The sequence below is a fragment of the Ranitomeya imitator genome, chromosome 9, assembly GCF_032444005.1.
Source record: "Ranitomeya imitator isolate aRanImi1 chromosome 9, aRanImi1.pri, whole genome shotgun sequence".
NCBI lineage: Eukaryota > Metazoa > Chordata > Amphibia > Anura > Dendrobatidae > Ranitomeya > Ranitomeya imitator.
Genome location: NC_091290.1, coordinates 105,320,517 through 105,464,695, shown reverse-complemented (window position 1 = coordinate 105,464,695; position 144,179 = coordinate 105,320,517). Strand labels below are relative to the sequence as shown.

Here is a 144,179-nt window from a genome sequence, read left to right as displayed (position 1 = left end):
GCTGCTCACTGATGCTGAGCTTACAGCAGTTTATTCACTTTTGGCTTTCAGCATGGAAACCATTCAGGTTAAAAAACACTTATTGGAGAAATGAATTACGACATGGGACAGTTTGTTGAACAGGTGAGGAATATGGCTGTTTTATATTTATTTTATTTTTTACAGGAGATCAGGGCTTCAATGGAATGGGCATTAGGTGAGTATTATTGTTGATTATTATTTTCTGTTTTTTACAAGTGACGAGGGCTTCAATGGACTGGGCAAATGGTGAGCATAGCTTTGTTTTTAATTTTTAAATAAAAAGGTAAAATGGTGTGCATTTTTATATTAAATGACGGACTTTATTCTGGCTGTGTGGTTATTTACAATATGATTATGGGGTTAGTTAGTTCTTATAGACAACTCTCCATTATTAACTTGTGGGCTTGATGTCAGCAGCCATAAAACAGCTGACATCAACCCCACAAATATTAACCCTACCTGCCACCGCCACAGGGTTGTGGTTATAACTCAGGAGCACTTCAAGAGATCCCACTGATTCTGAGATTGTTTTTTTGTGACATATTTTACTTCATGATAGCGGTAAAATGTGTTCAGTATCACCTGCATTTATTTGTGTAATATAGGAAATTTGGCGAACATTCTGAAAATGTAGCAATTTACAAAATTTAAATTTTTAAGCCTTTAAATCAGAGAGTTATGTTGCACAAAATAGTTAATAATTAACATTTCCGAGATGTCTTTTTTATATCAGAACAATTTTTGAAACATAATTTTTCTTATTAGGAATAGTGATGAGCGAGTAGCATTGTTGCTCAGGTCTCCCTGAGAATGCTCGGGTGATCTCTGAGTATTTTGATGTGCTCGGAGATTTAGTTTTCATCTCCTAAGCTGCATGATTTACGGCTTCTGGATAGCCTGAAAACATGTGAGAATTCCCTAACAAACAGGCATTCCTCACATATATTCAGCCTGTCATGTAGCTGAGGCTACGAAAACTAATTCTCCGAGCACATTCAAATACTCGGAGATCACCCGAGCATGGTCGGGGAGACCCGAGCAATGAGTATACTCGCTCATCACTAGTTAGGAAGTTATTAGGGTTAAAAGTTGACCAGCAATTTCTCATTTTTTCAACAAAATTACAAAACCATTATTTTAAGGAACACATCACATTTGAAGCAACTTTGTGGGGCATATATGACAGAAAATACCCAAAAGTGACACCATTCTAAAAACTGCACCCCTCAAGGTGCTCAAAATCACATTCAAGAAGTTTGTTAACCCTTTAAGTGCTTCACAGGAACTGAAGCAATATGTAAGGAAAAAAATTTACTTTTAACTTTTTATTCACAGCAATTACTTTAGACCCATTTTTTTTTAATTTTTCAAAAGGGTAATAGGAAAAAATGGACCCCAAAATTTATTGGGCAAATTCTATTGAGTACACCGATACTCCATATGTGGGGGGAAACCACTGTGTGACAGAGCCCAGAAGGGAATGAACACCATTTGACTTTTTGAATGTAAAATTTGCCTAAATAATTAGTGGACAGCATGTCGCATTTGGACAGACCCTGATGTGCCTCAACAGTGAAAAAAAAACACAAGTGACCCCATTTTAGAAACCAGATCCCTCAGAGAAGTTATTTACAGTGAAGGAAAAAATTATTTGCTCCCTTGCTAATTTGGTAAGTTTGCCCACCGACAAAGACATGAACAGTCTATAATTTTAAGGGTAGGTTAATTTTAACATTGAAAGATAGAATATCAATAATAAAATTCAGAAAATCACATTGTATAATTTATATAAATGTACTGAATTTGCATTTTGCAGTGAGAAATAAGTATTTGATCTCTCTGACAAACAATACTTAATATTTGGTGGCAAAACCCTTGTTGGCATGCAAAGCAGTCAGATGTTTTTTGTAGTTGTCATTGATGATGAGGTTTGCGCACATGTTAAGAGGAATTTTGGTCCATTCCCCTTTGCAGATCATCTCTAAATCACTAAGATTTTGAGGCTGTCGCTTCACAACTTGGAGCTTCAGTTCTCTCCATAAGATTTCTATTGGATTAAGCTCTGGAGACTAGCAAGGCCACTCCATGACTTTAATGTGCTTCTTTTTTAGCCACTTCTTTGTTGCCTTGGTTGTATGTTTTGGGTCATTGTGTTGCTGGAAGACCCAACCACAACCCATTTTTAATGTCCTGGTCGGAGGAAAGGAGGTTGTCACTCAGGATTTTATGGTACATGGCTCCATCCATTCTCCCATTGATGTATTGAAGTAGTCCTGTGCCCTTAGTAGAGAAGCACCCCCCAAACAAAATGTTTCCACCTCTATGCTTGACAGTGGGGATGATGTTTTTTTGGGTCAAATGCAGCATTTCTCTTTCTCCAAACACGGCAAGTTGAATTAATGCCAAAGAGCTCAATTGTTGTCTCATCTGACCACATGAATCATCCAGGTGTTCATTGGCAAACTTCAGATGGGCCTGCACATGTGCCTTCTTGAGCAGGGGGACCTTGCGGGCACTGCAGGATTTTACATTTTTACGGCGTAATGTGTTACTAATGGTTTTCTTGGTGACTGTGGTCCCAGCTGCCTTGAGATCATTAACATGTTCCCTCCATGTAGTTTTAGGCTGATCTCTCACCTTCCTCATGATCAAGGATACCCCACGAGGTGAGATTTTGCATGGTGCCCCAGATCGATGTCGATTGACAGTCATTTTGTATTTCTTCCATTTTCTTACTATTGCACTAACAGTTGTCTCCTTCTCATCCAGCATCTTATTTATGGTTTTATAGCCCATTGCAGCTTTGTGCAGGTCTATGATCTTGTCCCTGACAGCCTTATAAAGCTTTTTGGTCTTGCCCATGTTGTAGAGGATAGAGTCTGACTGATAAATTGAGTGTGTGGACAGGAGTCTTTTATAAAGGTGACTATGTAAGACAACTGTCTTTAATGCAGATGAGGAGCGTCTAACTGGTCTGTAGGAGCCAGAACGCTTAATGGTTGGTAGGGGATCAAATACTTATTTCTAACTGCAAAATGCAAATAAATTTACTTTTTAACCCCTGAAAATCATCTCAAAAGTCGGGGGTCGCCTTATACGCCGGGTACGGCGTGTGCAGGGAGCGGTCCTGTATGGTTCCCAGGGTCTGAAGGAGAGGAGACTCTCCTTCAGGTCCTGGGATCCATATTCATGTAAAAAAAAGAGAATAAAAATAAAAAATATGGGATATACTTACCCTCCGATGGCCCCCTTCTCTCAGCGGTGCAAGCAGCAGCCTCCGTTCCTAAGGATGCATTGAGCGAAGGACCTTCGATGACGTCGCGGTCGCAAGACCGGTGACAAGAGTGTGCAAAGACGTCATTAAAGCAAAAGGTGGCTGCTTTGAAGAACCTAGAATATAAGACATATTTTCAGTTGTTTCACACTTTTTTGTTAAGTATATATTTCCACATGTGTTAATTCATAGTTTTGATGCTTTCAGTGCGAATTTACAATTTTCATAGTCATGAAAATACAGAAAAATCTTTAAATGAGAAGGTGTGTCCAAACTTTTGGTCTGTAGTGTACATGGGTATAACAGAGGCTCAAGAAATGATCAACTAACAGCAGGGTTATTTAGAAAAACAGCTATAGTAAGGTGCGTAGTGCCATAGTACAGTATAAAGTGCAATATAGTATGGCCGCAATTGGCTGAAAAATTAGAAAGTCTTTTAGTGTAGGGATATTATAAAGAAAACATAGAGATACAAGTAACCTGGTAATAAGGAAAGTCCTGCATCCCTATAGGAAATCCCGCAATAATGAAAGGAGATAAAGTGAGATATCAAATTAGACCAACCTGCAATGGACGTTGAAGGAGGGAGACCCCAACGCGCGTTTCGCACACTGCTTCTTCGGGGGGCATGTTGGTTGCTGGTGCTACTGTGTGCAGCTTGCAAGGTAATAATGTACTACCATGTCCTGCAGTGTCACTGGACTTGACTCCCATCGAGTACATCTATGACATCATTGGTTATCCAGCACAATAAGAGCTGCCAGAAGCAGATCTTGATGATTTGCCCAAATTCAGCATGGCAGAACATTCCTCATACAACTAATAATAACTATATTGATAGCAGCAAAATCTGTAAGTGCCTGCACTTCTGCTAACATAGATTATGCATATATGAGTTATCTCCTTTGAGATGATAATGCCTGGAAAGACTATTATTCCAGACAATTTTGAGTGTTCTAAGAGCTTTTACTGTATCTATACATGTATCCCAAATGAATCGCCTTCAAGCTTTACTGGGTGAAACAGGCCTAAGAATGCAATGAAATGAAATGCATAGAGGTGAAAGAAACATGTAGTGCTGACACAGATTAAGCATGTCTGCACGATATTGATGGTATAGGATGAACTTGTCACTTGGCAATACACGTGACCTGACTAAACTCCCGAGATTATGGTTTAAAGGTCAAAAGCTTCCGAGAGTTAACGGGAAAAAAGTAAGAGGATTTGTCATCAGCCCATACCGAAGCAATGAGAATTATCAAAATGAAAGATCAGCAGAACTCAACATATAGACCCCTTTGAACAGTAAGCAGATTTCAAGTATAGTAAAACCATTCACATGTTAACCCTATGGGTTTAAATTCCTGCAAGTTCTGCATCTAACCAGAGTAGCTCCAGAGCTAGACTAGATACAGGTCTAAAGCTGAGCAGTAGTGATGGGTGAATTCGTGGACATTTGGGTCCGGCAGGTTCGGCTGAACATTTAAAAAAAGTTTGGTTCGGGCACTAGAACGGTACCCAAACACAGACACAATTCATATGAATGAGGAGCCCGAACACCCGTTGGTTCCCATGCTGTCATCAGTGTGACAGGGAGGGAAACAAGGGCTCTGATCAGCGGTAAGATCGTTACCGTTGATCAGAGTAATGCGGTTCCCACGCTGTTAGATGACATGTGAGTCAGGAGCTGTTAACGGCTATATGTAACCAGCTGTCAGCTTTATATTGTCTGGTTATCAAAAATAGAGGGGTTCCCCGTGCTGGGTGAGAATTTTCCCATGATGCGAACGGTGCCGTGAGGTGACCGAGGTTCATCAGCTATGAACTCCGATGACCTTTCTCACGCCAGCGCTACACACTGTAGGAGCGTTCTCACGCTCCTGTCTCAGTGTGTTCTGACTGGCATGGAGAGCAGTAGCATTACTGATGTGACCGCTCTCCAAATCATCCAGATCGTCATGTGACATGGCCATTAAGGGATCATCTGACAGGTGGGACATGGGCATTTATGGATTATTGTTGGACAGGTGAGGAATATGGTATTTTATCATTTTTTGTCTTTTTCAGTGGGACATGGGCATCAAAGGATTATTGGTGGAAAGATGAGTATAACTGATTTTTTATTTTTATTTTTTATGAATAAATTGGTAAAAGAGGGTGGGAAGTTTTAATTTAAAATAAAGGAGTCTCTGTTTCTTTCAATTAAAGGACATTATTCTTGCTGTGTATTTTTTACAATATGACTATGGGGTTTGTAATTGGGGTGTCTTATAGACACCACTAGAGTCTTCACTACAATCCACAGAGCTCGATGTTAGCTGACAATACAAGGCGGACATCAACCCCACCACCATTACCCTATTTGCTATTGCACAAGGGCAAGTGGGACGAGCCAGGCAAAGTGCCAGAATTTATCATTTAATGAATGAGCCTTGTCTTGGGTGGCTTTGGACTGCTATTTTTAGGATGGAGGGGGCAATATCCATGGCCCCCTTACCAGCCTGAGAATACCAGCCCCCAACTGTCAGCTTTAGCTTAGCTGGTTGTCAAAAATGGGAGAGACCCCACACCATTTTTTAATTATTTTTTGTAAATAATTAAAAAATATGGTGTTGGACACTACTATTTTTGATAACCAGACACTATAAAGCTAACAGCTGAGGGCTGCAGCCCACAGCTGTCAGCTTTACATCCACTGTTTATCAAAAATAGAGAGGAACATCGTTTTTGTATGATGTATTTATTGCACTGGCAACAGCTGATGAATACTCCCATAAGCCTTTCCTGCTCTCGTTGCTATTAGCGAGAGCAGGTGTTGGATGATAAGAGTAGCATGCTCATCAGCTGATGACTGTGACCAGCGGTAACCTTTTTACTGCTGGTCACAGCTGCTGGCTCACATGCTGTCATCTGTGATCTGTCATCTGTCACCGGTGTTTCTCGAGATGTCACACAAATGACAGTGTGGGAAATACCCGATGTTCAGGCTGCCGAACCCAATCAGTAACACGGATATCCTGAAGAAGTCTATATCCCGGGTCCGTGCACGGACACTAGGTGTTAGGTAAGGACCCCGAGCTTTGCTGTCCTGGTTCGCCAATCAATACTGAGCAGTCTGAAACTGACATAGAAGAATCAGACCATGGGAGGGAATTTTGAAATAGTGAGAATTAATTTGAACATCTAAAGTATTGAAAAACAAATATCTTGTCAACTCTTAGTTCAAATTATGGACCTTCACGCTATATCAAATACTAAATTGCTAAAGCAGAGAATTGAGTAGGAAGCGGAGGATCTTACAGCCAGTTGACTTTGTAATGTGTCCTGTGTTCTAGCTTAATAATTAAATTGAGTTACACAATTTCTAATATAATTATGCAGAGAACCTTTAAACTTGAGCTATCTGTCAAGCATTCAAAAATGTGTCTAGAAAAACTGTCTGTCTGTTGAAGAAGCTAAAATTTAATTAACTTAAATTAAAGAGTTTTTCTAACAATGTTAATTTTATAGTTGCTTTTAATCAATAGCTCTTTGAATAATAATTTCCACAATTGGATGTGTTTTAAAAAATTGTTTCTGTGCTGATATAATATATTATTATTATAAATTATAAATGTGCCCCTGCTGTGCACTGTGTAATGGCTGTATCTGACAGTGCAGGAACATGATCTGATCATACCACATCTCCTGGGTAGAGGAGGATGTAAAAGAGTATACAGACAGGACAGCATGGTATCACAGCTGATTCTTTTTGTGAGCATTTCCCTGCATGTTTCAACTCAAAGAAAAAATTATGTGTGATCGCATGCTGCGATATCTGTATACTCTTTACTTCCTCACTTGCCCAGGAGCTGTGGCATGATCAGACCATGAACCTGTACGCTCTGACACAGCCATTTATAAGAAAAGCTTCAATAAATACTTAAAGGGGTTGTCTCATGAACAAAGTACATTTTAATCAATAGATCTAGGAATAATAGTAAGTTCCCCCATTGGATGTTTTTTTTTTAAAGTTCCTTTAAAAAACATGCAGTGAAGAGGGCAAAGTGATCCTCTGAATGTGGTGCCAGTTGCTCATTGAGTGTTGCAACTGGCACCACATTCAGAGGATCACTTTGCCATCTTCACTGCATGTTTTTTCCTAAGCAGGATTTGGTGAGTGCCAGTTGATTTCCATAGATACTGCTGCAACCTATGTGGTATTCAATAATCCAATGATTTAAGGTACCATTAGTATTATTTGCTCTATTTTTGCTTTATCTATTTATCAGCATTTGGTTTACTACACCGTGGAAACAGTAACGCTCAACCCCACACAGTTACACTCCAGGTGCAGCCTATATGGTCCTATAAAAGGAGTAAGTGTATTCCACCAATATCGCTGATAATTCATTTATACGGTCAAATCAGTATATCGATTTTTTGTATATTTTATTTTACCTTCCAGCATTGGTTTATCACACCGTGGAAAGAGAAACACTTAACCCCACATAGGAACACCTTATACGGTCTTATAAGAGCAGTGAGTTTACTTAACCAATATCTTTGGTAATTTATTTGTACGGCCCCAATCAATATACCGACCTCCTGTATATTTTTCCTTTCAGTGAATTGCTGTAATTAGGTGTAACCCTTTACCCATAAGGGTCCCCATATAGTACAAAAACAGCCATAACAGAAGTAAGTACATTGATTTTTTTTTTTTTTCTCAGCCTGAGTTTAGCGCGGTGGTTGCAGTATTATTATTTAAATGGGAAAAGTGTCCAAAATTCAACTTCCCATCTGTGTCCTCTATTCTGTTGTGAATAAAATATGACTATAAGATATTTCCATTCATTGCATTCTTGTTTTGTTTTTTTTTTACATTTTACAGATTCACAACCTTTTTTGGGAATGGAGGTTGCCGTTTACATCCAAAAAATACCACAATTTTCCATTTTTTCAGCATTTTTAATTATTTCTATTTGTAACTGCCAAACAAGAAACAATCTTGCATTTCAATGTTATTTTCAGCACCACCACATTATTTAAAATTACTTAATCATATCTCAGTTACAAAAACCTCCTAATTTTGGTAGAACAGTTACCATTTCCTTAAGCACTCTAAGTGGCACCGAGACTAGAACACAGCAATAGGCAGAGGTAGAATATTATAAAGCCTTTTTCTAGTTTGGTCACCTGGACAGTAAATTTTGTGGTCTTGGGCAACTTAACTTAGGATATAGACATAGATATTGTTTGTCTGATAGTCAATGGAGAGTTCCGTGTGTGAAGGGTGAAAACTCCTTACAAGTGGCCTCTTAACATATTGTATGTTTGCAGGTGCAAAATTATTATTATCATTATTATTATCATACATCTAAACTGTGTAGAAAAATGTTTTATAATGATTTCACAGATTGTGATTTATACCCATTTATTTAAAGTTAGGATCAAACTTGACCAAACAGGTAGAAGCAGCACCAAACTTATGCTAGTAGGGGAAGTTGTATGATAAGTTTGGAGCCTCATGCTAGACATATAGATACATATAGACACTATTCCGGATATCACTCAAGTATCTGGGTGCTCGGATGTGCTCGCTACTTGGCGAGCATTTGGCGGTGATCGATTCAAAACTCATGTTTGGCGCCTGTTACATTGCCAATTACCATGTGGTAATTGGTTGTGGCATTACTGTGATTGGCTGGCATTGACATCTTCAATGGTTATAAAAGAACAGGTGCCACCTGGCTCAGCACAATGACACCATTGCACAGCTCTGTGAAACTTTATATTAAAGCAGGGGTGGAGAACCTCAGGCCCCAGGGCCATTTACGGCCCTCTGTGACCTTCTATCAGGCCCCTGAGCAGATTATCAGGGACCGCATTCTTGGGCAGGGAGGTGTATTTTGATTGCCACCAGCTCATTAATTTCTTCTTGTTCTGTTAGCACACACATGCAGTGTTCACTACTGAACACTGAAGGGCATGCAATGAAAGATTACGTTCTGAAATCAGTGCCAGAGTCAAGATGTACTTTGTGGGTGGAGTTTGTATGGCCCCCAATGGATGGTATAAATATCCACATGGCCCTTGGTAGAAAAAGATTCCCCACCCCTGTATTAGAGGGAGAAGCCTTTATGAGTGTAGGTTTACCACAACACCACTTTGTTCATAATATTTCAATGAGGCACTACAGTTGGTGCCTTTAAAGGCTTATGGATGACCCTGCTTGTAATTTTAGGCAGGATTTGCACTTAGTACATAACCTCTGTGAGTCCAGGAGTACCAATACATGAGAATTTGAACAGAATGTGTATGAGGCCTTCCTTTATGTCTAATACAGTGTGCATATGAGTCTCTCTGAGTCCCTATGTAAGGATTCCGGACCTTCCTGGTACCTGTTCGTCCTGATCCAAGATGGAGTTCTGGATCTCGCCCTGTCATGGAACTTCCTGTCTGTCCTGATTATTTAAGTCCGGGTCATGTGTTCTCCTGTGTCTGAGTATTTTGCGCTGCTGGCTCCTGAGCTTCTGCCTCTTTGCTGGTGAGCTCCATGCTTCTGCTGCTCACTACTCGGTGGTCTGCCTCGCCCCTTTCCGCTGCCTCTCGCCTCTGGAACTGCTGTGACGGGCTGCACACCAGTGGAAGGATTTCCCTTGTTTGCAAAACTTTTCCCAGTGTTGTGCCTCTTTGCACAACCACACCAGGTGAGCAAGATTCAAGTTGTGATTTTCTCTCCAAGAAAGATTTACTCATCTACTACGCTTAGATAGCGCTCTCCCTCTTTTTCCCCTCGTCCTCTCTTTCCCAGGACTTCATTCACACAACGCACCACCTGTGAATTATTGGACTCCCACTAGAAAGTACTGTGTGCACGTGTGATCAAGTTTTGCTGAACTTCCTCATTTAAGTACTGTGTGCATTCCCACTAATAACCTTATTAGACTTCCTCGTTTAAGTGTCTTGTTCGCTTCCACATCATTTCCTTGCTGGACTAGTTCGTATTAACGGTCGCGCCCCGCTATTCAGTTTGCTGTGATTTACTATATTGTGCTGAGCACTTCGTTACTATTGCAGGAATATATGTATTATGTCCTGTTTGCTATTACACCCTAATTTTGGGAAGCTCTTGCTTCCTTCATAAATTACACTGAAATTTAATATTTTTTAATTTTAAAAAAATCAATTTTGGTTTACTTAAATTATAATTATTATTTTTAAATCCGAGCATTTTTCCAGCAGACCCTACAAGGAGGTCTGGGGGGGGGATGAGGAAGTGAAAATGTCCAAATGAATGGGAAAAGTGCTGAATGGAAGGGGAATAGCATGGGAAAGACACCTTGGAGGCCCATCTGATTTCCAGATCGCTGCCAAGGTCGATGGTGTCACATTTTTACTCCACTTTAAGGACTGACAATCAAAAATTCCAAATCAACGAGAAATTGCATTTTACAGGAAAAAAAATGTTAAGAAACATTCTTTCCTGTATAATGACTAGTATATAAGGCAAATTTTAGAGGGAATCTGTCACCTCATTTTTTGTATATAAGCTGTTGCCACCACCATCACACAGATGTAGATAAGCCCCCGATGTAACCTGAAAAATAAGAAAAACAAGTTATATTATACTTACCTGGGGGTGCGGTCCGGTCCGATGGACGTCGCGGTCCGGGTCCGGCACCTCCCATGTGATGACCTATTCATGCGATGTCCTCTTCCTTGTTTCTTGTCACGGCTCCTGCAAAGGCGTATTTCTCTGCCCTTCTGGGAAAGGTCCGAGAAGCCTGGTGCCTGCACACTGCAGTTCTTTGCTCTGCCCTCAACAGGGCAAATAAAGTATGCCTGTGCAGGAGCCGCGACAGGAAGCAAGGAAGAGGACGTCATCGCATGTACAGTAGATGGGAGGCGCCGGACCCGGACCGCGACGCTCATCGGACCAGACCTCACCAGACCGCCCCTGGGTGAGTATAATATAACTTGTTGTTCTTATCTGTCAGGTTACATCTGGGGCTTATCTACAGCATTACAGAATGCTGTAGATAAGACCCTGATGGTGGTGGCCACAGCTTATATATGAAAAATGAGGTGACAGATTCCCTCTAAAATTTGCCTTATATACTAGTCATTATACAGGAAAGAATGTTTCTTAACATTTTTTTTCTTGTAAAATGCAATTTCTCGTTGATTTAGAATTTTTGATTGTCAGTCCTTAAAGTGGAGTAAAAATGTGACACCGTGGTCCTCGCCAGCGATCTGGACGTCAGATGGGCCTCTAAAGGGTCTTTCCCATGCTGTTCTCCATCCATTCTGTACTTTTCCCAATCATTTGGACATTTTCACTGCCCCCCAGACCTCCTTGTAGGGTCTGCTGGAAAAATGCTCGGATCTTTCATTGACGTCCATTATACTTGTTACTCGAAACGTGCACCCAAGCATTAGGAAATGTTCAGTACGAGTAACGAGCATCTGAGCATTTTAGTGCTCGCTCATCTCTAGTTACCTTATCCCAGGCATACTTTACATCAATGTTTTATGCCTAAATCATGCCAAACCATTAATATATTTTACTACACATTTCTGGATGCTTTTCAAATGTGTCTAGTGAAGCATAAATTGTGCCTCACACACATACTAAAGTTTCTGCAAGTCATCAGCAGCACTATGTGCAATTTGTGCCACAATTCTGGCAGTAGAGCAATACACATCAGGACTTTGCATCGGAGCATTTGCAACAATAATGTACAGCTGGATCCAAAAGAATTTGGATAGAGAAAGAACTTTAATAATTTGGGCTCTGTAGACCAGTATAATGGATTTCAAACAAGCTATAAAGTTATTTTATCACCTTTAAATCAAGATGTATTACAAAAAAATGTAATCATTCAGAAATACAGTTATTTTTTCATACTGTACTCCGTTTTCACAGATACAAAAGTCATTAGATAAATTATTATTTTGTTCCCTCTAAAGGGTATTCCTTCAAGGAATCTGTCAATAGGATTAATCCTTCTAAGCAATCTATTAGGGCATGTAGGTCATAGGATGCTGAATAAAATGATACCTTGATATCTGCGATTCGGTGTGTTGTTACAGAAAAATCCATGTTTTTCTTATATGTAAATTAGGACTATGGGCCGGACATAGATTTTCCCAAAAATCTGCATGCAGCACTTATTGTAAATGATAGGGGGTGCTACCAGTGTGAGACATGTCACTAACACTTAACGGAAGAGCTAAACTTTGTTTGCTTAGAAACAGCAGCTGCAGCTCTCAGAGCTCTGCTGTATTGTAACACTGGCTGCCTGTGAGATGGAAGCTGGAGCACTGAAAGGATCCTGTAGATGTGTCAGTCAGGTATAATCACACACAACTCTGCAGTAAGATTGGGAGAGCAGACAGTAGCCATTACACATCACACTGGTAACCATTACATGTCTCACACTGGTAACGCCCCATCATTTATAATAAGCTCTGGAGGCAGATTCTCAGGGAGATCAATGTCCAGCCCATAGCCTAAAACAACTCATTTACATGTAATAAATATGTAGATTTCTCTGGAATAAGGCAATGGATAACAGATACAGTGCCTTGTGAAAGTAGTTGGCTCCCTGGAACTTTTCAACCTTTTCCCACATATCATGTTTCAAACATAAAGATACCAAATGTAAATTTTTGATGAAGAATCAACAACAGGTGGAACACAATTGTGAAGTTGAATGAAATTTATTGCTTATTTTAAATTTTTGTGGAAATTCAAAAACTGTGAGGTATGGCATGCAATGCAATATTATTCGGCCCCTTTACTTTCAGTGCAGCAAACTCACTCAAGAAGTTCATTGTGGATCTCTGAATGATCCAATGTTGTCCTAAATGCCTAATGATGATAAATATAATCAAATAAATATGTAAATAGAGTGTACTGTAGGTTGATCATTGACACTGCAGCTTCATTCATTCTTATGAGAGTGCTGAAAACCAGCCAACCACAGCACTTGGCTATCTCCAGCGGTCCCTCAAAGTGAGCAAAATTAACGCACAGCTCGGTAACTGATAGCGTTTCCACTAATGCTATTGTTAGGACTTTAGGTAATATATTGGTGCTGTATGATGAGCGGGGTAGACATGTTTTATTAAGGCAGGGGTGAGTAGAGGTCAGAGGAGCGGCGGAGTGTAATTTTTAAAAAATATACCTTAATGTGTGCACATTCCAGCAGTCAATCAGGGCTCATAAACCATCCACAACATCCAAACACAAAGGCTTCTGTCATTAGCCGCCGAAGTCACAAGTCCCTTTCCATATAAAAAGCAGGCATGTTATTTTGTTGGGGCCCTCTTGTCAGTGTAACAGCCCTGAGAAGCCGCTCTTGCTGCTGAAAGTTGTCATATAGTTAGATAGAATTCTGTCCTTTGTGAAATTAACATTCCAGCATCTAACTAATTTGTGCTAATAGTGCTGTGCAGGCTGGAGTCCACATTTCCAAATCCAAATCTTTTGGGTTAATACTATGTTGCAGTCAGGACGTCACATTTTCTAAAACCAATCATTTGGCTAATATTGGGGCGCAGGCAGGTGGCCCCATTTCCTAATCAAAATAGTTTGGGCTAATATTGGGGTGCAAACAGAGGCCCCATTTCATAATCAAAATTGTTTGGGCTAATATTGGGGTGCAGGCAGGAGGCCCCACTTCCTAATCAAAATTGTTTGGGCTAATATTGGGGTGCAGTCAGAAGGCCCCATTTTCTGATCAAAATAATTTGGGCTAATAATGGGGTGCAGCTACTAGGCCCTATTTCCTAATCAAAAAGGTTTGGGCTCATGATGGGGTGCAAACAGAGGCCCCATTTCCTAATCAAAATTGTCATGGCTAATATTGGAGTGCAGGCAGGAGGCGCCATTTTGTAATCAAAATTGTTTGGGCTAATATCGTTGTGCAAGCACCAGGCCATATTTCCTAGGCAAAATAGTTTGGGCTAATATTGTTGTGAAGGCACACTCTCAGAAAATAAATATTGATTGTTAATTTAGGGTTGTGAAACAGCTGGTTAAAAGAGGGGAAGGGTACATCCAAATGAGTGGGAAAAAGCAAAGTCATGGTGTACGTGGTGTTTGACATGTACGTGGGTTAAGTGGTAATGTTAATGAAACCTCTACTGAACAAAGGTTCATCCTATCCAAAAACAACTGACAACATCTGTAATTAGACGGGCTACTCCACTCCACAATAGGACTATGGGCCAGACATAGATTTTCCCAAAAGTCTGCATGCAGCACTTATTGTAAATGATAGGTGGCGTTACCAGTGTGAGACATTTCACTAACAATTAACAGAAGAGCTGAACTTTGTCTGCTTAGAAACAGCAGCTGCAGCTCTCACAGCTCTGCTGTATTGTAACACTGATAGGGATCTTTAGCAGCTGCACAGAGGTATGCTGGGTAGATGAGGGCCAGAAAGAGCATGTGCTCCAGTGGATGGCAAGCGCTGTATCAAGTGGCCTTTCCTCCTCTTCCTCCACCTTAACATCACACCTAGTACAATCCTCATAGGAGGCACCCCAATTACCCTGGTTTCCCCCACATCACAACTTTCAAATCACCCAACAGACTGTTGAGAACCACAGATGGGAGAGTCTATTCACACATTCTATTCCATGGGCATCTGAGGTCTACTCCAAAGATTCACAGAATCCAGAGGAGGAAAGCATCTGCACCGATGCCCTAAATTGTTCCCTGTTGGATCCAGAGCCAAACAAGGTGGGATCCAAACAGAATCCAGACCCTCATCACCAGACATTAACCACTGGAGGTGATCCTGATAAGACTCGGATACCAAAGATGCACGAGAACTGTACTGTGCTGTCAGAGCGGAAAGAGAACAGAGAGGATGACGATGAGGTTGCAAATCCCACTTGTGAACCCTGAGGTATGCAACCAAGTAATTCAGCAGAGGAGGTGGTTGGAGGAAGATCGGGTTGCGTAGCGGCTTGCCGCACAGACAAGGAGTGAAGCAACCACGACAAACACTGCATCCTCAAACTGTATATTGAGAGCTTCTATAAACAGCTACCAAATGTAAGTTCAACACTTATATTTAAATCCAGACTTAATTGGTCATGAAAAAATAAAGTAACAGGCCATACTGAACCAAAAAATGGCTTATAGGTCAAATGTCCAAATATTTTTGAGCCAGTGAAAATGGAGGACTTATATGAAAAAAAAAATACAGTTGAAGGGTTATTCCCATCTCATCCTGTCATGGCTGCCATGGAATAACTCTCAGGCCACTTATCTGCTCCAACCACTAAAGGCTACTCAAAGTGGCGAGAACAGCTGAGCTGTGCAGTTTCTAAAACTCCCATAAAAATGAATAGAAATGTACAAAAACAGCCAGATTAGCAGAGTTAGCTACATTGTTTCCATATTAATTTCCATGGAATTTCCATGAATGTTACAGATACAGCACAGCTCAGGAGCTCTTGGCGGTTACTGTAGCGCCACCTCCAGTAATTCCCACCTCAGCTATAAAATCTAAAATAGGAATAACCCTTCAATGCAATAATGATATATAAATCAACCTTGGATTAATAGTTTTTCTAAACTTCAATGCATTCTTAATTGTTTTAAATAAATCCAGTTTACTGGTATAAGGAAGGTAATTTATAACAAAAAAATAATTCCACCACGTGTAAATTCTTCGAAACTTGAATGAACAAAAAAGAGAAAAGGGACAATAGACTAATCCAAAAAGAGTAAACAAATTATATATTTTATTATTAAAAGTTTAACAACTGGTGCGAGGGAGGGTGATATACACTACCGTTCAAACGTTTAGGGTCACTTAGAAATTTTCTTATTTTTGAGAGAAAAGCACAGTTTTTTTCCAATGAAGCTAACATTAAATGATTCAGAAATACACTCTATGCATTGTTAATGTGGTAAATGACTATTCTAGCTGCAAACGTCTGGTTTGTAATGCAATATCTTCATAGTTGTATAGAGGACCATTTCCACCAACCATTACTCCAGTGTTCTTATGGTACTTTGTGTTTGCTAACTGTGTAAGAAGGCTAATGGATGGTTAGAATACCCTTCAAAATCCTTGTGCAAGTATGTTAGCACAGCTGAAGACAGTTTGGCTGATTAGAGAACCTATAAACCTGACCTTCCTTTGAGCTTGTTGAGAATCTGGAGCATTATATTTGTTGGTTCAATTAAACTCTCAAAATGCCCAGAAAAAAAGATCTTTCATGTAAAACTCGACAGTCTTTTCTTGTTCTTAGAAATGAAGGCTATTCCATGGGAGAAATTTCCAAGAAACTGAAGGTTTCCTACAACAGTGTGTACTACTCCCTTCAGAGGAGAGCAAAAACTGGTCCTAACCAGAATAGAAAGAGAAGTGGGAGGCCCCACTGCACAACTGAGCAACAAGACAAGTACATTAGAGTCTGCAGTTTGAGAAATCGATGCATCACAGGTCCTCAACTGGCAGCTTCATTAAATAGTACACGCAAAACAACAGTGTCAACGTCTACAGTGAAGAGGCAATATAAAGTGACTAGCACACTCCAGGGTGTTGTGATGCAAAAAAGTGGGGATTTATTACATACAGTAAATCACAAACGTTTCGGTCGATACTGGACCTTCATCAGTGTGCTAGGTATAATTGTATACTTGTATGGCCCCAAAAACAATAGAATACTCGGATTTGCATCAATCAGACATGCTGGAAAAAAAAGGCAACAAGCCGGGAAGAAACAGAACCAGGCTGGTCAACTGACGGTGAGTCAGAATAATAGGTGGCGCTGAGGCTTAAAAGAGCTGTCAGTACGCCGGGACACTAGGGATAAATGCGGTATCCACCGCTAATAGAGTGTGTCACACTCTATTAGCGGTCAGTTGACCAGCCTGGTTCTGTTTCTTCCCGGCTTGTTGCCTTTTTTTCCAGCATGTCTGATTTATGCAAATCCGAGTATTCTATTGTTTTTGGGGCCATACAAGTATACAACACTTTCCACAATAAGGAGGGTTCGAAATCCTATTATATCAAAGATTTTATTAATTGCCATACTAGCAATGTGGTATACAAAATTGATTGTATTTCTTGCAATGTTTCCTACATAGGATGCACCACCAGAAAATTGAAAGTGAGAATATCGGAGCATATAAGGGATGTGGGCAGCACTAGTGCTGGGAATAGAAACATGTCAGCAGTTGCAAGACACTGTGTTACACACCATGAAGGTAACATGTCCAATATGAGGATTCAAGGCATTGAACAGGTTAAAATGTCTCAGCGGGGAGGGGATGTCAAAAGACGGCTTCTCACCAGAGAAGCCTTTTGGATATATAACCTGCAAACAAGATATCTGTTTGGTCTCAACCGAAAAAATGAAATTATGTATCACTACTGTTGAAATATCTATCAATTGTACTATGAAATTGTATTTTAATTGTTATTTTTATGTTTACTTACCTATTTGCAATGTTGTGCTATATGTCAAAGGAGAAATTCTTTGGTCCAGGACCTGTGGCTCCGGTCAGATGACCTGAGCCGCCACTAGGATTGGTCCTGAAGCATTACAAAAGAAGGGTTGTGTCCCTCACTTAACTATGCATTGATTAAGACCGTCTCGGTCAAAACGCGTTGCATATTTCTCTGCACCTGGGCATTCGCATGTACGCAAGGATCCCGCGGTCAATGAACCGCAAAGATTTTATATATCAATAAAGTATCTTGTTTTATGGAGCTGGAACGCCTTTCTTCATTTGCTGAATTATACCTAGCACACTGATGAAGGTCCAGTATCGACAGAAACGTTTGTGATTTACTGTATGTAATAAATCCCCACTTTTTTGCATCACAACACCCTGGAGTGTGCTAGTCACTTTATATTGTATACGTTCAGGTTTGGGCACCTATGACTGTGCACCTCCCCTATTTAGGCTGTGCTTAGCATCTTCTATATTACAGTGAAGAGGCGACTCCCGGATGCTGGCCTTCAGGGCAGAGTGGCAAAGAAAAAGCCATATCTTAGACTGGCTAATAAAAGGAAAAGATTAATATGGGCAAAAAAACACAGACATTGGACAGAGGAAGATTGGAAAAAAGTTTTAGGACAGACGAATCCAAGTTTGAGGTGTTTGGATCACAAAGAAGAACCTTTCTGAGATGCAGAACAACTGAAAAGATGCTGGAAAAGTGTCTGATGCCACCTGTCAAGCATGGTGGAGGTAATGTAATGGTCTGGGGTTGCTTTGGTGCTGGTAAAGTGGGAGATTTGGACAAGGTGATTTTTTGAATAAGGAAGGCTATCACTCCATTTTGCAATGCCATGCTATACCCTGTGGACAGTGCTTGATTGGAGCCAATATCATCCTACAACAGGACAATGACCCTAAGCAAATTATGCAAGAACTATTTAAGGAAGAAGCAGGCGGCTGGTATTCTATCTGTAATGGAGTGGCCAGTGCATTTACCAGATCTGTAGATTGTAAGCTCTCGCGAGCAGCGTTGTCTTGTGTTGCTTTAATTATTGTATTGTTAACATTGTTACTTATGACTGTTGTGATTGAAGCTGTTAAACTGTAAAGCGCTGCGGAATATGTTGGCGCTATATAAATAAAAATTATTATTATCTCAACCCCATTGAGCTGTTGTGGGAGCAGCTTGACCGTATTGTACGCAAAAAGTGCCCATCAAGCCAAACCAACTTGTGGGAGGGGCTTCTGGAAGCATGGGGTGAAATGTCTCCAGATTACCTCAGCAAATTAACTGCTAGAATGCCAAAGGTCTGCAATGCTGGAATTGCTGCAAAGGCAGCATTCTTTTGACGAAAGCAAAGTTTGAAGGAGAAAATTATTATTTCAAATAAAAATCTTTTTTTCGAACCTTGTCAATGTCTGGACTAAATTTTCAATTCATTTGGCAACTCATTTGATCTAGTATGAGTTTTCATGGAAAACACAACACCGCCCAGAGAGGCGCATCTGCCCCGACGCACGTTTCGGTCCTGCTGTCAGGGGGCGGACGCGCATCTCTCTGGGGTGTGGTCTGTGTAGTGACTAGGTAATGACTGCTTTAATATCAATTTGCACTTGGCCAATACATGCTAATTATATTGTATGGACGCTACAGCTATACAATAGTGGCCAGTGCTATTTAGGCCCAGGGAGTTTTACTTTTAGTCACTCACCCTGTGTTGGTATATTTTTTGTCAGTTGTGACATATAGATATATTCCCTAGCAACCAGGCAACCCCCACATGTACTCAGGCTGGCTAGCAGCTGTAAATCATGCAGCTGCGTCAACAAAAACGAAATCTCCGAGCAGTCACAAATACTCGGAGACCACCCGAGCATGCTCGGGAAAACTAGAGGAACGAGTATACTGCCTCATGACTACCGGTCACACAACAGCCATGCTGCCGACAATGTAACCCTCTCTATAGTAATGTATTCATTAATCCTAATAGTTTTACAGTTATATAAAGTTTTATCTGCTCACAAAGTAACAATTAATGATGTGAATCGCTTTGCTAACAGAATACCTAATGGCTTGCAATAAATTGGGATTAAAGTAGTAAGTCTTATTAAATGCTTTCAGACGCTTGTAGACTGCTTCACAGACGAGCCATTCTTAGAAGACAGATTTTCGAAGAGATTATGCTGACTTCTTTGGGGAAAAGTATTTCCTGGGAAGTTAATCTCTTTCTGAGAAGGTGCTCGGTGACCATGCGGCCCCTGAAGTCTGTATTAGTTGGTTCGGTAAAACCACAACTCATAAATCTTTTATTGGGGGAAACAAACCAGCCAGACCCAAGATCTCAAGCTGGTACATTACACTTGTTCCTAAAGAAAACCCCTAATGAGTATACATTGTATCACAGCTGTAAAAACACAGATCTCCTTCACTCCCTATAAATCGTGCTCACACATCCTTATGGTGGGGAACATTACAGAAGTAGATTAAATCTTTTCTATGTACAGTATCAGACTTCAGGAAATGTAACAGTTTACTCTAGGAGAATATGGATCCTATAGAAAAATATATTATTTCCCGTTGTTTTTATAGGGCAAAAAAATGCAATGGCTTCATGAACACGTTGTTATACTTTCTATCAGTACCTGTTTCAAGAAGGGCAATCAGAGGGGTTTTCTATCCCTTTAAAAAAAAGGCTAAATTGGTTCTCAAGCCAAATTCAGACGGCTGTGAAACACAGTGTATTATTTACTGTGATAAACAAACTGGCTGTGGGTCTAAAGTCCCAAAATCAACAACCTCATAAAAGCCTATCAGGCCATCAAGTTTGGGTCACGAGACCCATGGAGGGTCAGTCTGTGCATCATGATCCATACTCTGAATTAGTCCAGTTAGATAAAGGCCAGCGCTCCATCCTTGAGAAATTCTGTGTTTATTGTACCTTTATTCCATAGGTGCTAAAACTACTGAACATTGGTCAGACAACTGACGCGTTTCGGAAATAAACTTTCTTATTTGCAGCTGCTTCATACTGACAAGTTCTGCTCAAGCTGCAGAGTACCTGAATGCACCCATTACAGGTGCGGAGAACTGTTGGCTTTCTTATGTTGGGTATACTCTGAATTAGGCCGTAAGATATAAAGCTTGAATTGTAGACTCTCAACCACCAGCATGGTTTTGTAGAAAGTCCAAACGTTGTCTGCCGCTAACATGCAGCACACGAGCATATGTCATTGCTGTGTAGATCATTGTGATCAGTTAGTTTTTGCAATTCTTATGTAATCTTTTTTGCTAAGAGGGGAATAATTGTGCTTTAAAAATACTAAAGAAAATTAACGATAAACTGTGACTTTTTTTTTTTTGCACACCTGTTTTACATATCAAATTTTAAACAGTATACACCCCACTGATACAGAAGTCTAAAACAGCTGCTTGCTTTTTGGATATGTGTACCCACATACCTCACATTTCTTGTTACATCCTTTTGAGGAGGTGGGACAAATTGTTTTTTTTTTTAAATAGCAAAACAAATTATTAAATATCCTCAAAGAGCTTATCTAGATGTGTGTTGAGCACCTGGAACCCCCAAGTGCTTCACAAAAATGTTAATTTAGCCCCAAATTTAGCATTTTCACAATAGTAGCAGAAGAAAATGAACAGCAAAGAAATTTCTCTTGAGTATGCGGATACCCCATATGGGGGGAAAAGTACTGTTTGTGCGCATGGCAGGGCTCGGTAGGGAAGGAGCAACGTTTGACGTTTGGAACACAAAAATGGCTGGAATCAAGAGCGGACGCCATGACGTGTTTGGATAGTCCCTGATGTGCCTAAACAGTGAAAAAAAAACACAAGTGATCCCATTTTGGAAACTAGATCCCTCAAGGAATGTATCTAGATGTGTGGGAAGCACCTTGCACCCCCAGGTGTATCATAGAAGTTTATAATGTAGAGCTGCAAAAAAAAAAAAACAACATTTTCCCACAAAAATGTTTTTAGGCTCAAATTATTTACTTTCCCAAGGGTAACAGGAGAAAATGAACAGTACAATTGTTTTTTGCAATTTCTTCTGAGTATGCCAATACCCCACATGTGGTGGAAAACTACTTTTGAGGCAAAGTGCAAAGCTCAGAAGGGATGAAATGCTACATTGGAGTTCAGATTTTGCTGAAATGGTTTGATGGTGCCATGTCACATTGGCAGAGTCCCTGAGGTGCCAGAACAGCAGAAACTCTTGATAAGTGATGTCATTTTATGAACTACAATTATTTTAGGGGTGCAGTGAGCATGTTGGCACCACCTTTACCTCACAGCATTTTATACATTTGGACGGTGAAGAAAGAAACATTACATTTTTACCTCTAAATTGTTGTTTTAGCCCCAAATTTTACATTTTTAGAAGGGCTAATAGGAAAAAATGGACCTCACAGTTTTATTTCTTATGCAGTTTCTCCTGATTGTGCCAATATCCTGCATGTAATCGGGAAATAATTTTCACACACAGTACAAAACTCAGAAGGGAAGGAGTGTCATACTATAGTGCAGATTTTACTTTTTGGTTTGCAGATGCCATGACCCACTAGCAGAGCCCTTGAGGTGCCAGAACTAGTGATTGGCAAACTCGAACAGCAAAGTTCAGGGTCCATACGGAACACCTAATGCCAATGCATGGACCCCGAACACTGACTTCTTCTGGTAATGCGTGTTATTGTTCGGGTTCGGCAGCCCGAACATCAGCTTTTTCCCACGCTGTTATCTGTGTGACAGCGTGAGAAACACCGGCGGATATGATCGACGTTAAGTTCGATACCACCTATCAGAGCGCTGTGGTTTGCACGCTCTCACATGACAGCATGTGAGCCAGCAGCTCTTACTGCATCATGCCAACGCTCAACAAATCATCCAGATGTAGCAGAGCTGGACTACTTCAATTAACAGATATGGATTATCTTCTCGTCGGACAGGTGAGGAGTATGGCTTTTTTTATTTAAAAAAAATAGGTAAAAGAGTGAGGAGTTTTATTTCAAATAAAGGACTTTATTACATTCTGACTATGGGGTTAGTAATGGGAGTGTCTTATAGACACCTCTCCATTACTAACTTGTGGGCTTGATGTCAGCGGCAATAAAACTGCTGTCATCAGCCCCACAACTATTAGCTTACTGGTCACCACACCAAAGCAAGAGGGAAGAGCTGGGCAATGCACAATAATTGGCACATCTAATACATGCACTTTTCTGGGGCAGCTGTGGGCTGCTATTTTTAGGCTGGGGAAGGCCAATATCCATGGTCACTGACCAGTCTGAAAATTCCAGCCTCCAGCTGTCCGCTTTAGCTTGGCTGGTTGTCAAAAATGGGGGGACTTGTTTTTAATTATTTTAATAATGAAAAAATTTGGTGTGGAGACCCCTCTATTTTTGATAACTAGTTAATATAAAGCTGACAGCTGGGGTTTGCATGGGAATGCATGATATTTTTTATTTATTGCACAGGTGCCGGCTGATGAATACTCTCATCAGCCTCACCTGCTCTTCCTGGTATCAGTGAGAGCAGGTGTAGGATGATGAGAGTAGTACTCTCATCAGTCGACGCCTGTAACTGGCGGTAACTTTTTTTTTACCGCCAGTCAGAGCTGCTGGCTCACCCACGGTCATCTGACAGCATGGGAAGAACAGTGCTCTGACTTTCTTGCACTGTCACGCAGATAACAGTGCGAGAAACATCAGATCTTTGGGCCCCCCATTTATTTGAATGGGGTTCGGGTTAGAGTTCGGGTGCTAGTCTGATACCTGAATCAAACTTTTCTTTTAAATGTTTGGCTGAGCCCAAACACCCACGGGTTGTCCCATCTCTAGCCAGAAACCCCCATAAGTGACTCGATTTTACAAACTACATCTCTCAATAAATTAATTTAGGGGTGCAGTGATCATATTGACTACATAAGTGTTACAGAATGTTATACCATTGGGCAATGAAGAAAAAATAATTACTTTTTACCACAAAAAAAATTGTTTTAGGGCCAAATTTTATATTTTCACATGGGGAAATGAGTACAAATGGCACCAAAATTTGTCACACAATGTCTGCTAAACGTGGAAATACCCCATATGTAGCTGCCTCCTTGACTGTAGATTTTCCTAGTGCTAGAAGAACAGATTACCCCCTCTAGTGACCCCATTTTGGAAATTACACCCCTGCCAAACATGTGGACACTAAATGTGGATTAGACACGATGTGAGGTGTTGTGAATTCTGTGGCTGAATTCACTCCTGTGGTCACAAGTGGTACTGCAGCTTCTGAGCTTCCTCCCTCAGGTGTTCTGGTGAGCTCGTTAACTGCTTCATTACTTAACTCCGCCTGATGCTGCTATCCTTGCTCCTTGTCAATGTTTCAGTGTTGGATCTGAGCTTCTCCTGATTGTTCCTGTGACCTGCTGCTCTGTATAGCCAAGTGCTTTTTGCTTTTTTGTTGCTTTTTTTTCTGTCCAGCTTGTCTTTTGTTTTGCTGGAAGCTCTGAGACGCAAAGGGTGTACCGCCGTGCCGTTAGTTCGGCACGGTGGGTTTTTTTTGCCCCCTTTGCGTGGTTTTGCTTTAGGGTTTTTTGTAGACTGCAAAGTTCGCTTTACTGTCCTCGCTCTGTCCTAGAATATCGGGCCCCACTTTGCTGAATCTATTTCATCCCTACGTTTTGTCTTTTCATCTTACTCACAGTCATTATATGTGGGGGGCTGCCTTTTCCTTTGGGGAATTTCTCTGGGGCAAGTCAGGCCTATTTTTCTATCTTCAGGCTAGCTAGTTTCTTAGGCTGTGCCGAGTTGCCTAGGTAGTTGTTAGGCGCAATCCACAGCCGCTTTTAGTTGTGTTTAGGATAGGATCAGGTGTGCAGTCTACAGAGTTTCCACGTCTCAGAGCTCGTTCTTGTATTTTTGGGTATTTGTCATATCACTGTGTGCGCTCTGATCGCTAAGCACACTGTGTTTCTGGATTGCCTTCATAACACCTGTCATTAGCAAACATAACAGTACAAGGAGCCCAACTAATGATTCTCAATAGAGGGAAAGAAAAAGTTCTGACATCATTTTTTTTTTTTTTTTTCTGCTCTGTGTTCACTTTTTTTTTTTCCCCTAGACATTTGGGTGATTCTGGACACAGGTGTGGACATGGATATTCAGGGTCTGTGCTCTTCAATGGATAATCTCGTTATAAATGTACAAAAAATTCAAGATACTATTGATCAGAAATCTATGTTAGAACCAAGAATTCCTATTCCTGATTTGTTTTTTGGAGATAGAACTAAGTTTCTAAGTTTCAAAAATAATTGTAAGCTATTTCTGGCCTTGAAACCTCATTCTTCTGGTAATCCTATTCAACAGGTTTTGATTATTATTTCTTTTTTGCGCGGCGACCCTCAAGACTGGGCATTTTCTCTTGCGCCAGGAGACCCTGCATTGAGTAGTATCGATGCGTTTTTCCTGGCGCTCGGATTGCTGTACGATGAGCCTAATTCAGTGGATCAGGCTGAGAAAAATTTGCTGGCTTTGTGCCAGGGTCAGGATGATATAGAAGTATATTGTCAGAAATTTAGGAAATGGTCAGTACTCACTCAGTGGAATGAATCTGCGCTGGCAGCTTTGTTCAGAAAGGGTCTCTCTGAGGCTCTTAAGGATGTCATGGTGGGATTTCCTATGCCTGCTGGTTTGAATGAGTCTTTGTCTTTGGCCATTCAGATCGGTCGACGCTTGCGCGAGCGTAAATCTGTGCACCATTTGGCGGTACTGCCTGAGGTTAAACCTGAGCCTATGCAGTGCGATAGGACTATGACTAGAGTTGAACGGCAGGAATACAGACGTCTGAATGGTCTGTGTTTCTACTGTGGTGATTCCACTCATGCTATTTCTGATTGTCCTAAGCGCACTAAGCGGTCCGCTAGGTCTGCCGTCATTGGTACTGTACAGTCCAAATTCCTTCTGTCCATTACCTTGATATGCTCTTTGTCGTCGTTTTCTGTCATGGCGTTTGTGGATTCGGGCGCTGCCCTGAATCTGATGGATTTGGATTATGCTAAACGTTGTGGGTTTTTCTTGGAGCCTTTGCGGTGTCCTATTCCATTGAGAGGAATTGATGCTACACCTTTGGCCAAGAATAAACCTCAATACTGGGCCCAGCTGACCATGTGCATGGCTCCTGCACATCAGGAAGTTATTCGCTTTCTGGTGTTGCATAATCTGCATGATGTGGTCGTGTTGGGGTTGCCATGGCTACAAACCCATAATCCAGTATTGGATTGGAATTCCATGTCGGTATCCAGCTGGGGTTGTCAGGGGGTACATGGTGATGTTCCATTTTTGTCGATTTCGTCATCCACCCCTTCTGAGGTCCCAGAGTTCTTGTCTGATTATCAGGATGTATTTGAAGAGCCCAAGTCCGATGCTCTACCTCCGCATAGGGATTGTGATTGTGCTATCAATTTGATTCCTGGTAGTAAATTCCCTAAAGGTCGATTATTTAATTTATCCGTGCCCGAACACGCCGCTATGCGCAGTTATGTGAAGGAATCCCTGGAGAAGGGACATATTCGCCCATCGTCATCACCACTGGGAGCAGGGTTCTTCTTTGTAGCCAAGAAGGATGGTTCGCTGAGACCGTGTATTGATTACCGCCTTCTTAATAAGATCACTGTTAAATTTCAGTATCCCTTGCCATTGTTATCTGACTTGTTTGCTCGGATTAAGGGGGCTAGTTGGTTCACTAAGATAGATCTTCGTGGTGCGTATAATCTGGTGAGAATCAGGCAAGGAGATGAATGGAAAACTGCATTCAATACGCCCGAGGGTCATTTTGAGTATCTAGTGATGCCGTTCGGACTTGCCAATGCTCCATCTGTGTTTCAGTCTTTTATGCATGACATCTTCCGTGAGTATCTGGATAAATTCCTGATTGTTTACTTGGATGACATTTTGATCTTCTCAGATGATTGGGAGTCTCATGTGAAGCAGGTCAGAATGGTTTTTCAGGTCCTGCGTGCTAACTCTTTGTTTGTGAAGGGATCAAAGTGTCTCTTCGGTGTGCAGAAAGTTTCATTTTTGGGGTTCATCTTTACCCCTTCTACTATCGAGATGGATCCAGTTAAGGTCCAAGCCATCCAGGATTGGATTCAGCCGACATCTCTGAAAAGTCTGCAAAAGTTCCTGGGCTTTGCTAATTTTTATCGTCGCTTCATCTGTAATTTTTCTAGCATTGCCAAACCATTGACCGATTTGACCAAGAAGGGTGCTGATTTGGTTAATTGGTCTTCTGCTGCTGTGGAAGCTTTTCAGGAGTTGAAGCGTCGTTTTTGTTCTGCCCCTGTGTTGTGTCAGCCAGATGTTTCTCTTCCGTTCCAGGTCGAGGTTGATGCTTCTGAGATTGGAGCAGGGGCGGTTTTGTCACAGAGAGGTTCTGATTGCTCAGTGATGAAACCATGTGCTTTCTTTTCCAGGAAGTTTTCGCCCGCTGAGCGTAATTATAATGTGGGCAATCGAGAGTTGCTGGCCATGAAGTGGGCATTCGAGGAGTGGCGTCATTGGCTTGAAGGAGCTAAGCATCGCGTGGTGGTATTGACTGATCATAAGAACTTAACTTATCTCGAGTCTGCCAAGCGCTTGAATCCTAGACAGGCCCGTTGGTCGTTATTTTTTGCCCGCTTCGACTTTGTGATTTCGTACCTTCCGGGCTCTAAAAATGTGAAGGCGGATGCTCTGTCTAGGAGTTTTGTGCCCGACTCTCCGGGTTTATCTGAGCCAGCGGGTATCCTCAAGGAAGGAGTCATTGTGTCTGCCATCTCCCCTGATTTGCGGCGGGTGCTGCAAAAATTTCAGGCGAATAAACCTGATCGTTGTCCAGCAGAGAAACTGTTCGTCCCTGATAGGTGGACTAATAAACTTATCTCTGAACTTCATTGTTCGGTGTTGGCTGGTCATCCTGGAATCTTTGGTACCAGAGAGTTAGTGGCTAGATCCTTCTGGTGGCCATCTCTGTCACGGGATGTAAGTACTTTTGTGCAGTCCTGTGGGATTTGTGCTAGGGCTAAGCCCTGCTGTTCTCGTGCCAGTGGGTTGCTTTTGCCCTTGCCGGTCCCAAAGAGGCCTTGGACACATATTTCGATGGATTTCATTTCTGACCTTCCCGTTTCTCAAAAGATGTCAGTCATTTGGGTGGTCTGTGATCGCTTTTCTAAAATGGTCCATCTGGTGCCCTTGGCTAAATTGCCTTCCTCCTCTGATTTGGTACCTTTGTTCTTTCAGCATGTGGTTCGGTTGCATGGCATTCCTGAGAATATTGTTTCTGACAGAGGTTCCCAGTTTGTTTCAAGGTTCTGGCGAGCCTTTTGTGGTAGGATGGGCATTGACCTATCCTTTTCCTCGGCTTTCCATCCTCAGACTAATGGCCAGACCGAACGAACCAATCAGACCTTGGAAACATATCTGAGATGTTTTGTTTCTGCAGACCAGGATGATTGGGTGTCCTTTTTGCCGTTGGCTGAGTTCGCCCTTAATAATCGGGCCAGCTCGGCTACCTTGGTTTCTCCATTTTTTTGCAATTCTGGGTTCCATCCTCGTTTCTCTTCAGGACAGGTTGAGTCTTCGGACTGTCCTGGTGTGGATTCTGTGGTGGATAGGTTGCAGCAGATCTGGACTCAGGTAGTGGACAATTTGATCTTGTCCCAGGAGAAAGCTCAACTTTTCGCTAATCGCAGACGCCGTGTGGGTCCCCGACTTCGTGTTGGGGATCTGGTTTGGTTATCTTCTCGTCATATTCCTATGAAGGTTTCCTCTCCTAAATTTAAACCTCGTTTTATTGGTCCGTATAGGATTTCTGAGGTTCTCAATCCTGTGTCTTTTCGTTTGACCCTCCCAGACTCCTTTTCCATACATAATGTATTCCATAGGTCGTTGTTGCGGAGATACGTGGCACCTATGGTTCCATCTGTTGAGCCTCCTGCCCAGGTTTTGGTGGAGGGGGAATTGGAGTATATTGTGGAGAAGATTTTGGATTCTCGTGTTTCTAGACGGAAACTCCAGTATCTGGTTAAATGGAAGGGTTATGCTCAGGAAGATAATTCCTGGGTTTTTGCCTCTGATGTTCATGCTTCCGATCTTGTTCGTGCCTTTCATGCGGCTCATCCTGGTCGGCCTGGGGGCTCTGGTGAGGGTTCGGTGACCCCTCCTCAAGGGGGGGGTACTGTTGTGAATTCTGTGGCTGAATTCACTCCTGTGGTCACAAGTGGTACTGCAGCTTCTGAGCTTCCTCCCTCAGGTGTTCTGGTGAGCTCGTTAACTGCTTCATTACTTAACTCCGCCTGATGCTGCTATCCTTGCTCCTTGTCAATGTTTCAGTGTTGGATCTGAGCTTCTCCTGATTGTTCCTGTGACCTGCTGCTCTGTATAGCTAAGTGCTTTTTGCTTTTTTGTTGCTTTTTTTTCTGTCCAGCTTGTCTTTTGTTTTGCTGGAAGCTCTGAGACGCAAAGGGTGTACCGCCGTGCCGTTAGTTCGGCACGGTGGTTTTTTTTTGCCCCCTTTGCGTGGTTTTGCTTTAGGGTTTTTTGTAGACTGCAAAGTTCGCTTTACTGTCCTCGCTCTGTCCTAGAATATCGGGCCCCACTTTGCTGAATCTATTTCATCCCTACGTTTTGTCTTTTCATCTTACTCACAGTCATTATATGTGGGGGGCTGCCTTTTCCTTTGGGGAATTTCTCTGGGGCAAGTCAGGCCTATTTTTCTATCTTCAGGCTAGCTAGTTTCTTAGGCTGTGCCGAGTTGCCTAGGTAGTTGTTAGGCGCAATCCACAGCCGCTTTTAGTTGTGTTTAGGATAGGATCAGGTGTGCAGTCTACAGAGTTTCCACGTCTCAGAGCTCGTTCTTGTATTTTTGGGTATTTGTCATATCACTGTGTGCGCTCTGATCGCTAAGCACACTGTGTTTCTGGATTGCCTTCATAACACCTGTCATTAGCAAACATAACAGTGAGGCTCAGAAGGGAGGGGGGCGTTTGTATTTGGGAGCACGACGTTTGTATATGGGGGCGTAGAATTCAATAGATTTCTTTTGGGGGTGTGGGAGGCTTAGCCCTTTCCAGAGCCTTTGCACTACCAGTAAAGTGGAAGCCCCTTATATTTCCATTGACAGATGATGGACCTGAGTGGGTACTCGCTTTTTTCTGGATTGATTTGAAGCTTTTATTGGAAACATTTTACATAACCTATGGGTCAGTTATCCTGCACGCTATGCTGAGCACTTACTCTGTGGTTTCCATCTAAATCTCAGAGTGACGAGATTCAGATGAAACGCCATAGGGATCCATTTACTATAATGAGGCAGCAGAGTTACTCTGGACTCAGTCTGGCCTCTGTTCAGCGATGTCTTTCTTTTTTGAAGTGCACAATACTGTGGCAGACCATGCTTTCATCCACGCCTAAAAGGATAGACACTGTTGGATCACAGACCAGATGGTGTTCACAGTGTCCCTCATCTGCCTCACTACAGGGAATCCACCGGGTGTTCCATCTGAATCACGTATTTCCAAGATTTACACGGAATCCCCAGTGTAAGCGATCAGCATAGAGTGCAAGATAAATGTGAACTGATCCTCACTGCGATCTTTGGAAGGAAGAATGAAAAAAATCAACAGCAGGTGAAGAATTGGTTTCATTTATTTTTTACGCCGTTCCTAGTGCGGTATAAGTGATTGCACAAGTTTATTCTTCAGGTTGGTGCGATTACAGCGATACCAGATTTTTTATGGATTTTACTGTTTGGCAGCAGTCACACACTAAAAGACTCTTTTTTTTGGCTGAAAACTAGTTTTTGTAAGCTATAATGTTTCAATATTTCTGCCAGCAAAGTCACGCGAGGGCTTGTTTTTTGTGGGACAAATTGACATTTTTATTGGTATCATTTTTGGGCACGTGAAAGTTTTTGATAGCTTTCTATTCCGATTGTTGGGAGGCAGAATTAACGAAACAACAGCAATTCAGGAATTTTCTTTTTTTTTTTTTTATGACGTTCTGCATCTGGTAAAATTGTTGAGGCAGCATTATTTTTCAGGTCACTAGGATTACAGCGATACCTAATTTATGTAAACTTTGTCACTTTCATTTTTGGGCACGTGAAAGTTTTTGATAGCTTTCTATTCCGATTGTTGGGAGGCAGAATTAACGAAACAACAGCAATTCAGGAATTTTCTTTTTTTTTTTTTTTATGACGTTCTGCATCTGGTAAAATTGTTGAGGCAGCATTATTTTTCAGATCACTAGGATTACAGCGATACCTAATTTATGTAAACTTTGTCACTTTTCCACAATAAAAATTATTTTGTAGAAAAAAAATTTTTTTTGCATCATTTTATTCTGAGAGCAATAACTTTTTTATTTTTCTTCTGATGGAGCTGTATAGCGCTTGTTTTTCGCAGGAAAAGATGATGTTTTCAGCTATATAATTTTGTATTTACATTTGTCTTTTTTATTGTGTTTTATTCTACTTTTTTCCAGCAGTATGATGAAAAAGCATAGTTTGCCACGTTTTCATATTTGGCGATGTCTCAATTAATTTTACTTTTATTGGTATCTATTTTTACTTTTGACATTTACCGGTAGCTGCTGCATTTCCCACCCTAGGCTTATACTCGAGTCATTAAGTTTTCCCAGTTTCTTGGGGCAAAATTAGGGGGGTCGGCTTATACTCTAGTATATACGGTATATACTTAACAAAAAAGTGTGAAACAACTGAAATTATGTCTTATATTCTAGGTTCTTCAAAGTAGCCACCTTTTGCTTTGATAACGGCTTTGCACACTCTTGGCATTCTTGATAAGCTTCAAGAGGTAGTCACCGGGAATGGTTTTCACTTCACAGGTGTGCCCTGTCAGGTTTAATAAGTGGGATTTCTTTCCTTATAAATGGGGTTGGGACCATCAGTTGTGTTTTGCAGAAGTCTGGTGGATACACAGCTGATAGTCCTACTGAATAGACTGTTAGAATTTGTATTATGGCAAGAAAAAGCAGCTAAGTAAAGAAAAACGAGTGTCCATTATTACTTTAAGAAATGAAGGTCAGTCAGTCCGAAAAATTGGACAAACTTTGAAAACGTCCCCAAGTGCAGTGGCAAAAACCATCCAGCACTACAAAGAAACTCGCTCACATGAGGACTGCCCCAGGAAAGGAAGACCAAGAGTCACCTCTGCTTCTGAGGATAAGTTTATCCGAGTCACCAGCCTCAGAAATCGCAGGTTAACAGCAGCTCAGAATAGAGACCAGGTCAATGCCACACAGAGTTCTAGCAGCAGACACATCTCTACAGCAACTGTTAAGAGGAGACTTTGTGCAGTAGGCCTTCATGGTTAAATAGCTGCTAGGAAACCGCTGCTAAGGACAGGCAACAAGCAGAAGAGACTTGCTTGGGCTAAAGAACACAAGGAATGGACATTAGACCTGTAGAAATCTGTGCTTTGGTCTGATGAGTCCAAATTTGAGATCTTTGGTTCCAACCACCGTGTCTTTGTGCGATGCAGAAAAGGTGAACAGATGAACTCTACATGCCTGGTTCCCACTGTGAAGCATGGAGGAGGAGGTGTGATGCTGAGGGGGTGCTTTGCTGGTGACACTGTTGGGGATTTATTCAAAATTGAAGGCATACTGAACCAGCATGGCTACCACAGCCTCTTGCAGCAGCATGCTATTCCATCCGATTTGCGTTTAGTTGGACCATCATTTATTTTTCAACAGGACAATGACCCCAAACACACCTCCAGGCTGTGTAAGGGCTATTTGACCAAGAGGGATGGGGTGCTACACCAGATGACTTGGCCTCCACAGTCACCAGACCTGAACCCAATCGAGATGGTTTGGGGTGAGCTGGACCGCAGAGTGAAGGCAAAAGGGCCAACAAGTTCTAAGCATCTCTGGGAACTCCTTCAAGATTGTTGGAAGACCATTCCCGGTGACTACCTCTTGAAGCTCATCAAGAGAATGCCAAGAGTGTGCAAAGCAGTCATCAAAGCAAAAGGTGGCTACTTTGAAGAACCTAGAAAATAAGACATAATTTCAGTTGTTTCACACTTTTTTGTTAAGTATATAATTCCACATGTGTTAATTCATAGTTTTGATGCCTTCAGTGTGAATGTACAATTTTCATAGTCATGAAAATACAGAAAAATCTTTAAATGAGAAGGTGTGTCCAAACTTTTGGTCTGTACTGTATATATACAGTGGGGCAAAAAAGTATTTAGTCAGTCAGCAATAGTGCAAGTTCCACCACTTAAAAAGATGAGAGGCGTCTGTAATTTACATCATAGGTAGACCTCAACTATGGGAGACAAGCTGAGAAAAAAAAATCCAGAAAATCACATTGTCTGTTTTTTTAACATTTTATTTGCATATTATGGTGGAAAATAAGTATTTGGTCAGAAACAAAATTTCATCTCAATACTTTGTAATATATCCTTTGTTGGCAATGACAGAGGTCAAACGTTTTCTGTAAGTCTTCACAAGGTTGCCACACACTGTTGTTGGTATGTTGGCCCATTCCTCCATGCAGATCTCCTCTAGAGCAGTGATGTTTTTGGCTTTTCGCTTGGCAACACGGACTTTCAACTCCCTCCAAAGGTTTTCTATAGGGTTGAGATCTGGAGACTGGCTAGGCCACTCCAGGACCTTGAAATGCTTCTTACGAAGCCACTCCTTCGTTGCCCTGGCGGTGTGCTTTGGATCATTGTCATGTTGAAAGACCCAGCCACGTTTCATCTTCAATGCCCTTGCTGATGGAAGGAGGTTTGCACTCAAAATCTCACGATACATGGCCCCATTCATTCTTTCATGTACCCGGATCAGTCGTCCTGGCCCCTTTGCAGAGAAACAGCCCCAAAGCATGATGTTTCCACCACCATGCTTTACAGTAGGTATGGTGTTTGATGGATGCAACTCAGTATTCTTTTTCCTCCAAACACGACAAGTTGTGTTTCTACCAAACAGTTCCAGTTTGGTTTCATCAGACCATAGGACATTCTCCCAAAACTCCTCTGGATCATCCAAATGCTCTCTAGCAAACTTCACACGGGCCCGGACATGTACTGGCTTAAGCAGTGGGACATGTCTGGCACTGCAGGATCTGAGTCCATGGTGGCGTAGTGTGTTACTTATGGTAGGCCTTGTTACATTGGTCCCAGCTCTCTGCAGTTCATTCACTAGGTCCCCCCACGTGGTTCTGGGATTTTTGCTTACCGTTCTTGTGATCATTCTGACCCCACGGGGTGGGATTTTGCGTGGAGCTCCAGATCGAGGGAGATTATCAGTGGTCTTGTATGTCTTCCATATTCTAATTATTGCTCCCACTGTTGATTTCTTCACTCCAAGCTGGTTGGCTATTGCAGATTCAGTCTTCCCAGCCTGGTGCAGGGCTACAATTTTGTTTCTGGTGTCCTTTGAAAGCTCTTTGGTCTTCACCATAGTGGAGTTTGGAGTCAGACTGTTTGAGGGTGTGCACAGGTGTCTTTTTATACTGATAACAAGTTTAAACAGGTGCCATTACTACAGGTAATGAGTGGAGGAAAGAAGAGACTCTTAAAGAAGAAGTTACAGGTCTGTGAGAGCCAGAAATCTTGATTGTTTGTTTCTGACCAAATACTTATTTTCCACCATAATATGCAAATAAAATGTTAAAAAAACAGACAATGTGATTTTCTGGATTTTTTTTTCTCAGTTTGTCTCCCATAGTTGAGGTCTACCTATGATGTAAATTACAGACGCCTCTCATCTTTTTAAGTGGTGGAACTTGCACTATTGCTGACTGACTAAATACTTTTTTGCCCCACTGTATATACTGTGACAGAGTCACTGGTAACTTGCTGGAGGGGAGATATGTTTCTCTATGCCTAATGAGGTCAGTGATATAAAACCCATAGTTTTTCCTCCAGCACACTAAGTATTGTGAGGGTTAAGCTAAGTTGCATAATGGACTGGCTGATATGTAGAAATCCATAGAGTGGGTGGATGTCCACCTTATCTCCACCTGCAGAGCCGGCATCACCGTGTGCTGACAGAAGCTGTGTGGTGTCACATGATCAGTCACATGGGAGGTGACACAGTCTGGGACTTAAGTAGCTAGCCTCCAAAGGCAGAAGGGGGTTCAGTGTCTGGAGATGAAGCACTCCAGGGAATTGTTTGTGCCCATATTAAAAGGACCTGAACAGAGGACATCACTAACCTTAGAGGATGAGCCCAGCTAGAAGGACTGCGTCTTGTTTTGCCCAGAGGGCCGTGATTATTTTCCCAGCTTGGTTTATGCTTTGACTAAGAAACCCTAAAGTTTTAATTTTGTTTCTTTAAGCCATTCGGAGGTGGACTTGCTGGTGTGTTTTGGATCATTCTCCTGCTGCGTAACCCAAGTGTACTTCAGCTGGACGTCACAAACAGATGGCCGGACATTCTCCTTCAGAATTTTTTGGTAGACAGAAGAATTCATGGTTCCATTTACTAAAGCAAGTCTTACAGTTCCTGAAGCAGCAAAACAGCAACAGACTGTCACAATACAACCCTATTTTACTGGTGGTATGATGTTCCTTTTCTGAAATGCTGTTACTTCTATGCCAGATGTAATGGGACATACACCTTCCAAAAAGTTCAACTTTTGTCTCATGAGTCCAAAATTATTCTCCCAAAAGTCTTGGTCATCATCAAGATGTCTTCTGGCAAAACTGAGCCATGACTTTTTGTTATTTCTCAGCCATGGAAGAAAAAAGGCAATCGACGTCCAGGCTCGAATAGAGTAAGAACTATGGCTCTCCATCAGCAGATGATATGACAGCACCTGATCATTTGGACATAGCAATCTAGTCAGCTCTATGAGCAAGACTCACGCGGTTACTCTCACACTCATCTTTCTGATAGCGAGGCCACATCAAGTATTACCTGGACGGTAAGATCAAGTAGTGCTTGTTGTACTCAAGACTACTAATCCTTCTCCTTCTTGGCACTGTCAGATATCAATCCCTGATTGTCAAGGAAACAGGCATGTTTCAAATAATTTGTTTGTGTCAACTCAACTCCCACCTAGTCAAACTACCTTGATTTTTGAGAAATTATGATGCGTGCTGAGCCTTACTGAAAGATACCTAGTTACCATTATTTCTTCCAGCTGGGAAGATTCTTCTCCGCTTTGTGCTCACACATGTAGGAGAGATTGAGTTGCTCTCCTTGGCATTGAGCTTACATAGACACATGGAGCAACAACTATGGTCAGGGGCAGTATATGTCCATCATGGCCCAGTGGGCGAATATTTTTAATGGCAGTTACGTCAATAAAATACTACATTTCTTTAAAAGATTGCAAAAAAAAAAAACAATGGCTATATGCCTTTACAAAATAGTATGGGACAAAAAAAGCTAGGACGATTCAGGACCCAAAAGCAAAAACCTGCAACAGGCTGCTGCATTCAGATGGAGTTTACAGGTCTAATATTGAAATGTTAGGCTATGTGCCCATGTTCAAGATTTCATGTTTTTTAGCATTTTTGCGGCGGTTTTCCGCCTAAAAAACGCTTACATTAAGCATCCCATTATTAGAATGCATTCCGAAATTTTTGTGCCCATGAAAAAAAAGCATCGCGGAAAAACACGCAGCATGTTGATTAATTTTGTGGAAAATCTGCTGGGGGATTTGCCGCTATATTATTGCATTGGGAAGCTCCGGAAAAAAAATGCAAAAAAACCATGTGCGGATTTCCTACGAAAGGAGTTCTGTTTTGATCAGGAAAATTCTGCCAACAATCCTGAACGTGGGCACATAGCCTTAGAAGAAAATGTGCAAGGAAAAAAATATAATGAGATTACATTTTCTGGATTAAGGAGATCATTCTTTAGAATGTTAAAATAAAACTGACAAAGAAACAATGGCTTTCCCGTCTTACAATGAAGGAAACATACTTTCTGCGACACACAAGTCTTGGATACAGGATTCATCAAAATTAGCACTGAGGGGTTTAATACTACCCTCATTGTTTGTAGTGTGTGAAAAATAAAACAGGTTGTTATATAGGTGCTGTCACTGCAGTATTTACTGAATCCAGCGTGTCTGATAAGTGGTGTGCACCGCGCCACAATTCTTACTCCAGACGGGTAATTCCAAGGTTTGTTTTTTTTTTTTTAAAAAACAAACAAACATGGATCATCCAGCTGAATCTTACGATGCTGTAGAATGTATATAGCTGTTATTAAGAAATGTCTGTACTCAATAAAAGATTTAGATAGTTCATACATGACAAGTGTGATGAGTGAACGTGCTCGAAGAAAGGCTGGGATGAGGGGGTGTCCGCCGCCGCTGCGGCCCGCCACCGCTGTCACCTCGCCCGCCACCGCTGCTACCCCGGGTGATGCTGGAGGCTCTGGTGCTGCGGGGGGCTCTGGCGACATTTTGTGAAAGACCAGAGCCCCCCGGCACTTCTTCCATGCGTTCCTGTATGACTGACTCCGGGAAAATGGCCGCCAGAATCTCGGGAGATGAGATTTCAGCGCTGAGATCTCATCTGTTGAGATTCCGGCGGCCATTTTCCCGGAGTCAGTCATACAGGAACGCATGGAAGAGCTCATCTCCTGAGATTCCGGCAGCCATTTTCCCGGAGTCAGTCATACAGGAACGCATGGAAGAAGTGCCGGGGGGCTCTGGTCTTTCACAAAATGTCGCCAGAGCCCCCCGCAGCACCGGAGACAGCCCTGCAGCACCGGAGCCCCCCTGCAGACCCCCTCATCCCAGCCTGCAGCACAGGAGCCACCTGCAGACCCCCTTATCCCAGCCTGCAGCACAGGAGCCTCCTGCAGCACTGGAGCCCCCCTGCAGACCCAGTCATCCCAGCCTGCAGCACAGGAGCCCCCTGCAGCACAGAAGCCCCCTGTAGACCCCCTCATCCCAGCCTGCAGCAATGCTCCACTCTTGCCTCCAGCAACGACCCTGGGACCCTGATCCACCGCAGCCACAACCCCTGGTAAGTAATAAGACGCATGGATTATAAGACGCCCCACCAATTTATTAAAAACAAAAATCCTATTTTTCTCCTCAAAATTTGGGGTGCGTCTTATAATCCGGAGCGTCTTACAAAGCGAAAAATACGGTATATATATATATATATATATATATATATATATATAATAAAACTGGATTATCCTTTTGCTCCCTTTGGGTCTAGCAACTGAAGTGTCAGGCGATCATCTCTTAATGCCAGGGGAAGAAGTAGATTTGGGGACACCAAGGGGAAATGTGTTGTTTTTCGGAGGTGTTTAAGTGAATGTTCTCCATTTAATTAATGGTCACTCAATCCTCCAGTGATGGGTTGTTGTCGCACTGGCTCGCAGAAGAGAGGTCCTGAGTTCCCATTATACAGTTAGGGCCAGAAATATTTGGACAGTGACACAATTTTCACGAGTTGGGCTCTGCATGCCACCACATTGGATTTGAAATGAAACCTCTACAACAGAATTCAAGTGCAGATTGTAACGTTTAGTTTGAAGGGTTGAACAAAAATATCTGATAGAAAATGTAGGAATTGTACACATTTCTTTACAAACACTCCACATTTTAGGAGGTCAAAAGTAATTGGACAAATAAACATAACCCAAACAAAATATTTTTATTTTCAATATTTTGTTGCAAATCCTTTGGAGGCAATCACTGCCTTAAGTCTGGAACCCATGGACATCACCAAACGCTGGGTTTCCTCCTTCTTAATGCTTTGCCAGGCCTTTACAGCCGCAGCCTTCAGGTCTTGCTTGTTTGTGGGTCTTTCCGTCTTAAGTCTGGATTTGAGCAAGTGAAATGCATGCTCAATTGGGTTTAGATCTGGAGATTGACTTGGCCATTGCAGAATGTTCCACTTTTTGGCACTCATGAACTCCTGGGTAGCTTTGGCTGTATGCTTGGGGTCATTGTCCATCTGTACTATGAAGCGCCGTCCAATCAACTTTGCAGCATTTGGCTGAATCTGGGCTGAAAGTATATCCCGGTACACTTCAGAATTCATCCGGCTACTCTTGTCTGCTCTTATGTCATCAATAAACACAAGTGACCCAGTGCCATTGAAAGCCATGCATGCCCATGCCATCACGTTGCCTCCACCATGTTTTACAGAGGATGTGGTGTGCCTTGGATCATGTGCCGTTCCCTTTCTTCTCCAAACTTTTTTCTTCCCATCATTCTGGTACAGGTTGATCTTTGTCTCATCTGTCCATAGAATACTTTTCCAGAACTGAGCTGGCTTCTTGAGGTGTTTTTCTGCAAATTTAACTCTGGCCTGTCTATTTTTGGTATTGATGAATGGTTTGCATCTAGATGTGAACCCTTTGTATTTACTGTCATGGAGTCTTCTCTTTACTGTTGACTTAGAGACAGATACACCTACTTCACTGAGAGTGTTCTGGACTTCAGTTGATGTTGTGAACGGGTTCTTCTTCACCAAATTAAGTATGCGGCGATCATCCACCACTGTTGTCGTCCGTGGACGCCCAGGCCTTTTTGAGTTCCCAAGCTCACCAGTCAATTCCTTTTTCCTCAGAATGTACCCAACTGTTGATTTTGCTACTCCAAATCATGTCTGCTATCTCTCTGATGGATTTTTTCTTTTTTTTCAGCCTCAGGATGTTCTGCTTCACCTCAATTGAGAGTTCCTTTGACCGCATGTTGTCTGCTCACAGCAACAGCTTCCAAATGCAAAACCACACACCTGGAATCCACCCCTGACCTTTTAACTACTTCATTGATTACAGGTTAACGAGGGAGACGCCTTCAGAGTTAATTGCAGCCCTTAGAGTCCATTGTCCAATTACTTTTGGTCCCTTGAAAAAGAGGACGCTATGCATTACAGAGCTATGATTCCTAAACCCTTTCTCCGATTTGGATGTGGAAACTATCATATTGCAGCTGGGAGTGTGCACTTTCAGCCCATATTACATATATAATTTTATTTCTGAACATGTTTTTGTAAACAGCTAAAATAACAAAACTTGTGTCACTGTCCAAATATTTCTGGCCCTAACTGTATGTGTTCATATACCAGATTATTATATACTAGCTATTGAACCCGTTCTACGCCCGGGTGGCGAGCATTTATATTGGTATATAGTCTCCATCATGTGCTGCTGCCATCCTGCGCCCGTTCTGTCATGTGCTGCTGCCATCCTGCGCCCGTTCTGTCATGTGCTGCTGCCATCCTGCGCCCGTTCTGTCATGCGCTGCTGCCATCCTGCGCCCGTTCTGTCATGCGCTGCTGCCATCCTGCGCCCGTTCTGTCATGCGCTGCTGCCATCCTGCGCCCGTTCTGTCATGTGCTGCTGCCATCCTGCGCCCGTCCTGTCATGTGCTGCTCCCATCCTGCGCCCGTTGTCATGTGCTGCTCCCATCCTGCGCCCGTTGTCATGTGCTGCTCCCATCCTGCGCCCCCGTTCTTTCATGCGCTGCTGCCATCCTGCGCCCGTTCTGTCATGCGCTGCTGCCATCCTGCGCCCGTTCTGTCATGCGCTGCTGCCATCCTGCGCCCGTTCTGTCATGCGCTGCTGCCATCCTGCGCCCGTTCTGTCATGTGCTGCTCCCATCCTGCGCCACTATTGTATTATATGCCCCCATAAGACGCTCCAGTGTGTATACCCCCGTATGCTGCTGCCATATAAAAAATAAAAAAAATACCATACTCACCTATCGTCCGGCTCCACTGCAGGTGTGTCTTCAAGAAAATGGCGCCGGAAAGCGCGGACTGCGCAGGCGCCGATTCCGGCAGCAGGAATCGGCGCCTGCGCAGTCAGCGCTTTCCGCCGCCATTTTCTTGAACACACACTCCGGCTCCACTGCCTGTGACTGGACTCTGTCACAGCAGATGAGCCGGGAGACGGAGCCGCACGCAGCGCTGGAACGGAGGACAGGTGAATATACTTACCCTCCCTCCTGGCGCGTCCACGGTCCCTGACTCTCCGGTGGAGATCGCGGTATGCGTTCAGTGCTTACGCATACCGCGATCTCCTGGGAGCGTCACTCTGTGGGGGCCAGACTGCGCCGGCGCTTGCGCCTGCGCAGTCTATAAAGGCTTCGGACAGAGTGACGCTCCCAGCGTTATATTATAGATGGGCATTTTTTGTCCTGAAATATTACAAATTTTGGAATTACAATATGGTAAATGTGACCATATACCGGAGATAAAAATTTAAATGACAGCACTTCTGACAACTTGATCTTGTTTGATGAATGTGATAAAAGTAAAATCAGCAAATCATGTTGTTGTACCCTTGAAAATCCACTCCAAACAGCTCCCACTAAGTGTTTCTCATCTGTCTTATGTGCTCTCTTCTGCTGAAGACAGATTGTGCTTGACAACAGGCAGTAAAGGATGTCAAGATGGTTTACATTCTCTTTTGACTGAAAAACTGCTTATGGGTAAAAGGGCTTGTGGGAAAAATGCAGTGTTTTATAGTACTCAACGTGTGCGCCCTAACAGAGAAGTGGTCTTTTAGCTTGGGACAGGCAGGGCACTGAATAATGGATGTTGGGAAGTGATAGAAAGAAGGGGTCAGCACTAGTGATGAGAGAGTGTACTCGTTGCTCGGGATTTCCCTAGCACGCTCGAGTGACTTCGGAGTATTTATGACTGTTCGGAAATTAAGTTTTCATCGTCTCAGCTGAACGATTTACAGCTACTAGCCAGGCTGAGTACATGTGGAGGTTGCCTTGTTGCTAAGGAATCTCCACATGTATTCAAGCTGGCTAATAGCTGTAAGTCATTCAGCTGCCGCGATGAAAACAAAATCTCCAAGCAGTCATAAATACTCGGCGGTCACCCGAGGGTGCTCGGGAAAACCCGAGCAACGAGTACACTTGCTCATCACTAGTCAGCACCTATAGTGCTAGGAACCACTAAAAATAGTGCATGAAACGGTACAAAGCATAATAGCAAAAAGCAAAAAAAAATAGCCTAACGCAACATTTTACAGATTAGTCATTAAAATTGGAATTGTGACAATTGACCAATGTAAGAAACATAGAACCAAATTATGTAATTGAGAGCAGAAAGTTCAGACACTGAACAGTAGACGTGAGCATGGAGGTAAACACTTTATTACCATATACATATATATTTATTCATATATTGATCAGAGCATCCATTCACTGAAACAAAGGGAACTGTAAAACATATTCATCGTTCACGTAAGAGGAAATCAGACAACAGATTCTTGGAAAGTTCAGCTCCTTAACACTGAAACATTGGAGTCTAAAAATGTCATTCTTGAGGAGTCCAGCATAGGAATAAGAGTGGGTGGAATGCCAAATAAGTTATGAGATGGAGGCAGAACTGAAAGGTTCAAGAAAAAGACTTTACGTCATAAAAAACTACCAGATGGGCAATGAAAGTAAGAAACTGGATGGAGCCGGCGCTCAGTAAAGCATGCACCATTGGCTAGGGTGATCGAATATTGTGTCGGAGTCACGTGTACTAAAGTGCTTCATATTTTATTACTCTACCTGCGCATAAAACAGGAATGTTCTGCTTGGATTCTTTGCCAACGTCATGCATTAAGATTTTAAAGAGCAAATATCACCGAGGCCCAAGGTTTAGAACAGTAGAAGATGCCTGAACCGTCATTCTCCTATGGATGGATCAATGGTGGGAGGTAGGGGTGGATTCACCGGTCTTGGTCCAGTAGCCACATCCGTTATCTGAGCCCATGGGATGGAAACCCTCTTACCGGTAGCATCTGTCTTCTCTTATGGTTTGTCAGCCTGGTGTATGGTGCACATATACCATGCCATGCCAGCTAATCAAAAGTAAAGCCTCAGATGTCAGCAGTTCTCTCAGAGCTCCCGGCCGACGGCCATGGATCACTGACCTGGTCGCTCGACTGGGTCCCGCTAAATTATTCGCACCTTCTCACATAATGCAAAGGAGTGTTAAAGCTTGGTATGATGCCTACTACTCTACTATAAAGGCCTTCCACTGAAGGACCATAGGGACTCTGACGCCAAGAGGTGAACAGGGTTCTTTTCCCATAAAATGAGAAGATACTGGGATGGGGATTATGGAGGGAACAGCTTCACTGGTGGAAACGACTGCATCCATCAGTGCAACTCTATGTTCTGAGAAGAGGTTCTTCAGTAGGCCATATTCCCGTATGACTTCAGGAAAGACTATTACAGGGTTTCATAGTATTGCACCTTCTAGCTGACATAAACCAGCCCCTTTCGGACACATCCATACCTTCATATGGATCAAATATGCATCACGGCTCCATCACTTGTGTTACCTGCCAAGCATCAGGCTGCCAGAGACAGTAATGAGCAAAAATACAAGTTTGCACAGAGGAGCGTCAAATATTAGAAACGGCCAAAAATGATGCTGGTACACACAACAAAAGTGCAACATGTACACCGCCCATTCCCCATTTTAGTGGGCCGGACAGGTTTTGTGGGGGTTTATCTACCTTTTAGTTTCAGGTTAGGAGAAAACGAATTTTAGCTGTGACTTTTCGTATAGCTGGTGGAGAGCGACATTTTTATTAGTGTAAACATCTATAATTATACAGTGAGAAGTACAACATATTACAATACTACACAGGGTCCCATCCTACGGGACTGCCATTAACATGCCGCGTCACACCAAGATCAGCTCTGCGACCACTTCACATCGTCTTTATATGCCATTGTGCCACATCCCGACAGTCTGGAAGGTCCGGACCCCTAGCCCGGCCCCCATCTGTAAGTATGGGCTTGTGTTCACAGACAGAAATTACTGACAGGTAAGTGATCATCGAAAAATTACATTGCTTTTGGGTTAAATGTATTTTTTTTAAATTTGTAGGCAATTTAATTTTTCACATAACTATCTTTTTTGGAAAACAAAATTAGTCACCTTGCAATTCTCCCAACAATTTTTTTTAGACTCTTATTTTACCTACTTTCAGAAACTTTTCAGCAGGCTCATTATCATCAGAGGCAGGTTTACAACGAAAGGTTACGCCTCTATACACAACTGATAGGCTAAGTCACAGCTGATCCTGCTCCCCTGCTTTCATAATGAACTTGTGGCTTGCATTGTGGTTAATGTATATGTGTTGTTTCCTAAAACAAGAAGTTAAGAGTCTAAAAAAGCCTCAGTGGTCAGTGGGCAAATTTCAAGATTACTATTTTTTATTTTAATGCAAATTGTGGTTTATGAGCAAAAAAATAAAAAATAAACAGCAAAAAATTAAAAGAAAAATACGCGATTTAATCAATAAGTCAATTTCTGATGACAGATTCTCTTTAAAGGGGTTTTTCAACTTAAAAATAAATAAAAGGCCTTTAAACAGTAATTTATATAACTTATCAATGTAGTTCAATTATCTCGGACTCCAGGTCCTCTGGTAGCTCCTCTGGTTCCAGCATCTCCATCTCATGTCTCGTGCTTAAAACATGACCGTGTTTCATATGTCCACAGATGACTACAGCACTGCATGAAGGGACAAGCTGACTGTTAATTTCAATACCTAAGCCAGCACCCTCCTCTGGTACCGCTTACGCATAGACAGAGGAGGTGGGCGGCTCAGCTGCTGAAATGATTCAGCCAGCCCCCTCCTCTGAAACAGCTTATGAATAGACAGAGGAGATGGACAGCTCAGTTGTTGAAATGAGACAGTCAGCCAGCCCTCTCCTTTGATAAAAGTTTATGCATAGACAGAGGTGGTGTGCAGCTCAGCAGCTGAAATGAGAGTCAGCCAGCCCCCTCCTCTAATACAGCTCATGCATAGACAGAGGAGGGCGGCACAGCTGCTGAAATGAGAGTCAGTCAGCCCCCTCCTCTGATACAACTTATGCGTGGACAGTTCAGCTGCCGAAATAAGACAGCCAGCCCCCTCCTCCGATAAAGCTTATGCATAGACAGAGGGCAAATCAGCAGCTGAAATGAGAGTTAGCCAGCCCCCTCCTCTGATAAACCTTATGCATGAACAGAGGAAGTGGACGGCTCAGCTGCTAAAATGAGACAGCCAGCCTACTCCTGTGATAAAGCTTATGCATGAACAGAGGAAGTGGACGGCTCAGCAGCTAAAATGAGACAGTCAGCCATCCCCCTTTATATACAGCGTTGAGAACAGAAAGTGAAGTAGCCAGTACCCAGAGAGCAGAGCATTGGGCCACCTGTTGTATTTGAACTATCTTAAGAATAAAGTATATAATTTACTAAGCTTATTCTCATGTATTTTTAGTTGCCTGAACAACCCCTTTAAGAATTAGAACATATGAGACGATAACAAGAACACTGTGGCAAAACTGTCATAACCTGGTATAACCACTAAAGGAAAATAAACCATAAAGAAGGTCCAATGAAAGAAAGCATGAGAACATATATAGAAAAATGCACATAAAGAACCAAAGAAGTAGTAAAATAATGTTTATTACAAAATATTAAAACAGTGTTAAAAATGTATTAGAATCCAGAGCAGACGAAAGGGGTGAACAGACAATAAAGCACCAAAAGAGTGGAACCACAGGTGTGAGGCAATATCATAAATCCAAGACCCCTCAAAAACCATAGAACGTTCACATAATATTAAAATAATTCATGAGGATAAACCTGATGAGACCTAAATCAGAATTGTATAGAAGAAGGAGCCAGAAAAACCAAGAGTAGAAGTAATTTACCTCAGACCTGCGATTCCACAGCCCTTACGCACGTTTCGGCTTTGTGCCTTCTTTCCCGGAAGAAACGCGCGTAGGGGCTGTGGCACCGCAGGTCTAAGGTAAATTACTACTACTTTTGTTTTTTCTGACTCCCTCTTCTATACAATACTGATTTTGGTCTCATCAGGTTTATCCTCATGAATTATTCAATATTATGTGAATGTTCTATGATTTATTGAGGGGTCTTGGATTTAGGATATTGCCTCGGACTTGTCTTTTGGTGCTTTATTGTCTGCTCACCCCTTTCGTCTGCTCTGGATTCTAATACATTTTTAACACTGTTTTAATATTTTGTAATGAACATTATTTTACTACTTCTTTGGTTCTTTATGTGCATTTTTCTATAAATGTTCTCACCCGTTAGGAATTACAACGCACTAAATTTTAGTAATAAGCAACAATGGAAATTTAGATAAAGAGAGTCAATTTGGACATAGATACAGCACCCGTAGTATCTTTGAACATTCACTCACATCTAGAGCTATTCATAGAGGATTTAGAAGGGCTACACTGATCCCTAGTGGTCACAGCCGGAGGGAAGGCCTTGCTGGCCGCTCAGCAGTTGTCTGCCATACACCTAGCAAAACCAGCTGCTGATCGGCTAAATAAACTCTGCGGAATCTTATGTGGCACCTCCCCGTGGACTGACCAGACCATAAGGCAGAGGACGTATCTGCAGGGGGTTCAGGGGGAGACGAGTAAGCTGGAAATGTCTCTTATTTTTTTTTAGAAGATCGGAATGTAGTTGTCAATCTTGGCCCGATGCCGCTGGGCGATGCACTCCGCGATCCACACAATATTCCGGCATTCCTGCTCCTTTAGCTTCACAAAGGCATAAAACACACCAAAGTGGAACTGGTTTAGAAAGGCCAATTTATTCAATTTCACCTGTAAATGGGAAAAAAATATGAACAATCAGAAGGAGACATAAGATGGAACACGATTTTTTTTAACAGGTTTCATAAAAAAGTTGTATGTGACTAATACAAAATACGGTACATCCATTTAAAGGCAGAGTTCTTCTCCCAGGACATGGACTGCAACCTATATATACAGTGAATATAATATAAAAAAGTCTACACACCCCTGTTAAAATATTAGGATTTGGTGATGTAAAAAAAAAAAAATGACCAAGAAGATTCATTTCAGAACATTTTCTACCTTGAATGTCACCTATAATCAGGACAAACACATTGAGAAAAACAACAAAAATCATGTTGGGGGGAGGGATAAAAGTTAAAAAAAAAAGGGTTTGCTTAAGTGTGAACATCCTATTATTGCTGGGGATGTGGCCGTATTCCAAGTTAGCCAATCATGTAACATAGAGTTACATGAAAAAAGGCCAAGAAAGCAAAAATTCTGCCGGGGTATGTAAACTTTTGAGCACAACTGTAGTAGTCATTACATAGCTGTTAATATGTACATTGATTCTGATTAGCCCCTATAAAGATTAATTGCTTTAGTAGGATTTCCTCTACATTTTCTTTGTTGCATTTTACAGGAAAAGCCATGGTCTGTAAACAGCGTACAACACAGCAAAAGGATCTAATTGTTGAAAGTCAGGAAAGGGGTACAAAAACATTTTCAAGGCATCAGATATACAATGGAACACTGAACACGTCATCAAGAAGTGACTTAAAATCGTCGCAATAGTAACATTACCTAGAACTGGAAGTCCCTCAAAGTTTAATAAAAAGACAAGAAGAAAATTATCCTAGTAGGCTGCCATGAGGCCTATAACAAAAATAAAGGAACTGCAGGATTTTTGGTAAGTACTGGTTGTGTAATGAACGTGACAACAATCTCCTCTATTCTTCATATCTCTGACCTGTGGGGTAGTGTGGCAAGATGGAAGCCTTTTCCGACAAAAAACACAACCAAGCACAGCTATGTTTTTGGAAAACCTATATCAAGTCTGCCAAAACGTGTTACGGTCTGATAAGACCAAGGTTGAACTTATTGGCCATAGTTCCAAAAGGTATGTTTGGTGCAAAGCCAACACTACGCATCACTAGAAAAACACCATGCCCACAGTGAAGCATGGTGGAGGCAACATAATGCTTTGTGTTTTTTTGGCAATTAACTGTGACTTAACCTGGAGTGCGTTCTGAACAGTTACAAATATCAATCAATTTTACATCAAAACCTTCAGGCCTCTGATAAAAATCTGGAGATGAAAAATAATTTCAACTTACAGCATGACTACAATCCTCACAGTGGGGAAAGATCATCACAGGGCAACACAGGCAGGCAAATAACAGCTACCTGCCGATAAGTGTTTAATCCCACAGGGATAATTTAAAAAAACAAAACAACTCCTGGATAACCCTTTTTATATATTTTAGTCTAGATAGTCATCTGCAGCACTGTGTCATTACTGTTCCTTTAAATGCCGTTCCCTGAAACATCTCTGTAAAGTTGATAGAAAACATGCATGACCGTCTTGTCCGCGATCCCAAAGCTATATAGTTTAATTACACTGAAATCTGGCACAAACTCCGAGACCTTATCAACCTGTAAATGTTTTATGCACAAAGACTGAACCCTTTCTTTTAATTGAATGGAAAGACACAATATCAGCACACTGGCAAAAACCAGTTACTAAACTCTTGGCAAGGCAGCCTGCCCTTTAGCTTAAAAGATTGTTATTCTATTGAGCACACGGGTATTGGCACAGGATCACTTACATGGGGCGGCTGTGTAGTCTGTATGTGAAATGCTGAATGTAAAGCCTCTCCACGATGATGGATCCTGCGTATGTGTGGGTTGCGTGACCCCAAACCTATACCCGATAGCCCACACTATTAGGCTTTAAAGGGAACCTGTCAATGGGTTTTTGCCACCTAATCAGAGCAGCATGACGTAGGGCCAGACATCCTGATTCCAGTGATGTGTCACTTATTGGGCTGCTTGCTGCAGTTTTGATTAAAAAAAAAAAAATCACTGTTTTCTCTCCAGTTCTCGAATTCAGGTACCCTCCCCTGTCCGCTTCAACTGAAAAAGAGCTAAGCTACAGTTCACACTTACATCTATCCACCGTCGGATCTGAAATAGGTGGGGGTGCCATCAATATCGTAACCCCCTTTAAGTCAATTAAAAACCTATTTTGATGTGGAATGGGTTGTTTTTAATGCGCAGAGCCCCATTAGTATATAATAAATAGATAATTCAGACTCCAGTCTTAGTGATAAAACAGACCCCCTTAATTAAACGTGATTTCCGCAATCACCGATACGCTCATGACTCTTCTTCTATATCAGAATGGAGGCAGTGTTGAGTCCCGGATCGCTCACATTTGGATGCAGAACTGGCACCTGGACTGCGCGCCTCGCTCCCTCTGGGATCAGAAAAGAGCACTCCGATCCTCGCTGCAGCCAAGAGCTTGTGTGCGAAGAGGGAAGACTGAAGTAGCAGCCACCAACCAAACATCTGCTCGTAATGGCCGTTATCAGACTTCGTGGGGTCGGGTGTTCCAGCGAGTTTCTATAACCCTCAGACAGCAGGGTCGGTTCAGTCAGGGAAGAATATAAAGTCATATAGATAGACCTGGTGTAAAATAAATGTGTAAAAGGGGCACATATAGTATCACTGCTGGTCACCGCTGCAGACAGTGACTGGCTGCAGCTGTCTTGTGCCATGATCACCAGAAAAGATATGGAATCGGTAGAGTACTTCCTAGGGGATGGATGGAGGGGATTAGTAGGAGAGAATTCATTATTTTTTTTACCAAGCAACTAGACTATAATTAGGATATTTAGCTCATATTCCGAGATGTAATGCTGGGTCAGTATAGTCTTCTGATTAAAGGGCCATATAGTGTGTATTAACCGCTTAAAGGATATGGACAGTAGGGTGTGGTAGATCGGCTCACTCGGCAGCCCACCGAGGTAGACACAGGAACGGTTCTTCTGCTGGTTTATTTAAAACAAAGCATAAATTAGTGCAGGAACAACAAAATAAACACGGCCTTTCTGGCATAACGGGAAAACAAGAGATGGCTTAAAGCACAGTCCGTATACCAGCGGGGATCCAACCACTCAGGATACAACCAGGTTCAGTATGGCTTAAGATAAACACTTCTCTGGAGCGGTCTTCTCCAGACACACCGAACACCAAACGACTCAGATGGCTGACTATTTACTTTCTAAACCCCACCCTGGGGAGGAGAAATGGTGAACAGCCTTCTTCAGCTGTTCACTTAAAAGCCTAGCCCTTAAAATGTCCGATTAACCCCTCTCAGCACTTAGTGTGCTGGGGCAAACGTCCAAGTTTTAAATCACTGAAGCCATTAGCCTCAGTGAAACTATATCTCTTCTCCAGTACTTTGCCAGTCTCTTTGTCACATATCCCACCCTTCTGCCCAAAGCCATGGTTTTGGCACCTTCAGTCATCAAATAGGGAAGTCTGGACAGGGCATCTACATTACCCTGTAGCTTCCCAGGCCACATGAAAACTAAAGTCCTGGACCTCTGGAAGCTACGTAGTCACTAGTGCACTCTTCCCGTTACTTTCCCTCATCCATCTCAGGAACGCATGATCTGAAATTAGCCTGGACTTCTGGCCTAACAAGTAGTACCTCAGCATGTCAATTGCCCATTTGATACCCAAGCACTCTTTCTCCAAGATGGCATAGTTCTTTTCACAGGAATAGAGTTTGGATGTTTGTCCCCATCTATTTTCTGGGATAACACCGCTCACAAATGACATTGGAGACATGCGCATGTACCACAATCTCCTTAGGGTGCTTTCACATTGCATTTGTGTCCCCGTTGGGGCATACGTCCGAAATACTTCACAAAACGAGGCCCGGATGCAGGCGCCGACTGTTATGTAGGCAATCCAGTAACACAGTGTGCCAGTAATCAGAGCACATACAGTGATCTGACAATAACCCAAAAACAATAGAACGAGCTCTGAGACGTGGAATCTCTGTAGACCGCAATACCTGAACCTATCCTAAACACAACTAAAGGCAGCTGTGGATTGCGCCTGACACTACCTATGCAACTCGGCACAGTCTGAGGAACTGACTAGCCTGAAGATAGAAATACAAGCCTGACTTGCCTCAGAGAAATACCCCAAAGGAAAAGGCAGCCCCCCACATATAATGACTGTTAGCAAGATGAAAAGACAAAACGTAGGGATGAAATAGATTCAGCAAAGTGAGGCCCGATATTCTAGATAGAGCGAGGATAGCAAAGAGAACTTTGCAGTCTACAAAAAACCCTAAAACAAAAAACCACGCAAAGGGGGCAAAAAGACCCACCGTGCCGAACTAACGGCACGGCGGTACACCCTTTGCGTCTCAGAGCTTCCAGCAAAAACGAATAGATAAGCTGGACAGAAAAAACAGCAACAAAAGCAAAGAAGCACTTATCTAAGCAGAGCAGCAGGCCACAGGAAAGATCCAGAAGCTCAGATCCAACACTGGAACATTGACAAGGAGCAAGGAAGACAGAATCAGGTGGAGTTAAATAACAAGGCAGCCAACGAGCTCACCAGAACACCTGAGGGAGGAAGCCCAGAAGCTGCAGTACCACTTGTGACCACAGGAGTGAATTCAGCCACAGAATTCACAACAGTACCCCCCCCTTGAGGAGGGGTCACCGAACCCTCACCAGAGCCCCCAGGCCGACCAGGATGAGCCACATGAAAGGCACGAACAAGATCTGGAGCATGGACATCAGAGGCAATAACCCAGGAATTATCTTCCTGAGCATAACCCTTCCATTTAACCAGATACTGGAGTTTCCGTCTAGAGACACGAGAATCCAAAATTTTCTCCACAATATACTCCAATTCCCCCTCCACCAAAACAGGGGCAGGAGGCTCAACAGATGGAACCATAGGTGCCACGTATCTCCGCAACAACGACCTATGGAATACATTATGTATGGAAAAGGAGTCCGGGAGGGTCAGACGAAAGGACACAGGATTGAGAATCTCAGAAATCCTATACGGACCAATAAAACAAGGTTTAAATTTAGGAGAGGAAACCTTCATAGGAATATGACGAGAAGATAACCAAACCAGATCCCCAACACGAAGTCGGGGACCCACACGGTGTCTGCGATTAGCGAAAAGTTGAGCCTTCTCCTGGGACAAGGTCAAATTGTCCACTACCTGAGTCCAGATCTGCTGCAACCTGTCCACCACAGAATCCACACCAGGACAGTCCGAAGACTCAACCTGTCCTGAAGAGAAACGAGGATGGAACCCAGAATTGCAGAAAAATGGAGAGACCAAGGTAGCCGAGCTGGCCCGATTATTAAGGGCGAACTCAGCCAACGGCAAAAAGGACACCCAATCATCCTGGTCTGCAGAAACAAAACATCTCAGATATGTTTCCAAGGTCTGATTGGTTCGTTCGGTCTGGCCATTAGTCTGAGGAAGGAAAGCCGAGGAAAAAGATAGGTCAATGCCCATCCTACCACAAAAGGCTCGCCAGAACCTTGAAACAAACTGTGAACCTCTGTCAGAAACAATATTCTCAGGAATGCCATGCAAACGAACCACATGCTGGAAGAACAAAGGCACCAAATCAGAGGAGGAAGGCAATTTAACCAAGGGCACCAGATGGACCATTTTAGAAAAGCGATCACAGACCACCCAAATGACTGACATCTTTTGAGAAACGGGAAGGTCAGAAATGAAATCCATCGAAATATGTGTCCAAGGCCTCTTCGGGACCGGCAAGGGCAAAAGCAACCCACTGGCACGTGAACAGCAGGGCTTAGCCCTAGCACAAATCCCACAGGACTGCACAAAAGTACGTACATCCCGTGACAGAGATGGCCACCAGAAGGATCTAGCCACTAACTCTCTGGTACCAAAGATTCCTGGATGACCAGCCAACACCGAACAATGAAGTTCAGAGATAAGTTTATTAGTCCACCTATCAGGGACGAACAGTTTCTCTGCTGGACAACGATCAGGTTTATTAGCCTGAAATTTTTGCAACACTCGCCGCAAATCAGGGGAGATGGCAGACACAATGACTCCTTCCTTGAGGATACTCGCCGGCTCAGATAAACCCGGAGAGTCGGGCACAAAACTCCTAGACAGAGCATCCGCCTTCACATTTTTAGAGCCCGGAAGGTACGAAATCACAAAATCGAAGCGAGCAAAAAATAACGACCAACGGGCCTGTCTAGGATTCAAGCGTTTGGCAGACTCGAGATAAGTAAGGTTCTTATGATCAGTCAATACCACCACGCGATGCTTAGCTCCTTCAAGCCAATGACGCCACTCCTCGAATGCCCACTTCATGGCCAGCAACTCTCGGTTGCCCACATCATAATTACGCTCAGCAGCAGAAAACTTCCTAGAAAAGAAAGCACATGGTTTCAACACTGAGCAACCAGAACCTCTCTGTGACAAAACCGCCCCTGCTCCAATCTCAGAAGCATCAACCTCGACCTGGAACGGAAGAGAAACATCTGGTTGACAACACAGGGGCAGAACAAAAACGATGCTTCAACTCCTGAAAAGCTTCCACGGCAGCAGAAGACCAATTAACCAAATCAGCACCCTTCTTGGTCAAATCGGTCAATGGTTTGGCAATGCTAGAAAAATTACAGATGAAGCGACGATAAAAATTAGCAAAGCCCAGGAACTTTTGCAGACTTTTCAGAGATGTCGGCTGAGTCCAATCCTGGATGGCTTGGACCTTAACCGGATCCATCTCGATAGTAGAAGGGGAAAAGATGAACCCCAAAAATGAAACTTTCTGCACACCGAAGGGACACTTTGATCCCTTCACAAACAAAGAGTTAGCACGCAGGACCTGGAAAACCATTCTGACCTGCTTCACATGAGACTCCCAATCATCTGAGAAGATCAAAATGTCATCCAAGTAAACAATCAGGAATTTATCCAGATACTCACGGAAGATGTCATGCATAAAAGACTGAAAAACAGATGGAGCATTGGCAAGTCCGAACGGCATCACTAGATACTCAAAATGACCCTCGGGCGTATTAAATGCCGTTTTCCATTCATCTCCTTGCCTGATTCTCACCAGATTATACGCACCACGAAGATCTATCTTAGTGAACCAACTAGCCCCCTTAATCCGAGCAAACAAGTCAGAAATCAATGGCAAGGGATACTGAAACTTAACAGTGATCTTATTAAGAAGGCGGTAATCAATACACGGTCTCAGCGAACCATCCTTCTTGGCTACAAAAAAGAACCCTGCTCCCAGAGGTGATGACGATGGGCGAATATGTCCCTTCTCCAGGGATTCCTTCACATAACTGCGCATAGCGGTGTGTTCAGGCACGGATAAATTAAATAAACGACCTTTAGGGAATTTACTACCAGGAATCAAATTGATAGCACAATCACAATCCCTATGCGGAGGTAGGGCATCGGACTTGGGCTCTTCAAATACATCCTGATAATCAGACAAGAACTCTGGGACCTCAGAAGGAGTGGATGACGAAATAGACAAAAATGGAACATCACCATGTACCCCCTGACAACCCCAGCTGGATACCGACATAGAGTTCCAATCCAATACTGGATTATGGGTTTGTAGCCATGGCAACCCCAACACGACCACATCATGCAGATTATGTAGCACCAGAAAGCGAATAACTTCCTGATGTGCAGGAGCCATGCACATGGTCAGCTGGGCCCAGTATTGAGGTTTATTCTTGGCCAAAGGTGTAGCATCAATTCCTCTCAACGGAATAGGACACCGCAAAGGCTCCAAGAAAAACCCACAACGTTTAGCATAATCCAAATCCATCAGATTCAGGGCAGCGCCTGAATCCACAAACGCCATGACAGAATACGATGACAAAGAGCATATCAAGGTAATGGACAGAAGGAATTTGGACTGTACAGTACCAATGACGGCAGACCTATCGAACCGCTTAGTGCGCTTAGGACAATCAGAAATAGCATGAGTGGAATCACCACAGTAGAAACACAGCCCATTCAGACGTCTGTGTTCTTGCCGTTCAACTCTGGTCATAGTCCTATCGCACTGCATAGGCTCAGGTTTAATCTCACACAATACCGCCAGATGGTGCACAGATTTACGCTCGCGCAAGCGACGACCGATCTGAATGGCCAAAGACATAGACTCATTCAAACCAGCAGTCATAGGAAAACCCACCATGACATCCTTAAGAGCCTCAGAGAGACCCTTTCTGAACAAAGCTGCCAGCGCAGATTCATTCCACAGAGTGAGTACTGACCACTTCCTAAATTTCTGACAATATACTTCTATATCATCCTGACCCTGGCACAAAGCCAGCAAATTTTTCTCAGCCTGATCCACTGAATTAGGATCATCGTACAGCAATCCGAGCGCCAGGAAAAACGCATCGACACCACTCAATGCAGGGTCTCCTGGCGCAAGAGAAAATGCCCAGTCCTGAGGGTCGCCGCGCAAAAAAGAAATAATCAAAACCTGTTGAACTGAATTACCAGAAGAATGAGGTTTCAAGGCCAGAAATAGCTTACAATTATTTTTGAAGCTCAGAAACTTAGTTCTATCACCAAAAAACAAATCAGGAATAGGAATTCTTGGTTCTAGCATAGATTTCTGATCAATTGTATCTTGAATCTTTTGTACATTTATAACGAGATTATCCATTGAAGAGCACAGAGCCTGAATATCCATGTCCACAGCTGTGTCCTGAAGCCCCCTTATGTCTAGGGGGAAAAAAAGACTGAACACAGAGCTGAGAAAAAAAAATGATGTCAGAACTTCTTTTTTCCCTCTATTGAGAATCATTAGTTTGGCTCCTTGTACTGTTATGTAGGCAATTTAGTAACACAGTGTGCCAGTAATCAGAGCACATACAGTGATCTGACAATAACCCAAAAACAATAGAACGAGCTCTGAGACGTGGAATCTCTGTAGACCGCAATACCTGAACCTATCCTAAACACAACTAAAGGCAGCTGTGGATTGCGCCTGACACTACCTATGCAACTCGGCACAGCCTGAGGAACTGACTAGCCTGAAGATAGAAATACAAGCCTGACTTGCCTCAGAGAAATACCCCAAAGGAAAAGGCAGCCCCCCACATATAATGACTGTTAGCAAGATGAAAAGACAAAACGTAGGGATGAAATAGATTCAGCAAAGTGAGGCCCGATATTCTAGATAGAGCGAGGATAGCAAAGAGAACTTTGCAGTCTACAAAAAACCCTAAAACAAAAAACCATGCAAAGGGGGCAAAAAGACCCACCGTGCCGAACTAACGGCACGGCGGTACACCCATTGCGTCTCAGAGCTTCCAGCAAAAACGAATAGATAAGCTGGACAGAAAAAACAGCAACAAAAGCAAAGAAGCACTTATCTAAGCAGAGCAGCAGGCCACAGGAAAGATCCAGAAGCTCAGATCCAACACTGGAACATTGACAAGGAACAAGGAAGACAGAATCAGGTGGAGTTAAATAACAAGGCAGCCAACGAGCTCACCAGAACACCTGAGGGAGGAAGCCCAGAAGCTGCAGTACCACTTGTGACCACAGGAGTGAATTCAGCCACAGAATTCACAACAGCCGACAGGGTCAGTAGACTGTAATAGTGACGGCAGAGCTCACGTTCGCTTTGACGTGCACTTTATTGAGAGTGTATGCCTGAAAGAGGCAAACATTCAAATGTAGTAGACTGCGTCCGAGTGTCCGCCTCCTGTAGGCGTACACTCCTGAAAAAAACATGAGCGCCCTTACTGAAGTCAGGAGCGACCAAAACCGGCTGTTTACATAGGGCGAGCTTCAACTCCTGGAACACCATCTCCGCTTCAGAGGACCATTAGTCCATTGACGTATTCGTGCTCTTAAGAATATCAGTCAGGGGGCGGTCTGCAAGACGAAATCCTGGATAAATCACTGATAGTATCCCACATGTTCCCAGAAACTCCCTAATCTGCTTCTTAGAGACCGGTTGTGGCCAATTCTAGGAAGCCTTAGGAAGCATTTGTATGTGTTTTTTGTTAATTATTGTAATTTACTGAGATAATGACTTTTGGATTTTCATTGGCTATTAGCAATAATCATCAATATTAACAGAAATAAACACTTCAAATAGATCACTCTGTAATTACTCTATATAGGAGTTTCACTTTTTGTGTTTAAGAATTTAAATAAATTAAATTTTTTGATGATATTCTAATTTTGTGAGAAGCACCTGTAGGTGGGGCTCCTGTCAGCCTGAAGGGTATCTTGGTATAATGGAAGCAACAGTCAGGTGTCGAGAAGTCAATCTTCTCCTTGGCACTCTGGGACAGGAGAATTTGCCAGGACCCTTTCGTTAGGTCCAGAGTCTTGATGTATCTGGTTGACCCTAGCTTCTCAATGGAGTTCATCAAACCAGGGCATCTGATACACATCAAATTTGCATTTCCTCGTTCAGCTTCCTGAAATCGTTACACAAGTGCCATTCTCCATTAGGCTGGGGTACCAGAACAACAGGGCTGGACAAACCGCTCTTTGATTCCTTGATGACGCCCAGACTCAACATTCTCCTCACCTCCTTCGAGATCACCTCATGGTGGGCTTTGGAAATCTGACACAGCTTTTGTTTCACCTGCATATACGGTTCTGTCAGGATTTCATGCTACACAACCTACATACATCCTGGCAACTCCGAAGGCAGGTCCCATTTCCGCTGAAGTAGTTCTTGGCACTGTTGCTTCTGGGGCGGTGATAGTGACACTACCACTGTGACATCCTCGACTCTGTCTTTGTCTCGTCACGGTTTGAACAGGTTAATGTGGTACACTTGGTACGGCTTTCTTCTCCCCGGCTGGTGGACCTTGTAGTTTAGGTCACTCAATTTTTCACTCATTTCATATGGCTCCTACCACTTGGACAGAATATTGTTTTCGAAAGTGGGTACCAACACCAATGCCCGGTCTCCAGGGCTAAACGGTTTCAACCTCGCTGCCTGATTGTAGATCCTTGCCTGGGCCTATTGTACTTGAAGGAGGCTCTCCTACACAATCAGCATTACCCTCACGATTCCGTCCTGCATCTGGGCCACATGCTTGAAGATGCTCCGGTGTGATGTAACTTCCGCTTCCCAGGTTCCTTAGTAATATTCAGAAGTCACCAAAGTATCCAGAAGCAGCTCGAATGGCGAGAACACTTTAGAGGTTTGTGGGACTTCCCTAATAGAGAACAGCAGGTACGGCAGTGGGTAATCACAGTCTCGGCCATCCTTCTCCCCAACCTTCTTAAGCATGGATTTCAAGGTCTTGTTGAACCTCTCCACGAGTCCGTCCATCTGTGCATGGTACACCAATGTCCAGAGTGGTGTAATCTAGAGAGCCTTACACAACTCCCTCATCACTTTGGACATAAAAGGAGTTCATTGGTCCGTTAGAATCTCCTTAGCCAGGCCCGTATGCAAAATATATTTAGATCTCACAGTTCTCTGTGTAACCCCAACCACACCATTTATTGGTAGCTTACTTACTTACTTATAGGCAGTGTAAGCGGTTTATACCTTGTGGGAATAAAAGGACTAGAAATAGGAAAAACCCAATGTGGCTAAACAAAGAAGTAAGACAGGCAATTAACAGTAAAAAGAAAGCATTTGCACTACTAAAGCAGGATGGCACCATTGAAGCTCTAAAAAAACTATAGGGAGAAAAATACTTTATCTAAAAAACTAATTAAAGCTGCCAAAAAGGAAACAGAGAAGCACATTGCTAAGGAGAGTAAAACTAATCCCAAACTGTTCTTCAACTATATCAATAGTAAAAGAATAAAAACTGAAAATGTAGGCCCCTTAAAAAATAGTGAGGAAAGAATGGTTGTAGATGACGAGGAAAAAGCTAACATATTAAACACCTTCTTCTCCACGGTATTCACGGTGGAAAATGAAATGCTAGGTGAAATCCCAAGAAACAATGAAAACCCTATATTAAGGGTCACCAATCTAACCCAAGAAGAGGTGCGAAACCGGCTAAATAAGATTAAAATAGATAAATCTCCGGGTCCGGATGGCATACACCCACGAGTACTAAGAGAACTAAGTAATGTAATAGATAAACCATTATTTCTTATTTTTAGGGACTCTATAGCGACAGGGTCTGTTCCGCAGGATTGTCGCATAGCAAATGTGGTGCCAATATTCAAAAAGGGCTCTAAAAGTGAACCTGGAAATTATAGGCCAGTAAGTCTAACCTCTATTGTTGGTAAAATATTTGAAGGGTTTCTGAGGGATGTTATTCTGGATTATCTCAATGAGAATAACTGTTTAACTCCATATCAGCATGGGTTTATGAGAAATCGCTCCTGTCAAACCAATCTAATCAGTTTTTATGAAGAGGTAAGCTATAGGTTGGACCACGGTGAGTCATTGGACGTGGTATATCTCGATTTTTCCAAAGCGTTTGATACCGTGCCGCACAAGAGGTTGGTACACAAAATGAGAATGCTTGGTCTGGGGGAAAATGTGTGTAAATGGGTTAGTAACTGGCTTAGTGATAGAAAGCAGAGGGTGGTTATAAATGGTATAGTCTCTAACTGGGTCGCTGTGACCAGTGGGGTACCGCAGGGGTCAGTATTGGGACCTGTTCTCTTCAACATATTCATTAATGATCTGGTAGAAGGTTTACACAGTAAAATATCGATATTTGCAGATGATACAAAACTATGTAAAGCAGTTAATACAAGAGAAGATAGTATTCTGCTACAGATGAATCTGGATAAGTTGGAAACTTGGTCTGAAAGGTGGCAGATGAGGTTTAACAATGATAAATGTAAGGTTATACACATGGGAAGAAGGAATCAATATCACCATTACACACTGAACGGGAAACCACTGGGTAAATCTGACAGGGAGAAGGACTTGGGGATCCTAGTTAATGATAAACTTACCTGGAGCAGCCAGTGCCAGGCAGCAGCTGCCAAGGCAAACAGGATCATGGGGTGCATTAAAAGAGGTCTGGATACACATGATGAGAGCATTATACTGCCTCTATACAAATCCCTAGTTAGACCGCACATGGAGTACTGTGTCCAGTTTTGGGCACCGGTGCTCAGGAAGGATATAATGGAACTGGAGAGACTACAAAGGAGGGCAACAAAATTAATAAAGGGGATGGGAGAACTACAATACCCAGATAGATTAGCGAAATTAGGATTATTTAGTCTAGAAAAAAGACGACTGAGGGGCGATCTAATAACCATGTATAAGTATATAAGGGGACAATACAAATATCTCGCTGAGGATCTGTTTATACCAAGGAAGGTGACGGGCACAAGGGGGCATTCTTTGCGTCTGGAGGAGAGAAGGTTTTTCCACCAACATAGAAGAGGATTCTTTACTGTTAGGGCAGTGAGAATCTGGAATTGCTTGCCTGAGGAGGTGGTGATGGCGAACTCAGTCGAGGGGTTCAAGAGAGGCCTGGATGTCTTCCTGGAGCAGAACAATATTGTATCATACAATTATTAGGTTCTGTAGAAGGACGTAGATCTGGGGATTTATTATGATGGAATATAGGCTGAACTGGATGGACAAATGTCTTTTTTCGGCCTTACTAACTATGTTACTATGTTACTTTGTCCATGGCCAGTGTCAGCAGAAATCTGACAGTGGTGGGGGGTGGGTTGCACTACCTGACAGCAGGTTTTCTAGTCCTCTAATGATAATCTCCTGCTGATAAAACAGTGATTTTACCCAACTACAACAAGCAGTCCAGTAAGTGACAACACTGGGATCAGGGTCTCTACTGCTATATTATGCTACTCTCAGATTAGATGGTGAAAAACTGGTGACAAGATTCCCTTTAAACTAATGTACTACAATAAAATTAAAATGTGTATGGTCCTGAAAAACAAAAGTTCCCCAGACACGAATGTAAAAAGACTGAAATCTCGGAGTCATTAGTCTATGTGGCACCATTGGACAGTCTTGTTATCTGTCACGTGAGTGACCCATCAATCCGATGTGATTTTCTGTATAGAAGGGAACCGTGATGTAAGTAAGAACATGGAAAAACACCAAAATAATGACATTCTACTTCTATGGCCGTTATATAGTACTGTTCCTTGGTAGAGAAATCCCTGGAGTGAGCCCTAATCCATACTGATGATTAAACCCTGCTGTACGGAGGTGTCCCCGCCATTCCCAGGCCTTGCAGCAATGTACAGATCACATATAGAATGGTAATGAGCCCGAATACCCCCAGAGTACAGAAACATTGGCCAACAGTCGCACATTCCTGACCTCGATGTAATGCAGGTGCAAAAGGCACAACGTTTCCAAATGATCAGAACAGACATTCAATACTGGAGAAGGAAAAAAAGCCCACACTCAGCAAAGAAGCAGATGGATCTTTATATACCATGACAACCAGGGGTAACGACGAAAATGAGATTTCATAGTACAAAACCAGCTGCAAAAAAAAAATAAAGCTGGATTGTAGGCCAAGAGCAGAAATAGCGAGAAGGATAAAACCCTTCATCTGGATCTCATCATTTCCTAATGAAGAACCAGAGAAGTTCGGCCGCAGCTATGCCAAATCTTAATGGGTCTGTCGTACTAGACATTGAGCGGATTTTTTTTCCCTCCAGCTGCCGGCGCTGATGCTACATGGAACATTGCTTCCCTCATCCTATGGTTACCTCGTGTTCGAAGAACTTGTCTTCCAGCGTTTTATCTCCAGGGTTGTTTCCTGCGCCTTCAAACAGCAGCTTGTACTCCTGAGAAAAGAAAAGTGCGCGTGAAGCGGAAGCCACACGGTACAATATGCACACAAATACCTGTATCCTGATCTACAGTAATTATCACTTATATTGTTAGATCAGAGCGGGACCCCCATCAACGTCTAGAACAGGAGAGTAGTCTAGTGTGTGTCCTGCTCCTTCCTAAAGGCCCCCAAACACATTAGGCTGGTTTCACATTTGCGTTTTTTGGCGCTGCGTTTTAACGCAAAAAAACGCATGCTTTTCCCCCCCTATATTTAACATTAAAAACGCATGCTTTTTTTTGTATGCGTTTTGCCGCGTTTGACGACGCATGCGTCGTTTCTATGCTTACGTTTTGTGGCGGAAATGCAAAAAAACGTATTGCTGTCTATGTAAACGCATGCGTTTTTAAACGCATGCGTTTCCATAGAAAAAAACAAATCTACACACTGATAAGCCACCCCCCACCATCAAGGTGATAAAGGGATGCAAACCCTAACGCAAACCCTAACCCCCCACCATCAAGGTGATAAAGGGATCCTAACCCTAACCCTAACCCTAGAGATCCAAACCCTAACCCTAGGGATCCAAACCCTAACCCTAGGGATCCAAACCCAAACCCTAACCCTAGCTATTTCTATTTATAGTAGGTTTTCTAGTTGATTTTGATGATTGGCAGCTGTCACACACTTCTCATCATGCGTTTCAAAAATGCAAACGCTGGAAAAAAACGCATGTAAACGCGTGCAAACGCTGCGTTTTTGTAGACGCATGCATTTTCGCATGCGGTAAAAAAAAGCGGCGTTTTGACGCGTTTACATGCTTGTTTTCCTGCGTTTGCGTTTTTGAAACGCATGATGAGAAGTGGTTTTTTTTCACCACCTGCGTTTGCGTTTTAAATGCTGCGTTTTTAAATGCAAATGTGAAACTAGCCTAAGGGTACCGTCACACAGTGCAATTTTCATCGCTACGACGGTACGATCCGTGACGCTCCAGCGTCGTAACAATATCGCTCCAGCGTCGTAGACTGCTGTCACACTTTGCAATGTACGACGCTGGAGCGATAATTTCATGACGTATGTGCGATGTAGAAGCCGTTGGTTACTATGCGCACATCGTATACGATATATGTTACACCATGCGATCATGCCGCCACAGCGGGACACTAGACGACGAAAGAAAGTTTCAAACGATCTGCTACGACGTACGATTCTCAGCGGGGTCCCTGATCGCAGGAGCGTGTCAGACATTGCGATATCGCTCGAACGTCACAGATATATCGCTCGAACGTCACGAATCGTGCCGTCGTAGCGATCAAAATTTCACTGTGTGACGGTACCCTTAGACTAACATTTGCCAATCCAGCTGGCAGTCTATTGTATACGGAGATCCCCGACAGATAAGGATCAGGCATGTCCAATTTTGTATTGTCGATCCTTTTGTTTTCTATGATATAAACCACAACCATGGGAGCCTTTATTCACGGGTTTGTCTGACAGACTATTGTCCCGAATCTCCAACAACAGATGATGTCGGGGGAGATAAAGATCCAGCATGTCTGATTTTGGACCGCTGATCCTTTTGCTCCCCACGATATAAGCCGCCACCAGCAGAGATTTATGGGAAAGTCGGGAGAGATAGCTGCCAGCCCAATGACTGACCAAACAACGCTATGTAAAGTGCACGAGGGGGATTTACACCCTGTCTTGTGAGTCCATGCCAGTGTCCTGCAGGCCTTAGCAGCAGCTGACTGACATTGAGCGGTTTAGCCTATGTACATAACATATGTCCATGGTAAAGATCTATACGTATGCTGCCAAGACAGTAGAGAGATGTTAGAAATATCTGGAATGTAGCATGTACTTACAGGGTAGTAGTCAGCTACTGTTTTGACCTGTTCGTAGTCATCTGCTCTCGCCAACTGGGCCAACCCTTCAGGGTACAATTTACCGCAGTGTGGGAACAACTTGGCACGGTCTTCTTTCGAGAGCTCGGTGCCAAATGAATTAATTGTGATTATAAACGCCCGGCGGTCCGCTTCAAACTGTAGAACAAACATCATCATATCATGAGGCTCGATGCTTGCAGGCACCACTACTAAAATTTACTATGACAACACTTCCAGACATCTTACATGGCTTGTATTGTCACATGCGTCTCCTGGATTTCTTCCCACAATAGTTATACAGAACATGTGACAGACGGGCAGGATTAGTCTAGAATTTGTGCAATACGGATCAGGCCTACAATCAGCATATCCACCAGTATAAGGCCAGATTCCGAACGTGTCATGGTCAGTATATGGACTGCATTGCCTGGACTTTCTGTTGGTCTCTTGACCCAAACTTATAAGAATGTATAACATGGCACAACCTATCTGTTGGTACTCAAGTAAGGTCCCTGACCTTTACACTTGACTGGATAAAACTTGGCAAAGAAGTGGATGAAAATTGAACAATTTAATGTGGTCCAAAAAGTTACAACTCCACATAATCCAGTAGAAATGATGTAAACGTTTCGGTCATACAACAGCGACCTTCATCAGTGTACCGACTGCTTCAATATTCGTATGTGTAGGTTGTAAGAAAATAATGGCCCAGTAGCGTCCTGGGGCTCAAAGGGAATCAGTCACCAGGTTTTTGCAACCTCATCAGAGAGCGGCATAATTTAGGAAACAATGCCCTGATTCCAAAGATGTATCACTTAGCTGACTAGGTTCAGCAGTTGTGGCCCAATCAAGAGTTTTTAGAGGTCTCAGAGCTTAGAAAGCTAACCAAGCCCACACCAGCTATCCATGTACAATGTCTATTGATAGGAAGTTCTATCAAAGTAGGGGGCGTGGTCAGACTAGGGCTCACATGAGCTGTAGTCAAGGCTGTGATTATCACCTGGTGATAAAACATTCATTGTAAGGAAAGAACAGCACAGAGACTAATAAGGGACACATCCATGATACAGTTAGGGCCAGAAATATTTGGACAGTGACACAATTTTCGCGAGTTGGGCTCTGCATGCCACCACATTGGATTTGAAATGAAACCTCTACAACAGAATTCAAGTGCAGATTGTAACGTTTAATTTGAAGGGTTGAACAAAAATATCTGATAGAAAATGTAGGAATTGTACACATTTCTTTACAAACACTCCACATTTTAGGAGGTCAAAAGTAATTGGACAAAGAAACATAACCCAAACAAAATATTTTTATTTTCAATATTTTGTTGCAAATCCTTTGGAGGCAATCACTGCCTTAAGTCTGGAACCCATGGACATCACCAAACGCTGGGTTTCCTCCTTCTTAATGCTTTGCCAGGCCTTTACAGCCGCAGCCTTCAGGTCTTGCTTGTTTGTGGGTCTTTCCGTCTTAAGTCTGGATTTGAGCAAGTGAAATGCATGCTCAATTGGGTTAAGATCTGGAGATTGACTTGGCCATTGCAGAATGTTCCACTTTTTGGCACTCATGAACTCCTGGGTAGCTTTGGCTGTATGCTTGGGGTCATTGTCCATCTGTACTATGAAGCGCCGTCCAATCAACTTTGCAGCATTTGGCTGAATCTGGGCTGAAAGTATATCCCGGTACACTTCAGAATTCATCCGGCTACTCTTGTCTGCTCTTATGTCATCAATAAACACAAGTGACCCAGTGCCATTGAAAGCCATGCATGCCCATGCCATCACGTTGCCTCCACCATGTTTTACAGAGGATGTGGTGTGCCTTGGATCATGTGCCGTTCCCTTTCTTCTCCAAACTTTGTTCTTCCCATCATTCTGGTACAGGTTGATCTTTGTCTCATCTGTCCATAGAATACTTTTCCAGAACTGAGCTGGCTTCTTGAGGTGTTTTTCTGCAAATTTAACTCTGGCCTGTCTATTTTTGGTATTGATGAATGGTTAGCATCTAGATGTGAACCCTTTGTATTTACTGTCATGGAGTTTTCTCTTTACTGTTGACTTAGAGACAGATACACCTACTTCACTGAGAGTGTTCTGGACTTCAGTTGATGTTGTGAACGGGTTCTTCTTCACCAAATTAAGTATGCGGCGATCATCCACCACTGTTGTCATCCGTGGACGCCCAGGCCTTTTTGAGTTCCCAAGCTCACCAGTCAATTCCTTTTTTCTCAGAATGTACCCAACTGTTGATTTTGCTACTCCAAGCATGTCTGCTATCTCTCTGATGGATTTTTTCTTTTTTTTCAGCCTCAGGATGTTCTGCTTCACCTCAATTGAGAGTTCCTTTGACCGCATGTTGTCTGCTCACAGCAACAGCTTCCAAATGCAAAACCACACACCTGGAATCCACCCCTGACCTTTTAACTACTTCATTGATTACAGGTTAACGAGGGAGACGCCTTCAGAGTTAATTGCAGCCCTTACAGTCCATTGTCCAATTACTTTTGGTCCCTTGAGGACGCTATGCATTACAGAGCTATGATTCCTAAACCCTTTCTCCAATTTGGATGTGGAAACTATCATATTGCAGCTGGGAGTGTGCACTTTCAGCCCATATTATATATATAATTGTATTTCTGAACATGTTTTTGTAAACAGCTAAAATAACAAAACTTGTGTCACTGTCCAAATATTTCTGGCCCTAACTGTATGTGTCTCAGCTTCTACCTCATGCTGCCCTCAGATTTCATAGCAAAAGCTGCTGACACATTCCCTTTAAGATGCCATTTTAGAGGGCAGTCAACCAAAAGCATCTCCCCTGACCTACACCTGTAAATGTTCGACTTGGCACAGCGTTCCAAGTGTTTACCATGGTGAGAGGCACTCAGACACTTCTCTCCCACTGACAAAAGAATCTGAGGCTTGAATTCAAACATGCTGATCCTCATCTCCACTGACCTCACCTGTGGGAGGAGAGGTGGGAAATTCCACTACTTATATTAAATGATCGGGCAATCCTGGCATGTTCACTAAAATTTATTCTATAGTACACAGCGGGTAAAATAAGCATTGAACATGTCACCAATTGTCTAAGTAAATTTTTTTCTAAAAGTGCAATTGATATGAAATTCTCAGCAGATGTCAGTATCAACCTATCCAATCCACACAGGCAAAGAAATCAACCCATAGATGTCCATAAATTAAGTTATGTAAAATAATGAGAAATGACACAGGGAAAAAGTATTGAACACGTAAAGCAAGAGAGGTGCAAAAAGCCATGGAAAGTCATGACACCAGCTGAAATTAGTACCGTATTTTTTGGACTATAAGATGCTCCGGACCATAAGACGCACCCCAAATATTTTTTCTTGTGTCATTTCTCATTATTACATACACATAACTATTATGGACATCTGTGGTTTGATTTCTTTGCCTGTGTGGATTGGATGGGTTGTTATCAACATCTGGTGAGAATTTCATGTCAACAACACCTTTAGAAATATATTTACTTAGAAAAATGGTGACGTGTGATTTCACCTGCTGTATCTTTATACTTAAGGCCCGAGGAAAGGGAAATCAATAAATTGGAGAAATTATAGTGGCGAAGTTTACTGATAGGCGACTTCAGGATCTGTATCACCAAGGCTTGCTTGTAGTCTGCAACAATGGACACACATCAACATGCACTAGAGCGGTGTTCACCAAAAGTGAAAAAGGTACTTGGAAAGGTTATTTTTTTCATTGTACAGTACAGACCAAAAAGTTTGGACACACCTTCTCATTTTAAAATTTTTCTGTATTTTCATGACTATGAAAATTGTACATTCACACTGAAGGCATCAAAACTATGAAAGAACACATATGGAATTATATACTTAACAAAAAAGTGTGACAACTGAAAATATGTCCTATATTCTAGGTTCTTCAAAGTAGCAACCTTTTGCTTTGATGACTGCTTTGCACACTCTTGGCATTCTCTTGATGAACTTCAAGAAGTAGTCACCGGGAATGGTTTTCACTTCACAGGTGTGCCCTGTCAGGTGTGACAGCTCTCCAGCGACCACACAGCGACGCTGCAGCGATCGGAATCGTTGTCTAGATCGCTGCAGCGTCGCTTAATGTGACGGTACCTTAAGTTTACCGAGTCACCAGCCTCAGAAATCGCAGGTTAACAGCAGCTCAGATTAGAGACCAGGTCAATGCCACACAGAGTTCTAGCAGCAGACAGATCTCTACAACATCTGTTAAGAGGAGACTTTGTGTAGCAGGCCTTCATGATAAAACAGCTGCTAGGAAACCACTGCTAAGGACAGGCAACAAGCAGAAGAGACTTGTTTGGGCTAAAGAACACAAAGAATGGACATTAGACCAGTGGAAATCTGTGCTTTGGTCTGATGAGTCCAAATTTGAGATCTTTGGTTCCAACCACCGTGTCTCTGTGCGATGCAGAAAAGGTGAACGGATGGACTCTACATGCTTGGTTCCCACCGTGAAGCATGGAGGAGGAGGTGTGATGGTGTGGGGGTGCTTTGCTGGTGACACTTTTGGGGATTTATTCAAAATTGAAGGCATACTGAACCAGCATGGCTACCACAGCATCTTGCAGCGGCATGCTATTCAATCCAGTTTGCGTTTAGTTGGACCATCATTTATTTTTCAACAGGACAATGACCCCAAACACACCTCCAGGCTGTGTAAGGGCTATTTGGCCAAGAAGGAGAGTGATGGGGTGCTACGCCCGATGACCTGGCCTGGCCTCCACAGTCACCAGACCTGAACCCAATCGAGATGGTTTGGGGTGAGCTGGACCGCAGAGTGAAGGCAAAAGGGCCAACAAGTGCTAAGCATCTCTGGGAACTCCTTCAAGATTGTTGGAAGACCATTCCCGGTGACTACCTCTTGAAGCTCATCTAGAGAATGCCAAGAGTGTGCAAAGAAGTCATCAAAGCAAAAGGTGGCTACTTTGAAGAACCTAGAATATAAGACATAACAAAAAAGTGTGAAACAACTGAAATTAAGTGTATAATTCCACATGTGTTAATTCATAGTTTTGATGCCTTCAGTGTGAATGTACAATTTTCATAGTCATGAAAATACAGAAAAATATTTAAATGAGAAGGTGTGTCCAAACTTTTGTTCTGTACTGTACATGGAAATTAACAAAAAATAAAATGCTTTCAATGTTCTCAAGCGCACTGTAAATTGTAATAACACTTTCCAACATTTATCATCTCAGTCACTCGAAATTAATAGTATCATAGCCTGTACCTCAAGAATAGGACACATGACGTCTGCGGTTGTGCCTCCGAGGTTATCACAGAATTTGTAGAAGGACTCCAAGTAAGCCTGGAAACCAAAAAAACAATCTATAATACGGAGTCAACTGGTAATCATCGACAAGGGCAGCCGTATACTGCCCCCCGGAACATCTTCTACCTCTCTCATGGTCAACATTTCCTTTGGTTTCCCTGCTCCATTATAAATTATATTTATTATCTAACTGAAGGTTCGCCACACACTTTAAGGAAACAGACATGAATGGAGATGACTGAAAATAGAACTAACGAGGATTGTCATTGCTAACAGGTCCGACCCAGCCCCGTCCACCTCTACTTTCATTTAAATTAAGCCCTGGAGGTAGATTCTTAGGGAGAGCTATGTCCCACCCATAGATCTTAACATATCATTTACATATTGAAGAAAACGCGGATTTCCCTAGAATAAGACATCTCAGACATCGAAACATCATTTTATTCCGCTTCCTATGACCTGCATGCTCATATACATGTTTTAGGAGGGTTGGTCCTAATGACAGATTCCTTTAATTAGCAAATTATGTTCACTTTATCTAGAGAAGTAATCATAGAAGTAAAATGGCAGCAGACACTAAAATAATCTGTCCTAAAGTGATAATTGGACCGGTACCTATGAACACGTGAAGTATGAAGCTCCGCTGCTGTGACCTGGAGTTAACCTATACCATGCACGGTTGGGCTATCCTACAGGTCACAGCAGCGGAGCTTCTACTGCACATGCTCCTAGTAACATTCTAGGACAGTAGTGCCAGAGGGGGCATACTGAGCCCTCCCTGTGGGCACACACGCCATGCCGGGGTGACGCCGCTAACTTCTTCCCATGTTAAAATGTATTTGTGTTTTTTTAAACATGAATACATTTGAGCAGTGCTGCGCCAGGACCGGGCAGAGGAGCGCCTGTCAGCCCCGGGACCAAGAGCAGCAGAGTGATTAGGTCAGCACGCTACTGACCTCATCACACTGCTGCCTGCACCGGGGCCGCAGAGGAGCACGGACAGCACGGGCACTGGTAGGAGCCCAACATTAAATGTATCATGGGTGCGGGAGGGACAATTGTGAAAGGGGGCACAGTTTTGCTACAGACAGTGTGTGGGAATGGGGGGTTGCCTTATTCAGAGGGTCAGTGTGTGTGTGTACATTTTGCAGAGGGTCAGTGTGTGTGTGTACGTGTGTGTGTGTACATTTTGCAGAGGGGCAGTGTGTGTGTGTGTACATTTTGCAGAGGGTCAGTGTGTGTGTGTGTGTGTGTGTGTGTGTGTGTGTGTGTGTGTGTGTGTACATTTTGCAGAGGGGCAGTGTGTGTGTGTGTACATTTTGCAGAGGGGCAGTGTGTGTGTGTGTGTGTGTGTGTGTACATTTTGCAGAGGGGCAGTGTGTGTGTGTGTACATTTTGCAGAGGGGCAGTGTGTGTGTGCGTGTGTACATTTTGCAGAGGGGCAGTGTGTGTGCGTGTGTACATTTTGCAGAGGGGCAGTGTGTGTGCGTGTGTACATTTTGCAGAGGGGCAGCGTTCGTGTGTACATTTTGCTGACGGGCAGTGTGTGTGTGTGTACATTTTGCAGAGGGGAAGTGTGTGCGTGTGTACATTTTGCAGAGGGGAAGTGTGTGTGTGTGTGTGTGTGTGTGTGTGTGTGTGTGTGTGTGTGTGTGTGTGTGTGTGTGTTCATTTTGCAGAGGGGCAGCGTTCGTGTGTACATTTTGCTGACGGGCAGTGTGTGTGTGTGTGTACATTTTGCAGAGGGGAAGTGTGTGCGTGTGTACATTTTGCAGAGGGGAAGTGTGTGCGTGTGTACATTTTGCAGAGGGGAAGTGTGTGTGTGTGTGTGTTCATTTTGCAGAGGGGCAGCGTTCGTGTGTACATTTTGCTGACGGGCAGTGTGTGTGTGTGTACATTTTGCAGAGGGGCTGTGTGTGTGTGTATTGTGCATGCTTCCTGCAATGTCCGCACCAGCCACAGGTTACATTGCCGTGTGGGCACTCAGTGTGGGTGTTGGGTTGCCGTTTGGGCACTCAGTCTCTTGAAGCTTCACCATCACTGCTCTAGGACAATGTGAATGTGAGTTACGGATTAAAGCTCTTTAGGGATTCATAATATCATCTTCTTTCTTTTTTCCCCAGAGTAAACCCAGGAGAGAACACTATCTGCACTCACCTTGTACAGTGTGTTCCTGATTATTTCAATGTTCATTTCATCCAGATCTTGCTCCGAAATGCAATCCTGAAAAAATGCAGCTAAAGACAAAACATGCAATGTCCTTAATGGAGATCAGTGATAAGATATGTAAAGCAATCAGTCCTCAGGAGGCATCTAATCATGCAGTCCCCGAAAATGTCACTTCTATATTCCAGCACGGATGCTGTCGAGGAGGTATGAAACTGAAATAGTGATAGAGAAAATGCTCTCTTTGCCATCGTTATTAACAAAAAAATATATATATTTAAATCTTCAGACCCTTCATGATCACCCGCATTATAAAAAAAACAAACAAAAAAAAAAAACACACAACAACAACAACAACACACCTGTAAAGGGTGGTCCAAGTAGCCAGAAGAAAAGATGGTAAAAATACTGCTCCACTGCCAGATTCAATTTTTTTACATTTTAAAAGGGTTATTTGGGATTTCCAAAAGCTTGCAGTTATTGTTATAAAACGATAAAAGAGCCATTAGTTACCAGATAAGTCCCCTGTTATGTATATGAACACTGCAGTCAATCATTGACCTCAGCCATCACGGGCTGTACCAAACAAGCGTCCGTGCTGAGGCCAGGGGAAGACGGCAGCGGTCACATCATTGCTACATCAAAACTGGGGATTAAGAATAACAACATTATTTAACAATTATTAATACTGTTGTGCAACTTTTTTTTAATGATTTTTTAAGCCCCTTTCAGTGGGCTCTCTCATCAGAGACAATTCCTTTAATCCTAGCTACCAAGATCTTGGCATAAAAAAACCTATGCCCATAACCCCCATTAGGATTTATGGGAGTCAGTAAAAGAGAGGTTAAAGGGGTTGACCATTACTTGGACAACCCCTCCTGAATCCCCATGTTTCCTCCTAGAAAAATAACACCTATATTCACATCCGGTGTCGGCCCTGTTCCAGCTGTCTCAGCCCTGTTCCAGCAGTGTCGGCCCGGTTCCAGCTGTCTCGGCCCTGTTCCAGCTGTCTCGGCCCTGTTCCAGCAGTAATGGCGCTGGTTCTCCCAGGGCTCACATGACATTATGTCACGTGGTGTCTGTGGCCAATCAGCGCTAGTGTCACTCTCACGTCCTTCAGACAAATCTAGACATCTGTAGGGAGAAAGCAGACGTAGCTGTCACTTCCTCCGGATATCAATGATGTCAGTAGGAGAGATCAACTGATTGGATGCAGGGATCTCGTGACACTGCCAGAATGGCGCCAGCACCAGAGGCAAGGATAAGTGTTATTGTTTTACGGGGAGAAACCATAGGTGTTGAGATGGGGTTGTAGAAGTGGTGGACAACCCCCTTAAAGAAGAGTGGCTCTAAGTTGGACAAACTTCAAGCAATCTTACAGCAGATAGTATATTTTCTGATAAAATCCGCTGCTCATGGGGGTGGTCGCCTTTCTGACACATTAACACACTACATAAAACTTACCTAAAGGAGTGTCCACAAGTATGGCGTTGTAGAGTTCTGCTGGGGTCTGGGCGATGTTCACGGCCTCCATCTGTTCAAACCTGCCCAAGGGGTGGCATTTGGGCACAAGCTCAGAAATTGACCGCTGGTGCAAGGTCCCCGTAATCAGAAGAATAACATTATCTATCATGTAGCTGTACCTGGAAGGAAGAGGAGAAAGGTTCAGAGGACTTCACTGATCACCGGCATAGCTCGTTATGGAGAGCTGTTAGAGACAGGAGAACCGATTCAGACTCATGACATCGGCCAGGTCAGTAATCTGTGACTGCTGATCTGGAGGCCCGGTGACTGCTTACCTCCGGGCATTCCCAGGATGGCGCAGTCATCACTGCGGAGTGACGCACACAACGGGTATCCTCCGAATCCATTCTACCATCTCTATTACCTATAGATGACGTGCTGCCAACAGGATGACGCCAATTTTACCGAAATCATTAACGCCCCTTCTTGGAGAGTTGGCCTTTTATTTATTTATTTTTTTTTTTTATATTTCTCCCTCATCGGGCAAGAGCCATAAGTTTATTTTTTCCATCCATGGGTCCCTTACTTCTGCCACTCTGAGCTGTAGAATAGTGATAAGCGGTATATGACTGCAGGGCGAAATGATAAGCCTATAACCGTGGAGACACAAAAGGTCTGCATAGGAGCTGCATACACAACACGATGTGATATGATGCTGGCCTGAAGCTGGCCAACATGTGAGGAACATCTAAAGTAGGACATCGCTGGGGTCATTCATATTAAGAGGGTGCTCTATGCTGAACACTTGTGTCAAGGACTTGTGTTATGCCGTGAAAAATTGGATTCAGACAGAACCCCCCATCTGTAGATCAGTAAGGGCGGTGAACACCTAAAAACAAAAAATCTAAAGACATGAAAAAAAAAAAAAAGGTCAAACCAAGTCCAATAACTGAATGACTCAATTGGGTGTTCCGTCAACTGTGCCTTATTTGCATTTACTGTGGATTATAGCCTGCAAAATAGTCAAGAGCTGCAATCACAATTCTGTTTCTTACAGAAGCAAGTCAACAAACTCAACTATCGACATCTGATCAATTAAAAGTAAAGGAGGGATTAACTTTTTCTTACTTGCAATAAAAGCACTGGAGATGTGACCCTTAGAAGCACTAGCCTCACCAAAATGAATATCGCCTGAAAAAGCTATGTGCATATACTGAAAAAGCGCAAGGGATGCAAGAAAGTGCTGCACTAAACATGAACTTACAGAGTCACTCTTTCACACAGATTCATTTCACACAAAAGCTGTAAATCATCATTTAAAGGCCTTCTGATGAAAAGTAAAGGTTTGGACATGCTCTCCTTCCGACACTCCGACGGACACGCTCGCAGTCCGACGCTCCGGCGGACACGCTCGCAGTCCGACGCTCCGGCGGACACGCTCGCAGTCCTACACTCCGGCGGACACGCTCGCAGTCCTACACTCCGGTGGACACGCTCGCACTCCGACGGACACGCTCACAGTCCTACACTCCAGTGGACACGCTCGCAGTCCCAACACTCTGGTGGACACGCTCGCAGTCCCGACACTCCGGTGGACACGCTCGCAGTCCCGACACTCCGGTGGACACGCTCGCAGTCCCGACACTCCGGTGGACACGCTCGCAGTCCCGACACTCCGGTGGACACGCTCGCAGTCCCGACACTCCGGTGGACACGCTCGCAGTCCCGACACTCCGGTGGACACGCTCGCAGTCCCGACACTCCGGTGGACACGCTCGCAGTCCCGACACTCCGGTAGACACGCTCGCAGTCCGACACTCCGGTAGACACGCTCGCAGTCCGATGCTCCGGTGGACATGCTCGCAGTCCCGACACTCCGGTAGACACACTCGCAGTCCGACACTCCGGTAGACACGCTCGCAGTCCGACGCGCCAATGGACACACTCGCAGTCCTACACTCCGGTGGACACGCTCACAGTCCCGACGCTCCGGTGGACACACTAGCAGTCCAACGCTCTGGTGGCCACACTCGCAGTCCTACACTCCGGTGAACACAATGCCGGTCTATCGGAGATGAATGCGATATGGAGTTCCGGATGATCTATGCAAAGTGAGCTGCTTAGAAAGTCTGCAGCCATCGCGGCCATTCTGCGGACAGTCAAACTGTGCTGCACCACGAAGGAACGGCGGTGGCCGCTTGTGAAAGCAAAATGCCAGGTATGCGTTTTATACTTTGGAAACAAGTGATTACATTTTTACTTTAAGCCCGAGTCTCACCTTAAAGGAGTTGTCCAAGCATAGTTATTTGATGAACCACCTAAATGATAGGTCATCGATATCAGATTGGTGGTGGTCGGACACCAGGAGCCCCCATTGATGAGCTGTTTTTAATTAGTTACGATGGCTATTTACATCCTGCTGATTCCTGATGGAACCTACTGATCTGATAGTGATGCCCAATCTAAAACCTATGCCCACACAACTCCTTTAAGAGGAGGCTTTGGTTTTATTTAAGGGTTATCCCACCACAAACGATTATCATCTACCCGAAACATAGATAATAAATGTACGATTGTGGAAGACGCCATTGCTGTGTCCCCAACTATTCAAAGTGCCATGACACCGATGTGTATGGAGTGGTGGTGTGCATGCGCGACTTGTCACACACGTGCACTGCAGCTCCCATAGATGTGAATGGAGCCGCGTTCAATTGACTCCTTCCCAAACCTTTTTTTGCATTTTCATGAGAGATGGGGTCATAGAAAATCAGATCTACGAACAGGGCAGCAGGGCATCCTACAGCACATGTATGTATCGTGCGCTGACATGTCCTCGCAGGGAAACAATCCAGAAGACAGATCACAGGCCGGGGACTGAGAAGACACAGCGCCGAGGATTTTAGCACTTGGAATACGACCATGTGTATCTGACGGTGGATTTTTCCATAAACATCTGAAAGGAACATTTGTGCTTGTTGACACTAATCTGCGGACATGGATATTATCCGTTCCTCGAGAGATCAGCTGAGCAGGCACAAAAGCAGACAGCGAGCAGGACGCTCGATCTGTACGAGGACGGCGAGAGACCTGTCAACTAGCGCAAGCGAGCACGGTGACACAAGCCGAAGAGCGAGACGGACAGTCATCGGGGGCTGGGGCTCAGCGTGAACTCTACTGAGAGTTATGCAACCCTGGGCACAATGCCCGTCATCCCTCCGCCGTGCCAGGGCGATCGTAGGACTGCTGCCAAACATTGCGCCAACCAGTAAATAAAGACCAGACACGTTGTAGCCAGCAGAAAATTACCTATGGTTTAAATCAGATTTAAAATTGATTTAAAAAAAATCTTTTTCAATTTTTTTTTTTTCAAATCACAATCTGTATTAAAAAATAAAATTAGCAATCTTGCAATTTCCCACTGGGGCTATTTCAGACTCTCACTTCCTATTCTTTCCCAAAGAGTTTTCAGCAGGCTCCTTATCATCAGAGGCAGGAAGACAATGACACCTCTATACACAGCTGATAACACAGAATCCCCCAATCATAATAGGTGATGTCACAGCGGACCTGCTCCCCCTACCTTCACAATCATCTTTGCACATGCGATTTAAAGTGGTTGTCCGGCCTCAGGCTACAAGTCTGCAGTCACTCTATGTGACTGCAGACTTGTGGATCCTCACATGGGGCATACTGCACACTGTGAAGATTCCCACTGCCATAGCTGTGAGCGGTGGATGCGTGACTGCAAGTATGTGATTTGCATACAAGGGGTTACATGCAGACTAGACGTGTGTGATTAATGCAAGTGTACTGAACGAGGCTGGCTACAGTCTAGTCGGGATGTGGCCGGAGTACACATACTTCTGGCCAAAATCCGACCGGACATGTCCAGCCTTGTTCGTGCACGTTTAGTTGGCATGTGACCCCATATATGCACACTGTGTACCAGCGTCACTCACCTGCCGCTGGCGGCACCGGAGAATCCTCACATAATGCAGTGCGCGCTGTAAGGATTCCCAAGTCTGCAGTCACAGAGAGTGACTGCAGACCTGTAGCCCTTCAAATGATTCAATACAAACAGAAGATTTGGAGTCCGTGTATTGCTGCTAATGTACATGTATTATTTCCAGGAAAAAGGAAGTCAAGAGTCTAAAATCGCCATAAACAACATATTTTCTGATGATAAAAATACGTCTTTAAAGGGATTGTATCTAATTTACACCACACAAAAAAAAGATAAATCTCTATATGTCGGGTATCTTCTTATTTGTACTAACCTAGAATCATGGTTTCAGGTCATTTTACCTGTGCAATAAACATGGTAAAATGCACCATCCAAAAAAACTATAACTATATATATATATATATATATATATAATAATAATTATTTTATTTTTATTTTTTTCACCACTTCATCTCACTTACCCGGCTTTCCCTCCTCCTCTTTTCATAGAATTTTATGAGCACCAAGTGCAATGTTTCATCTCAGTAATGGAAACATTGGTCTTCACTAAATACAGATTCTAACCCTGAATTGAGAAATTATGAAACAGATTGCTCTGTGAAGATATATTATAAACCGTATTACTTTCACGTGATCTATGGATTTAATAAATAAAAATTAAGACAATTGTTGCACAAGTGACTCCCTTTAAAGGGAACCTGTCACCCTGTTTTTGCGATATGAGATAAAAATATCGTTCAATATGGCCTGAGCTCTGCTTTACAATAGTGCCTTTATTATCTCCCGATTCCCTACCTTTGCAGAGAAAATACCGTACTAATCTCGCCGTTTTCTGCTGTCAATCACCCCGGTCTGTCCGATGGGTGGGGCTTAATCGCAGATTCTCCCCACCTCCGGCTTTCACTATGAATTTTCGTCCCGGCGTTGTATTTAGTGCCTGCGCATTAAAGTGTCATCTCGCGCCTGCGCAGTATGTATTGCTCAACTGTGGGCAAAGCATACAACACATCATTGCGCATGCGCCGGTTTTTCACTGTAACCTCTGTTACCCGGAAGTCTTGATATGCAAATTTGCATACTGAGACTTCCGGGGCATAGAGGTTACAGTAAAGAAAAACTGCGCATGCGCAATGATGTGTTGTATGCTTTGCCCACAGTTGGGCAATACATACTGCGCATGCGCTAGTGGCAAATGCACTGCGCAAACGCAAAAAATGAGCGTGATCTGTGCTATTCACAGATCGAGTTACATCTGACACGCCGAGGAGCGGGGGGAGAGACAGCGATTAGGTCACGCCCATCGGACCAGACCGGGGTGATTGACAGCAGAAAACAACGAGATTACTACGGTACTTTTTCTGCAAAGATGGGGAATCAGAGGATAATAAAGGCACTCTTAAAGCAGAGCTCAGGCCCTATTGAATGATATTTTTATCTCATATCGCAAAAACGGGGTGACAGGTTCCCTTCTTATCTATAGAAAAGTGGAAATGTTCCATGAAGACACCGACTTGAAAGAAACAAGGCTTCAGTACTGCTGCTTTCATAATCCTGTATGGTGACCATAATAATAATAATTACTGTATGTTGTGTTTCTAAATATGACTGGTTATACTGGCTTAAAGGGAATATGTCAGGTTTTTGCCATGTAATCTGAAAGCAGCATGATGTAGGGACAGAGACACTGATTCTGGTGATGTGTCACTTAATTTACTGGGTTCAGCAGTTTGTGATAGAATCACAGTTTTCTCTGCTGCAGATCTAGCAGAGTGCTGAATTCTGAGCCTTGTATAACTCCGCCCACACCACTGATTGGCAGCCAATTAGTGGTGGGGGTGTGGTTGGACCAGGAGGCACGAGAAACCTAGTCCTGTAGTGATAATCTTCTAATAAAACACTGATTTTAGTGAAACAGCCTAGTAAGTGACACATCGCTGGAATCAGGATCTCTGACCACATAGTAACATAGTAACATAGTAACATAGTTAGTAAGGCCGAAAAAAGACATTTGTCCATCCAGTTCAGCCTATATTCCATCATAATAAATCCCCAGATCTACGTCCTTCTACAGAACCTAATAATTGTATGATACAATATTGTTCTGCTCCAGGAAGACATCCAGGCCTCTCTTGAACCACTCGACTGAGTTCGCCATCACCACCTCCTCAGGCAAGCAATTCCAGATTCTCACTGCCCTAACAGTAAAGAATCCTCTTCTATGTTGGTGGAAAAACCTTCTCTCCTCCAGACGCAAAGAATGCCCCCTTGTGCCCGTCACCTTCCTTGGTATAAACAGATCCTCAGCGAGATATTTGTATTGTCCCCTTATATACTTATACATGGTTATTAGATCGCCCCTCAGTCGTCTTTTTTCTAGACTAAATAATCCTAATTTCGCTAATCTATCTGGGTATTGTAGTTCTCCCATCCCCTTTATTAATTTTGTTGCCCTCCTTTGTACTCTCTCTAGTTCCATTATATCCTTCCTGAGCACCGGTGCCCAAAACTGGACACAGTACTCCATGTGCGGTCTAACTAGGGATTTGTACAGAGGCAGTATAATGCTCTCATCATGTGTATCCAGACCTCTTTTAATGCACCCCATGATCCTGTTTGCCTTGGCAGCTGCTGCCTGGCACTGGCTGCTCCAGGTAAGTTTATCATTAACTAGGATCCCCAAGTCCTTCTCCCTGTCAGATTTACCCAGTGGTTTCACATCATGCAAGAAACCTAGTTTTATAAATGGCGTCATTATAGATAGTAAGTTATCACATTGATACCCTTGTACCACTGTTGCATTTTGTATGTTTATAAAAGCTCTTATTAATGGGTTACTAAGTACGATCCGGCTTCCCGGAACACTCTATCTTGCGCCTAAGTCTACATGCTTTGTCCATCCTTGACCTATGTCCTCCACCAAAAATAGACAGGATGAAATGTGAGGATCCCAAAATAACCACTTCCAAGTTAGTGTAACCTTCTTCTTGGGCTATATTCAGCCAAAAAAATAAATAGAACTTTAATAAGAAAACAAACCAAGTTCTAACTAGAGAGAAAGGCCCGATAAATGAAAGCGGAGGACTTCACGAGCTTCACCGGCCTTCTGAGAGCTGGCAGATGCCAGGAGAGCCTGAAGATCTAGGGCCAAATAGTAAGATCTTGCTCTTCGGCAGGGTTTGAGGAAAGGTACACGTTAATAAAGTTTAGTGTAATATATTACGGTATCGTTTTGCTTAAATCCTGGAAGATTGTGATCTGAGATCAGCCTTTTTCTTTTTTTGGGTCTGTTTTGGCCGCACGCTTTCACTCTGTTCTTATACAAATGTACTTGCCAGGAAAGGTCAGCAAAGAGTGAGTTTCTGCAGAAATCGGAATGGTGTCTATTTTCCTGCTGGTGAAATCGCAGTAAACCTTTTTCCAATCAGGACAACCTCTTTGTAGATGTCCTGTGAGGGCAAATGATCATGAATGGAGAGGAGAAATGGTCTCTCGAGAAAACCCTTGTATGGCCTCTGACGTTCTCCATCCCGATGCTCCTTCTCCTGCTTACACCAAAGACCCAGACCCATTATATCTCATTCTCTAAGTTGTACTTGGGGTATGCTCTTTAAACAATTTTGAAAAATATTTAAAAAGAGGTGGGGGTCATCCCTAAAAGCACTAACCAAGATGCGGTTGGATGATTCAGCCGCCAAAATCTGGCTGAAGAGCCTCGTTCTAGAAAATGAGTGGTGGACCCAAGGGTTGGTTCCCCAGCAATCAGGAAGTTATCCCACATCTTGTTGATTGGCAATAATTCATCATCTTGGTACAAACTCTTTAAACAGACACCTTTGTTAACTTGAGACACATGTTCAGCTCTGAGTCATGGTCGTGAGCAACATTCGGGCCCTACCCCCCAAATTAGTGACACCAAGAACACTCATTACTGGTGTAATAACAGTCAAAGCTTCAGAACAGAAAGCAGACCGTCTTGGTCATGGGGATACCACAACAGAGCGGAGCCAGAAGACCGCGATGTCTGGTTTAATAAACTTTAGCACTGGTTAGAAGTACTTCACCTTCGAATTAAGCAGTACAAGGGTTAATATGTTTAGTTGAAGCTCCAGGAGCTTTCCTACTTGGTTTGTCTTAGCTGTTCAGTGTTGGCCACTCCCCTCTGCTACATATGCTCTCCTCTGGCACTTAGGGATTGCCAGTGATAGTTCTTACTGCCTGGTTCTGGAGTTGGATCTGTTGTTGTTTTGTCTGTGCACACAACCTCATCCTCTCCTATTTGGTTTCTCTTTCCTTGAACTCCCCTATGTCCTTCTCTGTTTGGGGAGCGTATTCATTTATCCCAGTCTGTCTTTCTTTGTCTGGTTAGTGTGTTCCTATACATTTCAGCTTTCCACTGCTCTGGGTAGGTGAGGGGACAGATCAGGATACATATAGGAGCATAGCAAGGCACGAGAACCCAGTGTCTCCACCTTCAGGAGTAATCCGGAGGACAGGGATAAACTAGAGCACCACTAGTTCTTGGGACCTGGTAAGCTCCCAAAGTCCCAGCACCTGTGTGATAAAGACTTTTCGACCCTCTCTTATAGGCAGTATACTTTTACATCTAGGGGTTCCTACTTTACCTCCATTCGGTATTCTCACATCAAGCACACTCACCACACTGTCCCAATCAAAATTCACCATCTGGAGAGCTATGTATCATAACAAACACTTCCAGATCTCATCCACACTGACTGCTGTGAGATGAGATCTGGAAGTGTTTGTAATGATACATTATTCAGCTCTGCTGTATGTCTACACAATAGTTGCAGAGATAAATTAGAGGGCGTGTTCTTTTCTCTCCTACATGACACTTTCTGCTTATGATTGGTTAACCTCATGCAGGGGAAGAAGAACACGCCCCCAGATACAAATCTCTAGTAATGCCAAGTTGAACATAAATTATAACCTAAACTTTACAAGCTAATTTCTCTGCAACGGAGAGGAATAATAATAAAAAAAAATCATTTTACTTAGCTATGCAGCCACTACTTCATGCTGTGGCCAGTTCAACATGCTCAAACTAGTAAAAAGTCCTATTTAAGGAAGAACAAGGTTGAATTGCAGAAGTGAAGACTTAACCATTTATAACTAAACTGTTTACAAAAAAAAGAATAACCCATAAACCTTATAATGTAACCCATTGAAATAAAGACATTGATACTGCGCAGCAGTCAGCCATGGCGCTCTGTTTCCAATCATAGCCAGGATTATTGCTTCATGTTTTGTTACAAGATACAATGTGTTGTAATCACCATGTAAAAAATACAGGAGCTGGCAACATGAAGTAAATACAACGCAGGAGGTAAATTGCACTCAAAGTTAAAAAAAAAAATAGTTTATATGGGAATATGAAGCAGCGGACATGGACGGGAATTAGAATTTGCCGAAAAAATGAAACAGGCTGTTCACTTGACTATAAACTAACCAGACCAGAAGATCACAGCTTCAAGTCTCCTAAGGAGACTATTAAAGCCAGTAAAAAGTGTAAAAAAAAGTTTTTCAAAATATTTAAAAAATATAAACTTTCAAAATCACCCCCCCTTTTTGTCTCATTCAAAATTAAATTAAAAAAAATAAAAAAAATCACATTTGGCATTGCCATGTTCAGAAACGCCCAATCTATCAAAATCTAAAAAGAATTAATTGGCAACGAGAGAAAAAAAATGTAAAAACGTCAGATTTTTTGGTCGCATAAACAATGTAATAAAAGGTGATCAAAAGATCATATCTATCCCAAAATGGTATCAATAACAACGTCTGATCGGCGCGTAAAAAATAAGCCCTCACCCAGCCCCAGATCCCAAAAATTGGAGACAATAAGGGTTTCAGAAAATTTATTTTTATACACCGTATGTATATGTATATATCATATTAGCAGGTCAGTTTAGGTTTAGTGAACCTATGCTCATTTCTGCCAATCACACACACACACGAGGGAGCAGTAGGGCTGCCCTCCCATACACACTGGATGGTTGCTTCCTGCCTTACCCAGCACAAGCTAGTCACTCATGATGGTCCACTGCTACAGGAGAGGGTCACCAACATTTTCCATTATTTGGAGGGTTCATCCAGCGTATGACTGTTATAAAGAGGTTGTATGGTACTTTTATATTGATGGCCTATCTGTATGATAGGCCATCAATATCTAGATGGGGTGTGACACCAGGCACCCACACAGTGCCGGCATGATGTGTTCAGTTACGTAGCAAAACAGCATAATTCCATCAAATGTTTGGTGGCCACAGCCGGGTAATGCAGATCCAATACACTCTATAGAATTGATGAGCAGGGTGAGAAAACAAGCAGAGGCAGAGAGATTGTGCTGAGGTTATTCAGCGCTTCTAGTTATTTCAAAGCTGGATTCACAGCTGCAGTGCTCAGTACTGCTATACAGTCTCCTCCATGCTGCTTCTGATCATGAAGCCCTCGCTGTACTGTGTGTGGAGAAATTATGGTGGCTCGTATATGCCTACCAGCTCTAAGAAGCTGGCAATTATAGATGGAGCATGCAAAGGAGAAAATTGAAAAGAAAAAAAAAAAAAAAAAAAAAATCAGGCTTTATTCACTAAGCAATGGACAAAAATGGTGTTATTCCTCATGTTCACACGTGACCGCCAATTCTGATATGCTTTAATGGGCAGATAAAAAAAATGTTCAGCATGGGACTTTGCCTGCAATGCTCAAATTAATAAATTAAGTTTTATAATATATTTTTAATTACTCTTTTTCATTTTTCCCCCCTAACATTTCACTGCAGAAGGAAAATCAGCCAACACAAAGCTATTTCTAGGAGGCAGGTTTGCTCTCGGATGTTCCCTTGTCAAGCAGTATATTAGGCGGTATAGTGCTGACAGGTTTATGGAGCAGGATGCCCAGATCCCTATAAAACAGTCACCATGTTCCTACAGAGCAGGAGGAAATGAGGTGTTAGTAAGGGACATGCACCGCAGGCACTGAGTAGGGTGGTCATTCACTCCTAGAAGCCCCCTGAAGAATCTCCACAAGCAGGACAAATAAATGAAAAGCAATTCCATCAACAGCTTTATAAACACGCATGCAGTAAAGCTATAATAGACGGCCCGAAAATCCAAAAGAATCACAAACCGCAGCAAAATAACATAGCAAAAACACAAGAAAAACAAGCTTTTTTTTCTGCAGCCTTCCTGCCAAAAGACCAGGTTTTGCTACAGAAAAAAAAACGCCAAGTGTGAACTTTCCCTTAAAGTCCTGTAGCAGACATGAAACAGGTAAAATCTTTATTATCGTAATGAAGGCAGATAGTCCTATAACTGAGAAAGGAGAGGACATTTGGTGCTTTTCACACACTCCATAGATGCTTCAAAATTAAACATAGTCAGCCTGTTCATTGTGGCTATGTACATGTGTTGTTTCCTGAAACAGGAAGTTAGTGTCCAAAATGACCCCAGTGGTCAGTGTGAAAATTGCAATATTTTTTCATTTATAATGCAATTTTTTATTATTTTAAAAAAAAAAAAAAAAAACTACAAACACCTCAATTAAACAATACTTAATTTCTGATATTAGTTTCGATTTAATGCACGTCAGGAATAAAGTGGTGTGACATGCTGGTAAGAAACGGTGAACAAGGTAGACAATGATACTGAGTTAACAACCGTTCTATCTCCTGCTGAAAAAGTGGCCACACAAAGTGCTTTTTTACAGTTTTCTTTGGCATTTTTTTTTTACTCCTTCCTTACACGCTACATACAAAAGGCAAACATTCTCCATTTTGACTGAAAACACAGTCATCTATATCCAGCCTAAAGTGCATTGCATAGTGGACTATATGTGGCCCTCCCGTTGCCCAGTACCATGTACTATTTCTGTTTCCTGCAGGCCCCTAATGTCCATCCGAATATTCTTATCGCCAGGGCTGTGGAGTCGAAGTCCGAGCCCATTTTGGTGGAGTCGGAGTCATGGAAATTGAGGAGTCGGAGTCCATTTTGGTGGAGTCGGTGTCATGGAAATTGAGGAGTTGGAGCCCATTTTGGTGGAGTCGGAGTCGGTGTCATGGAAATTGAGGAGTCGGAGCCCATTTTGGTGGAGTCGGTGTCATGGAAATTGAGGAGGCAGAGCCCATTTTGGTGGGGTCGGTGTCATGGAAATTGAGGAGGCGAAGTTCATTTTGGTGGGGTCGGTGTCATGGAAATTGAGGAGGTGGAGCCCATTTTGGTGGAGTCGGAGTCATGGAAATTGAGGAGGCAGAGCCCATTTTGGTGGAGTCTGAGTCATGGAAATTAAGGAGTCAGAGCCCATTTTGGTGGAGTCGGAGTCATGGAAATTAAGGAGTCAGAGCCCATTTTGGTGGAGTCGGAGTCATGGAAATTAAGGAGTCAGAGCCCATTTTGGTGGGGTCGGTGTCATGGAAATTGAGGAGTTGGAGTTTTGGCTTACCGACTCCACAGTCCTGCTGATTGCATGCCCAGATTTTGGAAAGAACACATACTAGGTAGGTGATTTGGATGAGGGTATTACACCATATGATTTCACAGTGATGGGGTCGGAGAAACCCTCATGTGGTCTTATTAAATCTATCACCAAACAGGATTTCATTTATTTCAGAGTCACAGAACCCTGGGTCTTGGGTCCAATGATCATAAAAGTCCTAATCCCCGAGCAGCAGGAGACCTTTTCTTCAAACACATTACCATCCTGCCAAAAACCAACCCTTTTTCTTTCTGTGGTCTGGAACCATTTAATCCTGTGGGCTTGGAACTCGAAACCGTTAATTATCTTCCTTGGCAAGTAACCTGGGATAAGGAGAAGTTGTTAGATAGATGAGGTGCTAGAACTGAACTGAGAAACCCATTTGTGCGCTTTGCTTTCTGTTAGCAAGCAGTAAAAGCAGCAGATCACCAGGCGAAGCCGTGGAAAGCCGAGATCACTGACATTAAGGACACTTGCTGCTTAGCGGTAACTATCACGTCAGTCCGAGGTCTCCAGGCATCAGGAATAACAAAATTGTAAAAACCTGTAATGAGGTATACGTGCACAAAAGGCTGATGGAAGACAAGTGGAAAACAGCAATTACATCTATTTAAAGGGCACCTGTCAGCAGATGTTGTATTTTATACACACAGCATTGATCCCTATAATCACTGTTTTATGAGTAAGCAATATTGATACTAGCACGGAAATGGCCTCTGGTCAACAAACCTTCCTACTATGTGTTCAGCCTGACGCCAGGCCGCCACTTACCTTTATGTCTCTACACGGGCAGCTGTTGCCATGAATAATGGATTATGTCTAAAAGGTGAGTTTTTGCAGGATTTTTTTTATATATAAATTCAATGCCTCCTCCGACTCGTCCGGATCCACTGATTCTGGAACAGTTTTTCTTTTTCTTCTATGCCCCTCCGTTCCAAAGTTATGCCCTCCCATAATAGAGATGCAAGTATTCCCATGAACTAACTGGGCATGTGCAGCAGAACTTCTGTGGGCGTTTCTGTGTTCTGATTGGCCAGCATCAGAGGGGAAAAGGCAAACGCCCACAAAGCTCTGCGGTATGTGCAGGGTTGGTTGAAGGGAAAATTTGCCCTATTATTACCAGGAGCGTAACTTTGGAACAAAGGGGCACAGAAGAAAAAGAAAAACTGTTCTAGAATCAGGGGAGCAGCAACAATTGGAGGAGGGCCTCTGTATAAATTAAAAAATACAATGAAAGGTCATCTTTACAGGGAATCTGTGAGCGGGATATCTCCAAACAAATCAATGGACACGTTGGTGGAACGCAATGGAATCCAATATCAATGTGATCCGCCTGGTTTTCCAGTGGTGGATATAGCCAAGTGTTACTGAAGACAACACAGGTTTGGACTTGGGTATCCAGGAGTAGAAAAGAAGATCAACCCCACAGATACATGTGACAGCGTCCAGCTCATTCAAGGAAATAGGAATGGAACATATCGCCCGCACAGACAAGGAAACGTTTTCCATATACCTCAAAAGTCACACTGAACAAAACTAAACTTAATAGTGATCTCCGCTATTAAAAGGGAATAATTCGCCCATCTGAGAGCAGCATTATGTAGGGGTAGATACCCTGATTCCAGCGATGTGTCACTTACTGGGCTGCTTGCTAAATGAGGAGCCCTGCATAACCCCGCCCACACCACGGTGACTGCTTTCTGTATACACTGTGCATAGGCAGAAAGCTGCCAATCTATGGTGGGGTTATACAGAGGTCATGAAAATGTAGGACTGCATGGCAACACTTACTAGTCCTTTTCATTAAATCACTTTTTATCAGCAGACTATCACTAAACTACAGCAAGCAGCGCTGTAAGTGACAAATTCCCTTTAAGAGAAGGCAAACAATGAAAGTATCCACCAAGTAAATAACTTATCAACTAGGAACCATAATTATAAGAAACTAAATTGGGAGGTTTAATCAAGAGTACACAGATTGGGGCAGTACGGTGGCTCAGTGGTTTGCACTGAAGCTTTGCAATGCTGGGGTCCTGGATTCAACATCTGCAAGGAGACTTAATAACTAAGTAGGAGACCAACTTTTTAGTGATCTGCTCATCGATCATTATTAGGGATACCCAAGCCCCTGCACACACGAACAGCATGTTCCTCGCAGCGCAGTGTGCATTACTCTATCACTGTCCGCACCTGTAACTTTGCTCCCAGAAGCTTTCACAATGTTTGTCTAAGCCATAAATGTCTCCGGACACGTAGATCTATCTGTGCTTAAAGTACACACTAAAACAGCACTTGGCAGGATGCTCACTACTCGGGACACTCTCCGCACCCGGCCAGGCGGTGGGGAGCAGCGCAGTGAAACTGCGGCTAATTATGAACCACGACTATAAAACGTTTGTCAGTGAATAACTTGTAGTCCTGCCAGCTGGACGGGCCTGCCAAGCTGTGGGAAACGCAGATCATTTACTCCAGCCTTCACCGGAGCAGTTGGCTTTGACCCTCTTGGGATTTCAGGCATCCAGATTACATATGTACTTACATAACAGAGTCTGGGGACAAGACATCGGTCTTCACACTCCACTAGTAGCATTCTGTGCACATCACAAGAGGCGTGTAGGGGACGTTGTGGCTAATGCGACTCTAAACAGGAGTTTACTACTTTCCTACTGCAGTTCTGAAAACTGAGGCCCATTACCACTGATACCAGAAGTACGCGCAACACCTGTCTGGGTCTATGAAATGGCACAAATCTGTATAAAAACATTAATGTGGTGTTAAAAAAAACAAAAAAACATTTTTCAGACCATAAGACGCACCTAGGTTTTGGAGGAGGAAATTAGGAGATAAAAAATTTGAAGCAAAAAATGTGGTAAATTCTGTACTTAATGTCCCCAATCCTGGTAAATACTGTCCCCTCATCCCCATTGTGGTAATCATGGCCCCCTCATCCCTATCCTGATGCACATGGCCCCCTCATCCCCATCCTGGTAGGAATGGTCCCCCTCATCCCTATCTTGGTATGCACGGCCCCATCATCCCTATCCTGGAATGCATGGCCCCCTCATCCCTATCCTGGTGTGCATGGCCCCCTCATCCCTATCCTGGTGTGCATGGCCCCCTCATCCCTATCCTGGTATGCATGGCCCCCTCATCCCTATCCTGGTATGCATGGCCCCCTCATCCCTATCCTGGTATGCATGGCCCCCTCATCCCTATCCTGGTGTGCATGGCCCCCTCATCCCTATCCTGGTATGCATGGCCCCCTCATCCCTATCCTGGTGTTCATGGCCCCCTCATCCCTATCCTGGTGTGCATGGCCCCCTCATCCCTATCCTGGTGTGCATGGCCCCCTCATCCCTATCCTGGTGTGCATGGCCCCCTCATCCCTATCCTGGTGTGCATGGCCCCCTCATACCTATCCTGGTGTGCATGGCCCCCTCACTCCTATCCTAGCATACATGGCCCCTGTTGTGAATTCTGCTCTTGGGTTCCCTCCAGTGGTTGTAGGTGGGAATGCAGTTGTCTCTGAGTCGCAGTCCTGGCCAGGTGTATCTGCTGATTGCAGTTCTGACTGGGATATTTAGGTGTGCAGGATTCATTAGTCCTTGCCAGTTGTCAATGTTTCTTCTGAAGTGTTGGATCACTTTCTGGCTTCTCCTGCTCAGCTGTCAATTCAGCAAAGATAAGTGTCTGGTTTTGTTTCTGTGGCACACATGCACTGTGCTTATATTCTGTGCTATTCATTTGTTTTTCTCTTGTCCAGCTTAGACTGTGTCAGTGTTTTCTCAGTCTTGTTGGATTCTCTGGAGTTGCAGATATACGCTCCACATCTTTAGTTAGATGGTGGAGTTTTTGTATTTTCTGCTGTGGATATTTTTGGAAGGATTTTTAATACTGACCGCTTAGTATCCTGTCCTATCCTTTCCTATTTAGCTAGTGTGTGCCTCATTTGCTAAATCCTGTTTCCTGCCTGCTTGTGTCTTTTCCTCTACTACTCACAGTCAATATTTGTGGGGGGCTGCCTATCCTTTGGGGTTCTGCTCTGAGGCAAGGTAGAAATTCCTATTTCCATCTATAGGGGTATTTAGTCCTTCGGCTGTGTCGAGGTGTCTAGGTTTTGTTAGGCACACCCCACGGCTACTTCTAGTTGCGGTGATAAGATCAGGGTTTGCGGTCAGTATAGTTACCACCTACTCCAGTGAAAGTTTCCATGTTGCTCCAAGGTCACCTGATCATAACAGGCCCCATCCCTATTCTGGTATGATTGGCCCCCATCCCAGTCCTGGTGTACATGGCCCCATCCTTATTATTGGCCTCCACCTCCATCTTGGTATGCATGGCCCCATCAGAAAAAAGAAAAGAAAAAGAGCAGTGAGTATTCATTGCTCTTCAGTAGCGTGCACAGTGTCAGCCGGAGCCTTCCTGCAGCTGCTGGCGGTCACGTGTGCCACTACTTAAGAGAAATGAATATTCACCTCTCTGGGCGTGGAGAGAGGTGAATATTCATTTCTGGTGTGCATGGCCTCCTCATCCCTATTCCTGGTGTACGTGGCTCCTCATCCCCATCCTGGTAAGCATGCCTCCTCATCCCTATCTTGGTGTGCATGGCCCCCTCATCCCTATCCTGGTGTGCATGGCCCCCTCATCCCTATCCTGGTGTGCAAGGCCCCCTCAGTGTCAGCCGGAGCCTTCCTGCAGCTGCTGGCGGTCACGTGTGCCACTACTTAAGAGAAATGAATATTCACCTCTCTGGGCGTGGAGAGAGGTGAATATTCATTTCTTGTATGTAGGGGCAAACGTGACTGCCTGGCAGCTGCAGGAAGGCTCCGGCTGACGTTGTGCACGCTACTGAAGAGCAATGAATACTCTCTACACGCACAGTCCGGGCATTGGGAGCAGTGAGTATTCCGACAGCTGTGCTCTGCTTGTGAGCAGTGCATGACGTCCCTGCCATGCGCTGCTTACAAGCATAAATCAGCCTCTGGCATCTGAACAACATGCTGTGAGGGAGCGCCGGGAAGGTAAGTGTAATTTTTTATTTTTTTTGTTAATGTTTTCTGATGGGGCCATGCATACCAGGATGAAGGTGGGTGGGGGCGAATCATACCAAAATGCTATTAAAGAGAAATGAATATGAATTGCGCTCCATGCCCATGGGTGTGGAATGCAGTGAATATTCATTTCTCTCTAGCAGCGGGCACAGGAGTTAGCTGCAGACGTCAGCTCCTGCCTCCTGTGACCCGCTGCTCCGCAGATGCCACTTCCCCGTCTCCCCACCACAGCCAAAGTCGGTATCCGGACTGTAAGACGCTCCCCCCCCCCCCCCCCTTTTTCCTCTATATTTTTGGAGGAAAAAAGTGCATCCTATAGACTGAAAAATACGGTATGTAAATAAGTAAATGTCACTTTATTGATTCCCCCTTCTCTCTCATTCCTACACTTTCCATAGTGCTGTACTTCTCTGCGTTCCCTGGACAAACATGTGAGAGCTGCAGCCAATCACTGGCTGCAGAGGGGATGAGTTGCTCATTTCTGTGGCCAGTGATTGGCTGCAAGAAATAAAGAGACCAGCTGGGGGAAGGGGAAATGTTTAGAACGGGAGCAGCACAGAATAGGTAGGGCAAGGATGACTTCAGTTGGTACTTTACATTATTCTGAAGAGATTTGTTTTTTTATAATTAGAGGGATTGTCCGATGAAAATAAATTATAATCTGTTGGCTAGGTGATAATTTACTGATTGGTGATGGTCTGACTGCTGGGACCAGAATTTATCAGCACAAAAGAGAATTTTTATCCCCAACTGGGCACTTTTATTCTAGCTACAAAAAAATAGCGGAAGATCAGATGCTGAAAGGCCGTTCAATTTTTATCCAATGGGGCTGCAGAAAAAGAGGAGCCTCGTTCCTGCCGGTCAATGCAAAAAATTAAAGTTAAAAATCGTCCTCGATAAAAATAGTGTAATTTGTTGAAGGCAATCAACGGAAGCCAAAAACAATCAACCAACTGAAGGTTGGTTTCCAAATCACCCCAAAAATCAAAGGAAAATGACAGGTGGAGCCAATTTATTGTAAATTTCAACATGTAAGTCATAATTTGATTCTGTAGTGTGTGGCCCCCGCGTGCCTGTATACACTTCTAACAACGTCTAGGCATGGTCCTGATGAGATGTGGGGTGGAGTCCTGGAGAACCTCCTCCAGCACCAGGATTAGGCTATCAGTGAGCTCATACAATGACTTGTGACACTTGGCGGTGTTAGATGCACTGGCACACAATGTCCCAAAGGTTCTCCAAGGATTTACGTCTGGGAAAAGTACAGAGCCAGTCAGTGGCATCAACGCCTTCATCATCCAGAACCTGCCTACATACTTAGGCCACATGAGACCTGCCATTATTTCTCCACCAGGGTTTCACTGATCATCACATGAAGGTTAGTGCAACCTTAGATGGACCCACTGCTCAGACCATCACTGACCCACTTCCAAAGAAGTCATGCTGGATGATGAGGCACGGCTTCACGACTGTCACACGTGCTCAGCGTGAACCTGCAGTCATCTGTGAAGAGATTGGGGCACTAATGGCTGACCTGTGAATTCTAGCGTTCAATCAAGAGGTACAAAGCAAGGCTATGAGTACAGGTCTCATTATAGGTCTTCAGGCAATCATGGAGTAATTTTTGAAAGTTTGGTCAGAAGCACACCAGTAGCACGCAGGAGCTCATTTTGTAGGACTCAAGCTCTGCCCAACCGGTTCCTCTTCACGCAAAGAAGGAAATAAGGATCTTAGTTTTGGGTTGATGCCCTTCTACAGCCCTGTCCTGTTCTCCTTGTATTTTGGTATCTGTATCATACTCTTGAGACTTTGCTGGGAAACACAACAAACCTTCTTGTGTTGGCATGTAAAGATGTACCATCCTGGCGGAGCTGGACTACCTGTGCAACCTCAATGGCCTCCAGGAACCGCCTCACGCTGCCATTAGTGACATGGACAAGAACAAAACGCTAAACTAGAGAATATCAGTTGTGAAGACACAAGAGAGCAGTTGTCTGTGGCCACCACCTAAAAACCGTTCTTTCTTTAGGAGTCCTCTCTAGTGCTCACTTTTATTTGCACCATATCGGACGACAATGAGTCACCATCACTTTTACCTCCCGACTGGAGACACCGATATCTCTGAAGATTCATTGACTTGGGGTTATCAATTCACAACATGAAATATTCAACATCAGAAAAATAGCTGTAGACTTACGTGATGAAATCTAGGAAACTGGCAAGAGGCTCGTAGGACTGATTCCTCATGTGTCTGAACTCGACCACCATCTTTTCCTTCAGCTTGTCGTCAATAACAGAGACCGCCAGTGGCGAGGCTTCATTAGCCAGAAATGTCCCATAGTCTGTACTCTGAAGATGGAGCTTGAGATCTGCAGGACAGAACAGAGGAGAAAGGCACATCACAGAGAGTCCGTCACTACATTCCTGCCATGTTTTCTTCAGTAACGAGCCATATTCCCAATGAAATAATCATTCCGGTGCGTCGGATCTCGGAGCGCAGCATTCTGCAATCCTGGATATTCCCACCAGGAACGTATAAAGAAGGTGACAACTGAGTGTTATTAGTTGGTGGTGTCCATATATACCCCACCCCATCAGTGCTTTTATAACCAGACTCCGTAGGGACACACGCCTCGGACAAGCGGTTGGTAACACCCAGTTGTCAATTATTCTTACATTTCTAGGAAGATTAACAGAGGAAAAGCACCATGCATTGTTCTAGAAAATATGAGTTATACAAGTATTTACTATAAAGGACAAGTCTGCAGTGGCCACAGATCAAAAAGAGTAACCGCCATTGTAATTTTTCCATTTCCATAATCAATATTACAGGAGAAAATGTAAAAATAAAAATGTTGTAATATATCTTCTTAGAGAAATCCGCTGCCTCCTGGACAAGTGCAGTGAAAAGGTGGAAATCTGCAGCAAACTCGAGACAAATCCACAAAAAGCCGAACAAGTGCTCCCATGGATGGGAGAGTCGGGAAAGATGGCTGATGGCCAAAAGTCGGCCGAAACATTGTTCAGACAACAGCCATCTAATGTGCATGGCAGGCTAAAGATGACTGCTTTACATAAAGGGTTGTCCGGTTCAAATCAATCAGTCTGCAGTCACACTGCGTAGCTACAGACTTAAGAATCCTCGCAGCGCCGTTTTCCGACCCGGGACCTGAGGGTATGTATGCGTTATACATACTCCCGGCCAGTGGGTGTGGCCTCGCTCATATACCTGTATGGAGCGATGCCACACCCTCTAGTCGGACACGCCCACTGGCCGACCGCGTCACTGAGGAGGAGCAACACCTTGAAATACGTGTCCGTAAACTGAGATTCTGGTTTGGTTTTTATTACACGTCATATGGCACGGATGAACGTCAGCTGAACCCATTGATATTTATGGGATCAGTCAACAGTTTAATGTACGGGGGCTCCTGACAGATGATGCCGGGGCAGATATGTATCCAGCAAGTGCAATCTTTGACGGCAGGTCTTTTAGAGATAAGCCACAGCCAGAGATGTCTGACAATGGCTCCCTGATACAGAACAAAGAATTGGGACGTGGGTGATTGCTGCCGGCTGAACTAACCAGTGAACCATTGTTCCTATAGCTATAAAAAGTGTAAGGGTGGCTTCAGCCCGCAGTTGTGCTCAGCAGTGCATTGACCGCTTCCACAAGCTGATGAGCTGCTTAGAACGATGATCTTAAGCAAACAAAAAGATAATTCCACCCGACAAGCGGACAACTGACCCCTCATCTCCTTACCCGACAGGCGAGCGGGTGCTCCCATCACCCGCCAAGCGGGCGCCTGATCCCAACACCTGGCAAGCGGGCGCCTGCTCCCAACACTCGACAAGCGGGCGCCTGATCCCATCACCCAACAAACGAGAGCAGTGTGATCGGCCGCCTGTTTACAATGCAGATTCGGATCATGTAAAGGTAGAGCAATGAAATCTAATCTGTTCTGATGGATTAGATATTCTTTTCCTTATTTGGATGGCCCGATGTGGGAATTCTATTTGGCAGAAAGATAGCGGCATATATGGGAAGGAGGCAGTACAGTCAGAAACTCCTCACTGCACATCAACGTGAAAACACCATCCTCATCATCAAGCATGGTGGTGGCAGCATCATGCTGTGGGGATGCTTTTCTTCAGCAGGGACAGGGAAGCTGCTCATAGTTGATGTGAAGATGGAGCTAAATAAAAGGCTATCCTGGAGGAAAACCTGTTAAGAGAATGCACAAGACCAGAGACTGGGGCGTAGGTTCACCTACCAGCAGGACAACGACCCTAAATATACTGCCAGAGCCACAATGGATGATAATTTGGATGATCAAAGCATATTCATGTGTGTGAATGGCACAAAGTCCAAACCAATTGCTGTTCACAGACACCTCCATCCAATCTCCTGAGCTAGAGCGAGAGTGCAATGAATGGACAAAAATGTCACCTCCAGAAGAGCAAAGCAGGTAGGGACAGACCCCAGAAGTATTACAGCACTAAAGACGGTCCTACAAAGTAATGACATGTAAAGTTTGTGGATGTAACGTGAAAAAAAGTGTGGAAAAGTTTATGGGGTATGAATAATTTTTCAAGACAGTATAATACCATGAATCACATATAAGATATTGGACAGACCCTGTACAGATCAGATGGCCCCGTCTAGATGGCACAAGATGATCAGTGATGTTTGCAAACAAGCGGCAAGAATAATTAAACGCAAACGAAGTTCTAGGAAAGATTAATATCAAACCGGTTGGCACGCAACACTGGCTCCACCGCGCACGTCTACTGAAATACAATCAGACGCTGGGCCTAGAACGCTAGAAATATATACAAAATATTCCTCGATGGACCATTACAAGGAGATGGAATTGCCTGGCTGATTTCTACAAGTTAATGAGGCAGATCTTGTCTCGTTCATACACGGGTGACTATTAATTGCATTCTTTCTTGATACTTATCAAGGAACAGGTATGTCATCTGCAAACAGCACTTATTAACGGAAAATTACTGAATAAAACAACCATGGGAACCAAGAAGAGAAATTAATAGTGAGGATCTTACAAGGTGCCACAGACAACAGCACTGCTAGCTGCATAGATCCGGAGGTCATTTAAAGGGCTGCTCCACTACTTTTAAATTGATGCAGCACCTGGCATCAGTGTAACAGTAATCTTAATGAATCACTAATAGGAGTGGCTCAGCAGTGCCTGGCAACTTTCCGCATCCCTTAAATAAGTGGACAACCATTTTAAGATTGTGAATTCTATGTTATTTCCAGCTGAACTGACACAGAGAACCTGTGTCTGGTGTCAGGATTTTGCAGAAAGAAACATAGGAAATAAGTGTTACCAACAAAAGGAAATAAAAGGCCATGATACATGTCATTATACGACAGCGTATGTCACTGCGTAATATAAACCATACCCCGCTCCTAGAAGCCATGCTTTTCAGCATTGGAGGTAGCATGGGAAAAAAAGCCTGGAACAAAATGTTCTTAGTTTGAACAGGCTTCACTCCCCGAGGGAAAGTGATGGAGAGAGGAGGTCAGCAATCTCACGTCAGTTGCACCAGATGTCAGGCGAGAAACGTCCAAAGGATCTGGTCTCGGAAAACTTAAGAAACGGGAGCGTTAGACCTGGGAAGCGTAGCCAAATAATGCCGTGATGACAGCTCATCAAGTGGAAGTGTCAAAAGTTTACACACGTCTACTCCTAACAGGACACACAATTAACACAGCCTCAGCCGAGAGGGGAAAAAAACTGCTCAGAAGGCAATTTTGTGCAATTTCTAGACCTTGCAAGACGCAGCCTATCCTCCTGATTGACAACTAAGCGGGCATTCCTATTCCCCCAGGACACAAGGGTGTGGTAAGACCCCCATCAAATTACATCAATCTCTGCTGATATAAACTGTCTAATGGGTTTAGCCCCGACAACCGATTGCCAGGGGAGTTAAGGATCCGGCACGTCTGATTTCAACCTGACGTTCTTTTTATTCTACGGGATAAGATGTATAGCTGCTCTCAAACAACACAGGAGCATTTGGTGTAGTGAGCGAGGGCTCCCATGCGTGGGAGAGGCGGCCGAGCGAGGGCTCCCATGCGTGGGAGGGGCGGCCGAGTGAGGGCTCCCATACGTGGGAGAAGCAGCCGAGCGAGGGCTCCCATGCCTGGGAGAGGCGGCCGAGCGAGGGCTCCCATGCGTGGGAGAGGCGGCCGAGTGAGGGCTCCCATGCGTGGGAGAAGCGGCCGAGTGAGGGCTCCCATGCGTGGGAGAAGCGGCCGAGTGAGGGCTCCCATGCCTGGAAGAGGCGGCCGAGCGAGGGCTCCCATGCGTGGGAGAAGCGGCCGAGCGAGGGCTCCCACACGTGGGAGAAGCGGCCGAGTGAGGGCTCCCACACGTGGGAGAAGCGGCCGAGTGAGGGCTCCCACACGTGGGAGAAGCGGCCGAGTGAGGGCTCCCACACGTGGGAGAAGCGGCCGAGTGAGGGCTCCCATACGTGGGAGAGGCGGCCAAGCCAGCTCTCCTGTGTATGAGGGATATGGTCTAACAAGCATTCCCGTAAATGAGGCGGCCTAACCAGCGCCGTCACAGACGGGAGAGGCGGCCTAACCCACGTCGCCATGGACAGGGGAGGCGGCCTAACCAGCGCCGCCACGGACGGGTGAGGCGGCCTAACCAGCGCTGCCACGGACGGGTGAGGCGGCCTAACCAGCGCCATCACGGACGGGTGAGGCGGCCTAACCAGCACTTCCACGTATGGGGGAGGTGGCTTTACTAGCACTTACATGTAAGAGGGAGATGGTCTAACAAGCGCTCGTGTACAGAAACGCCAGTCGAAAAGCATCATTTAGCAAAACCCATGTCATATGTATGGTGGACCTTAACTTTCAGACAAAAAGCCAAACTTCAACTGGATCTCCTCTGCACCCTTCAGAGCTGCTTCAAAGGCATTTCAAGCTAGGGCCCTGCTCTCTAATGAGAAAGGGCAAGAACCTCAAACAGCTGTCTACAGATGGATATCCCCGGTTTGGCTAATATCAATAATCATGTTTCAAGGCCCTATTACAGGTGACATGTTGACTTACAGGAAAGCTACCTATAGATGCCACACCTTCTTGAGAACTAATTTACATACTTCTTTCCAGGGTTGTGGCGTCAGTAACCCAAACCTCTGACTCCACAGCACTGGTCACTACTGAGCATGTACATAAAGTGCAGCACAGATTCATCTCAACTAAAAGCCGAGATCCTTAGATCAGGAACAGAACAGAAATTTATAGGACATTTCATAACTTTCCTAAATTCTTATGAATAAATTTACAGCGCATCCTACATTGTACTACTGTACCCAATGTATTATATATTTTAGGAGTTGGTCCATTTTATTCCAACTCCACCAAAAAAGACACCGACTGAATCCACAGCCCTGCTTCATCCCATAGAGCACTGCCTGTAAGACTCCATAAACCAGCTAGACGTGAGAATACCCCAGAGCAATTCCAGGCCTGTGGAAGGATGATCAAGCCCATGACCAGCTCCCAGCCGACCAGGACCAGCTCCCAGCCGACCAGGACCAGCTCCCAGCCGACCAGGACCAGCTCCCAGCCGACCAGGACCAGCTCCCAGCCGACCAGGACCAGCTCCCAGCCGACCAGGACCAGCTCCCAGCCGACCAGGACCAGCTCCCAGCCGACCAGGACCAGCTCCCAGCCGACCAGGACCAGCTCCCAGCCGACCACGACCATCTCAGAGCCGCCCACGACCATCTCAGAGCCGCCCACGACCATCTCAGAGCCGCCCATGAACATCTCAGAGCCGCCCATGACCATCTCAGAGCCGCCCATGACCATCTACTAGCCCATTGATATTGTCAATGTGAACAGAGAGCATCAATGGTTGTGACTTACATTGTACCCAAATGGTCTTCCAAAGTTGAATATCTGGCTCCATCACCACAGATGGACACTATATGGACAAAAGTATGGGGCCATGAACATGTTACACACACAGTATCTTCTATGACAGAGCTCATTCTATATCCACAGGAGTTAATGGGAACCCATCATCAGATTCATGCTGCCCAAACCACTGTCTGCACTATTAGGCAGTGTGTGCTCCACTCCAGCCAGATGTTTCTCTCTGAAACGCCCCAGCACACCGACAGCTCTCTGCCTATGTGTGCACTTAGTAAGAGACCCGTCAGTCACTGGGGTCAGGGTACGCGTCACGATGGTGGCTTCCTATTACGGGACCACACTGGTATCACCTCTAGAACAGGCCATTCTTTCCCAAAAGTCTGTAGAGTCCGATGACATGGCGCGCAGCTGGACCCGGGGCAATGGGACTGAACGAGTAACCTGAATTCAGTGGCTAAGTGTCCATATACTAGGGTCCACCATCGGCTGTTAGTGAAGGAGCCCATCAAGTATTACTAATGGGGCACATTTTTTCTTACCTTAAATTTCGTTCTGAACTCCAATAATATAAAACCAGTAAATTCTGTGCCATTCAGTTTAAGAAAAAACAGTCTACTGCATTTATCTACATGGGAGCGTATGGGGCGACAGACTTCTCCCAACGTTTCCATGCCTAGAAGGACCCCTTCATCAGTAATTAGTGAAACCCCAACATTTTGCTGAGGAATGTCATAAACCAATCCAATGTTATATTTCCACATTTATTGTAAGTATTCTACTTGTGTCGATAAAACACTGAGAGGCAAGTCCAATAGTAAGTCCAATAGTAACATCTGGCACTAGCTCATTGCCATGTATAAAATCCTGTAACATGTCACTTTAACTGAAGCAGTAGGAACACGAGCGTAGAGCTTTTCTGGACAATTTTGCTCAGTGCCAATATCCTGCCAAGTACAAGATCAGCAAACGGCTCCACGTTTCCTCTTTAAATCCAATTCCTAATCTTGGCTAATATAAAACATGTGTCCCCTGCATTATCTAATTGTACTGTGGATATATGATGTAGCAATACGGACCAATTCACACACCGTGCAATTCTGCCAAATGTCACACAAGAGGCCCAAATGAACACTGCTTCCTGCTAAAAAAAAAAAAAAAAAAAAAAAAAAAAAAAAAAAAAATCGCACCGCTACGTCAAGGTGCACCCAAATCGAGACGGTAAGGTTTTAATATTAGATCCATTTTTGGTGCACCTTGTTGTGGTTGGATGGCTTTTACTTGGTTTTGCTTCGTATAATTACCCAAAGCGAGTCACACCCCCTTGTAAGGACCATAAAAATTAACACTAAATAAAAAGGCCGCTCTCTGAAACCATATTGCAGAGTTTTAAAAAAAAAAAAAAAGGGAATACTTAGGGGGAACAGTGGGAATAAAATAAGATAAAAAATGGCCACTTATGACCTGGTGACTGTTCCTCTTTAACTTAAATGGTCAATTAGTACATTTACTATTTTGTCAGTCAGATTTTAAACTACTGAGAAATGCTGCATTTACACTAAGTCCTGTATAGCACGATTTGGAGGGGTCACCCTATGAGATGGATGAGGGTCCAACAGCCCAGTGATCAGCTGCTCGCAGGTCCTACAACAGCCAAAAGCTGGAAGATCACAGTTCCACACACTATAGTGACTGCTCTCTGGTGCTGCAGCTCAGCTCTGGTTCACTTTAATAGAAGCTGAGCTGCAGTATCCGAGCTCACTACACAACACAACCAGTCGATCCGTAGGGCTTGACAGGTGTTGAAACGACGCTGATCTGATGCCTAAGGGAAGAGTCAGAGGGCCGTATAGCTTGCACAAGGATCGCAGTGCAATGCTCGGAATAGCCGGCGGCTCTACTGGCCAGAGCATGAGAACATGTATTTCTATGTAGCTGTCATACTCGGGTCGGGAGAGCCGCCAGCCAGTCCGAGCACTGCGATGAGATCCTCGTCCAAGAACTGCGATGAGATCCTCGTCCAGGCACTGCGATGAGATCCTCGTCCAGGCACTGCGATGAGATCCTCGTCCAGGCACTGCGATGAGATCCTCGTCCAGGCACTGCGATGAGATCCTCGTCCAGGCACTGCGATGAGATCCTCGTCCAGGCACTGCGATGAGATCCTCGTCCAGGCACTGCGATGAGATCCTCGTCCAGGCACTGCGATGAGATCCTCGTCCAGGCACTGCGATGAGATCCTCGTCCAGGCACTGCGATGAGATCCTCGTCCAGGCACTGCGATGAGATCCTCGTCCAGGCACTGCGATGAGATCCTCGTCCAAGCACTGCGATGAGATCCTCGTCCAAGCACTGCGATGAGATCCTCGTCCGAGTTATATGGTAATCATAGCTCATCAATATCCAAGTCTTGGAAACTGCTTAGATGAGATTTTGAAACGGAAACTCCAAGTGTTTGAGAAGGATTTGGAAAGTTTCTGCCACAAGAACTTCATGGGAACATGCTCTTAAAGGGAAAACTTCAATGAAGCGAGCCCGAACCCACTAGTCTGGTTCCGCCCAGGAGTAAGCTCGTCGCACACTTGACCGCCATTCTTAGGGCACACACCGGCAAATCGTCGCAACCCCAGTGCGTGTTTTGGGGGGTTAAATAAGTCCGCAGCACACAGAGTGACTGCAGACTTGTAATTTTAGACCAGACAACCCCTTTAAGAGTAGTTACAATGCCAACTGTGCCCGTTTGTTAGGCAATCACAGCATGTGTTGCAGCTGTCGACCAGCCGCGAGACATGCAGCTGCGGGGACTAGAACATGCTATTTGAGCACGCAAAATTACCCAGTCAGCACCTGAGCATGCTCAGATAACACCTTACCCGATCATGGTCGCTCATCACTACTCATAGGATCTCCTGACACCGTAATTTATTAAAAGAAAAAGCGGATACAAAGTATATGTTATAAAATATATCCTTTTTTTTTCAGATGCCACCGTTTGCATCAGTCTTTTTTTTACAATATATGGAACTAGATACAAGCCAAGGATGTAAGTCATCTCAAGGTGGTAAATGCTGTCGGACCCAAATCCTGACTAGCAATTGTTGGAAAGGACTGCACAAGGCTAAAAGGGCTACTCTCATCATAGGTGGATATCATCGGATACAGCTAGTGAAGACAAGCAGTTTTTTGCAGCCGTTCTTGGCTTTTGAACACTTTTTCTCGGCTGGTTCAGGAGACAGACCAGACGAGAAAAAGCTGATGTCTAGCTGTCAAGCCCCGCGCTGAACATGGCCGGGATTAGAAGGTAACTGCTCACTCCAGCGATCCTGGTCGGCTTCAGGACAGTGCCAACAAGCTCAATAGAAAAGAAATGATGTGAAGCTGCGGTGGTCGGTCTCCTAGGCAACAAGCTGTAAACTAAAGTATCTCAATAACGACAGAACATTTTAATCCAACACACCCACAGATCAGCTGTTCGGGCAGTGGCCGGATGGAAGCCGTGTACAGCAGCCATAGCTTAGTAGTCGCAGACGAGTACTGCACTTTATCTCCCATTCCAATGAACTTTTTTGCAGCAGCCACAAAGCAATTTACAGTGCTGCTCTGTTCCACCCGTTTAGTTCCAGTCCATTGTTGGGTGTGCTGAACCCCCACAGATCTCATATCAATGAGTGATCCTAGGAATAGGTCAGCAATTGTTACCCCTTTACGTCAGATCTTGTTCAACCAATTGAAAATAATACAGGTCTTTATATCCCCCCGATCCATAAAATGATACTGGGAACATTGCGGCGAAGCTCGGGTCTGAATGTGATGCCCCCCCCATAGGCGCAGAGACCAGACCAGTCACAACGGGCTCCCAGGCAGACTTGGCACAATTCACAATGCTTAGGTGCAGCAGCTCCCTGATTTTCCCCTTTAACCCAATGCTCTGGTCTTTGTTGCGGGGCAGATGGGTCACATCTGAAAAGTGGGGTGACAGACGCAACCAAATCAGCCGACGAAAAGATAGAATACGATCCAAATGTGTAGTCAGCATAAGATGGGTCAAATCCAGAGATCAGCTTGTAAGCTGGGCAGGAGTACACCTTCAATACGAATAGTCAGGAGGAGGGCATCTTGGGATCAGCAGGTGGCCAGACCAACTACTTGGCCTAAACTAGTCAGGTTTGAAGTAAGGTCTCTGGCAGCGACACCGCCAGGTAGGTGGCAGTGGCCTCTGGCAGCGACACTCAGTGCTGCAGCAGTGAAGTCAGTATGCGCCAAGGGGACAACCCGCGCTCTGAAGAAGGTGGCTGCTACTCCAACAAGCCACTGAGACCCCGCCATGACTCTTCACAGCAGATTTGTCCAAACCATCTTAAAAGGTAAATATGCCCATAACGATAATGATAGAAAGCTTTCACTTATCAAGAGCAGCTTAAAATGGGATCAGAGCATGGGCAACAAGGCGAGTCTCACTTTTCAGCAGTTCTGTTGCTCAATGATCCTGAGAACTAAGGTTCTGGAGATCCCATTGTGGGTGGAGCGGAGGTCGATCATGCTCCCTTCCTTTAATGAGGGCGCCGGGGGGATAGAGCGCAGTGCTCAGCTGGTCTTTGGCACTCTAACTGATCGATCTCCACTTTATTCGCTTCTCTGTACTGGGGGGCTTCCAGTGGTCAGACAAGCGGGATTAGGGGATAAGTTCCAAACTTAAGAATACCCCTACGGACCAAGGCCGGGGCAGATGATCACTGCACCCACGTGATGAGATCACCGGTGTTTGGGGAAATATCCCGTGATTTACGAAGCTCTTGGGAAAACACCGGCCCAAAATCTGTTTAGGAAATAAATATTACATGATCATCTACGCCCATAAGATGTTTCACAAATACGAAGCCAAACACAATGAGATAACATTGTGACCCAGAAATATAACCATCATCTATAAATGCATCGTAAACTGATTTACCCTGAGGGCAAAGCCATTACTTCATTATGGAAGAGGAGAGGTCAGCACAGGATAAGCAGAAGCACGGGGAGCATCAATACACAAGGGCCCACATCTGGTTCATCTTGGGGGCAGAGGGCCACAGCCCGACCTTAAAGCAGGCACCTGGAGAAGAGCGCAGACGTACAGGACTCTGCTGCCATCTGGTGTTCACAGAAGGATACAGCAAGGATAAAGAAGAATGTGCTCCAGACACAATTTATGTGCAGCCCTGCCACCTAGTGCTAAAAAACGGCATCACAATTCAAGGCCGATATCACAGATCTAATGCGGAAAAGTTGTCCAGTGTTTCACATCACAATAGTAACACACATCATGGATCTTTTTGTTGTGTTCCCAGTGTGTTTTGGTAACATATTTACGAACCAAAGAACCCCTCTGAAATTAGCAACGCATTCATCAATATCCTGCTTGGAAACTTCTAAGCTCCAGCTGAAACATGCTCCTGTGCCTCCAAGAAAAGAGAAGGCCGTGAAGGAAAAGTGGTCCTGGGGCTCCTGCCCCAACCTATAGCACAGGAGGGATGACAGGCCCCACATGGTCAAGAGGCCAACGACTGGGTAACAAATAAACAGCCGTCTATAGATGGTGGTCTTCTATGTGTGGGACAGCCACTGCGGAAGCTTCCTGGACTTCTGAAGCTAAGCCTTGGTTGGAAGGTCCATGGTGCCCAAGCTCTAGCTTCCTCATGGAAGGCATGACATCTTCGCCTAGGACCTCCTGATACTTGCGTGCATCCACCTTGTCTTCCACATGCTGCAGGGTTAGAGGAAGCAAAGCGGCCACAGAGCGTCCCTGGCTAGGTCAACCGAGAGGACATCTTGGAATTTGAGTATGGAGACCGTCAGGGTTTAGCAAGCTCCTTACTGTGCAAACTCAGACCCCTGGGCTTACTGCTGCCACATCTCGCTGCGGGGCTTTTGCAGTGGCTCGACAAGTGTCCCCAGCTGCTCCTCTCTTTTTCGGTGATTACTTGGTATCTCCAGTCATACTGCACCCACACACACAAATGATAAACCATTTGAAAGGTAAACTTGCCCCCTTCAGCAAGAAAATAGCCAAACAAACCACACATCCACGATGTGATCACAAAATACACTTCAAACATTCATTTTCATAAACCTGCAGTAAGGAAAAATAACCTGCAGGTGGCACCACACTACCCCAAAGCACACTACCACAAAGCTGAAACAAATGCTTACGTTTGCCTTGGGGGCTTTCCAGCTTGCTGAACTCCTTGCCCAGCCGATTTCAGGCAGGTACATGTAAAATATTTGCTACAAATGTGGAAGTAGAATAAAAGTAAAACTTTACCCGTTTAAGACTTCAGCTTTAAAACTGAAGATATAAATGAATACAGCCTCAAAGGGACCGGACAGGTTCTGAGCCATCAGATTTTCCGTATTATTGGACCGTCATTGAAAAGTCTATCTTCCTTCTAAGGTTGCAGCTTATTGGTGACCTGGAGTCACCTCTGGTTCCAAGTAAAAAAACTGCAGCGTTGACATAACTCAGGCTGTACATTGTTTCCGATGGGAGAGATTTGTGGAAACAAACTTGCAAAAACTGAAAAAAAAATCCAACCGTAGGGAAAAAAAAAAAAAAGGTAAAATAATTTGCAGATATTTTTTTTTAAAGGGATATTCCCAATTATTATACAATGGTGTATATAAGCTCAGTTATGGGGTCAATTCTCCATCATTTTTACTGTCAAAGTGGCACTGCTGTACAGGGAGCTGCTCCGTTCACATACATAGGGATGTGTTGCACTTCCCTACACTGCAGATAGATAGCAGTGCTGCTGTGGAGGGGAAAAATGCTGCTGCCCCTGTTGTTCTGCAAGGTCCTGACAGCCAGACCCCTTCTGATCAGTAAGTAAAATACCATTATGTTTAATGTTGGGGGATCTCCTTTAGGCTGGAGTCACACACAACATATAAAACGTCAGTCCGTTTTACGCAGACGAGAATCGCAGAAATGTTCCCTGAACAGTGATCCGCATGTCATCCGTGTGCAAAGCAGCCACCCACAGAGCGTCCCCGGCCGGGCACAGACTGCGGGGAGTATGGAGTGGGCACTGACTGCGGGGAGTATGGAGCGGGCACTGACTGCGGGGAGTATGGAGCGGGCACTGACTGCGGGGAGTATGGAGCGGGCACTGACTGCGGGGAGTATGGAGCGGGCACTGACTGCGGGGAGTATGGAGCGGGCACTGACTGCGGGGAGTATGGAGCGGGCACTGACTGCGGGGAGTATGGAGCGGGCACTGACTGCGGGGAGTATGGAGCGGGCGCCGGGCACTGACTGCGGGGAGTAGGGAGCGGGCGCCGGGCACTGACTGCGGGGAGTAGGGAGCGGGCGCCGGGCACTGACTGCGGGGAGTAGGGAGCGGGCGCCGGGCACTGACTGCGGGGAGTAGGGAGCGGGCGCTGACTGCGGGGAGTAGGGAGCGGGCACCGACTGCGGGGAGTAGGGAGCGGGCACCGACTGCGGGGAGTAGGGAGCGGGCACCGACTGCGGGGAGTAGGGAGCGGGCACCGACTGCGGGGAGTAGGGAGCGGGCACCGACTGCGGGGAGTAGGGAGCGGGCGCCGACTGCGGGGAGTAGGGAGCGGGCGCCGACTGCGGGGAGTAGGGAGCGGGCGCCGACTGCGGGGAGTAGGGAGCGGGCGCCGACTGCGGGGAGTAGGGAGCGGGCGCCGACTGCGGGGAGTAGGGAGCGGGCACTGACTGCGGGGAGTAGGGAGCGGGCACTGACTGCGGGGAGTAGGGAGCGGGCACTGACTGCGGGGAGTATGGAGCGGGCACTGACTGCGGGGAGTAGGGAGCGGGCACTGACTGCGGGGAGTAGGGAGCGGGCACTGACTGCGGGGAGTAGGGAGCGGGCACTGACTGTGGGGAGTAGGGAGCGGGCGCCGGGCACTGACTGCAGGGGAGTATGGAGGGACTAATTGGACTCTGGCCGTCGCTGATTGGTCGCGGCAGCCATGACAGGCAGCTAGCGAGACCAATCAGCGACGCAGGATTTCCATCACAGACAGAGGCCGCGACCAATGAATATCCGTGACAGACAGACAGACGGAAGTGACCCTTAGACAATTATATAGTAGATATCTATAATATAACGCTGGGAGCGTCACTCTGTCCGAAGCCTTTATAGACTGCGCTGGCGCAAGCGCCGGCGCAGTCTAGGCCTCACAGAGTGACGCTCCCAGGAGATCGCGGTATGCGTTCACACTGAACGCACACCGCGATCTCCAACAGAGAAGCAGGGACCGCCAGGAGGGTGAGTATCGGCCATATTCACCTGTCCTGCGTTCCACCGCTGAGCGCCGCCATCTTCCCGGTCTTCGGCCTGTGACCTTCAGTTCAGAGGGCGCGATGACGCGCTTAATGCGCGCCGGCGCCGCCCTCTGACTGAACAGTCACAGCCAGGAGACCGGGAAGATGGCGGCGCGCAGCGCTGGAACGGGACAGACAGGTGAGTATAGTAAGTGCTGGGGGGCCTGGGCTGGCGGCGATACCGCACCTGACCCCCACAGCGCGCCGGTGTCCCCGCCTGCTCAGGCCCGCGGATGGGTGCAGCACATGACAGGATGGGGACGCAGGATGGTTGCAGCACATACCAGGATGGGGACGCAGGATGGGGACGCAGGATGGTTGCAGCACATACCAGGATGGGGACGCAGGATGGGGACGCAGGATGGGTGCAGCACATACCAGGATGGGGACGCAGGATGGGTGCAGCACATGACAGGATGGGGACGCAGGATGGGTGCAGCACATGACAGGATGGGGACGCAGGATGGTTGCAGCACATACCAGGATGGGGACGCAGGTTGGTTGCAGCACATACCAGGATGGGGACGCAGGATGGGGACGCAGGATGGTTGCAGCACAAACCAGGATGGGGACGTAGGATGGGGACTGTTATGACCTGGTGGTCAGGACAATAATGGACCTGGTGGTTAAGAGCACACGAAATGACCTGATAGTTACTGATAATAAAGGACGAGCTTTGGGACGTGGGAACTCTGCTGACCGCAATCCCTAATCCTATCAAAACACACTAGAAATAGCCGTGGATTGCTCCTAACGCTCCCTATGCAACTTGGCACAGCCTAAGGAACTAACTAGCCCTGAAGATAGAAAAATAAAGCCTACCTTGCCTCAGAGAAATTCCCCAAAGGAAAAGGCAGCCCCCCACATATAATGACTGTGAGTAAAGATGAAAATACAAACACAGAGATTAAATAGATTTAGCAAAGTGAGGCCCGACTTACTGAACAGACCGAGGATAGGAAAGGTTGCTTTGCGGTCAGCACAAAAACCTACAAAAAGACCACGCAGAGGGCGCAAAAAGACCCTCCGCACCGACTCACGGTGCGGAGGCGCTCCCTCTGCGTCCCAGAGCTTCCAGCAAGCAAGACAACAATAAAAATAGCAAGCTGGACAGAAAAATAGCAAACCAAAGAAATACAAGCAGGAACTTAGCTTCTGCTGGGAAGACAGGTCACAAGAACGATCCAGGAGTGAACTAGACCAATACTGGAACATTGACAGGTGGCATGGAGCAAAGATCTAAGTGGAGTTAAACAGAGCAGCCAGCTAACGAATTAACCTCGTCACCTGTGGAAGGAAACTCAGAAACACCCACCAGAGGAAGTCCATGGACAGAACCAGCCGAAGTACCATTCATGACCACAGGAGGGAGCCCGACAACAGAATTCACAACAGGGGACGCAGGATGGGTGCAGCACATACCAGGATGGAGACACAGGATGGGGACGCAGGATGGGTGCAGCACATACCAGGATGGGGACGCAGGATGGGGACGCAGGATGGTTGCAGCACATACCAGGATGGGGACGCAGGATGGGGACGCAGGATGGTTGCAGCACATACCAGGATGGGGACGCAGGATGGTTGCAGCACATACCAGGATGGGGACGCAGGATGGGGACGCAGGATGGTTGCAGCACATACCAGGATGGGGACGCAGGATGGGATGGGTGCAGCACATGACAGGATGGGGATGCAGGATGGGTGCAGCACATGTCAGGATGGGGACGCAGGATGGAGCAGCACATGACAGGATGGGGACGCAGGATGGAGCAGCACATGACAGGATGGGGACGCAGGATGGGTGCAGCACATACCAGGATGGGGACGCAGGATGGGGACGCAGGATGGTTGCAGCACATACCAGGATGGGGACGCAGGATGGGGACGCAGGATGGGTGCAGCACATACCAGGATGGGGACGCAGGATGGGTGCAGCACATGTCAGGATGGGGACGCAGGATGGTTGCAGCACATACCAGGATGGGGACGCAGGATGGGGACGCAGGATGGGTGCAGCACATACCAGGATGGGGATGCAGGATGGGTGCAGCACATGTCAGGATGGGGACGCAGGATGGAGCAGCACATGACAGGATGGGGACGCAGGATGGAGCAGCACATGACAGGATGGGGACGCAGGATGGGTGCAGCACATACCAGGATGGGGACGCAGGATGGGGACGCAGGATGGTTGCAGCACATACCAGGATGGGGACGCAGGATGGGGACGCAGGATGGGTGCAGCACATGGCAGGATGGGGACGCAGGATGGGTGCAGCACATGGCAGGATGGGGACGCAGGATGGAGCAGCACATGACAGGATGGGGACGCAGGATGGGTGCAGCACATGACAGGATGGGGGCGCAGGATGGGTGCAGCACATGACAGGATGGGGACGCAGGATGGAGCAGCACATGACAGGATGGGGACGCAGGATGGGTGCAGCACATGACAGTATGGTTACGCAGGATGGAGCAGCACATACCAGGACAGAGACCATATACCAATATAGATGCTAGCCACCCGGGCGTAGAATGGGTTCAATAGCTAGACTCATACCTCTCTGTGTTCATCATCTCATTAAATACAATTAGATTTGACCAGCTTAATTTTCCTGCGCTCCCGACAACCAATGTGCGAAACTTTCCCACGGGCCAACTAGTAATACAAACTAGTATTATGAAGGCCAGTGCTGCCTCCTTGTGTCACAAGATGGTAATGCAGAGCATGGAAGTATACATGAGAGCTGGCTTTCTCTAGTTGCTATTCACGAGCGTCTTATTATTAGAAACATCTGACTAAAGATTGAGGCTATGTGCACACGATGCGGATTTTGCTGTGGATCCGCAGTGTTTCCGCAACAGTTTCCCATGCGTTTACAGTTCAATGTAAACCTATGGGAAACCAAAAACGCTGTGCCCATGCTGCGGAAACAAACGCGCGGAAACGCAGTGGTTTACATTCCGCACCATGTCACTTCTTTCTTTGGATTCCGCAGCAATTTTACAACTGCCCCCTATAGAAATCCGCAGTTGTAAAACCGCAGTAAAATCGCGGTAAATCTGCAGTGGTTTTCCACTGCGGATTTATCAAATCTGCTGGAATCCGCTGCAGAAAAATCTGCAGTGGACCCAGAATACGTGTGCACATACCCTGAAAAGTAGCTAAGCCACAAACTATGAAATCCAACATTTATGTGAGTCTGAAGAGCTTTTAGCCAAAACAAGTTACACGTGAAGTAACCACATGTTCCCACAAGGTGGCAGCAGCGCACCATTCTCAGACCTGCAAGAATCTGGCTACTGCTAAAGTCTGACTTCATGTGAAATTTTTTGTTAATTTCCCTTAAAAAATAAATAAAAGTAGACTGAAGGTGCTGTGAACGCACTGGTACATCGGATGGGCCACCTGCAAGAGGCAGCCATGCTTGACAGTCGGCACACAGCGATCACATTATCTCATGGGTGGGCCACTGCCCTCCGGCAATGAGAGATGGTGACAACTGTACGATTTGACAGTTTTAGGAAAACAATCAGCAGCCAGAACGGTCCTGTGCGGTGCCCTGAGCCAACTCTCCAGATTAACCTCACAGCCAGTAATGCACTGGAAGACAACTATTCTGATGGATTACAGTAATGGGAGGAAGCTGATCGCAGCGTTCCGGGGCATAGGGAAGCATCGCGCAGGGAGTGGGCTCCCTGTGTGCTTCCCTGAGACGATCGGTACAAGGCGATGTGCTCATCTTGTACCGAGCGTCTCCTCCCTGCAGGCCCCGGATCCAAAATGGCCGCGGGGCTACTTCCATGTCCTGCAGAGAGGTGGCTTACCAAGTGCCTGCTCAGAGCGACTGTAAGCCTGGAGCAGTGCACGTCAGATCGCTGATCTAACACAGTGCTCTGCAAAGTGTAAGATCAGTGATCTGTCACTATACAGTCATGGCCAAAACTATTGAGAATGAGACAAATATTAATTTTTCCAAAGTCTACTGCTTCATTTTTTCTAATGGCAATTTGCATATACTCCTGAATGTCAGAGTGATCAGCTTAACAGCAATTACTGTACTTGCAAAGTCAATATTTGCCCAGAAAATGAACTTTAACTCCCAAAACACATTTCAACATCATTGCAGTCCTGCCTTAAAAGGAGCAGCTAACATAGTTTTAGTGATTGATCCATTAACACAGGTGTGGGTGTTGATGAGGACAGGGCTGGCGATCAATCAGTCATGATTAAGTAAGAATAACATCACTGGACACTTTAAAAGGAGGCTGGTGCTTGGTATCATTGTTTCTCTTCAGTTAACCATGGTTATCTCTAAAGAAACAAGTGCAGCCATCATTGCACTGCACAAAAATGGCCTAACAGGGAAGAGTATCGCAGCTACAAAGATTGCACCTCAGTCAACAATCTATGGCATCATCAAGAACTTCAAGGAGAGAGCTTCCATTGTTGTCAAAAAGGCTCCAGGGCGCCCAAGAAAGACCAGCAAGCGCCAGGACCGTATCTTAAAATTGTTTCAGCTGCGGGATCAGACTACCAGCAGTGCCGAGCTTGCTCAGGAATGGCAGCAGGCTGGTGGGAGTGCTTCTGCACGCACTGTGAGGCGGAGACTCTTCGAGCAAGGCCAGGTTTCAAGGAGGGCAGCAAAGAAGCCACTTCTCTCCAGAAAAAACATCAGGGACCGACTGATATTCTGCAAAAGGTACAGGGAGTGGACTGCTGAGGACTGGGGCAAAGTCATTTTCTCTGATGAATCCCCTTTTCGATTGTTTGGGACATCTGGAAAACAGCTTATTCAGAGAAGAAGAGGTGAGCGCTACCACCAGTCTTGTCTCATGCCAACTGTAAAGCATCCTGAAACCATTCATGTGTGGGGTTGCTTCTCAGCCAAGGGAATCGGCTCACTCACAGTCTTGCCTAAAAACACCATGAATAAAGAATGGTACCAGAATGTCCTCCAAGAGCAACTTCTCCCAACTGTCCAAGAGCAGTTTGGCGCCCAACAATGCCTTTTCCAGCATGATGGAGCACCTTGCCATAAAGCAAAGGTGATAATTAAATGGCTCATGGAACAAAACATAGAGATTTTGGGTCCATGGCCTGGAAACTCCCCAGATCTTAATCCCATTGAGAACTTGTGGTCAATCATCAAGAGACGGGTGGACAAACAAAAACCAACAAATTCTGGCAAAATGCAAGCATTGATTATGCAAGAATTGACTGCTATCAGTCACGATTTGGTCCAGAAGTTGATTGAGAGCATGCCAGGGAGAATTGCAGAGGTCTTGAAGAAGAAGGGTCAACACTGCAAATATTGACTTGCTGCATTAACTCATTCTAACTGTCAATATAACCTATTGGTACTCATAATATGATTGCAATTATATTTCTGTATGTGATATAAACATCAGACAAACACTAATAAAAACCAGAGGGCAGCAGATCATGTGAAAATATAATTTTGGTGTCATTCTCAAAACTTTTGGTGGCCATGACTGTACAGTGAAGTCGCCCCTGGGACGTTATAAAGTAAAAAATAAAATATTTAGATGTGTAAAATATATATATATATATATATATATATATATATATATATATATATATATATATATATATATATATATATATATATAAAATTTTCATAAAACTTACAGTTAAAATGGAGATTCTTAGCGCATAAATTGGCCAATTCATGTGTGCCCATCAACCATGGCAAGGTGATCTCCCTCTGATGGGTCCTACTCTACTGTAAATGCCACTCTTGGGCCACCAGCCTACAACTTCGGACAAACATGTCACTCTGGGCTAAACCTACAATTTATGGGCAGGTAGAGTTGATTACCGCCACCTGCAAGGTCAATGGGGGGAAGTGCAAGATAAGTCTGGATGTTGCCACATGTACTGCTGTGGTCTTTTTTTATCTGTGTGTTGCAGTTTGCACGTGTTCACATTGGAAGTGCTGATTTGTATATATATATATATATATATATATATATATATATATATATATATATATATATATATATATATATATATATATATATATATATATATATATATATATATATATATATATATATATATATATATATTTCTTTATAGTTTCTTTATCTAAATAAAAACAATAAAAGTACACATATTTAGTATCGCCGTGTCCGTAACAACCCGACCTATAAAACTGGCCCACTAGTTAACCCCTTCAATGAACGCCGTAAACAAAAAAACGAGGCAAAAACAACGCTTTATCATCATGCCGCCAAACAAAAAATGGAATAACACGCGATCAAAAAGACGGATCTAAATAACCATGGTACCGCTGAAAACGTCATCTTGTCCCGCATAAAACGAGCCACCATACAGCATCATCAGCGAAAAAATAAAAAAAGTTATAGTCCTCAGAATAAAGCGATGAAAAAATAATTATTTTTTCTATAAAATAGTTTTTATCGTATAAAAGCGCCAAAACATAAAAAAAATGATATAAATGAGGTATCGCTGTAATCGTACTGACCCGAAGAATAAAACTGCTTTATCAATTTTACCAAACGCGGAACGGTATAAACGCCTCCCCCAAAAGAAATTCACGAATAGCTGGTTTTTGGTCATTCTGCCTCACAAAAATCGGAATAAAAAGCGATCAAAAAATGTAACGTGCCCGAAAATGTTACCAATAAAAACGTCAACTCGTCCCGCAAAAAACAAGACCTCACATGACTCTGTGGACCCAAAATGAAAAAATTAAAGCTCTCAAAATGTGGAGATGCAAAACTGTTTTTTGCAATAAAAAGCGTCTTTCAGTGTGTGACGGCTGCCAATCATAAAAATCCGCTAAAAACCCGCTATAAAAGTAAATCAAACCCCCCTTCATCACCCCCTTAGTTAGGAAAAAATAATAAAATTAAAAAAATGTATTTATTTCCATTTTCCAATTAGGGTTAGGGCTAGGGTTACGGCTAGGGTTAGGGTTACGGCTAGGGTTAGGGCTAGGGTTAGGGCTAGGGCTAGGGTTAGGATTACATTTACAGTTGGGATTAGGGTTATGGTTGGGATAGGGTTAGGGGTGTGTCTGGGTTAGAGGTGTGGTTAGGGTTACCGTTGGCATTAGGGTTAGGTGTGTTTGGATTAGGGTTTCAGTTATAATTGGGGGGGCTTCCACTGTTTAGACACATCAGGGGCGCTCAAAACGCGACATGGCGTCCGATCTCAATTCCAGCCAATTCTGCATTGAAAAAGTAAAACAGTGCTCCTTCCCTTCTGAGCTCTCCCGTGCGCCCAAACAGGGGTTTACCCCAACATATGGGGTATCAGCGTACTCAGGACAAATTGGACAACAAATTTTGGGGTTCAATTTCTCTTGTTACCCTTGGGAAAATAAAAATTTGGGGGGCTAAAAAAACATTTTTGTGGGAAAAAAATTATTTTTTATTTTCACGGCTCCGCGTTATAAACTGTAGTGAAACACTTGAGGGTTCAAAATTCTCACAACACATCTAGATAAGTTCCTTGGAGGGTCTAGTTTCCAATATGGGGTCACTTGTGAGGGGTGTCAACTGTTTAGGTACATTAGGGGCTCTGCAAACGCAATATGACACCTGGACACCATTCCATCTAAGTCTGCATTCCAAACGGCGCTCCTTCCCTTCCGAGCCCTCCCATGCGCCCAAACGGTGGTTCCCCCCCACATATGGGGTATCAGTGTACTCAGGACAAATTGGACAACAACTTTGGGGGTCCAATTTCTCCTGTTATCCTTGGGAAAATACAAAACTGGGGGCTAAAAAACATTTTTGTGGGAAAAAAAATGATTTTTTATTTTCACGGCTCTGTGTTATAAACTGTAGTGAAACACTTGGGGTTCAAAGCTCTCACAACACATCCACATAAGTTCCTTAGGGGGTCTACTTTCCAAAATGGTGTCACTTGTAGGGGGTTTCAATGTTTAGGCACATCAGGTGTTCTCCAAACGCAACATGGCGTCCCATCTCAATTCCTGTCAATTTTGCATTGAAAAGTCAAATGGCGCGCCTTCCCTTCTGAGCTCTGCCATGTGCCCAAACAGTGGTTTACCCCACATATGGGGTATCAGCGTACTCAGGACAAATTCAACAACAACTTTTGGGGTCCAATTTCTTCTATTACCCTTGGGAAAATAAAAAATTAGGGGCGAAAAAATATGATTTTTTATTTTTACGGCTCTGCATTATAAACTTCTGTGAAGCACTTGGTGGGTCAAAGTGCTCACCACACATCTAAATAAGTCCTTAGGGGTCTACTTTCCAAAATGGTGTCAATTGTGGGGGTTTCAGTGTTTAGGCACATCAGTGGCTCTCCAAATGCAACATGGCGTCCCATCTCAATTCCTGTCAATTTTGCATTGAAAAGTCAAATGGCGCTCCTTCCCTTGCAAGCTCTGCCATGCGCCCAAACAGTGGTTTACCCCCCACATATGGGTATCGGTGTACTCAGGACAAACTGTACAACAACTTTTACCCTTGGTAAAATAAAACAAATTGGAGCTGAAGTAAATTTTTTGTGAAAAAACGTTAAAATGTTCATTTTTCTTTAAACATTCCAAAAATTCTTGTGAAACACCAGAAGGGTTAATAAACTTCTTGAATGTGGTTTTGAGCACCTTGATGGGTGCAATTTTTAGAATGGTGTCACACTTGGGTATTTGCTATCATATAGACCCCTCAAAATGACTTGAAATGTGATGTGGTCCCCCCAAAAAATGGTGTTGTAAAAATGAGAAATTGCTGGTCAACTTTTAACCCTTATAACTCCCTAACAAAAAAAATTGTGGTTCCATAATTGTGCTGATGTAAAGTAGACATGTGGGAAATGTTACTTATTAAGTATTTTGTGTGACATATCTGTGATTTTTTCTCAATTTTTGCCAAATTTCCATTTTTTTCACAAATAAACGCAGGTAATATCAAATAAATTTAACCACTATCATGAAGGACAATATGTCACGAGAAAACAAGGTCAGAATCATCAGGATCCGTTGAAACGTTCCAGAGTTATAACCTCATAAAGGGACAGTGGTCAGAATTGTAAAAATTGGCCCGGTCATTAACGTGCAAACCACTCTTGGGGCTTAAGGGGTTAAGGACCGGCAAAAAAACATTCAAAATTGATGAGAAATGGCATTTTACGGGGGAACAAAATGTGAAGAAACATTCCTTCCTGTATAATGACTTGAACACAAGGCAAAATTTAAAAAGGATTAAAAATAAATATATAATTTAAGTAAACCAAAAAAGACGAATATGGTACCACTGAAAATGTCATGTTGCCCTGCAAAAAATACAGCGCTATCAGCGGAAAAATAAAAAAAAGTTAGTTATAGCTCTCAGAATACAGCAGTACAACAATTTATTATTTTTTCTCTAAAACCGTTTTTATTGTGTAAAAGCGCCAAAACATAAAAAGATATAAATGAGGTATCGCTGTGATAGTACTGACCCAAGGAATAAAACTGCCTTATCAATTTTACCATACACAGAAAGGCATATAAAAAAAAAATCCTGAATTGCTGATTTTTCTCATTCTGCCTCCCAAAAAATCGAAAGAGATCAAAAAATGTCATGGAAAAAAAAAAAAAGAGTCACAAAAAACAAGACATCACATGACTGTGGGCTGAAATATGGAAAAATTAAAGGTCTCAAAATATAGCAATAGTTTTTGCAATAAAAAGAATTTGACAGCTGCCAAACATAAAAAAGTTATAAATCTGTTATCGCATCGACCCGAAGAATAACGTTGCCTAATAACTTGTACCGCACAGGGAACGGTGTAACAAATAAATAAAATGAAATTTTCACCTGCTGTTGATTTGTTCATTCTGCCTCCCAAAGATCACAGTAAGGCTCGGCACACATTTATCCTGCGCTATGCACTGACTGTTTACAGCGGGCTTTCCATGTAAATCTCCGAAATACATGATTCAAACGGAACCCCCGGTGGAAGATTCCCTATAATGAGGCAGATGAAGACACTGTTGACGCCGTCTGACCTATGATCTGTTGATGTGCTTCTTTTTATTAGGATTGCATAAAAGTTCCATCGGCCACAGTTTTGTGCACTTCTGAATAAAAGGACACAACTGAACAGAAGCCAGAAGGAGTCCAGAGTAATTCTGCTGTCATATTATAGTGAATGGATCCCTTGGGGGTTTCATCCGAATTACATCACTCGGAGATTTAAAGGGAAATCCCAATGTAAGTGCTCAGTGTAGAATAAAAATGTTCCCAATAAAAGCAAGTCCCCACTCAGGTCCGTCATCTGTTAACAGAAATATAGGAGGTTTCCACGTTACTGTTCGCACAAAGGCTCGGATAAAGTGAAATGACCCCTCACCCTTCAAAAGAAATTCAGCAAATTCTGTGCTCCCAAATCCAAATGCTCCCCTCTCTTCTGATCCCCAGTGTACCTAATCCACATATTGCGCCCACGTTTGGCATGTCTGTAGCCATGAGAATCCGCCTAATTTACTGGTGCATGTATGAGGTGGGCATAACGTACTGGTCACTACAACGTACTGGTCACTACAACGTACTGGTCACTACAACGGCAGTTTGCAATTTTCACTCAGCAACATCCACTGCTGAATAGGTTTCTGGAAAACACCCAGGTAGTCAAAATAGTCACGACACCTGTAGATAAATTCCCAAAGGGGTATAATTTCCAAAATGGGGTCACTTGAGGGGAGATTCTGCTCCTAAGGAACTTAGTGGCTCTGTGTATGGAGTCTGGAAACTATTATAGGAAATTGTGCACTTCAGAATGCCTCCTGTATAACAGTACTGCTTAGCTATATGGCGAGACTAGTGATGGACAAAGCATTATTTGCCGATAGCGCTCACTCCCTCCCGAGTCTCGCCGTTTGGCTAAGCAGTATTGTACAGCCACATTTGGGGTATTTCAACATTCAGTAGAAATTGTGGGATGAGTTTTGGTGCCATTTTTACCCATTGTCCTGTGTTAAAATGTAAATTCTGGGGCTTAAACTAAATTTTGGTGGTAAAAATTTAATTTTTTTCTTCACTGCCCAATGGTATGATGTTCTGTGACACCTGTGGTGTCAACATGATCACTTCTAGATGAATTCATTGAGAGGTGTAGTTTCTAATCTGGGGGTCACGTATTGGGGGGTTCTGCTATTGTGGCACCTCATGAGCTCTGCCAATGTGGCACCCTCAAACCAGGCCAGCAAAATGTGAACTTCAATAAGGCGCTTCTTTCCTTCTGAGCTTTGAACTGTGCATCAAAAGTAGTTTTGACCACATACGGGACATTGGCGTACTCAGGAGAAATTGCACAACAAACAATGGGGTCCACTTTCTCCTGCTATCCTTGTGAAAATAAAAATTTGGGGCTAATTTTGTTATTTTCACTTCTCTACGTAATAAACTTCTGTGAAACAGCTGTGGGTTCAAGGTGCTCACCACACATCTAGATACATTCCTTGAGCAGTCTAACTTCCAAAACGGGGTAACTTGTGGGGGTTTTCCATTGTTTAGGCACATCAGGGACTCTTGAAAGGAGACATGACACCGGCAGACCATTCCATCAAAGTCAGTGTTCCAAACCATCACTCCTCTTCTGATCCCTGCTGTGAGCCCAAACAGTAGTTTACCCCCCATATGGGGTATCAGCATATTCAGGAAAATTGGACAGCAGAATGTATGGCGGAATTTCTATTACCCTTATGAAAATGCAAAATTCGTGGCTAAAATAAAATTTTTGTGGGAAAAAAAACTGCTTTTTTTTTATTTTCACACCTTAATGTTATAAACTTCTGTGAAGCACTTGGGAGTTTGTAGTGCTCACCACTAGGGTTGAGCGACCTTGACTTTTTTAGGGTCGAGCCGGGTTTCGCGAAACCCGACTATCTCAAAAGTCGAGTGAAATTGGCCGAATAAAGTCGAGGATCGACCGAAACACAATGCAAAGTCTCTCTCTCTCTCTCTCTCTCGTCCCTGAACAGAAAAGCTGGTGTTACACATTCCAAATCGCTGCTGCGCACAATGGACAAAATGACGATAGGCGTCCACGCCCCTAAGACCTATGTCATCACTCTGCCCACGCTCCTTCATTGGCTGAAAAAATGGCGCCGAGAGCGTCATACGAAACGCGACTTTGGCGCGAAAGTCGCGTACCGCATGGCCGACCCCACACAGGGATCGGGTCGGGTTTCATGAAACCCGACTTTGCCAAAAGTCGGCGACTTTTGAAAATGAACGATCCGTTTCGCTCAACCCTACTCACCACACATCTAGATAAGTTCCCTGAGGGGTCTAGTTTCCAAAATGGTGTTCCTTCCCTTCCAAGCCCAGCCGTGCGCCCAAACAGTGGTTTCCCCACATATGGGGTGTCAGCACACTCACTAGACATTGCACAACAAATTTTAGAATCCATTTCATCCTGTTACCCTTACAAAATTAAAAAAATTGGATCTAAAGTGAATTTTTTGTGACAAAGTTAAATGTTCATTTTGCATCTCGGCTTTGGGAAAATGGCCGCCGCGATCTCTTCTGCGCACGCGCGGCATCCCGCGGCCATTTTCCTGAAGCCCCGTGCAGCAGAGCACTCCATCTGCGCACGCGCGGCCCCAGGAAGATGGCCGCCCCCACCGATGACAGGGGGTAACAGCGCAGATCGCGCGCTGCTTCTTCACGTGCGCACAGTGGATTCATCACTGCGACATGCGCACACCACTACGCCACCAACGGAAAGCTGGGGAAGAAAAGAGCGATGTCACCACGCCCACCTGACCTGACCTGCCTGATTGACAGGCGAAAACGGCGACTTTGGTAATGTATTTCTCAGCATAGGTGGGGAATCAGGGTACACTACATACACTATAGTAACGCACAGCGCAGGCCCCATTTAACAGTATTTATATCTCAATCTGAAAAAACGGAGTGACAGGTTCCCTTTAAGGGCATAAAATTAAAATATTGAAATTTGCAAAATTTTCATTTTTTTAACAAATAAATGCAAGTCATATCAAAGAAATTTTACATGATAAAGTAGCACTGATCAGAATTGCAAAATTTGGCCTGGTCATGAAGGTGAAAACTGGATTGGGAGCTGAAAGTGGTTACATTTTTATTAAAAAAAAAATGGAAATTTCTTTTTCATTTATGAAGGAAGTAAGAACCACCAAAAATTTGATGGAAGAGGGACTCGTACACATTCTGTTCAAATAGTCATGTAGTGGTACTCCTTCACTCATAAAGGCTCTACACACAGTGCAAAGCCTACCAAAAATTACAAGCAGGGTCATCTATGCAACCTTTAAGACACCAACTAGAATGCCTCATTCAAATATTAAGAAAAGTATAGTTGTGGTTCTTTTACACTCACAAAGGCTCTGCACACAGTGCAAAGCCAGAAAAAAAACCAAAGAGGGTAATCCAATCATCCATACACCAATGAAGTCACCAACTGGAGAGGGCCTCATTCAAATACTGAAGATTAAAAACACTATGTGCTGCTGTCATGACTGTTGATGATGACTCTACCTATCCTCCTCATTCCCCTCCTCAGCACATCCACGTAGGAGAGAAGGGAAGCTTGTGTGGGTAGTAGCCTCTGTTGCGCTAGCAAACAGCTCCTGTTTCTCCTCCTGTTCCACCTCCTCATTGTTACCCAATCCAGGCTGAGCAAATGAGATGAGGGTTGGCTGGTTAGTATCTCCCTGTCTCATGTCTTCCTCCATCTCCACATGTTCCACATGCAAAGCTTCATGTTTGTCAGCAGCTACTGTTTAAGTAGGCCCAGAAGCAGGATAATTGCACGGATTATGGCATCATCGCCGCTCACCATCCTTGTGGAGTCCTCAAAGTCTTGGAGAGCAGCGCAAATGTCAGACATCCATGACCACTCTTCAGCTGTTATGTGTGGAGGCTGATCAGAGTACACACGGGCGTGTTGGAGCTGGTATTCCACAACTGGCCTCAGCTGCTCGCAAAGCCTTGCCAGCATGTGCAATGTTGAGTTCCATCGTGGTGATGTCGCACACCAGTCGGCGAGCTGGCACTTGCATGCGCTACTGCAGCACAGTACGTGTGTGAGCTTGCCAAGATTCACAGACGACACCAGGTTACAGCAATTATCACACATGACCATGGCTGGTTGTAGTGTAAGCATTGAGAGCCACTGATCTGTCTCATCTGTTATTCCTTTCAATACCTTTGCCGCGGTGTGCAGTTTGTCTCCTAAACAAATTAACTTCAGCAGAGCCTGTTGCTGCTTCGCTGAAGCAGTGCTTAAGAGCTTACAGCTTCCGGTTGATGTGGACGACCTTATCTGAGATAACAAATCGGAGATGGAAGATGATGAGTGCAAAAACTAGTGTAGGAGGGGGAGGAATCCCTGAGAAAAGTAGGGCCAGCAGGCCTCGGCATCGGTAGCACATGTGCCTAACCAGGGTGAGACTCCACAATGTTCACCTAGTGCACTTGTCCACGTGCTGGTTGTTGAGTGGACAATCCCAGAAGATGCGTTGGCAAGGGTACCGATGATGTTTCTGGACATGTGCTGGTATAAGGCGGGGACACCATACCGGGATAAATAGTGGCGGCTGGCCATGAGACACCGGAAATCCTCCATGCCTACCAGTCGAAACGGCAACACTTCCACGGTAAGCAGCCTGGAAAGTGCCCGTTTAGCGTTTGGGCCTGTGGGTGGGTGACTGGGAACGTTCTTTTTTGTTCCAAGCCTGGGATAGGGATAGTTGAAAGCTGTGCTGAAACAAGGATTTGGAAGTGCCTGATGATGGTGCCACAGAATGTACAAGGATAGTTGCAGGGCAGGAGGCATCTCTGCCAGCGTTATGGACAGTAGATAGTCAAGCACCTAGCACAGGGGAAGAAGAAGTGGTGTCACCAGCTGCCAAAAATTATGGACCGAGGCGCTCGGCCCACCGTGTCGGGTGCTTAGATGACATCTGCCTGATCATGCTGGTGGTGGTTAGGTTTGTACTGGTCTGGCCCCTGCTGATCTTGACATAGCACAGGTTACAAATTACCATTTTTTTTTTTGTTTCAGAACTTTCTTTAAAAAAGTCCCGGACTGGGGAACACCCAACTCTTTAACGGGGAAATTCACAAGTGTCGGTTTTCCACCATGTTCCTCTGGTTACCCCACTGCCTATTCCTGCCTAATTCAGTGCTGCCAATCCCTAACCCTTTCCGCTGCTGGACTCGCTCTGCAAGCTAGCTTCCCAGGTTGGGTCAGTGACGTAGTCATCCACCACCTCTCCTGACTTGGTGACTTAACAACAAGCTGACTTATTGGCAACAGTGTCTGATCATTATCTACCTGCTTAGACAGAATATGCCATTCCCGACCATCATCTACTTGTGACCGTGGTTGCTCTAAGTTTTGTGCATCACTAAACAAAATGCCCTCTTGTCCCTCTTGGAACATGAAGGGTGAGAGGCCAGAATCAAGAAAGAGCTCCGTGGAGTGACCTAGTGTGGGATCAGTGGTCTCCTGGAACGTGACATGGCGAGAGGAAGGAGGATCAGGGTGAGGATTAAGTGAGCCAGACTAAAGGGTGGTGAGACTGGACATTGTGGAAGACTGGGTGGTGCTGGCAAGCCTGCTGGAAGCATTATCTGCTATTCCACCAACCACCTGTTCGCACTGGTGTGGCTTCAGAAGTGGTGTACCGTGCCTCCCTGCAAAGTGGGACAAGAAGCTATGTGTCGTGGATGGGAGAGCTCTTATGCTCCAGCAACAAGCACAGTCGCACCTGTCCTACATCCTCGCCGTCTGCGCACATCATCATCAGCACTTCCACCTCCCTGTCCCTTACACATTTTTCTGATTGCTAGGTCTCTTTTTCTGATTGCTAGGTCTCTGGAAAGCAAGTTTCCTTGATTAATTGAAACTAACTATTTTAATTAAAAAAAACAATGTGGTCACCTGTAGCAGGCTGAGCAGTTTTTAAACATTTAAACCACCATAATTTTACACAAAGCAGAATAAACTGTATGTACAACAATAGTCTACTTCTGGAACAAAAACAAATGTGGTCACCTACAGCAGATATGTATTTAACAATGGATGGCAAAGCCCTAAGCCCTGCCTAGAGGCTGTACTCAGCCATTCTCCCTGCTCCAGCTGTTATCCCTAGGTTATATGCAGAATGTATCACATAGAAACAAAGCACAATATTACCTCTAAGAAGGACTGCAAGTATGATGGTTCAGGATCAGCACCAGTATCAACACTAGGGGACTGCGATTACTAAACTGGGCACACACAGGTCTAGACAACCACTCCTCTTCCACCATTCTGTCAGGGCTTATAAATCGGACGAATGCTATCTGACCAATGTCATTCTATAGGGCTGTGCGCACAAAGCGGATTACACTCACCCATACAAGTCTAAGGGTGAGTGGAAAACACTGGACTGCACTTGCATGGCATCCGAGTGCAGTTTGATTTCCACATACTGACACGATGGAGGAATTAAGTTCTCCATCTTCTCCACACCTGTGTTATGATTCTGTCACCTGAGGATTGGCTCACACTAAGGCCGGCTTCACACTTGCGAGTTTTACGGACGTAAGAGCGCAGAAACTACGTCCGTAAAACTCGCAAAAAATACGGCACAATTATTCTCTATGCCTCTGCTCCTATCTGCCGTATTTTACTGATCAGTATTATACGGCTTTCTACGGCCGTACAAAATCGCAGCATGCTGCGTTTGTCACCGTACTGCGCAAGAAATACGCCAATGAAAGTCTATGGAAGCGTGAAAAATACGGATTACACACGGACAAGCAGTGTGACTTGCGAGAAATACGCAGCGCTGTTAGAGAGAAAAGCCGGCAATTCAGTGCGGTGTACAGTAAAATCACACTGACAGCTTACAGTCCAATAGGTAGAATAAATGTGTACACATAGAATAGGTATAATTATATATATATATACAGTGGGGCAAAAAAGTATTTAGTCAGTCAGCAATAGTGCAAGTTCCACCGCTTAAAAAGATGAGAGGCGTCTGTAATTTACATCATAGGTAGACCTCAACTATGGGAGACAAACTGAGAAAAAAAAATCCAGAAAATCACATTGTCTGTTTTTTTATCATTTTTTTTGCATTTTATGGTGGAAAATAAGTATTTGGTCAGAAACAAACAATCAAGATTTCTGGCTCTCACAGACCTGTAACTTCTTTAAGAGTCTCCTCTTTCCTCCACTCATTACCTGTAGTAATGGCACCTGTTTAAACTTGTTATCAGTATAAAAAGACACCTGTGCACACACTCAAACAGTCTGACTCCAAACTCCACTATGGTGAAGACCAAAGAGCTGTCAAAGGACACCAGAAACAAAATTGTAGCCCTGCACCAGGCTGGGAAGACTGAATCTGCAATAGCCAACCAGCTTGGAGTGAAGAAATCAACAGTGGGAGCAATAATTAGAAAATGGAAGACATACAAGACCACTGATAATCTCCCTCGATCTGGGGCTCCACGCAAAATCCCACCCCGTGGGGTCAGAATGATCACAAGAACGGTGAGCAAAAATCCCAGAACCACGCGGGGGGACCTAGTGAATGAACTGCAGAGAACTGGGACCAATGTAACAAGGCCTACCATAAGTAACACACTACGCCACCATGGACTCAGATCCTGCAGTGCCAGACGTGTTCCACTGCTTAAGCCAGTACATGTCCGGGCCCGTCTGAAGTTTGCTAGAGAGCATTTGGATGATCCAGAGGAGTTTTGGGAGAATGTCCTATGGTCTGATGAAACCAAACTGGAACTGTTTGGTAGAAACACAACTTGTCGTGTTTGGAGGAAAAAAAATACTGAGTTGCATCCATCAAACACCATACCTACTGTAAAGCATGGTGGTGGAAACATCATGCTTTGGGCCTGTTTCTCTGCAAAGGGGCCAGGACAACTGATCCGGGTACATGAAAGAATGAATGGGGCCATGTATCGTGAGATTTTGAGTGCAAACCTCCTTCCATCAGCAAGGGCATTGAAGATGAAACGTGGCTGGGTCTTTGAACATGACAATGATCCAAAGCACACTGCCAGGGCAACGAAGGAGTGGCTTCGTAAGAAGCATTTCAAGGTCCTGGAGTGGCCTAGCCAGTCTCCAGATCTCAACCCTATAGAAAACCTTTGGAGGGAGTTGTAAGTCCGTGTTGCCAAGCAAAAAGCCAAAAACATCACTGCTCTAGAGGAGATCTGCATGGAGGAATGGGCCAACATACCAACAACAGTGTGTGGCAACCTTGTGAAGACTTACAGAAAACGTTTGACCTCTGTCATTGCCAACAAAGGATATATTACAAAGTATTGAGATGAAATTTTGTTTCTGACCAAATACTTATTTTCCACCATAATATGCAAATAAAATGTTAAAAAAACAGACAATGTGATTTTCTGGATTTTTTTTTCTCGGTTTGTCTCCCATAGTTGAGGTCTACCTATGATGTAAATTACAGACGCCTCTCATCTTTTTAAGTGGTGGAACTTGCACTATTGCTGACTGACTAAATACTTTTTTGCCCCACTGTGTATATATATATGTATATATATATATATATATATATATATATATATATATATATATATATATATATATATATATATATATATATATATATATATATATATATATATATATATCTATCTATCAGTGAGACACATATATGTATATATATTAATATTTTTTCCAGCGCTATACAGCTTGAAAGCCGGTAATTCAATTACCGGCTTTTTCCTTCTCCTTCCTAAAACCCGACATGATTTGAGACATGGTTTACATACAGTAAACCATGTCTTCTCTCCATTTTTTTTGCAGATTCCACACTACTAATGTCAGTAGAGTGTATCTGCAAAATTTGGCCGTTCTAGCTCTTAAAATAAAGGGTTAAATGGTGGAAAAAATTGGCGTGGGCTCCCACGCAATTTTCTCCGCCAGAGTAGTAAAGCCAGTGACTGAGGGCAGATATTAATAGCCTGGAGAGGGTCCATGGTTATTGGCCCCCCCCTGGCTAAAAATATCTGCCCCCAGCCACCCCAGAAAAGGCACATCTGGAAGATGCGCCTATTCTGGCACTTGGCCACTCTCTTCCCATTCCCGTGTAGCGGTGGGATATGGGGTAATGAAGGGTTAATGCCACCTTGCTATTGTAAGGTGACATTAAGCCTAATTAATAATGGAGAGGCGTCAATTATGACACCTATCCATTATTAATCCAATTGTAGTAAAGGGTTAAATAAAACACAAACACATTATTTAAAATTATTTTAATGAAATAAAAACAATGGTTGTTTGAGTATTTTATTCTACGCCCAATCCAATCACTGAAGACCCTCGTTCTGTGAAAGAAATAACATAATAAACCAACAATATACTTACCCTCCGCAGATCTGTAACGTCCAACGATGTAAATCCTTCTGAAGGGGTTAAAACATTTTGCAGCAAGGAGCTTTGCTAATGCAGGCTGCTCCTCGCTGCAAAACCCCGGGGAATGAGTCTAAATATAGATCAATGAGCTATATTTAGCTTCATTTGCGGTGAGGCGCCCTCTGCTGGCTGTTCATAGATCGTGGGAAATTTCCTAGAAAGCTCCCAGGCTTTCTAGGCAAGTTCCCACGATCTATAAACAGCCAGCAGAGGGCGCCTCAACGCAAATGAAGCTAAATATAGCTCATTGATCTATATTTAGACTCATTCCCCGGGGTTTTGCAGCGAGGAGTAGCATTGCATTAGCAAAGCTCCTTGCTGCAAAATGTTTTAACCCCTTCAGAAGGATTTACATCGTTGGACGTTACAGATCTGCGGAGGGTAAGTATATTGTTGGTTTATTATGTTATTTCTTTCACAGAACGAGGGTCTTCAGTGATTGGATTGGGCGTAGAATAAAATACTCAAACAACCATTGTTTTTATTTCATTAAAATAATTTTAAATAATGTGTTTGTGTTTTATTTAACCCTTTACTACAATTGGATTAATAATGGATAGGTGTCATAATTGACGCCTCTCCATTATTAATTAGGCTTAATGTCACCTTACAATAGCAAGGTGGCATTAACCCTTCATTACCCCATATCCCACCGCTACACGGGAATGGGAAGAGAGTGGCCAAGTGCCAGAATAGGCGCATCTTCCAGATGTGCCTGTTCTGGGGTGGCTGGGGGCAGATATTTTTAGCCAGGGGGGGGCCAATAACCATGGACCCTCTCCAGGCTATTAATATCTGCCCTCAGTCACTGGCTTTACTACTCTGGCGGAGAAAATTGCGCGGGAGCCCACGCCAATTTTTTCCACCATTTAACCCTTTATTTTAAGAGCTAGAACGGCCAAATTTTGCAGATACACACTACTGACATTAGTAGTGTGGAATCTGCAAAAAAAATGGAGAGAAGACATGGTTTACTGTATGTAAACCATGTCTCAAATCATGTCGGGTTTTAGGAAGGAGAAGGAAAAAGCCGGTAATTGAATTACCGTCTTTCAAGCTGTATAGCGCTGGAAAAAATATTAATATATCTACATATATGTGTCTACTGACATTATATATATATATATATATATATATATATATATATATATATATATATATATATATATATATATATATATATATATATATATATATATATACAGTATATATATATTTTTTTTTCTTTTTGGGACACATGGATCACTTCTATAGCGGTATGTTGGTTTTGCAAGCCTGCGAGAAAACCACGCAGTACGGATACCATACGGATTACATACGGAGGATGCCATGCGCAAAAAACGCTGACACACCCTGCCTACGGAGGAGCTACGGACCACTATTTTCGGGACATTTCAGCGTATTACGGCCGTAATATACGGACCGTATTTTCATACGCTGAGTGTGAAGCCGGCCTAAGCAGACACTCGTATCAAACCTTTTTTTTTTGTGGAGGAAACTGTGGAGGGTCACTAGTCAATACGTATGGGGGAGAGTTGTAAGGACATCATACCACATTAGTTGAGGATGGGGGAAGGCATCAGCCTGATATGTGGCATTTCGGTAAAATGAATCCCCCCCTGCTGTAGATTATCCTGCACTGGTGAAAAGAGAAACTAATGATCTACAAGTGACAACTCTGACCCAGGTCCACAGCTTCATTCTCACCAATGTCCTGAGTCACCAGACAATGGGGATTTCCTGGATTCACAATTTCGACATAGAGAGGGTTTTCTCAATCAGAAATGTGTAGAATTGCCACAAGCTCAAGTAAAAACAAACGAGTCTTACTAAAAATCCATCAGAGGTGGTCGGCTGCATTCTGCATGGAGCGTGCGCCTGGTAGTACAGCACCATAGAGCTTGTAAGCGCTGCTCTGGCAGTGATCAGATCACTAGATCCGGCGCTGCTCTGTGGCTGCAGAGGCTACGCTACCTCTGCAAGCAGCACTGAAGAGCGGGCGACGTGATCCAGGGGCTCAGCCTGGTCTGAGCTATCAATGCTCGGGAGCGCGCGGCCCCCCAAGCAAGGAAGTCCGGAGGCAGAGGAGCGGAGAGCTCCTTAAGACAGATAACAGAATAACTCTTTAAGGCCGGGATCACACATGCGAGAAATACGTCCGAGTCTCGCATGGTAATACGCGGCATTGCCACCGTCTCTCTGGAGCGGAGAGTGCGGCCGCATGTATTGCTATGCAGCCTTAAGGGTTAATTATAACCGCGATAGGGGGGTTATCGCCCCACCTGGCAACCCTGATAAGGGGGTAATCGCCCCGCCTAACAACTCTGATAAGGGGGTTATCGCCCCGCCTGACACCCCCGATGGGGGGGTTATCGCCCCACCTGACAACCCTGATAAGGGGGTAATCGCCCCGCCTGACATCCCTGATAAGGGGGTAATCGCCCCGCCTAACAACTCTGATAAGGGGGTTATCGCCCCGCCTGACACCCCCGATGGGGGGGTTATCGCCCCACCTGACAACCCTGATGGGGGTTATCGCCACGCCTGACATCCCTGATGGGGGTTATCGCCCCGCCTGACATCCCTGATGGGGGGTTATGGCCCCGCCTGACATCCCTGATGGGGGTTATCGCCCCGCCTGACATCCCTGATGGGGGTTATCGCCCCGCCTGACATCCCTGATGGGGGTTATCGCCCCTCCTGACATCCCTGATGGGGGTTATCGCCCCTCCTGACATCCCTGATGGGGGTTATCGCCCCTCCTGACATCCCTGATGGGGGTTATCGCCCCTCCTGACATCCCTGATGGGGGTTATCGTCCCACCTGACATCCCTGATGGGGGTTATCGCCCCGTCTGACATCCCTGATGGGGGTTATCGCCCCTCCTGACATCCCTGATGGGGGGTTATGGCCCCGCCTGACATCCCTGATGGGGGTTATCGCCCCGCCTGACATCCCTGATGGGGGTTATTGCCCCGCCTGACATCCCTGATGGGGGTTATCGCCCCTCCTGACATCCCTGATGGGGGTTATCGCCCCTCCTGACATCCCTGATGGGGGTTATCGCCCCGTCTGACATCCCTGATGGGGGTTATCGTCCCACCTGACATCCCTGATGGGGGCCTGACAATGATGGGACGCAGGATGGAGGACATGGCCCTGTACACAGCAGGAGAGCTGACATTACGCTGCTGTCCTCACCGATCACATAACGGGTGACTGCCCGATACCAGGATGATGGGCAGCAGCGGTCACCGTCCTCAGCACACACCGGAAGCCGCAATCCTCCCGCACATCACTCACCCTCCAGGGTCTCGCACTGCACCAGGTTCAGGTAGTCTCCCTGGGACAGGATCCCGGCCTTGAATCCGCGGACCAGGCCTTCCAGGTAGCCGCTGTCCACATTGAAGTACAGCTCAGAGAAGGCCGTCATGACGGAGGCGATGGCGGCGGAGAGGGAGAGATCGGTCTCCGTTCAGAAGGATGGCTGACGTCACTGCAGCGGCTACCAGGGCCCGAGCGGAGTCACGTGAGCTCAGCGCCACTTGTCACATGACGAATCTCCTGTCATGGTGGAGAAAGAGCGAGCGATTAGGAAGAGCCAATCAGCGGCCTAGCTTTAAGTGTGACGTCAGGAGAATGACCCTATCAGGGACGCGGACTTAAACGAGGCTTGAGACGCAGGAGGAAAATCTGGAAAGTACAGTGAAAGGGATTGTGGGTAACGAAAGCTGAACGGTTCAATGCTTATGGCTTGAATTGTCGCAGGCAGGGATTACTTGTGTCGCATGTGTGTGTTCAGACACTATCGTGACGGATGAGACGAGAACACGTGACCGTGGCGGTGGTCAGAGTACTGAGCTGGTATCCTCGCTGCGGGGGGCAGTGTGGTTATAAGGGGTCCACAACATGTAGATATATCGGTCTCCTGCTTGGTTTTATTTCTATGATAGATACTATTTCTATGATTTCTGCGGCTGTTTTTAAAGATTTGTTTTTCTATATATATTTTCATTTATTAATAATACTATATTTATTATTATTAAATCCCTTAGGAGACATGCACCTGTCAGCACGTGATCACCGACCAACTAAAAATCATCAATACCGTAACATTACTGTGTGATGATAAAGGAAGCCGAGCCGTGGCCCCCAGGGGTCAGAGTGACCCATCAGCACCCTGTGTTGTGCATGAGGTGGTGGCTGGCTCCTTCTGAGTGATGGCTCCGCTCTGCGGACCCCAGAAGTGTCTCACCATGTAAGTGTATGGAGGGCCAGACCGAGGCGCCATAGACTTACACTGTAAGACACTTCCAGGCCACACACGGTGAGCTAGGCGGTCACAACTGTGGTGACGTCACTGGAGCAATAGGTGAGTATATTAACCCCTTAAGCCCCGAGGGTGGTTTGCACGTTAATGACCGGGCCAATTTTTACAATTCTGACCACTGTCCCTTTATGAGGTTATAACTCTGGAACGCTTCAACGGATCTTGGCGATTCTGACATTGTTTTCTCGTGACATATTGTACTTCATTTTAGTAGTAACATTTATTCGATATAACTTGCGTTTATTTGTGAAAAAAACGGAAATTTGGCGAAAATTTTGAAAATTTCGCAATTTTCCAACTTTAAATTTTTATGCCCTTAAATCACAGAGATATGTCACGCAAAATACTTAATAAGTAACATTTCCCACATGTCTCCTTTACATCAGCACAATTTTGGAACCAAAATTTTTTTTTGTTAGGGAGTTATAAGGGTTCAAAGTTGACCAGCAATTTCTCATTTTTACAACACCATTTTTTTTTAGGGACCACATCTCATTTGATGTCATTTTGAGGGGTCTATATGATAGAAAATACCCAAGTGTGACACCATTCTAAAAACTGCACCCCTCAAGGTGCTCAAAACCACATTCAAGAAGTTTATTAACCCTTCAGGGGTTTCACAGGAATTTTTGGAATGTTTAAATAAAAATGAATATTTAACTTTTTTTCACACAAAATTTATTTCAGCTCCAATTTGTTTTATTTTACCAAGGGTAACAGGATAAAATGGATGCCAAACATTGTTGTACAATCTGTACTGAGTACGCTGATACCCCATATGTGGGGGTAAACCACTGTTTGGGCGCATGGCAGAGCTCGGAAGGGAAGGAGCGCCATTTGACTTTTAAATGCAAAATTGACAGGAATTGAGATGGGACACCATGTTGCGTTTGGAGAGCCACTGATGTGCCTAAACATTGAAACCCCCCACAAGTGACACCATTTTGGAAAGTAGACACCCTAAGGAACTTATCTAGATGTGTGGTGACCACTTTGACCCACCAATTGCTTCACAGAAGTTTATAATGCAGAGCCGTAAAAATAAAAAATCATATTTTTTCACAAAAATGATCTTTTCGCCCCCAATTTTTTATTTTCCCAAGAGTAAGAGAAGAAATTGAACCTCAAAAATTGTTGGCCAATTTGTCCTGAGTACGCTGATACCCCGTATATGGGTGTAAACCATTGTTTGGGCGTATGGCAGAGCTCGGAAGGGAAGGAGCGCCATTTTACTTTTCAATGCAAAATTGACTGGAATTGAGATGGGATGCCATGTTGAGTTTGGAGAGCCCCTGATGTGCCTAAACATTGAAATCCCCACAAGTGACACCATTTTGGAAAGTAGACCCCTTAAGGAACTTATCTAGAGGTGTGGTGAGCACTTTGACCCAACAAGTGCTTCACAGAAGTTTATAATGCAGAGCCGTAAAAATAAAAAATCATATTTTTTCACAAAAATAATCTTTTCGCCACCAATTTTTTATTTTCCCAAGGGTAAGAGAAGAAATTAGACCACAAAAGTTGTTGTGCAATTTGTCCTGAGTGCGACGATACCCCATATGTGGGGGTAAACCACTGTTTGGGCGCATGGCAGAGCTCGGAAGGAAAGGAGCGCCATTTGACTTTTCAATGCAAAATTGACTGGAATTGAGATGGGACGCCATGTTGCGTTTGGAGAGCCCCTGATGTGCCTAAACATTGGAACCCCTCACAAGTGACACCATTTTGAAAAGTAGACCCCTTAAGGAACTTATCTAGATGTGTGGTGAGCACTTTGACCCAACAAGTGCTTCACAGAAGTTTATAATGCAGAGCCGTAAAAATAAAAAATCTTATTTTTTCACAAAAATGATCTTTTCGCCCCCAATTTTTTATTTTCCCAAGGGTAAGAGAAGAAATTAGACCACAAAAGTTGTTGTGCAATTTGTCCTGAGTGCGACGATACCCCATATGTGGGGGTAAACCACTTTTTGGGTGCATAGCAGAGCTCGGAAGGGAAGGAGCGCCATTTGACTTTTCAATGCAAAATTGACTGGAATTAAGATGGGACGCCATGTTGGTTTGGAGAGCCCCTGATGTGCCTAAACATTAAAAACCCCCACAAGTGACACCATTTTGGAAACTAGACCCTCTAAGGAACTTATCTAGATGTGTTTTGAGAGCTTTGAACCCCCAAGTGTTTCACTACAGTTTATAACGCAGAGCCGTTAAAATAAATTTATTTTTTTTTCGCAAAAATTTTTTAGCCCCCAGTTTTGTATTTTCACAAGGGTAACATAATAAATTGGACCCCAAAAGTTGTTGTCCAATTTGTCCTGAGTACGCTGATACCCCATATGTGGGGGGGAACCACTGTTTGGGCGCATGGCAGAGCTCGGAAGGGAAGGAGCGCCATTTGGAATGCAGACTTAGATGGATTGGTCTGCAGGAGTCACGTTGCATTTGCAGAGCCCCTGATGTACCCAAACAGTACAAACCCCCCACAAGTGACCCCATATTAGAAACTAGACCTCCCATGGAACTTATCTAGATGTGTTGTGAGAACTTTGAACCCCTAAGTGTTTCACTACAGTTTATAACGCAGACCCGTGAAAATAAAAATTCTTTTTTTTTTCACAAAAATGATTTTTTAGCCCCCAGCTTTGTATTTTTACAAGGGTAACAGAATAAATTGGACCCCAAAAGTTGTTGTTCAATTTGTCCTGAGTACGCTGATACCCCATATGTGGGGGGGAACCACTGTTTGGGCTCATGGCAGAGCTCCGAAGGGAAGGAGCGCCATTTGGAATGCAGACTTAGATGGATTGGTCTGCAGGCGTCACGTTGCATTTGCAGAGCCCCTGATGTACCCAAACAGTAGAAACCACCCACAAGTGACCCCATATTGGAAACTAGACCTCCCATGGAACTTATCTAGATGTGTTGTGAAAACTTTGAACCCCCAAGTGTTTCACTACAGTTTACAACGCAGAGCCGTGAAAATAAAAATCCTTTTTTTTCCCACAAAAATGATTTTTAGCCCCCCAAATTTTTATTTTCCCAAGGATAACAAGAGAACTTGGACCCAAAAAGTTGTTGTCCAATTTGTCTCGAGTACGCTGATACCCCATATGTTGGGGTAAACCCCTGTTTGGGCGCACGGGAGAGCTCGGAAGTGAAGGAGCACTGTTTTACTTTTTCAATGCAGAATTGGCTGGAATTGAGATCGGACGCCATGTCGCGTTTGGAGAGCCCCTGATGTGTCTAAACAGTGGAAACCCCCCAATTATAAATGAAACCCTAATCCAAACGCACCACTAACCCTAATCCCAACTGTAACCCTAACCACACACCTAACCCAGACACACCCCTAATTCTAATCCCAACCCTAATCCCAACCGTAAATGTAATCCAAACCCTAACCCTAGCCCCAACCCTAGCCCTAACCCTAACCCTAACCCTAACCGGAAAATGGAAATAAATACATTTTTTTTAATTTTATTATTTTTCCCTAAGGCTAGGTTCACATTGCGTTAGGGAAATCCGTTTAGCACTAGCGGATTGCGCTAACGCAATGTCTTTTTAGGTGTCGTGTTTAGTGGTCGCGTTAACGTCCCCGCTCTGGAAGATCGGGGATCGGACCTCGGGCGCGCCGCGGACGCTGCAAGCAGCGTCTGAGGCGCGCCACAAAAGAATGGCACCTTGCTAGCGCGAGCCGAAAATGGCACGCTCTAGCGATGCGCTACACCTGAAAATCACATTGCTGTCAATGGTTGTGCTAACGGACCCGTTGCACGGCGTTAATTGTGACATTTTCGCCGTGCAACGCTGTCCGTTAGCGTTAACCCATTAACGCAATGTGAACCTAGCCTAACTAAGGGGGTGATGAAGGGGGGTTTGATTTACTTTTATAGCGAGTTTTTTAGCGGATTTTTATGATTGGCAGCCGTCACACACTAAAAGACGCTTTTTATAGCAAAAAAGTTTTTGCGTCTCCACATTTTGAGACCTATAATTTTTCCATATTTTGGTCCACAGAGTCATGTGAGGTCTTGTTTTTTGCGGGACGAGTTGACGTTTTTATCGGTTACATTTTCGGACACGTGACAGTTTTTGATCGCTTTTTATTCCGATTTTTTTGTGAGGCAGAATGACCAAAAACCAGCTATTCATGAATTTCTTTTGGGGGAGGCGTTTATACCGTTCCGCGTTTGGTAAAATTGATGAAGCAGTTTTATTCTTCGGGTCAGTACGATTACAGCGACACCTCATTTATATCATTTTTTTTATGTTTTGGCGCTTTTATACGATAAAAGCTATTTTATAGAAAAAATAATTATTTTGGCATCGCTTTATTCAGAGGACTATAACTTTTTTATTTTTTTGGTTATGATGCTATATGGCGGCTCGTTTTTTGCGGGACAAGATGACGTTTTCAGAGGTAACATGGTTATTTATATCCGTCTTTTTGATCGCGTGTTATTCCACTCTTTGTTCAGCGTTATGATAATAAAGCGTTGTTTTTTGGCTCGTTTTTTTTTTTTTTTTCTTACGGTGTTCACTGAAGGGGTTAACTAGTGGGCCAGTTTTATAGGTCGGGTCGTTACGGACGCGGCGATACTAAATATGTGTACTTTTATTGTTTTTTTGTTTTTTTTTATGTAAAGAAATGTATTTATGGGAATAATATTTTTTTTTTTCTGCTTTATTTAGGAATTTTTTTTTTATTTTTTTTTTTACAAGTGTGGAAATTTTTTTTTTTACTTTTTCACTTTGTCCCAGGGGGGGACATCACAGATCACCGATCTGACAGTGTGCACAGCACTCTATCAGATCGGTGATCTGACATACAGCCGGGCAGGATTAGAGCTGCAGCTGCAGCCTGATCCTGACCCGGAAGTGCTCCCTGCAGGACCCGGATGCAGCCCGGCGGCCATTTTGGATCCGGGGACTGCAGGGAGAAGACGCTCGGTACACGGTGAGCACATCACCGTGTACCGATCGTCTCAGGGAAGCCCGCAGGGAGCCCCCTCCCTGCGCGATGCTTCCCTGCACCGCCGGCACACCGCGATCATCTTTGATCGCGGTGTGCCGGGGGTTAATGTGCCGGGAGCGGTCCGTGACCGCTCCTGGCACATAGTGCCGGATGTCAGCTGCGATAGGCAGCTGACACCCGGCCGCGCTCCCCCCGTGAGCGCGGCCGATCGCATATGACGTACTATCCCGTCCATGGGAATTAAGTCCCAGGTCACCTGGACGGGATAGTACGTCATATGGGATTAAGGGGTTAACACGCTCACACTACTGACAAGAAAATCATGGCAGGGCTTTAAGAGGTTAAACTGTTGTGTCGGGTGACACGGCTGCCACCGGCCCTATAGGACTCCGGCTCGTCTCCATACAATTTATCCAGTAGCGTCCGTTATTAGACTATGGCACGTCCAACAATACGTAACCAAATTCGGACTTATATTAGAGACGAGCCGAAAGAAGACACCCACATGTGAAATAAAACTTTATTATAGAATAATAAAAACATTGATTAAAATGACTCAAAACAAACAACAGTCCGCAGTAGGGGGAACTCCAATCCTCTCCACACAATAATGGGCTAATACAATACAGTAACCAGAAGGATACCCTTGTTTATAAATATGCGTAAGGTAAGTAGCCATATAGAAATTACAATGGGGTATATCCCATAAGACAAAACGCAAGGGCCCGATATGTGGCCCTATCCTGGATCTCATCATGTCTAACATACCGGACATTCAGTGTCTCCCTCCCCCACACCACCTCCTCACCTCGCCCCTTGTCTGTTTGGGTTCCCCAAGGCTCTGTTCTAGGACCCCCTACTCTTCTCCATCTACACCTTCGGCCTGGGACAGCTCATAGTGCAGAACGTGGGATTCTATCATCTCTACGCCGATGACAAGCAGATCTACCTATCCGGACATCACCTCTTACCAAAATCCCACAATGTCTGCTATCTCAACCTTCTTTTCTGCTCGCTCTCTAAAAACTGAACATGGACAAAACAGAATTCATCATCTTTCCCCCATCTCACTTTACCCCTCCACCAGACCTATCCATCAATGTCAATGGCTGCTCACTTTCCCCGTTCCCGCATGCTCGATGCCTCGGGGTGATCCTCGACTCTGCCCTCTCTTTCAAGCCACATATCAAAGCCCTTGCCTCCTCCTGCCATGTCAAACTCAAAAATATTTCCCGGATCCTCTCATTCCTTGACCACAAAAACCATAGTCCATGCCCTTATCATCTCCTGCCTTGACTACTGCAACCTCCTACTCTCTGGCCTCCCCTCTATCACGCTGGCACCACTCCAATCCATCCTGCACTCTGCTGCCTGACTAATCTACCTGTCTCCCCGCTATTCCCCTGCCTCTCCCCTACGCCAAGCCCTTCACTGGCTTTCTATTGTCCAGAGGCTCCAGTTCAAAACCCGAACTATGACTTGGGCCGGGATCACACATGCAACAAATATGGCCGAGTCTTGCATGTTAATACCCGGCATTGCCACCATCACTCAGGAGTGGAGCGTGTGGCCACATAGCAATAAATGGAGCCGCATGCTCTGTTCCTGAGTGACGGCGGCAATGCCGGTATTAACATGCAAGACTCGGCCGTATTTCTTGCATGTGAGATCCCGGCCTTTGTCCAGAGGCTCCAGTTCAAAACCCTAACTATGACGTACAAAGCCATCCACAACCTATCTCCCCCATACATCTGTGACATGGTCTCCCGGTACTTACCTACACGCAACCTCTGATCCTTACAAGATCTCTACTCCCCTCTCATCTCTTCCCACAACCGCATCCAAGACTTCTCCCATGCTTCCTCTTACTCTGGAACTCTCTACCCCAACACATCAGACTCTCGCCTACCATAGAAACCTTCAAATGGAACCTGAAGACCCACCTCTTCCGACAAGCCTACAGCCTGCAGTGATCCTCAACCGCCACACAACCAGCTCTACCCTCTCCTAGTGTATCCTCACCCATCCCCTGCAGACTGTGAGCCCTCGCGGGCAGGGTCCTCTCTCCTGTACCTGTGTGTGCCTTGTATCGCTCATGTTTATTGTCCTTGTGTATGTATGCCCCTTTTCACATGTAAATTTAAAAAACCCAGCGCCATTTTTCAGCCAATGAAGGAGGACGCAGAGTGTGGGCAGCGTGATGACATAGGTCTCGGTCCCCACCATCTTAGAGGAGGACATGACAGTGATTGGCTTGCTTTCTGCAACATCACAGGGGCTATAAAGGGGCATGCACGCCGACCGCCATCTTACTTCTGCCGATGTTAGCATAGGGAGAGGTTGCTGAAGCTTCATCAGAAGAAGGGACATAGGGAGGGAAGATTAACCCCGAAACTGCTTGTGCTGTAGCGATTTCCACTGTCCAACACCACCATTTCTTTGCAGGGACAGTGGAGGCTATATTTTTGTGCATCAGCTCTGTAGATTATTAGGCTGCCTTATAAGGCTCCTTGATAGCTGCATTGCTGTTTGCACTCCGCTGTGCAAACCAACTGCTTTTTTAAAAACAAAAATCCTGTTGCTCCTTTCGGCACAGTTATCTTGTTTATTTGTCCACACTCTTGTGTGCAGCAGTCCTTTTTATTGCTGCCATACTTGTCCTGAGATCATTGTAGGGAGATTGAAATTGTACTACAGCCCTTGTATTTTTTTCATATATCTTCCAGCCACTTTCTGCCACTTACATTGTGTTGTTTTATACACTGGGCCCGAGTTTTGGTTAAGTCTCCCCCCAAAAAAAGTGAGATTCAAATTCTCACAAAGTGGATATACTTCAGTTCTGTTAGTTTGTTGTATATCAGCCAGCCACTTTCTACCACTTGCATTGTGTTGTTTTATACACTGGGCCTGAGATTTGGTTCAGTCTCCCAAAAAAAGGGAGATTTAAATTTTCTACAAGTTTATATACACCTTCTACCTTGTTTTACAGTACCATATAACGGTTGTTATTTTGATTAGATTTTCCAAAAAATGAGGAAGTCTGGTGGAAGAGCCCGTGGGCGGTGGTTGCCAGCTGGTACTGATGGTGGTGGTGGTGATGCATCTGGTGGTAGTGGCAAAAGCACAATAGCACCTAAGGCTGGAGATGTTGAGCCAGCGTCATCGTCTGGCTACACAAGGCCTTGAAGGCTCCCTTATCTGGGAGTAGGAAAACGGCTTTTAAAGCCGGAGTCGCAGGAAAAAGTTTTGGCTTTCCTTGCTGACTCAGCCTCTAGCTCTTTCGCCTCCTCTTCAGAAAGTTCCAAATATAAAAGCAGCGAGTCGTCAGTGGATGCTCCTGGTCAGGAACAAGACGTTTCCTTGCGTCCTTCACCCAAACCAAAAGTGAAGGATGCGTCAGGTGACACTACAGGTTACTCCATGGAGCTCTTAACACATACCGTGCGCCTGGGTTAGAAAGGGAAATTGTTAACTGCCCATTACAAGATGAATCGGACATGGAGTGCACAGATGACTACATTGCCCTCGCAGTGTACTGAGCCAAAATCTGACCCTGCTGAGACTATGGTGCCCCGTCCCGAACGCTATAGCACCTTACACGGTGACACAGAGGAAGGTGCACATGACATTGAAGAGGAGGTGATAGATGACCCAATTGTTGACCCAGAATGGCAGCCATTGGGGGAAGAGGGTGCCGCTACCAGCTCTGGAGCGGAGGAGGATGATCCGCAGCAGGCATCTACATCGTAACAGCTGTCATCTGGCAGGCCCGTATCAGGCCAAAAACGTTTGTCAAAAACAGTTTTAGGACAGCGTGGCCATTCGGTGAAAGTAGCACAGCGTGCAATGCCTGAAAATGTATTCCATAGTAGGAAGAGTGTAGTGTGGCAATTTTTAACCAAGATCCGAATGATCAGTCAAAAGTTATCTGTAAGAAATGCTCAAAGACATTTAGCAGAGGGAAAAATCTTCAAAATTTAAATACAACGTGCATGCTTAGACATTTAACCAGCATGCACTTGCAAGCCTGGACTAACTACCAAACGTCCCGTACCATTGGTGCACCTGCTCAGAATGAAGGTAGTCAGCAATGCTACATTGCTTCCCTCACTGTAAGCCCACCGGTTAAGACACCACCAGCAGCAAATGTGGAAGTATCGTCACAAGGCCAAAGCAGTCAGGGAATCACAAGGTAATTGGTAGGAAACACTATGTAGGCCAACATCAAGAATACCATCACCAATCCTCTCTCAATCCGCCATGTCCACCACCACCGCTAGTTCCACCATATGTAGCTCTCCAGTCCAGCTCACCCTTCAAGAGACTATCGTTAGGAAAAAAAAGTACTCATCCGTTTACACAGGGTTTGAACGCCCACATTGCTATACTAATCTCGTTAGAGATGATGCCCTACCGATTGGTTGAAAGCTAAGCTTTCAAATACCTGATGGCCTACGCAGTACCACGCTATGACCTACCCAGTCGGCACTTCTTTGCGAGAAAAGCCATCCCTGCCCTCCACCAGCATGTCAAAGACCGCATTGTCCATGCACTGAGGCAATCAGTCAGTGGAAAGGTGCACCTCACAACAGATGCATGGACCAGTAGCCATGGCCAGGGACGTTACATGTCCATCACGGCGCACTGGGTTAATGTGGATACAGGGGACAGCCATAGTGGGACAGTTCTGCCTAGCCCACGGTCTAGGAAACAATTGGCTGTAGACGTTCTCCACCCCTCCTCCTCCAAGAGCGTAGTCGCATAACCACTCCATCCGCAGCTGCGAGTGATGCATACGAGGTGTCCCATTATCGAACAGCTAGTGGTAAGCGTCAGCAGGCTGTGTTACAAATTAAGTGTTTGTGTGACAACAGACACACCGCGGAGGTACTGGCTGAGTACTTGCAGCAACAAACTCAGTTATGGCTGAGCAGTGTACATCTTGAGGCAAGCAAGGTAGTCAGTGATAACGGAAAGACTTTTATGGCTGCCATAGCCCTTTCAGAACTTAAACACATACCTTGCCTGGCTCACACCTTGAACCTGGTGGTGCAGGGCTTCCTCAAACATCCAGAGTTACCAGCCCTGCTCCTGAAGGTGCGAAGACTTTGATCGCACATCCGCCGGTCGCCCGTACACTCCAGCCGTATGCTGAACCATCAGCGATCGCTGAATCTTCCCCAGCACCGCCTAATAATCGACATTGCAACAAGGTGGAACTCTGTACATGGTTCAGAGGCTGTGCGAACAGGCATGCTGTAATTAATTTGTGGGAGGATACACATACATGGGCAGGCACTTGGATGGCAGACATGGAGTTGTCTGGTGTGCAGTGGTCGAAGCTACAAGACTTCTGTCAAGTTCTTCAGTGTTTTGAGGAATGCACATGGCTGGTAAGTGCAGACGACGCCATCATAAGCATGAGCATCCCACTAATGCGTCTGCAGATGCAAAGTTTGACGCACATTAAGGAGCAGGCATCTGCAGCCGAGGAGGAGGGAAGCCTTGATGACAGTCAGCCATTGTCTGCTCAGGGAACTCCTGGATGAGGTGGCGGAAGAAGAGGAGGAGGATGATGGGGATAAATATCTATGGGAGGAGGATGCTTCTCAGGGGGCAATACATACTGGTGGCGTTGCAAGGTCAGATACAGGGCTTTTGCGGACACAACTGATGTTGATTTGCAAGAAAGTGCTCCTCAACCCAGCACAAGCAGTGATTTGACACCTGGAACATTGGCCCACATGGCAGAGTATGCCTTGCGTATCCTAAAAAGGGACCCCTGCATTATCAAAATGATGACCGATGACGATTACTGGTTGGCCTGCCTCCTGGATCCACGATATAAAGGGAAATTACAAAATATCATGCCACATGAGAACCTTGAGCAAATATTGGCTACCAAACAAGCAACTCTTGTAGACCGTTTGGCTCAGACATTCCCTGCACACAGCGGCGGTGATGGTTCTCACACGAGCTGTAGGGGGCAACATGGCAGAGGTGTTAGAGGTGCACAAATCCGAAGTGGCGTTGGATAGAAGGGTTTTATGACCAGGTTGTGGAGTGATTTTGCAATGACTGCAGACACGACAGGTACTGCTGCATCGATTCAAAGTGACAGGAGACAGCATTTGTCCAGTATGGTTACGAACTACTTTTCCTCCCTTATCGATGTTCTCCCTCACAGGTCATTCCCTTTTGATTACTGGGTGTCACGATATGGTATGAAATATCATATAAATTTAGTTGCTCGTCTGCTCATGAGGTGGGCTAAACCCCCCCTTCACTAGCTGACTCAACTTGTTTCTCTCTGGGCTACGGACTGTATGCTAGAAGGGGGTTTTATTGCCCTGGGGTCGTAAATTCCAGGCTCAGAGGAAAGTCCCTCACCCCTCCCACCTTCACTAGTCAGAACTGGTAAAGTGGCTCCAAAATTCATGAAAGATCCTTTGTTTGGTTTTGGTATGATATTATGCACAATGTTTACGGTAAGAACACGAAAATATATATTCGTATTCCCACTCGGTGTAGGTACCCATCCCTTGAAACTCGGGCTTCTAACTCCGTCTGGTAAAGAAGTAGGGTTTTCTCTGTAAATATGTATCCCAGATAGGACATATTTGATCTCATTAGAATGCTCACGTTAACCCGAGATGATTGATGGGTTTGTTAGAACTATGACGTGTTTTGTAGTGAAGTTATAGAAATTAGAGAGAATAGTTTAAAGTTTAGGCAGAATGTAGAGAGAGGAGGGTCTGGATAAGCCAGCCGTTCTGTGATGTCACAGCCTTAAGGGTTTAAGTGTCTGGCAGGCTCTGAGGAGGTACCCTTCTGCTGGATTTCTTCTTCTGGACTCCTTGTCCTATTGTTCTGGAAGAGCTGAGTACATCCCATGGACTGGGATGTATGGAAACTGCACTAGCCTGGGGTGCCCGCCATGTTTTTAACATGTGAGTGTTATCTTTTCTCTTTTATTCCCTTTATGTTATAATTACCCATGTACATATTTGCAATTGTCTCATTTGTAACATCTTTATAAACTATTTTTGATAAAGCACTGCCTAATTATTTTTAATGGGATATACTATTATATGTTAGTTCTTCTCCATGCTCTAAAAACCGTACCCTAAGTCTTCTGAAGGGAAATACGCTACTGTTACTGTTGTGTTGGGTTAGCTTCGGACCCGTTTAATCGAAGCTGGTGGCAGCGAGAAGTGTGCAGACTTTTGGGTTATGTTGTAGTGGCTGCGGCGTTAATAATTATTGTTCCTGCCTGAGTGGGAGTAGTTATCGCGTCGCTGCAGCGTGCCCAATAGCCAGTACATAGCAGGCAGCCTTTCTGGCGACTAATTACCCAGGGTGCAGTACCTAATCTGACCTGAGAGTAAGGGGGGCGCCAGAGAGCTGCAAGTGTTAAGTGGAACTGTAAGCGGGATATACATAAATCCCTGCAGTTCGTGGTATATAGAAAAGCAGTGGGATACCTAGAATAAGCCCCTGCTGTAAACTGAGAGGTCAATAGCCTTGTGTGTGGTTTTTCATCACATCGTGGAGTGGAGGGATAACTAAGATAAGCCCCCCTGCACATGTGATAGCCGTCTGTTGGCCTAAAGTCACCTCAATCCGTGACGTAGGGGTGACGGTCACGGTGTGAATCCTGACACATTGGTGACAGCGGTCAGGGGAATCGTGACAATTGGTGGCAGCGGTGGGATATCTTAGAGCATTAGTGATTTGGTTTGAGTAATCATTCCTCTCACTAAAAACTTGCAGAAAGTTCTTGCGAGGACTCTGCGCAAATAAGTTTGGAGAACGAACTCAGTGCTTTTTAGTTGTGAGACAATTGTGTACTGGTAATTATCCCCTCCCTTTCTCTTCGTTTTTCTATCCTATCTTTTATTTGGCAACCATGGCTGCGAAAGGGGAAGCCTGGTACAACCAGCAGAAGAAGGACTTTCTTGCTGGGATATGCACGTGCCATGGCCTGAACCCCCAGGACAAGTCCAAGGCTCAAATGGTCGCTGACCAGGTTCAATGGGAAGCCGACCAAGCCAGGCCACAGAGGCCAGCACAAGCGAACATGGTGCTGCAGCAGAGGTCCAACCACTGAATACGGGCCCTACTGGCAACCAGGGGGGCGCAGACCTCCTCCTGCAGCTGGCTCTGCAACAATGCTCCGCAGATGACTTTGAGAGACGTCTGCAGCTGATCCAGCAATACCAGGAGCGAGCCGAGCGAGAGGCCCAAGCGGAGCGGGAGTACCAGCTGCAGATGGCCCGACTGCAAATGCAGGGGTTGTCCCAGACCAACCGTGAGCCTAGCAGCGCTCAGACACCGAAGCCCCGGCCTGATCACTTTCCTGTGATGGAGAAGGACGGAGACTTGGACACTTTTCTGCGGGCCTTTGAGAAAGCCTGCAGACAGTATCGGCTGCCTACAGATGAATGGGCCCGATACCTGACACCAGGGCTGAGAGGTAAAGCTCTGGAGGCGTTTGCTGCCCTCCCTCAAGAACAAGATGGTGACTATGAGGCCATCAAGCAGGCCCTGATAGCCAAGTACCAGCTTACACCCGAGGTGTACCGTAGAAAGTTCCGGACCCTCCAGCGTGGCCCACATGACAGTTACAGTGATGTGGTGCATGGACTGGGGACCCACTTTGACCAGTGGACCCAAGGACTGTCAGTGACCACCTTTGCACAGCTGCGAGACCTGATGATCAAAGACCAGTTCTTTCATCTTTGCCCAGCTGAGGTGCGACAGTTCGTGATGGACAGAGAACCCAAAGACGTGACGAAAGCAGCGCAGATTGCCGATGCCTATGAGGCCAACCGTAGATCGGAAGCGCGGAAGCCAGTCACCACCAGCTGGAGAGGGGGTAAGCCTGCAACCAACGCCAGTACCCCTGCCAGCCAGCACACCAGAGGTCCTGTCCCCGTAGCCAACAGCACCAGACCTACCACCGAACCTCGCAAGTGTTACCACTGCAATCAGACTGGTCATATCAGTACCTACTGCCCAGCCAAGCAGAAGAACACCCAAGCCAAGGCCCCAGGGCCTAATGCAGCAGTTCTTTTGGTGGGTGGTGTGGTTGGGCGGGTGTGTGACAACGTACAGCCCGTCACTGTGGGAGGCCATGTTGCTACAGGCCTCAAAGACACCGGGGCTGAACGAACCCTCATCCGACCCGAACTGGCGGCCCCTGAAGAAATCATTCCGGGGAAAACCCTAACTGTCACTGGGATTGGGGGCATCAGCTGTCCCTTACGGATGGCCCGGGTTTTTATTGATTGGGGTGCCGGGAGCGGGGTGAAGGAAGTGGGGCTGTCTGATAATTTGCCCACTGATGTTTTGTTGGGGACTGATTTGGGGAGGATGTTTGCATACTACGTTCCTGACACCCCTCCCCAATCTACTAATGCGGGTAAAGTTAACCCTGATGATGATGATGGGAAATCGCATGTGTTACCTGACCATGCTTTATCTTGTAATGATGCATCGAATAACCATTTTTTCCCTAGGATTGATGGTGAAAATGTTGTACCTGTGCCAGCTGAACCTGATAATGATTCTTCTGTGAAGGTTAATGTGTCCATAGGTACAGGCGTGCCCAGCCACGTCGCTCTGCGGAGTGAGACGGCTGAGGAACCCCTAACAGGGGCAAGTGTCTGTGCTACCGGAAATGGGGA

At 44.6% G+C, this 144,179-nt stretch overlaps 1 protein-coding gene across 1 annotated transcript; it reads right to left on the bottom strand.

Annotated features, from left to right (window-relative positions):
- Positions 1 to 41,853: 41,853 nt before the first annotated feature.
- On the bottom strand, positions 41,854 to 128,766 carry ATP6V0D1 (ATPase H+ transporting V0 subunit d1). Its single transcript, XM_069740517.1, has 8 exons — positions 128,489 to 128,766; positions 91,670 to 91,841; positions 71,968 to 72,146; positions 70,495 to 70,574; positions 68,296 to 68,373; positions 63,002 to 63,178; positions 61,072 to 61,149; positions 41,854 to 46,356 (listed from the first exon to the last, which is right to left on the bottom strand). The coding sequence occupies exons 1-8, from the start codon at positions 128,616 to 128,618 to the stop codon at positions 46,195 to 46,197; spliced, it is 1,056 nt and encodes a 351-aa protein (XP_069596618.1). The 5' UTR covers positions 128,619 to 128,766; the 3' UTR covers positions 41,854 to 46,194.
- Between the last annotated feature and the right edge of the window lie 15,413 nt (positions 128,767 to 144,179).

What these genes read in the sequence shown, in the direction of transcription:
- ATP6V0D1 (XM_069740517.1), bottom strand. Translation starts at nt 128,618, where the DNA reads ATGACGGCCTTCTCTGAGCTGTACTTCAATGTGGACAGCGGCTACCTG. An exon ending in AGTTTCCTAGATTTCATCAC is followed by an intron (nt 72,147 to 91,669) that starts GTAAGTCTACAG and finishes TCTTCCTTCCAG; the next exon opens with GTACAGCTACATGATAGATA. An exon ending in ACAAGTTCTTCGAACACGAG is followed by an intron (nt 46,357 to 61,071) that starts GTAACCATAGGA and finishes TCCCATTTACAG; the next exon opens with GTGAAATTGAATAAATTGGC.